The 143,494-nt window shown below is 39.7% G+C and overlaps 10 protein-coding genes and 1 long non-coding RNA gene across 26 annotated transcripts in view; 7 read left to right on the top strand and 4 right to left on the bottom strand.

The window, feature by feature from the left end:
* Positions 1-1,834, top strand: part of LOC147180940 (receptor-type tyrosine-protein phosphatase F-like) — a 255,476-nt gene extending 253,642 nt beyond the window's left edge. For all 12 annotated transcript variants that reach the window (XM_086074986.1, XM_086075071.1, XM_086075061.1 and 9 more), the window contains one exon: positions 564-1,834. In XM_086074986.1, the coding sequence (XP_085931112.1) occupies positions 564-632 (69 nt within the window). In that variant the 3' untranslated portion in view covers positions 633-1,834. The remainder of the gene's footprint in view (positions 1-563) is intronic.
* A 6,303-nt stretch (positions 1,835-8,137) lies between these two features.
* Positions 8,138-21,651, top strand: LOC147180939 (uncharacterized). Of its 2 annotated transcripts, none has more exons than XM_086097899.1 (3): positions 8,138-8,491; positions 16,825-17,122; positions 19,572-21,651. In XM_086097899.1, the coding sequence occupies exons 2-3, from the start codon at positions 16,852-16,854 to the stop codon at positions 20,000-20,002; spliced, it is 702 nt and encodes a 233-aa protein (XP_085954025.1). In that variant the 5' UTR covers positions 8,138-8,491; positions 16,825-16,851; the 3' UTR covers positions 20,003-21,651. The 2 variants fall into 2 exon arrangements, with proteins under 2 accessions (XP_085954025.1, XP_085954109.1); XM_086097983.1 differs by lacking the exon at positions 8,138-8,491 and adding an exon at positions 12,154-12,218.
* Positions 21,652-33,929: 12,278 nt separating this feature from the next.
* On the bottom strand, positions 33,930-58,975 carry ranbp3b (RAN binding protein 3b). Its single transcript, XM_086079432.1, has 17 exons — positions 58,827-58,975; positions 52,360-52,415; positions 52,075-52,111; positions 51,924-52,001; positions 51,776-51,847; positions 50,864-50,929; positions 48,152-48,244; positions 47,949-48,058; positions 47,741-47,860; positions 46,003-46,103; positions 45,849-45,924; positions 45,665-45,755; positions 42,767-42,894; positions 42,568-42,688; positions 42,305-42,447; positions 34,854-35,046; positions 33,930-34,766 (listed from the first exon to the last, which is right to left on the bottom strand). The coding sequence occupies exons 1-17, from the start codon at positions 58,846-58,848 to the stop codon at positions 34,723-34,725; spliced, it is 1,551 nt and encodes a 516-aa protein (XP_085935558.1). The 5' UTR covers positions 58,849-58,975; the 3' UTR covers positions 33,930-34,722.
* LOC147180937 (uncharacterized) lies at positions 58,596-61,235 on the top strand. The gene is made up of 3 exons (XR_015095452.1): positions 58,596-58,774; positions 59,302-59,485; positions 60,565-61,235. It is a non-coding gene; the product is annotated as an uncharacterized LOC147180937 (long non-coding RNA).
* Positions 61,236-70,346: 9,111 nt separating this feature from the next.
* Positions 70,347-72,574, top strand: ccl25a (chemokine (C-C motif) ligand 25a). The gene is made up of 5 exons (XM_086078103.1): positions 70,347-70,402; positions 70,855-70,948; positions 71,273-71,390; positions 72,143-72,260; positions 72,333-72,574. The coding sequence occupies exons 2-5, from the start codon at positions 70,885-70,887 to the stop codon at positions 72,357-72,359; spliced, it is 327 nt and encodes a 108-aa protein (XP_085934229.1). The 5' UTR covers positions 70,347-70,402; positions 70,855-70,884; the 3' UTR covers positions 72,360-72,574.
* A 1,400-nt stretch (positions 72,575-73,974) lies between these two features.
* Positions 73,975-97,867, bottom strand: LOC147180934 (serine/threonine-protein kinase NIM1-like). Of its 2 annotated transcripts, XM_086087596.1 has the most exons (7): positions 97,590-97,867; positions 95,613-95,663; positions 77,823-78,142; positions 77,516-77,755; positions 76,616-76,884; positions 74,838-75,568; positions 73,975-74,008 (listed from the first exon to the last, which is right to left on the bottom strand). In XM_086087596.1, the coding sequence occupies exons 3-7, from the start codon at positions 77,875-77,877 to the stop codon at positions 73,990-73,992; spliced, it is 1,314 nt and encodes a 437-aa protein (XP_085943722.1). In that variant the 5' UTR covers positions 77,878-78,142; positions 95,613-95,663; positions 97,590-97,867; the 3' UTR covers positions 73,975-73,989. The 2 variants fall into 2 exon arrangements, with proteins under 2 accessions (XP_085943722.1, XP_085943731.1); XM_086087605.1 differs by lacking the exons at positions 73,975-74,008; positions 97,590-97,867 and adding an exon at positions 97,050-97,176 and having other exon boundaries at positions 74,035-75,568.
* Positions 82,259-92,881, top strand: pnhd (pinhead). The gene is made up of 7 exons (XM_086087629.1): positions 82,259-82,310; positions 83,621-83,716; positions 83,805-83,947; positions 84,039-84,318; positions 87,521-87,702; positions 89,434-89,492; positions 92,731-92,881. The coding sequence occupies exons 1-7, from the start codon at positions 82,259-82,261 to the stop codon at positions 92,879-92,881; spliced, it is 963 nt and encodes a 320-aa protein (XP_085943755.1).
* Positions 97,241-101,680, top strand: admp (anti-dorsalizing morphogenic protein). The gene is made up of 5 exons (XM_086087618.1): positions 97,241-97,919; positions 99,392-99,528; positions 99,596-99,718; positions 99,810-100,002; positions 100,895-101,680. Exons 1-5 carry the CDS (start codon positions 97,607-97,609, stop codon positions 101,323-101,325), a joined length of 1,197 nt encoding a protein of 398 aa, XP_085943744.1. The 5' UTR covers positions 97,241-97,606; the 3' UTR covers positions 101,326-101,680.
* Positions 101,681-104,725: 3,045 nt separating this feature from the next.
* On the top strand, positions 104,726-108,715 carry cib3 (calcium and integrin binding family member 3). Its single transcript, XM_086085849.1, has 6 exons — positions 104,726-104,804; positions 105,178-105,212; positions 105,307-105,418; positions 106,355-106,502; positions 106,850-107,045; positions 108,694-108,715. The coding sequence occupies exons 1-6, from the start codon at positions 104,754-104,756 to the stop codon at positions 108,713-108,715; spliced, it is 564 nt and encodes a 187-aa protein (XP_085941975.1). The 5' UTR covers positions 104,726-104,753.
* Positions 108,716-110,247: 1,532 nt separating this feature from the next.
* LOC147180931 (ras-related protein Rab-8A-like) lies at positions 110,248-119,349 on the bottom strand. Its single transcript, XM_086075803.1, has 8 exons — positions 119,171-119,349; positions 118,717-118,777; positions 118,107-118,167; positions 117,633-117,710; positions 116,782-116,871; positions 113,208-113,273; positions 113,076-113,126; positions 110,248-112,189 (listed from the first exon to the last, which is right to left on the bottom strand). The coding sequence occupies exons 1-8, from the start codon at positions 119,292-119,294 to the stop codon at positions 112,100-112,102; spliced, it is 621 nt and encodes a 206-aa protein (XP_085931929.1). The 5' UTR covers positions 119,295-119,349; the 3' UTR covers positions 110,248-112,099.
* Positions 119,350-120,272: 923 nt separating this feature from the next.
* LOC147180930 (tropomyosin alpha-4 chain-like) lies at positions 120,273-137,397 on the bottom strand. Of its 3 annotated transcripts, none has more exons than XM_086074955.1 (9): positions 137,066-137,393; positions 131,026-131,151; positions 125,125-125,258; positions 124,296-124,413; positions 124,134-124,204; positions 122,469-122,544; positions 121,283-121,345; positions 121,127-121,196; positions 120,273-120,603 (listed from the first exon to the last, which is right to left on the bottom strand). In XM_086074955.1, exons 1-9 carry the CDS (start codon positions 137,177-137,179, stop codon positions 120,521-120,523), a joined length of 855 nt encoding a protein of 284 aa, XP_085931081.1. In that variant the 5' UTR covers positions 137,180-137,393; the 3' UTR covers positions 120,273-120,520. The 3 variants fall into 3 exon arrangements, with proteins under 3 accessions (XP_085931081.1, XP_085931083.1, XP_085931082.1); XM_086074956.1 differs by lacking the exon at positions 120,273-120,603 and adding an exon at positions 120,735-120,984 and having other exon boundaries at positions 137,066-137,397; XM_086074957.1 differs by lacking the exons at positions 131,026-131,151; positions 137,066-137,393 and adding an exon at positions 126,928-127,280.
* Between the last annotated feature and the right edge of the window lie 6,097 nt (positions 137,398-143,494).

Below are 143,494 nucleotides of genomic sequence, written 5' to 3'. Positions count from 1 at the left end.
GTTGAAGGCAGGCATTTATTCAAGTAGACAACACACACAGCAATTTCTTCACAGGGGTATTTGATCAACTGGAATAGACCGCTTATTTTTTTGCCTACAGTGGAAAATAACAGGCATATATTTGAGGTGAGGCGTTTATTTTTATTTTGGAACAATATACCTTCTTCATTTCCTGAGATGCCCATTATTTGTGGACTTGGTAAATTAAGGACCACTTGTTCCTTAAATGAAAAAAAAAAGAGGCCTGTAGTTGAGGTGAGGCATTTAATCACCACACAGCTGTATCTTTCTTGAGACATCCACTTTTATAAATAAATTTAAAGGAGTAGAACTTTATCTATTTTAATTGAATTAATTGAATTGAGATTGAAAAGAACATAATTTTATATATTTTAATTTAAAAAAATTGAATTTATCTTGTGGGCAAGGGGAGCGTCATCTATTTGAGGGGAGGCATTTTATTGTGGCCAAAAAAGTGATGGCGCGTGTGTGTGTTCTGTCTCTGTCTCTCTCTCTCTCGCTCTCTGTCTGTCTCTCTCTGTCTGTCTCTCTCTGTCTCGCAGGACCAGTACCAGCTGTGCTACCGGGCGGCTCTGGAGTACCTGGGGAGCTTCGACCACTATGCAACGTAACCCCCAGCGGCGAGGTCGGAACCCCTCAGGAGTGTGCCAAGTGTCCCATCTCAGCCACCAGACGCCCGAAAAAACAAAAACAAAAAAAACACACCCTTTTACCTTGTCGCTTGGGGGGACGCATCAAGGACAGAACCAACCATGTGACTTTTTCTCTTTTTTTGGGGGGTGCTTTTAAGTCTTGTACAGTCAACAACGCCACCTGTCCCCCGTCTAGCGGTACCGCCACTCGTTTTTACAATGATTACATTTATTATTTAGTCTACTTTTTTTTAATCACTTTTTTTTAACATTGTGTCTTAACATGGCTCCAGTGCTTTGTTTTCATAATCGCTACTTTTTAAATTGTTTTTTGTATTCTTGTTTTAAAAAAAAAAAAAAGGGGGGTCAAGGGTACATTTTAGCACACCAACGTTAGATGCAAATTTTCCGGTTCGGACGCTTGTTTGCGTTGTTGTCGCGCGCTCGGGATTTAGTCGGAATGACGACAACAGAGGGGGAAAAAAGAAGATTAAAAAAAAACTGCCTTTCACTCGCTATTTCCTCGAGGACGAGCACAAAGCGGCTAATGCTAAGCTAACGCTACACTAAGTCCACAGACGACTACAACGACGGAGTGTGTACAGGAAAGCAAAGCACATGACTTTTTTGTGTTCTGCAAAAAGGCCTTTGTACAGAATGGACCATTCCTCCCGGACGTGACACAAAAACACAATTGATCTTATTTTATACAGAAATAGAACTATATATATAAATAAATATATATATGATTATATATATGTACAATGATGTAGGTGTATACACAGCTTGTTCTTGACAGATGCCGTATGTACTGTTCCATCGACAACAACAAAAAATGGACATAATGCAGCACAACCCCCGTTGTGGCCACACACCCGCGCACACACCCGCCGCCGAGATGGCCAACGCAAGCACACGCGCCTAAAGTGGCCGTGGCGGGTGTATAGGGAGGGGCGGCTACTTTGTTCATTTTCAAAAATCTTGTGAATGCATCGTGCTGTAGGGGTTCCACATGTTGTACACACACACACACACACACACACACACACACACACACGTCTGTTTTTCTATTTGTTGATAAAGAACTGGAATTTCAAAAGAAAACCTGTTAACGAATGAACACTCGTTGTAAGAAAAAGGAAAAAAAAAAACCTTGATGTTAATAAAGATACATAATTGGGTTTTTCTTTTTTTTACAAAACTCTCCCGTGTTTGACTTCATGATTGCACAATCAATGTAGCCTCCATTGATGTTTTTTTTGTTTGGGTCATCTTCATCTTACTCATTTATTCTGCCTTGAACTCAAAATGAGTTCAGTACATATTTAAAGTGATGATTATCCAGTTAAACTCGTTTTAATTTATTCCCTCGCTTTTGTAATTTATTTAGTGGGGGGGGGGGTCTCTCATCATATTCTCTTCAACGAGACCACTTATTTCTGAAGAGGGTAAATGTGACAACTATTTGAGGGGAGGCCGTTCTTTGTTCAGGCAGCCAGCAACTCTAACATTGGAGGCCATTGAGCATCTTTTAACAAGAAGCATTCATTTGCTCAAGTGGACAGGGCACCTGATGACTTCCTTCAGACACGATTTACTACTAAGGCAGCGGCCGCCGTTTGACCACTTCAAATAAACCACTTTGGTAAAACAAGGAATCATATTTGTTCATTTGTTTGTTTGATTGGTAAGCACTCCTCGTGACTACGATACGCAGAGGCCAATATTTCACAACATATGGAAAACCAGAGTAGACTACAGTGTTTGTGGAAATAAAAATTTGCATCTATTTGGGGGGAGGCATTTATTTTTTGAAGCGCATGACCCACCTGATGATTTCTTTATCAATAGAGCAGAGACCACTGGAGAGAGTGGATGACGATATGAGACACGGCATCGAGTTGAGGGGAGACCTTCATTTGTTCACATGCACAACACACCTGGTAACTTCTCAATACATGGAAACATTGTTTGTTGACAAAAACCTGGAGATGAGGCATCTATTTGCGGCGAGTATTTATTTTTCCAAGAGGACGGCGCACGTGATGACTTTTTGAAACACTGTCCAATGAGTGGGGGCATTATTTGAGAAATTTAAAGTAGTAAACCAGTAGAGACCACTAGACAAAACAAGATACCTCCCTCCTGTTTGTAACAATATTGTAAGAACAGGTAGAGTCTCAATTGATCGTACCCATTTTGTGGCTTTTGAGCAGTTGACCCGAAGTAGTCAGTCATGCCACAAAACTGACAAACAAGACACATGCTGCTTTATTTGGAGGTGGCGGGAAGCAGCTTAATTAGTGCAAAGCACAAACTCAAATAAGGGGTTTCATTGTAACACCATGTTTGATTTGATTTGATCTTTATTTATCTCAAACAAGTACAATAAAAGTCAACAAAAAAGCTCATACGTTTTCGGTTTAAGAAGGGACAGAAGAAAGTCAAAGTTTATCCTGTCCGACCCACTCCTTACAATCAAAATCATTACCGCTAACAACTTGTTTCAATCAAAATCTAATGAAATTTAAATAAAATAAATTTAAAAAAATAAAATTGCATACTTATACAGAAACAATTATAATAATTCAGAATAAATAAATTCCCTCATCTAAACAGAATAAATCACATCTAAGACATGTTTTCCACCTACTCATTTTTTTATATATATTTATTAACATTTCTACATTCCAACATTTCTTAATTTAAAACATCTTTTAACTTTTTTTTTCTTAACTGTTTTACTACATTTTTTCCTTAGCTTTTTGAAATGCAGTTTAATGAAATATAACTGTTATTTTATTTTTTACTTTTTAATGTTTCTTTTCTTTTTTTAAACTGAGTTTTTTACCTTTATGTAAAACAAAAACTTTAGAATTTATTTTACATTTTCTTTCAAATACTTTTCCTAATTTCAAAGAATATAAGATATTTTCTTTTTTTTAATTAAGATACTTATCATTTTTCCTTTTTAAAAACCTTATAAAATATTTAACTTCGCATATTTTTCCTTACCCGAAATGTAGTTTAATTAAATATAATTGTTTTTTTATTATTACTTTTTAATGTTTCTTCTTTTTTTTACCTTTATGGAGAGAAAAAACAAAAATGTATTTTACATTTTCTTTCAAATATTTTTCCTAATTTAAAAGAATATAAGATTTTAGGTTTTTTTTTAACTAAGATACTTATCATTTTTCCTTTTTAAAAACTTTATAAAATGTAATTTAAATTAAAGTTTCTTAAAATTTAAATAGCTTTTCTACACCACTTTTTTTTGCACTGAGTTAAAACGTTATTTTTCATTAAAATACATATTTAATATCTCTTTGCCTTCCTTTTTCTTTTTTAAATAATAATCGGTATTTCTGAGCTCGCATGGTGTCCGTAAAAGCGCTTCAAAAGTTTGCAGTATTGATGTCGGACCACATTATTCCAACATGTAGCTGCCATCCGCAGACGGCAGGGGGCGGCATTTAGCTACGCGTTTCAACTGATATGTCTGCCTAATAAGCAAAGCACACACTTGCGTGCATGTAAACACTGCGAGCTTGTCACCCAAATGTCTTCTGAAGTGATTCTCCAGAACTCCTCTACAGTCTCGCAGCTAATTGCCTTGTATATTTTTGTTCTTTGGTTTACCTTGAAACCGCACCTCCAAGAAAAAAGCCCTCATTGTTGCTCCTCACGATGGTTTGTGTTTAGACTGAGATGTCGGGAACGTGCTGGCGCTTTAATTCCAGCCGCTAATGACACCTGGCTCGAGTGTTTATGCACACGCTGATTGAGGGCTCCCTTGAAATTCCCGCCAGGACCTAAACAAGGAACGGCGTTTCAATGGCGTGCAATGTTGAAACGCTTTTCCTTGATGTTCTTTTCTCTCTCTTTGTATAGGCAGCGTGTCACACTGATGTAATCCAAGCCGCGGCCTCGTGTGTACGCAGTCGAGCGAAACCGCTCGTATTGTCTCCCCCAACTTGATTTAGGGATTAGCAGCAGCTGCTCTTTTTTTTTTTTTTTTCTTAACGAGAGAAAAGGCCTTGGGACATCTGTGAGCAATATGAGAGACCCTTCTGCCCGACGTGCTTTCCTTTTCAAGGCCTGAAAGTGAAAGCAGCAGTTGACGGGCATCTCTGCGCCACTGCCAGGAAGTGGGCCGCGTGTCAAACACGGCCTTGTAATGTAAAGTTCACTTGTGTTCGGGGAGCGCGTAAGGCTGGCAACCGAGGCGCAGAGCTAAATCTCAACTGTGGCCATTTAGAATAAATCAAGCCTACCAAGAGTGGTTGTAAAACATCATGCCAAGACAACATTTTGTGCTGTGGGTGATTTATTTATCTGTTTTTTTGTTTTTTATATGTAACAGCTGGTGACTTGAGGATCAGAGCTAACCTTAAATGTAACGATGCATCCAAGTGAGCCATTCTGTTTGAGAAAACTGAGACTGTCATCATTAGAAGCATGCACAAGGAGTTCAGCACTTAAAGGAATGATGTGCTAATTTTGTCTGTCAGCGGAACCTCACTCCATTCTCTTTGTGTTATAACTTTACTGTATGGGATTGTCCACTACAAAAACATTGTATATTTTAAAAGTTTAACATTAACTGCCTGGGGCCCGGAGCTAAACTTCTGATATAACATCTAAGTCTAATTTACCGACTTCTGGTTGAGGAAAAATGAGCATGTCAGCATGTGCCTTCTGAAATTTGTGGAATTTTTTCGTTAATTTTGCCTGGCTGGAGAACCTCACTTCATTTGTTTTGCTTTTCGACTGGCGACTGAGGCTCCGAGCTGAACCTTAACCTTTCATAAACAAATGCAAGTAGTAACATAATAAATCTTTTGCGATCTTGATGACAAATGACAGTTTGAGAAACACCTACAGTCATCATCAATTTAAAGTTCTACTGCAGCCCGTTGAGGCAGAAAAACAGCAGTACGTGGAAGAATGGCTCCCTCTGCTTGCTGCTCTTGTGTAATGAACTCTGCTTCACCTGCATTTCTTCAAGATGCAGCAATAGTTAGATTGCTGAAATCTGATTAACCAATTGATCATACCCATCTAGTGGCGTCTTTAGAGCGGTCGATCTGCATTACATGTATTACAAATAAGTTATCTAAGGACCACCCATGGAGAATGGAATGTTTCTTTCTGTTGATTAACAATTGTGAATTTTACCACAGCATCGGTTGGGTCACCATGAGTTCAGATGATGGAACTTTAGAGTCGATTTATCAATTGATCAGACCTGTCTAGTCACTTCTTTTCATGGGCTAGATGATTGCAAACAGGAATATGAGGACCTCCAATAGTGCACCAAAACCTCATCAATTTAGCTTTTGACTGCAGCCCGTTTAGTCATGTTTGAATGCCTCCCCGGTTTCAAGGTGCAGCAACTTTCGAACTCTCCATTCTTAAAATAAAAGCTATGAATGCATTGATCAGACCTGACTAGTCGCTTCTTTTGAGAGTGTTGACCTGAATTATTGAGTGTCAGTTTGACTTTGATGATTTATGGCTCCGGCTGCAGGCTTGAAAGCCAAAATGAGGACCTCCACGTGCGCTCAGTGAACATTTCTGGAACTTCATGTAAACTTTGAGTGTTGAGAAGAATTCCAACACCCCGATGCTGCTTGACCGTGACTCATCGGGCAGTCTGGCAGACCCATCGCAAATGTTTAGACCGAGAGAGTTTTGTTTATCAGCTTCCCTGCCCACCTACTTCCACAAAAACAACACCCGACCATCTGCACAAAAAAAAAAAAGATGCTACCCTCTTAGGCGCTTTCAACCGCAGATGACAATTTTGTCAAAGTGAAAGGTGATGATGGGGTCTCTCCAAACCTGATAAGGTGCATGCATACTTGTTCTGTAGGTGAGCTGCTCCAAACCTGTCTATTTATTTGCTCCCTGGTTCAACTGAAATGGAAAAAAAATCTTGAAGGAATATGAAGAGACAATTATTTTAGTCTGTCAAAGTTGAGACTTTCACGAATTAAAAAAGTGAGAAGCTCCAGACCCGTCGATGTGGTTACCTATCATTGTTTACTTGGTCTAAAAGGAAAAGTCTTCTTGGAAGGTCAGCAGCTCCAAACCCATCGATGCCTTTGCCTCCTTGTGACCAATTCTGATGGGTTTGTCTTCAGTCTATCTTTGATTACTGTGAGGAATTCCAACACCGCAATGCCACCGATTCCTCAAGTTTGACGGCCTTGCAAGGTGACTCATCGGGCCGTCTGGTGGACCATCACAAAAGTTTAGACGAGGGCATTGTTGAGACTTGAGGTTGTTGTTTATTGGTTTCCCTGCCCACTTTTGGAAGGTTAAATAGTCCATCACAAATGGTGGTGCAACTCCAGACCCGACAATGCCCTTGCCTCCTTGTTCACTTGACTTGGAGAGAGGAGAAATCAACGTTTAAAGCATTCTGAATTGTGATATGTAATAAAGTGAGTGGCTCCAAACCCGTTTATGCGTTTTCCCCTTCTGTGTACTGAGTGGGGGAGTTTTCTGGAAGGCTTTGGAGGAATTCCAACAACCCGATGGCGCCAAAGCCTGGAAGTTGATGGCTAAGCTGGAGGTCAAACTGGGTGACTTGTCGGGCAGTCAGGCAGACCATCACGAATGTTTAAGCATGGAGATTGTTTAGACATGGAAATTGTTGTTTATCGGCTTCCCTGACCACTTTTTGAGAGCTTGGAAAGTTGACTCCACCACAAATGGTGGCATTTTTTTCCAAACCCGTTGAAGACCATGCCTCCTCCATCAGTTGACTTGAAAATAAAAGTCTTGTAGGAAGCTGAGGAGCAAGCGACATTAAATCTATTACAAATTGTGATATATAAAAAAGTAAGCGATTCCAGACCCGTCGATGTGTTTACCTCTGTGTTCTCCTGAGGTGAAGGGACACATTTTCTTGAAGGCTTTAGAGGCATTCCAACACCCCGTTACCTGCGATCTTTGCAGTTGATGACTTGGTCTTAGCAAGGTGACTCGTCGGGCAGTCTGGCAGCCCATCACGAAAGTTTAGACGTGGAGATTGTTGTTTATCAGCTTCCCTGCCCACCTGGTTTGCGGATCTTCTTTAGGACTGTTTATTTTCTTACGGCCCTTGAACAAAACACCCGACCATCTGTGCCCAAAAAGAAAAGCACTACCCGTTGAGGCGCTTTCATCGTTAGATTCCATTATCACGGAATGCCTCTGCTGTGATAATTTCATCTAAGTGGGTTTAGGCTTGTCTTAGTGGCGTTAAAACCTATTGTGAACTTTCCTAATTCCCCTTAAAAGATTGCGGCGGACCCCGCCGCCCCCCTCCTACTCCGAGCCCGACTCTCTCGCCGAGCAGAAGGTGAATGTAAAGCCCTCGTTCGCGCCGGGCCAAAGCATCCTCGAGGAGCCGCGGCCCCGAGGGAGATTATCATGTCGGGGGTAATCCGAGGAGGAGGAGGAGGAGCAACAGTTGGAGCGGCCGGGGGGAGGCGAGCAAAGGCAGGCAGATATGTACGCCGCTCCACTTCCACCGTCTCACAGCTGCGGACGAGATGCTGATGCCGACCACCTTCCAAACTTTTCCCCCCCGCGCGGATCCGCTCGGAGAACTATGAAAGTCCCAGGAATGCCGATTTGGATCTTTCCCGCAAAGGAGTGCGAGTGATAAAAAAGGAAAAGAGGCGAAAAGGGCTCGAATCAAGTCCGGACAGCTCCCTCTCCGGAGGGTGCAGCCGAGTCGGGATGCGCGTTCCTCACCCGTCAAGACGGTGATGGACTTTCCTGGTGGAGGTCAGCCTGAGACAAACGCCACGCAGCTAAATCTGGATTAGCCGGCCCGAACGGTAAGGACGCCGCATCTCCTTTTGTCGGCCTTAAGCCGGCCGAGCTTATGGCCGAGGCGTTTTGGTTTTGCACCCCGGCGAGGCCCAGCGCACGCCGGGTTTGATCCCAATCGCCGCAGGAAACCTCCACTCGGACGACTCTTGTCATGGAATGCCGCTGACGCAATTTTACGTTCTCTCGCATCCCACTTATGTTTTGAAGCCATTTTTGGCCCATCGTCATCATGTTTAGCTCGTTAGCGCGGAACCATTTTTGGTTCACGGCATGCGTGCATGCAAACAGCAGAACCACGTGATTTTTCTGAGCCACTTCAGCAGAGAAAAATAATGCGAATCACAAAGCTTTTTAAATGTATTGAAAATTCCAAAATTACGTCAGTTAGCTCAAACTTTTAAGTTTATTTAGTTATCTTATAAAGCAAAAGGAAATGATACAAGACATAAAAGTGATGTCTCAAATATGAATTATTTTGGAATAAAACTGTTTGTTTACTTTATTTACGTCATTTAAACTAAATGTTACAATTTGGACTTTTCCAACTCTGGGGACGCATTACACATTTAAATTACGTAATTTATTGTATAAAACACTCACAAAAAAAAGAGAAAATCTGAAAAAACACAAATGTTAATGTTGTTGAATACATATAACGAAAAAGTTGAGGTTAGGTTTAGAGTTAGCATTTCGTTTGACACATTTAGTTCAGCTGCAAAAATAACATCTAACTCTGTTAAGTTATTTCTTATGAATACAAATAAATATTTTCCAAATAATTAAATAAAAAGACAATTGTACTAAAAACGTTACTATTATTTATGTATTACATCAAATTAAGCATTTCATTTCTGGCATTTATTTAAAGTGCACCAATTATTATGGGAATTCAAAACACTGAAATTTTGTTTGAACTTGAATAGAAAATAGGTCATAAATTAGGACAATAAAAAAAAACAATCAACATAAAATAGATATTCTTACAAACATTTAGTCAATAAATACAATATACACTATGACTCAAATAAAATGCAATAGAAATGGGAAACATTCTACACAAATAAAATATATAACTGAAAATAACAAATCAAGCTTGTTAAAAATAAAACATTGAAATTACAAAAAACAATGACATGGTCCAATTTCTCATTCATAAATGTTGCACAGCGTTGAAATGGTGGAGTTTGATTGCGTGTGATCGCACTCATCCACGACTAATGGCACGTCGTCCCATCCACGCCTCCACTAAATCACACAGTTGACAAGTTCAAGTGTGAGAAAAAGTGAAGGGAAGGAGCCGACGCTTCCTTGCTTGCTTCGACCTCCGCAGCAGAAAGTTATTTTTGTTTTTCAAGCTCGTAAGCAGGCAAAATGTCATCATATTTCCTCACGCCGTTCCTTTAGCCGTTCGGTGCGACCGTCCAACCCGGCGCGAGTCCGTCTGCGACAAAATCACTTTTCCACGTCGGTTTTGCAATAAAAGCAACATTTGCTCTCGTTTGTGTGCAACTTTCGCTAACAAGCAGCAGCCGCGCTCCAAACATACCGCTGACTCAAGCGCAAGGCTTAATTTAGAACAGCCAATCTAGCCCCAGTTTATCCACTTTATTTCAGAGACTGACCTCGGAGCCAAAGTGGGCTGCTTCAGACCCGTCCAGGCACTCGCTTCCTCATTCTTCTGACTTGAAAAGTCTTGTAGAAAGGCAAGGTTATGCTGACTTTTGTGTCGAAAGGTTGAAAATGTTGGCATGCATCAAAGTGAGCGGCTTCAGACCCGTCGAGGCATTTACTTCCTTGTTCTTCAGATTTGAGAATTAAAGTAGAGTAGGAAGATGAAGAACAAATCAACTTTTTGGCTCCTGTCAAAATGCTTGTGTGCTCATGTTCTTGATCTGTCCAAAACTCCAGTAGGAAGATAACAAATACACATTTCGGAAAGTTAGAAAATTTGAATATAACGAAATCAAATAGTGTTAGCTCCAGACCCGTTGAGGCACTCGCTTCCTCATTCTTCTGACTTAAAAGGTAGAAAGGCAAGGTTATACTGACTTTAGTGTAGAAAGGTTGAAAATGTTGGGATGCATCAAAGTGAGCGGCCTCAGGCATTTACTTCCTTGTTCTTCAGACTTGAAAAGACTAGAGTAGGAAGATAATGATGAATCAACTTTTTGACTCTTGTCAAAATGCTTGTGTCCTCATTTTCCAGACCTGTCCAGGCGCCTGCTTCCTTGTTCTCTAAACTTGAAAAGAAAACTTTAGTCGGTACTAGGAAGACAACAAATATACATTTTGAAGGTTAGAAAATTTAAATTTAACGAAATCAAATCTCCAGACCATGTCCTTGTTATCTAAATTTTAAAAGTCTAGTAGATAAAGAACCAACCAAATTTTGGGAAGGTAAGTAGGAAATGGTGGTTTAGCTTCAGACCCATCGAGGTGCTCTCGTCCTCATTCTCCAGGCCTGTCAAAGTGTCCACTTCCTTGTTGTCCAGAGCTGAAAAGAAAAGTGTCGTAGAGAGATAACGATCCAACCAACTTTTTGATTGATTAAACAGATTAAATTGATTGAAAATGATGGTATAGCTCCACACCCGTTGAGACGCTCGTTTATTCATTCGCTGACTTGAAAAAATAAGTTTTGTAGAAAAATGAGGAGCCAAATCTTTGGAAGGTTAAACAGTTAAGTCTACCATAAAAATTAAAAAAAATCTGGCTCCAGACCCATTGAGGCATTTGCTTCCTTGTTCTCCTGACTTGAAGTATATCTTTGGAAGATTGGAACGTTTAATTGAATTAAAGTGACAGCCTCCAGACCCATCTAGGTGCTCGTGTGCTCGTTCTTCAGACCCATTGAGGAGCTTGCTTGAACATTCTCCAGACCTACAAAGTCTTGTGGGAAGACGGAAAAAGAAAAGCTGACTCAAGCCCTCAGTTTCATTTAGATTGACCAATACAGCAGTGGAAGATCTATTTTGATTTGATGGCTCCAGACCTGTCAATGCATTTGCCTTTTTGTTAACCAAACATGCCATATAGGAAGGTGACGAGTCAACTTTATAGAAGTTTAGGAAGTTAAATTCATCACAAACGGTGATGCACCAAATTGAGTGACCTCAGAGCTATCGAGGCACTCCTTTCCCATTCTCCGATTTTTAGGAGATTAAAAGACTGAATCTGACACAAATTGTCACGCGGCTCCAGACCCGACATGGCACCTCCCACTTAAAATTGCATTGTTGGCTAGTAGATGACAACATGTGAACTGCTTCCCCAGATGATTCAAGCAGTCGCGCTTGACCCTTCGTTTAGAACAGCCAGTTCTGTTTTAGGATATCCACTTTATTAGAGAACCTCTACAGACCCGTTGAGGCATCTCATGAATAAAGCAAGATCTTGCAAGGACGGTGTTGGTGCTCTAGTGCTGAGTTGAAGCTGGCTGTCTGCTGGATTAACACACACACACACACACACACACACACACACCCACACACACACACACACACACACACACACACACACACACACACACACACACACAAACACATGCACGCACGCCAAGTGTATCTAAAGGAAAGGCCTGGGCGGTTCCGCCAGGTGTTCACCCACGTGACAGCAGATAAAGCCGACTGCAAGCATTAGTGCTAATCCCGCCCTGATCTTTGGAATATGTCCCTGTTACCTCTGCGAGCACTCTGCTCCTGGCCCACCTGCCGCCGACTCGGGAGGCCAAAGGTAAGACCACGCCTCCCGGCGGGAGCCCCTATTGAATTTTTTACACACGACGGCGCACAGTGGGTGCAAATCTCGCCTCTCGTTTGTTTACAGCGCTGTCGTAATCTTCCGCGTCTTGATGACGGGCCGAAGTGCACGGCGCGTTCAAACCCAACGCTTCGCGGGTCTCATATCAAGAGCCATTATGTAAAGTGGATTATCAGGTGTTATGCGACGGGGAGCGTGCAGCGTCTGACTTTGTGGTCACGTCACATGACCCGGGGAAGTCACGGTCGTAAAAAAAAAAAAAAAAAGCCGCTATCTCCTCCACACAAAGAGACGCTTCATAGCCGACCTTCAGAAGCGTCTTCATGTCACTTCGGTGCCTCATCTTCCTCCAGGCGGCTCGGCACTCGCCCAATTATTCCTCGTTAATCGTACGCCCGACGGATAATGGCATCTTTGAGCGCCCCCAACAAGAGGATTCCTTTTTTCGCGGTGCCCTAAACGCCTCATGCGTCAGGAATGGCGTTAAAACGGCAAAAGAAAAGGACGGCCTCGGAAGTGGCGTGTGAGCGCCGAGTGATGCTGTCACCGAGCCAAAATGCAGACCGAAGATATGAATGGAAGACTTTATTTAGGTTTGCACGCTCGTGTCACGTTTGGGTGCGTTTGTAAGTGACGTGTTCCAAATGGACGCACATCACACGCTGCAGAAACACGTCACGTGCCTGAGTCACAAAGGGAAGGAAAAACTTTCATTTGGAAATGTAGGATGGATTGGAACATTTTAGTCAATAAAAGTGTTTCTTTTGCATTTTGTTGTGGAGAAAAATAGCTTTTTAAATGAAATGTTTTTTCACCTGCATTGGCTGGCAACCAGTTCAGGGTGTACCCCGCCTACTGCCCGAAGCCAGCTGGGATAGGCTCCAGCACCCTGCGACCCTTGTGAGGACAAGTAGTTGAGAAAATGGATGGATGGATGTTTTTCACACCAAAAAATTATTTTTTTACTGTATTTAAAAAAAATACAAATTAAAAACTGTTGCTAAGTATTTAATGTACATGTGATTCTTTTTTCTTTCTCTTTTTTTTTTTTAAAAAAAATACAAATAATTTAGTTTGCTAAAAGTATTTCATTTTTATTTTTCTTGTAAAACATTTTGCAAGCGTCTAAAATGTTTTACGGCCTAATGTTTTATTATTCAAATGCTGAGATAGGCTCCAGCGCGCCCGTTCCCCTTGTGACAATAGGCGGTTCAGAGAATGAATATTGAAATAATAAAACAAAAAAAATTATATATTTTATTATATCTAAATTTCCTCTTTCTAAACTTCTGCACTGTAATTTATAGACATTTACTTCTTCAATGTTTGGCTGATAAATTTATTATAATAATATTTAAATATATTAAATATTACTTATATATTAAATATTTACATAAATTCTTAAAAACATTTTTTTTTTAATATTTGTACTGTAAAAATATATTTTTAATACAAATCCCGAATATTTAAAAAATGTGTCTCTTCTAAGTATTTTAGTAAATATTTATATTTCGTATATTATTTCTCACTTTCTGTGTTGCAAAGTTTTTCAAATAAATTGAATTTATATAACAAATCTCAAATTGTTGTGCTTACCCCCCAAGATTGGGTTGTTTAGAGGGTTATTTATCCACTTTTTGGGTTGAATGAATATTCCAAAAAGTTGTGTTAGTCCTTTTTTGAGCCATATTGGGATAGTTTTGACCCAACTTTTTAAAGGTAGAGTGACATTTTTGTTGCAGTTTGTAAACACAACATACCAAACTGCCGAACCTCCCATCGGGCTCACACTCACTGCTTTCTCGACAGCAACTCAGCCCAGCTTACTAGCATGTCGCTAAATTAGCATGCCGCTAATTAGCAGGCTAACACTCTGTGTTTGGCACTTACCTGTTTAACAGCAAGCAGGCAAACTGTGCGTCACTCAACAACAGGGCTCAGGGCTCGGAAGCTCCTGTTTCATTAAGCTGTTTCTTAAAAGGCTTACCAAGCATGTTTATCTTTATTTATCCAATATTTGAAAGCTATATGATATTGTTAAAACCCATTTGAATGCAAATAAAGGGCTTCCGTTCATTTCATTCATTTAGTATGCCTTGACGGCCTTGGCAAATCAGCTCCCTTTGGCAATACACCATCCCGCTCTGTGATTGGCTGGAGGGAAAACGTTGAGTCTCCGCGCAGAACAACCCCGGTCAGGTCAACGGGGTATATGCCACAGAAGAGGCGGGACTTCCGACTTCCAGGTTGCGAGTGTGTAGTGTAACAGGGATGACAGGAAAGCAGTCTGATTGGATGCTAAATCAGTGCTTTGATCTTCCCGTGATGGCGGTCGTCATCACGTTTAATGCCCACCAGCTTGTTTTGATCTCCTCACAGAAAAAGTCCAGAAATAGACTTTTTTATTTGTTTGTTTATTTGACATTTGTTTCGAACTAACAGGGGCCAGGGTGGTATTAGCATTCTTATCATTCTTGGCTGAGTTTTCACGGTCAGCCTCAAACACGCTAAACGATCCTCGGAGACTGTCGGTGGTTCCACACGTGCTTCTCAGCGAAACACGCACACAAAATGAGCGCTTTTCTCCATATTTTCCTGCGTTTGTTTTGTTTCGAGGGCCTCGTCGGTTTCTTTTATTTTTTTTGCCAATGGCTTTTCCTGCTGCTTCCTCTCCTTTTCCTCCCGGGGTTCCTCCTTCCTCATCCTTCCTCATCCTCCCGGCCGGTCGGCGTGCTGGCAAACATCAGTGCCGCTTCTCCGGAAGCCGAGCGCTCATCCGTGTCGTTGTCTGTCAGCCCTCATTCCGGAAAAAAAACACTTTTTGGTACACCTTCTCTCGGGTTGGCGTTGTAACTTGCAACTGCACTGCACAACACTCAGAGCTGTTTCAAATAATGACGACTCTTGAGTAAAGCGACCAAAATAAAGAGGTGCCTTGAGATACAAGTGGGCCGTCATTCGGACTATTTTTTGTTTGGTTTGACTTGCGAGCGCAGACTTGACCTTCGATATGTTTTAACATTTTGTTACATGTTTCCCATCTAGAAATAGTTTTACGCTTTCAAACTGGAAGCTAAGTGAATGAACATGCCTGTTACATTAGCATCAATGCTAGCGCTAACACAACATGACGAATCCTGGCTGGTCCACAAATTAAACGATCTGCCAAAAAATAAGTGATAACAGGTCACGGAGGCAATTCTCCTTGTTACATGCAAGTGTAGCATTAGCATGATTCCTAAGGCCTCACATCATTTACATATGCTTTAATGGCAATTTTCCGCATGTATGTGTCAATGTGTGCTACATAGACATGTGTGAACACAATCCAGTCTGGAAAAACACTTTAAGGGCCAGTCTGGATTTGCTGTTAGATACTGACAGACAGTTACTAGTTTCCGGCTCAAGGGAAATGATTTTTAAAAAATGTTTTTGCAAGTGACATGATAAGAAAAATGTGAAGCCGTAAGTGCACAAAAAAACATGACTGATGGCGATTGTGAAAGGTGGGCTAGAAAAAGATTTTTTTTTTATGTTTAATGTCTTGAACAGCTAATTAAAAAACATGTTTACGTATGTATAAGGCCTCGAGGCTTAAAGGTTTACGAAGCATTCAACCAACCTGCCTTCACTCCCCCCCTTCTCTCCCTCCTTGGGCATGACTGAAATGTTGGGAGTCGCTCACGCTACATTCCCAGGTGTCGCCAAGTGAGAGTAAGATGAAAACCAGGAAGAAGTGGAATTGTGGGAACAAACTGTAAACACTGCACCCAAATGCAAACCCTCAACCCCATTCGTAACCCAAACCAGAGGACACTTTAAGAGGGAATGTTCATCTCTCTTCCACTTCTTCCTTTTTTTTTTTGAGGGGGGGGATTGATCCAACCAAAGGAGGTTTACAAGCCTACTTACCACGCCCACTTTCTGCCACGACAGGCGAAACAATAGTGGTTTATTATTTTACCTAACCCCAAACCTGGGCCAAAGTCCAACATCAACTTTACCACAACCCGACCTTGCCTAAAACAACTCCACCAAAAGATTAACCCCAACCATACAACCAAACCGAAGCCCTTTAACCTCTTAACCTCAAACCTTTACTCAGACTCTTATCCTGACAAAGACCAACCCTCACTCTACCTGGACCCAACACCAACCCTTGCCAACCATAACCACAAACATAAAGACACTAAGTCTACCCAACCCTTACCCAAATTCTCACACCTTAGACCAACCCTAACACCAACCTAACCCTTTACAATTTACACAATCACCAGACCCAAAGATGAACCTGAACTCTACCAATCCCAACCCTGAACACTGAGCATAACCTTAACGCAACGCCTTACACAAATTCTCGCCCCTTTATTAACACCTAACACAATGAATTACGGGTTGTCATTGACAAGTAGATATTTTTTTGTGTGTGTGATGATGATGGTGGAGTGACCCGAACCTCATGAAATGTGCTTTCTGCATGGGTTGCAAATTTATGAAAATGAAAGCAGGCACACAACCCTATTGTTGCATTCTTTTGCCCCATGAGTGATGGTTTGCATTTTTCTTCTTCTCTTGCCAGCGTCTCAATGCTCCTCCACGCTCTAAGATGAAGTTATGGAAAAGTGCTACTTTTGCCTGCATGCTCTGTGGCGCCGCCCTGTCTATCATCCTCATTAGAAACATGGACACCCCCGCTGGAACCCCAAAAGCAAAGACCAAACACCAAGCCTCATCTTCCTCCTCATCCTCATCCTCATTCTCCTCTCGGCATCCGCCATTCTCAGGAACTCCGTCCTCCTCGCCAGCGGCCACCTGGTCCGGGGATCTTCATCGGAGGACGCGATCAACAGACAACGTGAACTCACTACTCTCAGAGTGTAAGACCCACCTTCACTATCACCATCATCATCATCATGCAGCTAACTGCTAATGCTAATGTGTTAGACGGGGTGCATAAACGTGTTACGCAACCCTGAACCAAAACCCTCCATCCCTCTATTTTCTTATCTAGACCATTTATCCTCACGTGAGTTGCGATTGATCTTGAACATATGGACAAACAACCATTCGCACCCGCATTCACAACTAAGGATAATTTAGAGTTTTCAATGGACCTGTTTTTGCAAAGTGGGAGGAAGCAGAAGCACCTGGGGAAAAAAACAGCTCAAGCACAGGGAGCACATACAAAGGCCAAAAGGTGTATTTGAATCGCCAACCTCAGAACTGTGAGGCAGATGTGCTAACCACTCCGCTGCTGTGTCGCCCATGAGCACCACCCTACACATGATCCTAAACTCTAACTTTAATCCAACCCCGAAAACCAAACACAACCCTAATCCCCCATCTCAAACCTTACCCTAACCTCACCTGACCCCTAAATCAAATCCAATGCACTACACAAAGTGCATAAACGTTTAAAAGCTATGCTACATGACATCACGCTACAAGCAGTCACCGCAGCACGTTCGAGCAGGTTTTAATGTCTTGCAATAATCTGCAGGCAATTAACGCCTCGTAGTTTATGCTTCCTTCACAAACTTGTACACAAGTTATTTTTATGAAGAAACCTTCCACACTGCAGGGTACAACAAATTAAATCACTATCAACATCAAGGTGGTAGTCAACAGGAAAATTTGTTCACAATTCGAACCTGTGCCAGAGCAACAAGTGGCCAAGTCTGAAGAAAGTCTTCAGTCACAATTTGAATATAATAATTGAGGCATTACGGCTGACAGGGTCATCATAATACTCCTAAACCTTACCCAGAAAGACCACAAACCCTAAACGTAACCCTAACCTCTAAACAACTAAATGTAATTAAATTTCTTACGCCAACCTCAAACTCTTTACCCTAACCCTTTCATGTAACCCCAACTCAATAACCAACTCCAACTCAAACTGTGAACCCAACCCTAACAAAACACCAACGGCTCCTAAATTTACCAATAGCCCAAATGCTACACATTAACTCTCAACCAAAGCCTAAATTCAACCCTAAACCTATTCACAACCTTTAGCCCTTAAACATAACACAAACCCTTAGCCTAAAACCTCAACTCAAACCCCCCCGAACCTAATCTAACCAAAATCCAAACTTAATACTAACCCCAATTCAAACTAATATCACAACACAACAGAGTCAGTCAGTAATGTGCTACATTTACTCCATGACATGAAATTAATCGAGTTCTGGGATAAATGGACTATATGCCACGGAGGAGGCGGGACTTCCCACTTCCGGGTTTTCACCCATCAACTTTGTTTCCGTTTCCGGTTTGTGACGTGTGGGCCGCGTCCCAGTACCTGCGCTTCCGCCTTTGTGCCCCTCGGTTGCGCGCTTTCCGTCGACGGGTGCGAGGCTGCGAGTGTGTAGTGTCTGTCTCAGTGTCCGAAGAATTTCAGATAGCCGAGACGCGCTCCCGCTCACCGGCGTTTGGGGGGCTCAGGGGTGGGGGTGCGAGTGTTGGAACGCGGCCAGCAATGGCCGGAAACGGCGCTGATGTGTAAAACCCGGAAGTCGGAAGTCCGTGGCATCTACTCCATTGTATTTACTGTAATAGTTTTAGACCCCTGTTACAAAGAGCTACATTAAACCTGCTACTTATTTGTATCAACGCTTAATGCTTGTGCGGTTTATTTATTTATTTATTTAGTGTATCAGTTAGAGGTCTGCCTTAAGTGCTGTCACATGACTCCGTTTCACAGATCCAACACAACTGCTAGCGATGTTGTGCCATTTAAAAAAATGAATGGAGCCAAGGCAGTCACATGACCGCGCACAAACTCTCCTCGGACCAACACACAAGCAAAATTTTCTATTTACGTGACCCCTGGCAGAAACAATGGAGGGTTTTCTCGGCATGCGGCTCGCAGTCTGAAGAGGCACAACACCCCCTGGCCGCCCGTTTAATGTTTGTCTAACTATGACGAAGAATCTGAGAAAATACGTACCCCTGCCTGGTGAGCCGATTGTGCTGGTTCACAGGTATAAACAAAGAAAATTAATTTAAAACCATTTCTTGTGGCTGAATTTGCTGAGATTATTTGACTTTATAAATGTTTAATTTTTGTTATCCTGATGTTAGTGCTGTCAAAGTTAAAGCGTTAACTAATTAATTAATCACAAAAAAATCAACATCAACAATAACTCCAACTAAACCTAACCCTACACTCAACACCTAAACATCACAACCACAAACGAAACCCCGATTGTATCTCAACCCTAACTTTCCAAACCCAAGCCAACACCTTGTCGGAGTTATTTTATTCAAACACAACTTTGACATCCAACCAACTCTTCTGTCCTTCTGGCATCTCCCCCCCAGTGTCCATGATGTTCCAGAGCTTCACAGAAGGTGAGCTTCAGCACATGGTGGGGACTCTACTGGACGGCAAGCGTCGGAAAAACCGCGATCAAAGCCAGACCCGAAGGACTAAAAGAGCGCGGCGGGCCAAGCCGTGCTCAGTAAGGGAACTGGAGCTGACGGTGAGCGAGCTGGGCCTGGGGTACGACAGCGACGAGACGGTGATGCTGCGCTACTGCAGCGGCAAGTGCACGGCGCAGAGGCGCAACTACGACATCACCATGGAGCACATGATGAGGACAGGCTTCCGGAAGAAGGGTCGCAAGGACAAGGTGGGCAACGGCCCCTGCTGCCGGCCCACCGCCTTCGAGAAGGACTTCTCCTTCCTGGATAACCGCAGCCGCTACCACACCATACAGAACATTTCAGCCAAGTATTGCGGCTGCGTATGACCTCGCTCGGGGGAAGACGCTCTTCTTCATGCTGCTCGAAGCTCTTCCAACATGGAATACAAACTCAAGATCAGGAATATGTTCAGAAGGATAACAAGTCAACGGACCAGCGGGCAGGCAGTGACTGCAATCCACATTTTTGTATTATCTTTTCTATCTGTGTAGTAACACTGTAAAAAAAGAAGAAGAAAAAACCGGTTTCACAGCTCTGTAGCGGCATTACGTGCGTGATGTGTTGTCGTAGTACTGTGTGACTAATGCTGAGTCACGGTCCGAGTAGGCCGACGCTGTCACGACATTTCACGCTCTGACCGCAGTCCAAATAGCTTGAGCAACATTGGCGCAAAGCTGCCGGCAAAATCAGACAACACACTATATGCTAACATCGGCAGCAGACGTTAGCTTCTTTTTTGACACATCACCTTGCAATCATCTCGAATCAAAATCAAATGAACATTGAAAATCATCAGGAACTCCAAGTCGAACCTAGAATTCTATTGATTCTTCAACATATCTGACACAAGATGGCTGAAGTGGTTAGAAATGACATGTACACGTGAAGTCGCCAGGAAGCTAAAGTCTACCACAGGATGACCAAAGTTGTCCTTGATGACATTTTCACTTTTTACAACTTTTGACAAATTTTGCCAACAGACCGACCAGGATTATTTATTACCCCATCCCAGACTCAAGATGGCCATAGTATCTAAACCCTAATCCTTACACCCACTGTTGTGACAATCCTAATCCTAATCAAACCCAAAACCTAAAACCAGTCCTGGCCAAGCCTAAACCCTAATCCCAACACTAAACCTTGATCCCTAAAATGAGCCGTACCAAATCCCAAATTGCAGTCACGTTACTTCACGTTCGAAAGGCAAAGTCAACTTGTTCTCATCACAGCTCATCCCTCACGTTTTTTCTTTATCTGAGCAAGAAGCACATCGTTTTGAATCTTTGGGTTTCAATGTATTTCCTTCGTTCATCTCTCAGTGTTTAATTTATTTAGCCGAGCAAGAATCTATTGACTTTGAGTCATATCCGATCCAGTGTACACGGGTTCTCAGGAAAAGTCAACTTTTGTTTTTTCTATAAGTGCTCGTTCCTCAACCTAATGGATTTCCTCATCCGAGCAAGAATGTATTCATGTCAAGTCATATCGAAGTCAGTTGATGCTAAGTTCAGCGGCAAAGTCCATATTTGTTGTAACCACTCCTCAAGCCACTTTATTTCTTTAGCTGAGCAAGAGTCTGTTGATTTTCAAATCATTTCCGCGTTCGTCGACGTTCGGTTTCAAGCAAAGTCACATACAGTTTTTCCTGTCGTTGCTTGTTCCTATTTTATTTCTTTAGCTGAGCAAGACTCTATTGATTTTAAACCATATCAAAGGCATACATGTGCAACCCAGCAGAGTCTAAATATTATTTTAATCTTATATACACAAGGGGAGTACTTGTAAGAGAACAACTTGCTGGAACAAGAGACTTGTGTGTTTTTGACACTGATCATGGAGCGAGAGAGCAAAGAGGATTTGGAGTGCAGATGACATCGAAGGAATGTGCCGCAGAAACAATTAAAAACAATTCGGGCCTCCCCGTTACAAGTGCATGACTCATTCGCTTGGCAACAATTAAAAGAATAACACGGGGGGGGGGGGGGGGGGGGAAGGAAGAGTGAAAGAAAGATGCTGTCCAGACTTGTCGGTCTCGCCTCCACCGAACGACTGTTCGCTTCGGGTTTTGTTGTCTCTCGCGTTCTCACGAGTCTCGCTGCACACGAGCGTTGTTGGGAATTGTTACGGCTTTTTTTTTTCTTTTTTTTTGGGGATGTTCCCATTGTGTCTGCATCAGACCCACACAAACCGCAATCCTCCAGATGACATAATCACAACATGGACGCTAAGTCACCTTATAAGTGTAATTAAAGTCATAAATTAACTATCGCGCTCATTGTATGAAATCTTCTGTGGGGAAATGTATGTTTTTTTGTTTTGCTTCGTGCATGTTACTGACTGCAGTGTTATTCCACAGGAAAGTCTATTGTTGATGAATTCTGTCACTATAATCTATTTGACTCCAATGTTATTTATTGTCTTTTGCGTAGATGACTATAAGGCCCACAAGGCCTCCTTGCATGCATTCATGAACACAGTGGCTCTCTTAAACAGGGATGGGGAACCCCTTTGTCATTGTCTCCCAATCCTAATCCCAACCCTTAACCATAACACCAAACAACCTTAACCCCAATCTCAAGCGATTCCTAAAATCGTATCCCTTTTCCAAACTTTGACGCCCACTGCACACCAAGCAATACGGCAGAAAACATACCAGGCGATTGACGCTCACGCTGCATCACTGCATTTCGAAAACACAGACTCTCCACGCTTTGCTTTTAACCAAAGGTACTCGCAAGGAAAAATTATCATTAACCCTAGTTAGTTAGTAGAGAGGATACAGAACAGGCACCTGAAGTATAATGAGTTACAATTGACTAACAACTTGCACACACAAAAAACAACAACCTGATGATTTGCTTAGATCACACACACCTTGCGACAGTCTAGTCAGGATGAACCCGCATTCTTTTCCCTAAACCTAACCCTAAAACTCAAACCCTAACCTTAACCCTTATTGAAGCTAATTCTAATCCAAACCCCACGACAACAACCCAAGTCCTCCTGAACCCTTCTACCAATCCTAACCGTCAAGTTATTCAAGGCCAATCAAATATATACATTTGTGAAGTTTTTACATACAAAAGCTTCCCCACCCCTGCGCTACAGAGTCACAGCCACTTTTTTTTTTTAAACACTTTCCCCCAAACCAAACACTTTAATTATCCTTCTGCGCAAAACCCTTGTAATAACAATTTAAAACAAAAGCCTCTCAAGTATCCGTCTGATTGCAAACCTTCTGGATGTAATTTGCGGATGTTTACACCAGCGGATCTTTAAAGTAATCCGAACCGTTGGTTGTTTGCGCTCATCCCTAAAATTCTCGCCGCCATCCAAAGACCCGTCACAAGCCCACTCAGCTTTGTTGTTGCGAACGGTGAAGGGTCACCTTTTGCCCTCTTGTGTGCTTTTTGTGTTTTGAAACGGGCAGTGCATCGTTATTGTAGTTGATATTGTATATTTATTTGGGAAGTAAATTATGGTTCTGCGTATTTATTTAGTTTACATACACATACACCCAGACAAGCTTGTTCTCATGAAGCAACTGTGCCAAACCAATGTTTGTTATCGTTCTATACTGACTGCTGAATAAACATCATTTCACAGGTAGCCATGCTGTGCCGTGATCATTTATACCAAATGTTACATCATGGCACACTTGCTCAAAATAGGTGCTCTACAAATGACTCAGTCGCATCTAACTCACTGACTCGCCTGGCAAAAGCCAACTTGATCATGCGAACCACTCAAAGGAGTTCTTCACTTGATCAATCTGGGAAGGGTTCAGATTGCTGGAAATCAGCAGGCTCGGTACGAGATGGATTCTCAGGGGCTTGTCAAGAATTCAGCTCGCAGGCAAGGTGACTCACTGACATTTTCCCAGTTGTCGTTGTCAGAACCGAATAAAGGGATGTCATACAAACCAAGGTCAAGCAATTCCACAAAAAAATGTTGTCATGCGTGTTCGGTTTCATCAGTGAATTTGGATTGACTTTTTGGGTGTGTTATGTTGCTGAGCATGAAAACGTTGCGCGACGCTAAAGCACACGCAACGGCGGCACAACTCCCGTCTTGACTTTTGCGCGCTGCAGATATTTGGACTTGTTATGACAGGAGAATGTAATTGCCATCAACAATTCCTGACACATTCCGAGAAAGCGTCGATGAAAGCGTGTCATGCTGAGTGACGTGCATGCGGATCGGTTGACGTGGCAACCAGGTTGATGCCAGCCGGGGTTGCCTGCGAGCTGTTCTCTCTGTTGCTGGGGAGACCAAATAACAGCTTGCTTTGGTTTACCACGAGAAGTTGATTCCGAGTGACAATATGTGGGAGATATGTTGAAGTTATGTTGCCTACAATACACCTGAAAAAAGTTGTATTTTAAAAGAAAAGTATATTTTGGAGAAATATATATTTTCTATAAAATATTGATATAGTTTTTAGGGGGGGAAGTAATATGTTTGTAGGGGGGAGGAATCATAAATTTTTGAGGGGAAAGTAGATTGGGAAGTAAAAAATAATTGCCCATATATTGAAAAATAATATAAGAAAAAATCCCCCAAAAGTTCAACATTTGTAAGATAAAAGGCAAAGGCAAATCATTTAAATGAGTAATTTTTAAATGATTTTTTTTTTTGAAAAACAAAATGTTGTTTATTTTCAAATTTATAGAAAAACATTCCTACAAAATTTGCAGTAATTTTTTCAAGAAAGAAAAGCTATTTTGTTTTTGTGGTAAAAGGCAATTACAACAACAAAAAAAGTTTAATATTGTTGAGGGGGAAAAAAGCTTGTTTATTTTTTAGATTTTTTGTGTGTACTTTGCGTGTGTGTGTACTTTCTAAAAAATAATAATAAAAAAACAGACGTGGATTTTCAAGGAAAAAAAGTCGGTTTTTAAAAAGCTCTGCATTTTTTTAATGTAGAAGTTTTATGCCTATACAGTATTTTTGAAAAAAAGCATTTTCAAGATTTTTATCCCCACCAAAAATTTGTAGATTTTGAAGAAAAAAGAAAATCATTTTGTATTTTCAAGAAAAAAAATGTTTTTGCTGTTTATTTTAAAATATATATTTTTTGTTTTAATCTCCAAAAGTTGTACAAACTCAATAAGTTGGGATGTTGTGTCCAAAATGAATACAAACAGGATACAATGATTTGCAAATCATGTTCAACCCACTATAAAGACAAGATATTTCATGTTTAGCAAATAATCATTAATTTGGAATGTTATGGCTGCAACATGTTCCCAAAAAATCTGGGACCGGGTCATGTTTACCACTGTGTTACATCACTTTTTTTTTTTTAACTAAATAAACGTTAGAAAATAAATAAACGTTTATGAACTGAATACAGTAATTGTTGAAGCTTTATAGGTGGAATTATTTCCCATTCTTTAACTTAATGTACAGCTTCAGCTGTTTAACAGTCCATCGTCTCATATTTTATGCTTCATAATGCGCCACACATTTTCATTTCAATGGAAGACAGGTGTGGACTGCAGGCAGGCCAGTCTAGTACCCGCGCTCTTTTCCTACGAAGCCACGCATTGTATTGCTGAAATGAGCAGAGACGTCCACGAAAAAGACGTTGCTTGGATGGCAGCATATGGCACTCTCCTCCACAAGCGCACCAAAGTGTACTCGTTAGTGATTGCAGATTGTGATTGTGGGTGGGTCACCCCCGACCCAAATGATGGATGGTTCCATTTGAGTGAAGAAAAGAGAAAAAGCGGAGGCCACCTCTCAGCGAGACACTGACGTCGCTGCCGCCGCGGGCCACCATCCGCTTCGGTCTACTCATGTTGTCACATCCAACATGGAGTCCACCACGCCTCCTCCCTGTCATCACACCTCCCCACTTGCAATAAAATCAACTATGTCAAGAATGTACCCTCCTTCCACTTACAGGAAGAAGAGCGGCAAAGACGTATCAACTGTATTTTTTGATGTCATTTCCAGACTGTGTGTGGGTCTCAGCGCACCCCCGAAAAAAAAAGCATTAAAATGTTTATAACAGCTGTGACTTTCTTTTGCCTCGGAGATAAACAGTTATTTCCGCTCGCCGACGACCGGTGCCGTCAATGTGAAAACAACACCAGCGCTTTGGAGCCAAACAAGAGTTATAAAAAATAGAATTAGTGTTCTAATATCCAAGCAATTTTGCCCCATAACAAAGAATGAACTGGTGTTTTGTTTTTTTCAGGAGCAAATGGCTTTTGCCCCCTAACTGTCCATTGCGGTCAGAAATGTCCTTTTTGTGGCAAAACCAAACCAGTGCATCGTCTGTTGGGCCTTTTCAAGATGGAGTTGATGTTAGTCTCCCACTTCAAGTCCTAAGAGATTGTGATTGCCAGGAACTTGAAGGTCTTGATGGTTGACACAGGGCAGCTGTGACGGAGGATGCTTCCTGAAGTCCACGATCATCTCTGCAGTCTTGAGTGCCAAGTTGTGTTGGCCACACCAGCGCACCAGCTGCTCCACTTCCTGTCCACATGCAGACTCATCACCATCGTTGGTGAAGCCGATGACATGGTGTCATCTGCAAACTTCAGGAGCTTGACAGATGGCAGCGTTGAGGTGCCGTCGTTGGCAACGGAGAGAGGACACAAACACAAGCGTGTTGGAACCAGGACACCCTTGGCCGCGGTTCAACTTTGTGGTAGGATGGGGAAAAAAATTGTATTTTGGGTTGTATATTTTCCAAGCAGAAATATATTTTATTTTATATATATTTTCAGGAAAAAAGTAATTTTTTTTAGAAAAGTGTTGTTTATTTTTTTATTTAAAAAAAAGAGGAAATTTTCATGAAAAAAAAGCTGTATATTTTTATGAACACAAACCAAAAAAATCATACTACTACTGTATTCATTCTTACAGAAAAACATGATTTTTTTTCTTTAAAAAAAATTCAGGTTTTTCTGAAGAATTTTATATTTTCAATATTCTTTTCTAGAGAAAAAAGGTCTATATTTTTCCACAAAAAAATCACGTAAAAAAAAAAGTCCTATTTTTGAGAAAAGTGCTGTTTATTTTCTTTTTCTTTTTTAAAGGAGGAAAATCTGTATATTAACAGGAAAACAGTTTTTTTTACATTTGTATTTTATTATTCTTATTGGCAAGAAAAACTGCTTTAAAAAAAAGTTTTTTAAAGGGGAAAAAACGTTTTGTTTTTTTAAAGAAAAAAAAGAGGAAGAAAAAATGTCCTATATTACGGAAGCGTATTGCATTCACTTGGTGAAAAAAAAACTTTTTGGGGTTGCTTTGTTTTTTTGAGTATTTTTCTTTTATTTTCTGTTTTTCAGAATATTTTTTTCAAAAAAAAAAATTCTGTCAAAAAAATATTCAGAAAAACAGGAGGAACAATTATTCAGAAAAACAGGGGGGAAAAATATTCAAAAAAACAACACTCCCCCCAAAAAATTTGTTAGAAAAACAGGACTTTTTTTTTTCAAGTGAATGCAATACACTTCCGTATTATATTTATGAGGGAAAAAAATAATTTTTTCACTAAAAAGTCCTATCTTCATGATTTTCCCCCAAGAAAAAGTAATACATTGACTAGAAATAAAATCATGTTTTAAAGAAAAAATATATATACTGTATATATATTCAAGAAAATATTTGGATTCTTTAGACGCACATTGAGCCGCTGGTGTATTGGATGAATTTACTTTTGAGGCACCTTTTTTTTTTTTTCAGAAATGTTGGTCAAACTTTAGCATCAGCTTGGTAGAAACTTTAACTAACCGTACTGTCCTTATTGTAACGAGCAGCAAGAAACTTTTATATACACATTTTTAAGATTTATTTGTGGCCACAAATTCCAAGAGGAAAGTCTACTCACTGCAGGACACGATGAAGTCAGCATAAACAAGACATTTCTTATTAACTGCACTGGCAAGATGTACAATAAACACAACAGACGCGCGCGCACGCACACACACCACTATTGTGGGGGCTACGTTGACAACAGTCCCATGGTGACTTGGAATGATCCCAAGAGTCAGAACCACAGCAGGTGTTCCTCCTCATTGTGAGTGTTGTAATATTAATAACAATAATACATACTAATAATAATGAAGTGACTGCTTTACAGCCTCGCGGTGTAATTACATGTGTTGGATTTATAGCCCAAGCTTTTAGGGAGAAGGCGTCAGCGCGCAGACGCATCACTCGCGGGAGACATTTTACACAGCGTCTCGCCAGATGTGTCCTCCCTCCCTCCCTCTATCCCAGCACACACTTACCACTTAACGCTTATCAACAACCAGTCATTAACAACAATAATAAGTCTGACTGGACACCAGCGCTGCTTTTGGCTCATGACAGGAAATGAGGGAAAGTTGTTAAATTCCTCTGTGTGTGGGGGGGGGGGGGCAGTCAGTTTCACTGAGCAACATGAAATTTGGTTGGTGTGTCTATCTTTGGTAGACCCACAAAAAAATCCAAAGGATTCATGTCAATAAATGCACAAGAAGTCTGCCTTTTTGGTTTGAAGCGACCATTTTACATTAGGTTCATTTTGGTGAAAATTTCCGCTTGGTAGCATAGGCCTTTAGTAAATTTTTTGAGAGAGCTCACTATTGTTCATTCGGTCATTTTTTGTATGTGTGTGTGAATGAACCATTCAGAATCAGTAGTTTCTTGTCTTTGAAGGTTTAAAGTTGCGAGGTTCAAAATGAATCAGGTTCCTGATTTGGTATTAAAAAAAGTCAGTATACAAACATAGTGACTGTCACTGATACGAGCTTTTAGCGCTACTTGAAGTTAACCCGCTAGCATCTTGGTGTGGCTAGCTTTTCAAATCAATGGCGATCAGTGGCTGAAGATGCAGTGACAACAATCAGTTTAGCTGCTAAAATAAAAGGTCTAAGCCAGAGGAAGCTTTGTTATGACGTTGCTTAACTTGAAAAGAATGGCTTCCATTCTGCGAGAGCGTCGCGTGCGTGTCTTTGAGGCACAGGGGAGGCTCTGTGTTCTGGCTTTGATGTCCTGCCATCTTTGTGGCGCTTCCAGCAAAACACAGGCAACTGCATAGACATTTTAAGTTCATGGGTCTTGCAGTCGACTTGTATCGTTCCGCTTCGTGTCCGTTTCTGTTTCCCGTCTGGTTTTGTGCTCCATTGTGCCTCCAAAAGATCTTGAAAACAACAACTGTTGGTTTTGATGATAATTCGTTCCAGGCCGTCACTAACAATGTGAATGAAGGGACGTTGACAAGGCACAATTGTGAGGTATGCACACACACACACACACACACACAAAGGTTTGCTTTACTATCTTTGTGGAGCCATCTCATTGACATAATCCTAGTCCCTTCCCCTAACCCCAACCATCAAAAATTTTTGCCAACCCCTAACCTCAACCATAACCCAAATCAAACCTATACTCTAAAAACAAATCTTGACCCTCAAAAAGAGGTATAAACTTGTGGGGACCAACAAAATGGCCCCACATGGACGGATGGGCCCCACAACTCTGAGAAATTCCGAAATGTTGGCCCACTATGTAACAAAAACAAGACCACAAACACACACACACACACACACACACACACATGTTTGGTTTACTATCTTTGTGGGGCCATGTCATTGACATAATCCTAGCCCCTTCCCCCAGCCATCAAATATGATTGCCTCGCCCTATTCTTTACCCTAACCTCAACCATAACCCAATTCAGACCTAAACTCTAAAATCAAGTCTTGACCCTCAAAAAGAGGTTTGGACTCATGGAGACCACCAAAATGTCCCCACAAGGACACGTTATACCCACAATGATAGTAAAAACCCAGAAAATGGTCCCCATGATGTAATATAAACCCGCACACACACACACACACTACATTTTCACATGATCATTTATTATAAAAAACACATGATTGACATTTAACCCTCCCCACGAGTCAAACAGGGATTTGTCTTTTTGGCAAGTAAGGATCGAGTCTTAAATCAAATGTGGCATAGACATGGACATTGTTTGTCACTCGGCGGCGCCCCCTGGTGAAATGAGGAGAATAAACAGGTTTCAAACGACTTAAGCGGGATACAGAACTACAGCTAGGTCTGGTGCCAAAAGTGAAAAATGATGAGCCGTTGACACGCCTGTAAAATTAGTATGAATAGCTAAAAATTTAACTATACCCCAAACTATGATCTGAGAACACTTTAATATAATTTCAAACAAAAAGCTGAAAAGACTTCTGTAATCTGACATTTGACCTTAGCTACCTCACGCTTACATCACTTTAAAAATAAGAACAGTAAACTCTGAAGTAGGAAGATCAGTCAAGCGGATAATGCTTTACTAAACTATCTAATTGGTGACATCATATTAATTAGCCCATTTGCCGGTGACATTGTATTTAGTTAAAACGATCGGGGAATGTGAAGTCGACTTTCCTGGAGCTTCTTCTCCAGACAGACGGATCGGGAAGGACTTTTATTTGCTCCTTTTAAGGAAGCGAATGACTCAGCGCGGAACCATCAGTTAGCCTTTATGGGGGCGATCGAGTTCTCGCTTTCATCATTTTCTTTTACTTGAGCTTTGACGCAGCACCTGTTGTTAAAACCCGAGCCTGCTCGGGAGTGTGTGACTGACTTGTGCACAAATTCCAGCTCCCCCTTATAGCGGTCCCATAAATCCTCCTTGTAACTTTTAAAAACCAAGTTGTTGTTGTTGTTTTTTTAATCAGACTTTGTGGCCTATCTCAGGTAACGCTGCTTCACCACTGAGTCGGAACGCGCCACAGCTGACTGCACACCTGAGGAGAAGTTGGTAATTGGTTGCAATTTGTACTCAATTCAAACAGTGCTACAGAGACACTAAACACCCGCCCCCCATATTAGGCGCTTGTCAGTGTGACATGATGACGCATGCCTGAAGCTTGTCCAAAGTTGTTGTTTTTTTAGCTGCACATGCAAACGGGCTTTTATGTTGCAATGACTTCCACCTGGTGGGAAGTGCTGGAATGTTCTTAAATTGTGAATTTCATGCAACTCAGCGGTCGGTGCATTTGGGATACTTCATTAATAAGAAATAATCATCTCTTTTATTTCAGTAATATTTTCATTCTTAACAATAGCGAAATATCCCAAATGCTTTTTATTCACTACTTTTAATTATAGTCAAGGTGAGTCAAGCCATCTTTCGGTGAGGCATATGGCGTCCATTTTGACTCAAGTTTAGGTTAAAAAAAAGCATGTACATTTATACATATAAATTAGAGCTGTCAAACAATATTTTTTTTTATTCAGATTAATCACATCTTATAATTTTGATTAATCACGATTAATGGCTTAATCAAAAAGGCTTTTTTAGCCCCACACCCCCCGCCAAATTTAAAGAGCACCTGGCATGTGTCAATTTTTTTTCAACATTTAATGTTATGAGGACGTCTTCAAAAAATGTATCCACTGCACATGCTCAACCTCCTCTTTTTCTAATCAGTTAATTACTTGCATAATTTAAAATGGGAAAAAATTACCCCAATAGTTTGACAAGAACAAAAATTCATTAACCAAGCGCCACCCCGCCCCTCCTAAAACATTTATTAAATGCTTTACTTTAATGCATGTAGTTATTTGGTTTATTACTAAAATACAACCTGTGCTACCTTTAACGTAACCATCCGCTGTCAAGGTAAAGGATCTGAGGTCAGAATTAATAGTGTGATTAATATGCATTAATACAATATTTTTTTGTGATTATTTAATTACTTAAAGCTTGCCATTGACAGCCCTAACATAAATACCAAGTCCAGCCATATCTCAAGTCTGCAGGGCCGGTGATTGTCATGGTGACAAGACGTTCTGTTACAATGGCTAAAAATAAAAAAAAAAGGTGATGTTGATGTGACGTGAAAAACATCTAAAGCCAAAAGAGAAATCTCACTTTTGCCACTTTGCCACACTGTTTCACGATGGTAACCTCGCCAGCCAAATTGATAATTGTGATTCACTCGAGGGAGTTCTTCACACATCTGGTACTTGATGAGGCAGACCCGTTCGGGAAAGGCGGGGCTTGTTGTACAATACTTCGAGCTGATTGAACGATGCAGCATCTTGTACCGCTCCCTCTGAACTTTTTTCGATCGGACCAATCAGGCGTTGTTTAGGCAAGACGAAACCAATAAGCGCCAATGGCGGGGAGAAACAAACACACCGTACAGACAAATGGATGCTGCAATTAATTATGTTCTCGCAGAATTACTCACCGTTTCCTTGTTGAATTTGAACTGCGAGAGGAGTTTCGTGCATTTGTATCTGTTTTTTTGCATCCGTTGCCTTGATTGGTCAAAACATAATGTGCCAAAAGATGTATTCGCAGGAGTTTGGGAACTCACAAATACCGCGAGAACTCATCTTGCTGGCAAGGTTATCACAATGTGTCGTTTTTAGTCAAAAACTTGCAAAATCTGAACGGAGCACCCAAAACAGCCAAGCTCAGAAGACAGTTTTTACTGAGTCTCGTGTCACTCATTAACATGAAGATTATTATTACACACATGGACAAAATTGTTGTTAGCCCTGTTTATGAAAGAAAACCCCACAATAGTCAATGAAATCACTTGAAACTTAAAAGTAACAATATATTTTATTTATTTTGTATTTTTTTAAATATTTAAAGTTAAACAATCAAAAGCAGCCATTACTTTTGAATTGGCGTTCAACAGAATTATTATTATTATTTTTAAAACAGGCCTGGACAAAAATAATGGTACCTATATAAAAGATTGAAAATAATTTGACCAGACTCAGGTGTGTGACATCACAGGTATCTTCAAACTCATGATCAGTCAGTCTGCCTATTTACAGGATGACAGAGTCAATGTAATTGTTGGTGACATGGCGTGTACCTCACTGAACATGGACGACAGAAAGCGAAGGATAGTTTTCTCAGGAGATTAGAAATAATATTATAGACATGCATGTTAAAGGTAAAGGCTATATATAAGACCAGCTTCAAAGAGCTTAATGTTCCTGTGACAACAGTGGCACAGCCGCAAGACAAAAATGAATGATACATTGAAGAGAGGAATTGTTTGAATGGTATTCAAAGAGCCCAGAATAACCTCCAAAGAAATTAAAGGTGAACTCGAAGGCCAAGGTACATCAGTGTTGATCGAACCACTCGTTTGAGCCAAAGGACCACTGTTGAAAGCAAAAAATAAAAAATAAATACGAAAAAGCAAGACTGGAATTTATGGAAATGATAAATTCATGCCACAAAGCCTTTGGGAGAATGTCCTTTGTACAGATGAGACAAAACTGGGACATTTTGGTAAGGCACATCAACTCTTTGTTCAAAGACACAAGATGAATCATATAAGAAAAATAACACTATCCCTATTGTGAAAAAAAATGGAGGCTCGGTTATGTTCTGGGGTTGCTTTGCTCCATATGGCACAGGGTTTCTTCAGTCTGTGCAAGGTATAACGAAATCTCAAGAGCATTCTGGAGAGAAATGTGATGCCTGGAGTCACAAAGTTTGGTCTCAGGCGCAGGTCATCGGTCTTCCATTAGGATAATGACCCAAAACACACAGCTGAAAAAATTGGACTGTTCTGAAATGGCCTTCTATGAGCACAGATCTGAATCCCATTGAACATCTGTGGAAGGAGCTGAAATACGCCATCACAATCTGGAGACGACACAAGGAGTGGGCCAGAATACCTGTTGACAGGTGCACAAGTGTCGTTGACAGTTACATAAATGGTTTGATTGCAGTGATTGCCTCAAAAGGTCGTGCAACAAAATATTACGCTATCATTTTGGTCCAGGCCTGTTTCATTAGTTTTTTTGGTTTAAACATTTTTTAACGAATAATTTCAGTGATCATTGTAGGTTTTTCTTTCATTGGGGGAACCAACAATTAAATCACGTTTGGAAAACATTTATGGCAGAGGTTTATTTTGTAAAGGAGGGTGAGGAAGAACGAGGGACCAGGAGTTGGTGATGAGAAAAAAAAATGGTGCTCCATTAAATGATATATTCAAAAATGTACATGACCCTTAAAGGGGGGGGGGGAGGGATGGTACAGTTCTCACGCCAATGGTTCCACACGCACACAATTTCATTCCAACATGTTTTCCAAAATGTAAATAAAAATATAAACAGTAAAGCCCTGGGATGTTTTAAAGAAATGCATAAGATTACATGCAGGATGATTGACAGTTGAATTTGTCAAAAAAAAAAGACTGACAACAGGAGTATTCTTCTACCTTTCAAAGTCATCACATGAACAGAAAGCTGCATGGTTTCAGTCCTTTATTCACTAGAATATAGATTGATAGGAAATCAAAGGAAACTGCTATTAATGACAAGTGGACTCTGGCTAGCCGTTACAAATAGCACAAATGTTGAGATGCCTCAAGATGATGCCCCCCACTCCAAAAAAATAAATTACAGTTGCCAAAAACCAAACGCACTGATCAAGTTTGGGGGGGGCTTTAGGAGGAGAGTTGGCAGCGGGTTCGATGCAGAAGAGCTGACGGGATAGACCGGTCGGACACCTCGTGGCATGTGTGGCGAGACGGTTGCCCCTCAGGATGGTGCGGCATCCGGAGAAGGCGGGAGTGCGGGGGCGGCTGTACAGTGAAGTAGAAAGGTCCCAAAGTAGAAACTGCAGTCTTAACATGTGCCATACTTTAAAATGTAGAGGAAAAACACCTTTTACGCTCATCAATATGATGAGCAGAAAAGTCCCAAACCAAAGCTTTGAAGTCTTTATTTTTGCTAGTTGGGAGGTGGGGGGTGGGAGCAGGGGAGGGAGGGGAAACGTAGAGGAGAAACTCCGACACAACAGTAGGATCAGGAGAACAGGACTCCATTGATGACGCAGATTGGCTGGTGGGGCGGGAGACACTCCGGCACTGGTGGGATTGTTGGGGCGGGGAGGGTTATTTCCTGGAGCTAGACTTCTAATATCCAAAAGTTACTGGTCTGGAGGGACCACGTTGGTCAAAGTGGCTGTCCGTGGAGATGCCGGCAGAAAAAAAAATGCCTCCAAAGTGGCATCTCTGCAGGCCGTCTCAAGGCGGTGGCGCTATGTGCTTCCCGCGGCCTGGTTCTCTCCTCCCTCTGTGTTAGCTGCAGGTGGACAAAATGGATACATGCTTCACGAAGGGATATTTGGGGGAGGTGCAAAAAGGACTCTGACAAAAAGTAGTTACTGACTCGTCGCGGGAGCCGAGGCCGAAGAGGAGGCGCCACCGCCTTCTTCGTCGCTGTCATCCTCGTTGGACTGCGGCACCTCGGCCTCGGGGATGGTCGTCACGGGGGCTTCGGGCTCCTGCTCCGCCCGGCTCTTTAGGGCCAAAATCCGGTGATGCAACGCCGCCGCCAGTTGACCTACGTCCTTAGAACTGCCCTGAGGAACACAACAAGAGGAGATCAATATTTTCAAGTTGATCATTTAGGCATCCTTGTGGAAAACAACATAAGGTGTGAAACTTTGCTGCATGCTTTGATTGCGGGAGAGTCGCACCATCTGATGGACATCAGAAAGCCAGTTCGGGGTCTTTGATTATGCCAGTATTGACCCATATACATTATGTCCAAGAAGTGTTCTCATACAAATAGTTACTGTTAATATGACTTTACTAATGCATTCGTATAAGTTTGTGAAAGAGACTACTGGAAATTATAATCAGACAAAAAAAAAAGGAAGCATCGGTGATCTTAAGAACGGAATTGTCGTAAAGCATTAACCCCGCCCCATGGTCCAAATTGCATCTTGTAACCTTATACAGGAATCCTCCTTACCCAGAATTACAGGTGATATTTCTATCAAAAACAATTGTAGATCATATATATAAAACAATCAAATGTAAACCCACAAGTTTGATTTATTGTGCTGTGTGATGGCATCTATTCTTGCATAGTGCATTCATAGCCTTGGAATATAGTATGTCAGGACCAAGGTTATTTTAGTTAACTAAAACTAACGAAAAAACTAAAACTAAAATTCAAAAAACAATTTTGTTAACAAAATAAAATAAAAAATAAAATGCTTTAAAAAAGAAAGAAAAACTAACGATAATTATAGCAAAAATTTCCTTCTTTGGTAATGAATGGTAATAAATGAGTCTGTGGGGATGATTTTAAATGTGTTTTTAAGTAGATTTATTTTGATATTAACCGGAAAAAAAGATGTTTGAAAGTGTGTCACACAGAAGTGACGTCATCTACACCTTCACATGACGTCGCTCCCAATAGTGTTTTTTAAAATATTGCGCATAAGCAATACGCTTTAAAATTTTTTTTTTAACTAAGACTGAAACTAACTAAAACTAAACTAAAACTAAGCATTTATTGAATAACTAAAACTAATACAAACTAAAAGAACCACACTGAAAACGAATTAAAACTAAATTTAAAAAACAAAACGATATAAAAACTAAGTACATGGTTCTTGCAGGAATCACCAAGTTACATTTTAGACCATTATAAGAAAAATGTTAGACCAACTTCAAGTCATAGCGAGCTGGTGCTTTCCGGCTTTCGCGTGTGACTTGAGGCCTTCACGTCCAAAGTTCCCAACTTTTTTTCTTTTTGCATACTTTGCAGGGAGCCGAGTGCCCAATGCCTGCTACCTCTTCCAACAAGCTGGAAAACATACTCATTTTAAAGAGACACGTTGTCCACACTCCGCACTCGGACTAATTGCATAAACTCAGTGGAAACGAAAACTTGAAAGATACGGTACGCGGTAGTGGACACACTGAGCCACCTTATTACAATGCTATATTCACACCAAAAGCGAAGAGAGCGTTTCGCCTCGCTTTACTCACTAGCGTTTCACATCAGAATTGGCTCAATTTAACGTTTTTCAAATCAATACTACAAATCGTTCTCACATGTGTGTATTTTTTTTATTGTTTAGTTATTTATTTTTACAAATTATTCACCAATCTCGAGTGTTGAAAATTGCTTTCTTTGATGATGCAATGGCAATGATTGAACAAACATTCAGTTTTTTGGGGATGACGGCAACAGAGCACATCACCAGAACTCGCCACTTCATCACCGCAAACACGACTTGGCAAAAAAAAGATAGCTGAAATAATAAGAAAAAAAAAACAGTAAATAATGTAATGATTCCTAATAAGAGATAAAGTAATTAACAATGAGTAAAACATAACTCTAAAACATTGTATATTATATATTAAAGTGTTGATTTCATCACATTTATTGATCAAATTTCAAGGGTCATTTGTATTTTTACCGGTGTCCAAACACCCGGTACAATACACAATAAAATTAATTTTAAAAACTAAATACATAAATAAAATAAAAGTCAAATATATCAGTCACATTCAATATATGTGGTTGTACAAGTTTTTTTTTCAAGGCAAGTCCAAATAATGAAATTCAATACAACAGCGTGCCTAAAGTAGCTCCCATTTAATCGGTTTCCACACAAACTGCAGTGTCTTCGTTTGAACACTTGGTGGCACACTGGGTCGCACCCACATAATGACATACTTCCTAGACAGCCGAAGAGAGCCGCTAAAGGATTCTTTAGCGTCATGTGCTAACTTCGAATTGAAGCTGTTAATAATGAATAAAGACAAATACAAGACTAACTGCTGAGAATGCTACCAGATCATCAAACTCAATGTCCGCTACAGGCACAGACAGCGACGCCCATCCAATTGAAAACTATTTGCGGAGATCGAAGGCTTTTATCTGCCGTAAACTGAACACAACAAGCTAGATGCTATGCTAACCACTACAAACTACCCGCCCGCCCAAACTACATTGACTACAATACAAACGCACCCTCTCAAATGTACCACTTTGCTTTTGGTGTGGACGTTTTTCAGCACGCCGGCAGTAGAAACAACAACACAACAGGTATATTTTTATTTTCTACAGACAGTTCTCGGAATGGACATGGAGTGGATATAAGAATTTAAGACTTGGGTAAATTAAGTTTTAGACCTGGGATGAAAATGTGGGTGTTTTTAAGACATTTAAGGGCTAAAATTTAAGTTTTTGAATCTTAAGACTTTTCAGACTTTTTTTATAGACCCCTGTAAGTAAAATGAAAATTCTAAAACTATAATAACCCTGGTCAGGACCACTGTAAACCAAGGACCCTTTGTACATTTACACTTCCATTGTCAAGTTCAGGGAGTGGGGCGTGGTTGAGGACCCAAATGCAGGGAAGCAGAGCGCGGAGGCAGAAGTGGAGTCCAATCAAGGCTTTAATAAAACAAAAAGAAGGAGGCAAACAAGGTACTGACCGGGAACCAAAAAACTAAGTCCAGCAAGGCAATTAAGACAAGATGTGGAAGAACAGGGCAAGAAAGCCAGCAACACCAGGATGTGGGGTAACAACAACAATGGATCGAGCCAGACAGAGGGGAAACAAGAGACAACATACACACACACTAATTGACATAACGGGACATAACTGGGCAAGACACAATAGCAAAACAAAACACAGATCATGACCAAAGCAAATAGACTACTGGTAACCAAAAACCCAACCCAAACCATGACATTTATCATTTCAGTAACAAGGTACCCTTGTAGAAAACAGCAAAGGGTATGGCTGGGCGATAAATCGATTTAAAAAAATTAATTCGAGTGTTTTGTTGTGAACGATTAAAAGAACTATAACATCTATGTTTTTACCCCCTTTCGTTATGCCACGCCCGCAGCTTTCGCCCCTATGAGTTTCCGTAGCGTCAGTTATGTCCTCACACACTCCATACGGGAGGAACTCAACAACAGCAAACAAACTCCCGCAAAAAAACCCCCAAACAGTTTACTATGTTATCGTGGCGGGTTAGGGTTATCCTAGACATTTACACAAGGAAGCACGTATGACAAGAAAGGGGTACAATAAGAGCAATCACCAAAGTGGACACGTTGCACCTCGCTAATGATATGGCACCCACGTATACAGCGAGGAAGACTCGATTTCACCACTTGCTGAAAACGGGAGAACCCAGGTATGTGCAACTCCAGCTACCTAGCCGCAAGTATATTGATCAAGTTGCATCACGCCATTTGCTTAGGCAGTGGTTATTTTGCCGTGACTGGCAACTCAAATGCTAGCGATATTTTTGCTTTGAACGGCTGCAATATCGGTCAATCGCCGGAGCGAGGAAATCTTTAGCCTGCTGTAAATTCGATATTTTATCCTGATTGCTTATAGACATTTACAAGCTTATATGAATAGAACAAATATGCACGTTTATGTCGCTGCGTGGTCAAAACATGTACGCTATCTCGTCAAGACGGACTCGCCTTGCAAGCACTTACCGGTATGAAAGACAAGCTTACTTTAACTCGCCGTGCCCGTGACACTTAGCCTCTGCGTTATCTGTGACATAAAATCCTTATAAAATGTAGTATAGTGTGCTGGTAATGCTGATAACAACCTATTTTCAGTGACAAAACAAATTGAAAAGTGAAAGGAGATCTATAGAAGGGGGTGAACTTAGTGAAGCGGACTAATCACGGTAAAATAGACGATTTACGGCAGGCCAAGACTTTCTTACACTCAATTTACATAACAGTACTTGTAAAATCAGCAGACAGTTGGAGGGGATGAGCTTAGACCTCAATTCCTACATTAAAGCCAAAATGTGATGTTTATTTGTGTCATACTGAGGGGCACAAGTAGCACTGTTTATCTTTCAAAACAAAGTTGACAAAAAAAGTTGTACTTTTCTACTTTATCAACACATAGATTTGCATTTCCAGACGTATTTGATTCAAGGTAGAAGTTTTACACATTGATTTCAAGAGAAGAAATATGGTTACCTTTGTTAACTGATAAAATAAAAGCAAAACTTTTTAAGTTATTGGTTTATGTAAAGATAAATAAATAAATAAATATAAAATCAAATTTCTTTGTCGGAGATTTTATTTTTAGGCAAAATTGCCCAGCCCTAGCAAAGGGTGTGAAATTTTGCTGCCATGCTTCACGGGGAGAAAGTAGCACCATCTGCTGGCCAAATCAAAAGCCAGTCAAGAGGGTCCTTGGCTTGTCGGCCTCACCATATGCAGTTGCATGGTCACAAACGACACAATCAACTAGATTGCGCCTCTTTCTGAGTACAACACTCAAGGAATTGGAATTTTGAGTTAATATGCTGCTGAAGGGACAGAACTCTATCATAAACCATCATCCCCGGTAGTCCAAATTCAAAGCTTTTTGTAAATAGGATCCTCGATATGTAACAAATTTGTATGCTAATCAGAATGTACAGTTAATAGTTTGCCTTGAGATACGAGTTACACGTTTTTCAAGCTACAAGCTGTCATTAAACCAATACTTGTTTAACACAGCCAAAACAGCTGGAAAAAAATGAACTTAAAAAGGTACAAAATGTCAATAGTATCTCCAAAGTGTCTGGAAGCAAAATGTGTCCAACTGGTGTTCTGTGTGTATGAATTAGGGCTGTGCAATGAATCAAAATTCAATTCAACGATTTCGATTATTACCCTCCACGATTACAAAATTGACAAATTGTACAAAAACGATTATTAATATTAGGGCTAAAACGAGTCCTCGTCATTTCTGCCTCAGATACCCGCCGAGTCGTAGTCAAGCTAACGGCAGTACGCATGACAGTACACGGGGCTAACACTGTGAGAAACCCAATTTCAAAATAAACTTTACCTCACCAAGTAGTAGATCAATGCATTGTAGCGCTTTTATTCTGCAGTTGTTTCCGGAAGCGTGTTGTCGCGGTATAAGGGCTGACGACGTGCTCGTCTATTCAGAATTTGTAAACAACGGCAATTTAAATGCCCCAAACTGTTGCGACAGACGTCAGTAACACAACTTTGTCCTGAAGTCACGTTCAAGTTCAGTCCAGTTAAAAGCGCAAGACATAATTATGCTGACATTGTATTGTACGGTGCGCTGCTGAAGTAAACTGGCTGCCGCCCAAGAAGTTTTCTAGAAAATGTACCATGTTTTCAAGACTATAAGGCACACTTAAGTCTTAAAATATTCTTGTGTGTGCACCAAGTTCCGGAGACATTTTCCTTCAAGACAACCCTCGGGGAAAATTTAGCTGTGATTGGTGGGCTGGTTCACGCTTGTTGCTAGTTGGCTGCTGGCTCGTATTAAGGTATAGCGGCAGACAGAGGGGAGAAGGCAGAAGAGAGTTGCAGCTGTATGTACTCGAATGTGGAGATGGAACGAGAAAATGAATAAAAAGTGAAAATAAAACGCCAAATTGCAGTGTGACCTCTTGTCTCCTGTACTTAATTTCATCTACCCTGTTTGGACCCCACCTTTTTGGCGACGTGCAGCCGCTGGGCGCTATCCGCGGAGTCGACTCGAACACCGGCCGAGACCGAGCAGGAACGGATAACAAAATACTGCCGGTATTTCGCATTGTGCAAAACAACATGGGTTTGGCTAAGAAACTCCGGAAAATGGCATCAGCTAAGAGACATGCTTACGAGGCACAATTTAAATGGCAAGCTATCAGTTACGCGGTTGTACATGGGAATAGAGCAGTCGCGATATAATTCCACATCAATGAATCCATGGTTCGGAAGGGGAAGAAGCAAGAAAACAAAGTTGGGGCTTCCGGGAGGATTAACGAAGGAACTCCAACTGGTCATTGAAACTGGGCTTTGAAAGTAAAATTGCAAGAAGCATGGGAGCAATCAATGAGAGAAGGCGAACGCACTCCACCCAAAAAAACTGGGAAGCAGCGCCGGCTGGACAAGGTACGCCACGGTATGTGAATGGATTGTGGACGTCTGGGTTTAAGTGTCTGATATTTTTCATTGTTTTGCTTTCTTCTCTGTAAGGTAAGCATTATTAATTTTGGCCAGAACTATCCCATAATATTTGCTCTTTAACCACCACAAAGCACTTTATGCTTGTGTATTCACGTCCGATCCGTCCAGATCCAGTTTTTTTCACTTATAATCTGATATGACAGCCTTATTTTATTTGTATTATTTTATTATAAAATAAGTGCAAAAAATATGGAGTCAGTGAGTAATGTTACAACATAATTTTTACTCTGAAAATTCACTAGAATGCAAAATGAAGTGCAAAATGCCACCATTTTTTTTCCGGAAAATGTTTTGAGGCACGCCCACACGAGTTCTTTCACCACACACTCCTGTCAAAACTAGCTGGCACCCCACAAGCCATACTGCACCCCAACTTCACATTTTTGCTAACATAAATAATATATATTATTATTAATTCTGTTTGGTACAAAAGGAACTTACATAATCATAGTGTTTCAAATAACTTTATTTGTCTTAATATTTTTTAATGTTTAATCATTTTCTTGTTTTGAACAAAAAAATAATCGTTTTGAATAATCGTGATTTAAATTATTACCAAAATAATCGTGATTATGATTTTTTCCATAATCAAGCAGCCTTAGTATGAATTAGCCCAGTGGAAACAGTTCATGGACGCCTTAAATTTGTCAATTTTTTGGGGGGGAGGGAATGTGCCACATGACCAAAAGGTTGCATATGAATGTTTGTGTTATGTTTCACATTACATTTCTAACCACTAACAACCAAGTGTACACAGCTGAACCCAACCCTCCTACTTTGGTGAAACAACGTACTTGCTTCCACGGCATCTAAAACCCATAAAACAGTTTGGTAAAACCTACCGATATTAGGAAGACTTTGACCCCCTGGTCCTCTGTGTCTGTGGCAGTGACCCGTACGCTCTTGTCGCTTGCCTTGTCCACCTGCATCTGGGGCCAAAGTTTCGTGTTGAGGATCAACCGGAGGCTGCCCTGGGTCCTCATCACTGGTGGGAGTCAAAACAAAACGATGTTTGGTCATCACACCTCATCAACCGTGTCCTGTCAAATGTGTCCACTAACAATGACAGGCTATTCATCGCATACTCATTTGGCATGCATTTTACCTAGACGCGACTGTAGCGTGCCGTCGTCCGTCGACGCCATGTCATTGAGCCTCAGTAGACCCCGCCCTCGCTCTATCCACGACTGTGCCGTCTTCTCAAAGACATACAACTTGCACTGCATCTGAATTGCCAGACAAAGCAAACATTAGTTGAGCATCTCATGCAGGTGCCAAAATGTCAAATGAAGCCTCTATGGTACCTGTAAAACATTGCTTTCCGATTCTTCTCCGGTTTTCACATCCACTTTCTCTAAGATGCACTTCTTGGCTGTAGCTTTGGTGTAGGCTGCGGCAGACTCCTCCAAAGACTCCGACACGCTGTTCAATGCTGAGAAGAGTGCACACTTGTCAAGTGTTGAGCTGACTATTGATGTTGAGAGCTTGAACAGCCACTATAAACCACTTAAAGGTCACTCTTGAGGTTAAAGCACAAATAAGAGGTGGCCAGGAGCGTCACTTTTTCTGTATCTTGCCTGTAAAAGATGCCTTTTATTCACTATTGCCTACAAGTTGGCTTCAACATCCTGCCTGCCTTCACAAGGTTCTAGAGTTCTGCTTAATCAGAGCCAGTTGATTCCTATTGTGGTGTTAATTATTAAGACCTGAATAACAAAGGATTACTCAACAGGAAGTCAGACTCTTGCGCCACCCCCTCACTAAGATTTGAAATCGGCACTCAAAGTGGGTGTTGCCTAGAGGACCGTTGGGGTGTGAATGGGGAGAGGGTTGCAACTCACTCAGAAGCCGTTTAAGGAGGCGTGTACGAAAATGAGCCGGCGGGTGGCGGGGGCGACTACGTCATGCGGAACAAGTGACGTATGTCTCGTGTAATGAGTTAACAAACAGCCAAGTTGTGTTTATCTCAGTATTTAACCTTAAGATGACACCAAACACATGGTTTTTGCCCCCCAAATAAAGCTTTAAACAAATATGTACTAAAATTTAAAAATAATGACCAGGACATGTAGACAGCATTTGTAGACACCAGTTTATCAGCAAAAAAGTTGACTAAGTGTTGATTTATGCTTTAAGCATAACACAAACATTCCTTGTGTAGCATGTGAATTGACTTTTTAAAAATCGGGATAATTTTGATTTTTACTGTGCAAGCATGCAAGTGCCTGTGCATGGTGGCCAGTAGGCAGACAAGATTAATAAAAGGCAAATGTACCAGAATTTAAGTGTCAAGCACGGTTTGAATGCCCTCGAGCAGGGCTATTTAAATACATAATGAAAAGTATTAACAAATATCTTTACCAGATAAAAATGCATGAAGTGCCTTTCGCTGTTCAAATTCAACAAGGAAACGGTGAGTAATTCTGCAAGAATATAATTAATTGCAGCGTCCATTCATCTGTTAGGTTTGTTTCCCCCACCGCCATCGACGCTCTTTGGTTTCGTCCCGCCCTAAACAACGCCTGATTGGTCCGACCTAAAAAAGGTCGGTTGCAAACGTATCAGTGGGAGCAGTACAACAGGTATTCTCTGGAGTTTGTGAACTCACAAATACCGTGAAAATTCAGCTTGCTGGCAAGATAAAGCCGATAGGCCAAAACATCTGAAGCCGCGAGGCCACCATATTAGCCCTCCCAAGAAACATTTGAGATATTGGGGTCCAAAGAACTGAGCGATAAAAGAAAAAGGGGGTGTTCAAAGCAGCACATAATTGTTAAAAAGTAGTAATCTAAGCACACACGAGCCGTAATTATGACCTAATTACGCTACGACGATGACGATGCGTTACATAAACCGCAAAACAAACTTTTATCCCAGTCGCTAGTTTTGACATTTATATTGTTAATATGTTGTTTAAATAGTACATCGATGCGTAATATGTAAAGAAGGTGGAACTCTGACTCACGTTAGCAACTAGCTCCTCCGTAGCAGGACGCTGCAGCACGCTGACAGTTCAAACTTTTTCCTTTTCTTCAGTGAGTAAGTTCCAAACAGTGAATAGCGATTAAAACATCCTCTTTCCCCTCCTACATTCAAATTGGCCACGTAGTGTGTGGAGGACTTGACTCTCGACATGTCCCTGTCCGCAATGCCACCCTGCACTCTAGGGACAGACAGTTCCGCCAACTTCTCCTAATAGGGCTTGCTCATCCTCCACGGAGAAGGTACACACAGTATGAAATTTAAGACCTCACCCAGATATTAAAATTCAATACTTTTTAAGGTGGTATTAATAAATTCAATGCATGAAAGCAATGTCAGTTTAGTGATGGGATCTTAAACAACAAACGTGCAGTCCCCATGGGGACTTGTTTAAGGGGTCTCATTTTCAAAATGACGGAAATCCGTCCCCACGACGGAGTAACTTTAACCCCTGGTTTATACAGTAGTCTGCTCGCGAGATGGGAGGGGTAAGATGGCCGCACTGTGGCTTCAACAGCTTGCACGGGAGTGTATGGGCTATCGGCTCTTCAGTAATATATACAGATCAGTGGTTTGAATGAGAGCCCTCTGCTGAAGAAGAGAGGGGAAAAGATTACACCGCTTCCTGATGAGTATGCCTTACTGTTAGCCCGTCATTGCGGAGGACTTACTGCATGAACTGGCACTTTTCCAGTCAGATTGAATAATTTAAATTTGGGTGATGCTTGACGGACCAGATGAAAAGCTTTGAAAAGCAGCTTGCCGGTTGAATCGGCCTGGCCTAGCGTGAGTACGCCCTAAGGTTTTCCCATTTCTTCTGTGTAAAAGAGAAAGCAGATGCAAAATTCAAGGGGCGTCAGGTCACACCTGTAGTTAGCTTTAGCTGGTTTGAATCATTTTGTGGTCCATCCGTCCGCCCGCCCGCCGCCCCAACCGCCCACCCCCCATGACACGCACACACAAAACTCCAAGCCAATTTCTTTGGTGTAATCGCTGCGAGAGTTTGGTTTGGGTACTGGATTGCAGCAGGCTGGAAACCTGTTTACAGACCAAAGTTGTGGAAATTCTGGATTGGCTGCAGGACAGATAGATTTAAGTTCCCCAAGGACTGCCTGTAAATTCAACTTCCCCTCAAGGGACAATACCGCCTTCTTTTTCTGAGATGTATTTTTGCAGTCCAAGAGAACATAAATTGTCGCGTATGAAGGGGGGACAGTTACCCTTCTCTGGGGTGGCCTCCTGTGACGGAGGCTCTGAAGACTCTGGAACCTCTTTACTGTCTTCATTGGCGGTCTCGCCCTTGGGAGGACTCTGTGATGGGAAAAAAATATAGACAGAGACACGTGGGAATTTTACAACATTGTCCAACATGGCTGACTATGCAAACAAGCCGTCGGCACTCACCAAAACTCGTTCAGACATGTTCTGCCCAAAAACAAATTTCGCCCCACTGTCTGCACTGTTTGTGGCATTATTTAAACTGGAAAGACCGAACGGTTAAATGAATTTATGCCATTACAACAATAATAATAATAATCAATCATCAAGAGGTAATTACCTTGGGGTAGAGATGTACTGCAAAAAGTAATTGGTTCCCTCTGATTGACAGTCTCCTGGTAGGATGTCCTTTGACTTTTCTTCTGTACTGTTCTGGTCCAACTGGAAATAAGACACAAGCGGGAACCACTCATCATTCTGAACATCTTCAAAAATCCAAGTTTAAAATGGGGCGCACACATCATGAAAAAAACTGGTCTAATATTCCTGCCTTACGACCACAGTCAGCAAAGGCCTGATAGTTGGATGTCTCTGAAAGATTCATTATCCTGAGTGATTATCCTGTGGTGTTGGGTGTGTCACGTCACTTTACCTATCCATTCTGCTCAGAATAATAGTCAATGCTAGGGTTGGGCGATAAAACGGTAATTCGGTATCTGGGGAGTCCAAAAATGGCAACGGTATCACTGTCAATAGTCATAAAAATAAAAAATAATAAAAAAACATCAGTGTATAATGACCTATTATGATATTAAACATATTTTTCTGATAACACGTCATTTGTAGTTTTCAAATTAGTAATACTATAACAATTAATATTACTATAACAGATTAAAATTAATAGGACGGTAAACTGTTGGTCATGTGAGTCACATGACCGCTCAAACAGAGCGAGACAAAATGGCCAGTCGGCACAGCTCTGTTAAGCGGTCCCCCCCAAAAAAATGAAAAAATAAAAATAAAAATAAAAATACGCTAGACGGGAACAGTTTATGGCTATAAAAAAAAAAACGGGGACCGGACAGACTAAACAGGGACGAAGGAACTTTTCAACTTTCCCACACATGGGATTCACTTCTCTGGAGATCATCGAGCAAAGGAGGGCGTAGTCGGCGTGGAGCGTCACATGACAGTGAAATGCGGAGACAGTCAAAATGTAAATACCGCCCAACCCTAGTAAATGCTAACAAGCGTAAATGTTAAACCTTTTCAGTAGGAATGGGTGATTAACAATTTTGGTCATACCGTTTCTTTTCATTACTAGATATCAAGGAGTCACAAAGGCTGCCGATAGTCACCTTTTGTTAACTTATTACAAAGGATCTAGATCAGAGTAAATTATTTGTGCTTTATTTTTAAATGAATTCTCTTATGCAGAGTAACTGTTTGCCTATAATCAGAAATGAATTTCTTTAAAATTATCAGCCATTGGTGTAATACAAATTTTACGTATCAAAAGTACTAGTGGTATCGTTTACTTGGTTTCAGTATCTGCGAGTAGAGAGTTCAGTACTCATGGTGGTATCAGGCTGAAAGAAAGTGTTATCGAACATCGTTACTACTCAATATCTATGACAGCCAATCAGGAGTGTTGCCGGACACAAACAGAGGACCAACTGTGTTGAATGCTCGTCGCACAAATTAATCATCACAACAAAAATGACAAGGAAAGAAGTTTGCCACCACAATGAAAATATCAGATAGACTAGGAGTTAGTAAAGATTCTTTAAGTTCTTCTACTACAGTATTATGCTCTCTTCTATTTTTTCCCTCTGGCAATCTGGATGTCCTATGGCACCATGCAGCCATCATTAGCTGGCTGTGTTGTGTTGGTCATTTCGAGTAAGCCACACACTATAGGAGCAAAGTAAACAGGCACATGACTACTACTGTATTTCCATGTAATGTGTGACATCTCACGTATAAATAAATACATAAAAAAATAGTCTATTATGTTGAAAATGTTTATGTGTGTACCCCACTTTATGAGATAAGTGGTTGCACCTCATGGAACCCACCTTTGCTCTGTCTTTGATATTCTGACCAAATACAAAAGAATTTGCTACATCTCCTTCCTCCTTCTCATTTCCTCCTTCATCTTTGACCTGGCTTGGGCCGTCTTCCTCATTTTCGTGTTTCTGAAATGAGCAGGAATAAAAACAAAAACAACAAATTAACAACTGGGACCTGGGAGAAATAATTTCTATGATGTGCATGCAAAGGTACCAGTGACGTGTTTGGGGCGGCTGAGTGCTCTGTGTTGTTGAGGAAAAGGGACTGGGGAACTGAAGGGCCGTCTGACGACTTCTTCACCCCGTTGGTTCCACATGTGGAGTCTGAATTGTGAAGAAAATGTGTGCACAAAGTGTCAAACAAGGTACGAATGACTTTGCAAGCATGTGGAAAAATGTGATTTACACAATACATACTAGATTCTGTGTGGGATTTGGAGGGTGGCGCTTGAAGAACTGCAGGGCGGAGAACACTGCGTTGTTGCTCTTTCGGTTTCTGACTTGGGACGCCTGCAAGACCAAATGCACTTTTTTTTCTTCTAATCACTGAAGAGATTTTTCCATGCAACAGAATGTTTGCATCATTCATCCATAACATTTTTGTTCCTTTGAATTAATATGCAAATCCTGATTTCCACCAAGAGGAATGGAAGGTTTGGATACCGTTTAGTGGTACGCTTAGGTGTGTATATAGGTAGATGGACACTGGTGTTAGTTAATTGGTCAACAAAGAATTGGTGGAGAATTTAATCTGTGCTGTATTTACAGGTAGTTTTTTTTATTTTTTTATAAATATAATATGTGAAGTTTATTTTCTGTTTACTGTATTTCCTCAAATTATGGCTCCTACTCTAATAGTCGCCGTGACCCAATTAGCTGTCAGTTGAGTCAGACAAATTCATTAAAATGGAAACGAATGACCTCTGGTGGTATAATCAGGAACTGTTTTAGGCGCTAAATTCGCCTGCCTCCCTCTCCTTTTTTTTTTTTTTTTAACTGAATGGCACAATTAGTTGTTAACTCTTTGACTGCCAGACGTTTTCAGAAAAGGGATGCCGTCAGTGCCAGCCGATTTAAGCATTTTACTGATCTTTCAAGGTCCACAGAAAATGTTCTGTTTGGACTATGGAAACACACGTACTACCAAATGAAAGATTGGACTTTCATCTTTCATCAGAAAAAAAAGAGTTTGTTTCTACCTTATTCCGTTCTTTAGTAATCAACAATAGAAAATGGTTAGTTTGACCCAATTTCGCCTGTTTTGGACCAAAATACGGAGAAATCAAGCTTTTAGTGAAACGATATTATTTCATGCATTCTAGTGAATTTTACACTTCTTTTTGTCCATGAATGATGCCACAAACACCTAAATAGTGCTTTACTTCTATAAAACACTACCACCAAGAATGAAAAAGTGTTTTTTGATAGCAAAATACGTTTATTTACATTCAACAGTGTAACAATTTGACAACAATTTGGCAAACTATTTACAAATGTGTGCAACTGTGGTGCTATTTACAAATATGTGGATGTTTCAACGACAGTTTTTCTTTTTGTAACACTCTCCTGCGTGCAAGGAGACGCAACAGCATTTGCACAAGATTGCCTCTTCGCGTGCGCCACTTTCTTGCAGGCCGTTTTTTTCCGGGGAATAGCAAGTATATACTGCAGTGTGTCATCAAGTCTAATATCAGGATCATGCTACGGTTTCGTTACGTCTCGCTTCCCCGTGTCCTTCAGTTGCTATACCGGGTGGTAGGAGATGTTCTGATCCATTTTATCCACTCCATTCATGGTGGCATCGTAGTCCAGAAACAGTGTCTTCTCCGTGATCAGACTGTACCCGCTCCTCCGATGAATATGCATTGGACTCGGGGTACTCTTCATTGTCCGATCGAATGTCCGCTTGTGCAGCTCCGCGTTTTCCGGCGTTAGCAGCGCTAGCCGGTGAGGCTTTATGACGAGAGAATAACGGCCGCGTCAATGCTTCCAACTCCGGCGTCAACCTCGGGAGTGACCATCATCATCATCATCAATGTGCATTGGTCGATGCTTTTCGACTACTCTCCATCGTCCGATCGAATGTCCGCTTGTGCAGAAGTACCCGGCCGGCTATTGTGCGCGTTTTCCGGCCTTAGCAGCGCTAGCCGCGCTTAGCCGGTGAGGCTTACTACTGATAGTAACAGTCGCGCCAAAGCTTCCAACTTTGGCGTAGAGCTCGGAGTCATCATCATCGTCGACATCAATGCGCTTTTTAGTATTGATTGATGCTTTCCGTCTTTGAAAAAAATGCTCAAGCGTGAGCTGCTTGTAACCGGTTGCTTGGTCAAGCCATTGTGGCTTGGATCAGCCATTGTCTCCTCAACACTCTAGCTCCGCCTCACGTCTTCTACTGACGCCCACGGTGGGCGGCCCATCCAACCTTGTGCAAAGAGAGTCATCGCTGCCCTCTAGGGGCCAAAACGAGTCTTTGACTAATCATATCTGCCTGATACTTTCAGCACAGCTGCCCAAGGCTTTCCTGCACCCGTTTTTGGAAAAAAAAAAAAAAAAAAACATAGGGGACGTCTTTTAACGTCCTCGGCGCCCTTCTCTAGGTTTATGCTAAACGTTTTATAACGTTTATGGCAGTCAAAGAGTTAAGAAGAAGCCGATTGACTGTGCTGTTGTGGTTATATTAAATAATACAGTGAGAAAACAGGCAAGAATTAAAGTAGAGTCTAGCTATTTCAGAGACCGTTGGTTCCATTCATTGACTGCTTTTGTACATTTCCTCTACAAAGACTCTCCACACTTCACTCCTCACTTTTTCATCCACAGGTATAAATGAAATTATGTATTATTGTAAAACAATGCTTCATTAGTACAGCTTGGCGGCGGCTGGCTGAATGTCACTTATAGTGGGAAACATTTGGCATTTTTGATTGGCCGTTACATCTGGGACTTTGCGTTGCCATTCACCTCTGCCTCAAAACATATTAGATAGATATTACACAAGTTACAAATACGCTTCCTTTACCCATCTGCAGTTGACTAAATAAACACTGCCTGGTTCCTATTTGTGGATTGTACCATTTTGAGTTGTAAAACTTGTCAGAAGCGTGGCCTAAGCTGACATGGAGCACAAACCTGAACTGGGCGCCTGCCCGTGTATGAGAGTTGGTGGCTTTAATCGGAACCCAACTGGCTTCTCCTCTGGCGACGCCCGAAAGCAGGTGAAGGGACAAAATATTAGACATACATCAGTTACATAACTTATGTTCTTTTTTTCACCTCTCTGAGCCATTTGGTCCTGTTACCACGGTAACACTCAGTCATTTATAAGATTATCCTCAATTCAAGTAAACACTAGTCCCTTCGTTTTTTTTTATTCTACTGGCTCATCATGAGACTAAAAATGTGGCAGTGATCCAAGCACAGCAGGAGAAAAACTACAAGCTGTGGTTGGGATGTTTTAGTCATCTTAACCCTTATGCCCAATGTCTCAGCAATGTGTTCACTGGATGCATCACATTCACTGATCTGCATACCAGCTGACAAGTGTAGTAATTCAATAGATTGAAGTGCTGCCTCCATTAGCGAAAATACAACCTATTTTGTCTTTGTCTACTTTGATGTATTTATTTAACTCCGGCTCAATAGTAGTAGTAGTAGTAGTAGAGGGTGAACAGTGGCTAATTTATGAGACAGGACCTCCCCCTCAAAACAGACAATTTTCACATCATAATTTTAATAACCACAATTACAAATTTAGCTGCCAGTTTTGATCAAACAGCATTAATTGCTTTTTGGAAAATACACAATTCAGTATCCTAAAATTAAATGTGGCAAAATAATTTTTCACTTGGATCAAGAAATGTGGTTATTAAGTATAACAGTCATTAAACAGTAGATATAAAGAAAATGCAAAGATTCCACAATTCAATTTTCATGACTATGGAAGAAGCATAAATTAACCGCATCTGCCTCAATGGCTCATAAGGGTTAAAACAGCATTTTCCTGGTCTCATTCATCAGGGCCAAGTCACCCAGAAATCTCACCTGGCTCAGAGTCAGAGTTCCCAGTAGGAGACTGGCAGAAACTGGGGGGCATGAATACATTGTTCTTGGGAACTGCAAGAAGTTGTGAGAAAGCCTCAGCATACAAATCAATCTGTGTGCTAAAAGCAAAAAGCAACAATGTTGTTACCCGATTGTAGCGGCGGGAATGATGAAGTCCTCTCCCTTTTTACTGGAGGGAAGTAGCTTGTGTCGTCTTTATCTGAATCTGAAATTGAAAATACAATTACAATTACTTTAATAACATTATCAAAGCCGTTGGCCTCTTCACAAGATTCTACCTTCTCCATCCTCTGCACTTGAGCCCTCTGCAGATCGCTGTAAAAAAACAAAAAAAACTATCATCTAACCAGGTTAAAAATATCCTTTGATTTGTCATGTGAAAATTTACAACGCTGAACATTGGGGCAACCGTGACTACAATTGAAATATGTGCCTGAGAAGCCCTTTTGTGGAGCCTTGTTTACAGTTCAGCCAGTGGTGAGGAATGTGCTAAGCGATTTCTTCAAAGGCGTTCTTATTTTAGCTTGCAAAAACAGCTTCATCGTCTTTGAGAAAGCACTCACCTTCTGAGTTTTGTCTTTTTGGAAAACAAACACAGGGGGCGCTATGGCAGGCTTGTCTGTCAAAAAAATAAAAAAATAAATAAAAAAAAGGTTACTCATCCAAACAGACAATGCTGTACTGTACACACTCACGCATAAACACGGGGCAGCGCAAGATGGAAACTTTCTCAATCCATGCATACTTACAGACTCAAATGCATTTGTTACAAGGTAATAGAGGTTCTTTTGGGATCAATTTGGAAATGTTCAGGAGCAACTTTTTCTCCTCCACTTGTTTTATTAGTTTTGCTAAATGGACTGAACTTATATAGCGCTTTCTAGTTTCTACACCATATGGGGCTTTACAATGCATCACATTCACCCATTAATACACCAGTAGTCGGCGGCAGCCATACAAGACGCTGCCAGGTCCCACTGGAGGCAAATGAGGGTTCAGTGTCTTGCTCAAGGACACTTAAATTTCCGAAACAGCCCGGTGATTGGCTGGCGACTAGCTCCTCTCGCCCACATTTCTGGCGGATGTTTTAACTGTTTGCTTCAAGTTTTGTGTAACAAAAAAAACCCAGATTTTTCCTGGCAAACTCCCTCCATGTTTGAGAGCAGGTAGTCATTCTGATGTGACTGTGCAGTGTTTCTTCTACATTCATTTTGAAGCAGCAGCCCACCACACCTAAATTCTAGCCACGATGCCTTCAATTTTTTCATTAAAGTAGGAGGAGGGGAGTGCAGCACGCAGCGTTACACCGGATAGAGAGTGAAAAAGACGACCAGACACCATTGGGAATTTCGTGAGTATTGTAAACAGTCTGGCTATTTTCGTCGCCCCCGCCATTATTGATTATTATTTATTGGCATGTGTCGCCGGCCACCATGCACATAGATCCCACGGCGACGAACGAGAATAGTAATCACTGCTTAACCGACATCAGGGCGCAACACTGCCACCAATTTACAAACAAATGCGGCCAACTTTACAGTGTTTGCCGGTAAATAAATAAATAATTCATTCGGTTGCACTGCGCGCGTGCAAGGTTTAATTAGTGGGGCAATGGATGTGTTCGGATCAAGTGCGAGGACAAGTCAAGCTAACAGTCACGTCTCCATTCGCTGCGAAGGGCAACTTCAAAATAGAAGCTTACCCAAGTAATACATGGACGTCAATGCAATAGTCTTGAATTTTGTCAACCCTTGCAGCGTGTAGTGGAGTGGCGGCTCTCTTGACTCGTCCTTTCTCGACGACCAACATCAACAACGCTATCTTGAATCATATTCAATCGCTAATTAAGGACGCCAAGAAACCGTTAGTTAATCACGCCGTGATTGTATGATACAGCACAAGTCTCCGGCGTTAGCAGCTAGCAGTGGGAGTGTAAATATAGCAGTCTCTTGAGAGACTCGAGGTGCGTTCAAATGCAGTCGGAAATTTTAAATGGTCAACACCCCCCCCCCACACACACAAAGAAGTCCATCCATGCATTAAACATTAAAAACTGCAACTATCTAAACAATGCAGGCTTTCTATCGAGCTATAAAAGATACAAACAAGGACTGACTGATATCCATAAATGCCATATTTCTAATGATGTTCAAATGAATCAGGTACCTCGAAGCGAGCATCGAACTTCATTAATCACACTGCTTCAAAATTGTGCTTAGGAGCTTGTATCATTCTGCAAGTATCACGTGACCGACGACGTTCGAAGTTTCATACGGCACAGCGCGTATTGACGACCCGAAACGTTTTTGTGGCTGGTGGCTCGCGATATCACGAGCTGGAATTTGTGCGGTCCTTTGACAAGTTCAATGTCGGTTGGCCTCCTCTGGGTGGTGAAGTGGTACTGCCACTTCCCTTTAGTACAGGAGGCGTGGGTTCGCTTCCCCCCACCGGGAGATCATAGTGAGAGCGGATTTTGGGGGGGGTTCTATTCAAAGTTACTTATATTAAATGTGTAATATTAAGGGTCTTGTTTAATTAATAATTAATCAATACCAAGCATGGTGAAATTTAATTAATTATATTGCTTGTAACTGTTGCCTCATTATTTACTTATTTTGCCCACTAGGTGTCCAATATGTTGCTTTCACTGAAGCACCAAAGCTCCCATTCTTTTTCGGCACAATTTGAAAGAAAGCCTCAAAGGTTCACAAAGCTTCACCCGCACATCTCCACATATTTCATTCGAAGTTAATATTTTTAAGTGTGCACCACATCATACATTACGGTACAGAGTACTGTACTATAGCTCCCTCTCTGCCACAACCCCGCCGAGCAGCACTGTGCCATTTGCACATTTCAACTACCTCTCTGTCTGGCGATCCACGGCACCGGAGCCAGTGGCCATGGCACGCGCACTCTTCATGCACCCAATATTGGCGCCACACTGTGTGTACATTTCAGAGGCTTTCCTGGAGGATATTGATGAGAAGCAGCCCTCAGTCGTCTTTATCGGCGTAGTAACAAAACATACAATATCTCTTCAACTTCAAAATCACTTGAATCGGTGGTCGCCATCTTGACTCGTCATACGCGCCAATCACATTCATGTGCACTTCACGGACAATCGCAAAACATACTTTACACCAACAACGCCTTCTACTTCAGCAGCTTCACGTCATGAACTCATCTATGTATAGTAAGCATGGTTATTATGTTTTAATTGCATTGTACTGTGTGTAAAAATGTCATTAAATTCACTGTGAGGAAAAGTGGTTCAGATAAGGGATGGCTGGATGGATGATGTAATGTAATGTGTTTTTTATGCACTGTATAGAAAGTATATACTGTATATTATGGCTGGGCGATTCTGCCTAAAAATAAAATCTCCGAATTTTTAACAAAAATTAAATTTGCGATTTTTTCCCGATTTTATATATATTTTTTATACATAAACCAAGAACTTAAAAAGTTTTGCTTTTATTTGATCAGTTAACAAAAGTAACCATATTTATTTATTTCCAAACTTCTACCTTGAATCAAATACTTCTGGAAATGTAAATGTATGTGTTGATAAAGTAGAAAAGTAAAACTTTTGTTGTCAACTTTATTTTAAAAGCTAAACAGTGCTACTTGTGTCCCTCAATATGACACAAATAAACATCACATTTTGGCTTTGATGTAGGAATCGAGGTCTGAGCTTGTCATCCCCTCCAACTGTCTGCTGATTTTACAAGTACAAGTACTGTTATGTAAATTGAGGTGGCTGTTTTGCCATCACTGGCAAATTTCTTTTTAGCGTTATTTGATTGGCCAGTCCGCGGAGTAAGAAAGTCTTGGCCCGTCATAAATCGGCTATTTTACCGTGATTAGTCCGCTTCACCAAGTTCACCCCTTCTGTAGATCTCCTTTCACTTTTCAATTTGTTTTGTCACTGAAAATAGGTTGTTATCAGCATTACCAGCCCACTATACTACATTTCATAAGGAGTTTATGTTGTAAATGACGCAGATGCTGATAAGCGTCACAGACACGGCGAGTGAAAGTAAGCTTTCATACCGGTAAGTTCTTGCAAGGCGAGTCCGTCTTGACGAGATCCTCCCTCCTGTATGGAGTGTGCGAGGACACGACTAGCAGAGCTAAAGGTACGGAAGCCTTTGGGGGCAAAAGCCGTAGGGGGTTTGGGGAAACTCGATGTTGTAATTTTTTTTAATCGTCCAAAACAAAACACTAGATTTAATTCAAAAAATCGATTTATCGCCCAGCCCTAGTGTATTAATTAAATTTCTTTCATAAAAAAAAAAAAAAACTTTTTTACATATGTTTTAAAATATTTTTCATAACATTTTTAATTGTAAACAAAATTTAATATAATTTGACTGTGTAAGTTGTGAAGGGACAGAGTTTTTCCCTTGGTATGCTTCATTTTCCATTATTAATTTTCTTGGTAAGCAAAGCAGTGAGAATGGATTTTGCGAAAAATGCATATTGACAAGCCACAAAGCTTCTGGAAGAACGTCCTTTGGACAGATGAGACAAAACTAGAGCTTTTTGGTAAGCCATATCAACTATGTTTATACAGTATAGGGGTGTGAATTGTACCTGGCGATTCGATCCGTATCACGATTAATAGGACACGATTTGATGCCGATTAATACTGATGCAAATCTATAAATTGATTATTGCTATGTTTTTACTCAAATATAGAAAATACCAATCAGTAAACTTGTACATGTACACTTTAAGATTTGTATGATGAAAATGCATTTATCTGAAACTTCAGGCTTATAACTGAACTACTGTATTTAACAAACAGGTTGCAGTCTGTTTCATGTTTGAACAGCCCTGAAATAAAATAGTAAGTCTTAATGTTACATTAATAGAACATTCTTCCATGACTAAAGTGTGAACCCTAACACTAAGTAAGACGTTTTGTTGAATATTTCCATCAAAAATTGATGTTAAAAAATCAATTTGGCCGCATTTAGAATCAATTCGAGAATTGCGCACTCTAAGGTCGCGGTATATTGCAGAATAAATTTATTTTTTAACTCCCCTAGTACATGCAAAAATTAAGCATATCAACAAAAGAACACTATTCCTTACTGTGAAACATGGCGGGGACTCGGTTATGTTCTTGGGCTGCTTTGCTACATCAGTTTCTTAAATCTGTGCAAGGTACAATGAAATCTCTAGACTATCAAAGCAGCCTGGAGAGAAATGTGCTTCCGAGAGTAAAAAAGCTTGGTCTCAGTCAAAGAGCATGGGTCTTACAACGGGATAATGATCCAAATCACATGAAGTATGATTACACGCAGGGCAGGCAATAACCCTTTTTAAAACCCAAATATTGGCAATATTCAGGCTTTGAAAGGCCGTGTAAACTCGCAAAAAAACAAATATGCTTTTATTCAGGTTTTAAAAATGTGTTTACTTTTCAAGAAATATTATTTGTTGTACATTTCCAAGTGATTTCAGTGACTATTGTGGGGTTATCTGTCATTAACAAAGGGATACCAACAATTTTGTCCACGTTCCATTAAAAAAAAACGCAACTACGTACATTTGTAAAGACCGAAGCGTAACAGGATCCTACATTAAGCCTTTTTGATATCGAGTCACCTTGATCCAAATTGTTTTATTATTTTATTTATTAATTATGGAGGATTTTAGAGGCAATTAAAGTGCACACTCCAGGTTTATTTGCCACATACATTATACTAACATACATTTGTTAAATTATTAAGACTTTTATGGACACCCTTTTCGGTGTTCAGTGGGATATGGACAGTGTGAATTGGTTTATTAGTCTATGAAGCCCCTACCATTGTGTCAAGATCGGCAAAAGCAATAGTTTTACATTAGAGATAGCATTGGCCTGCGTTCACAGTCATGTGTCAGCCACGTTTGATTTTTAGTTAATTGAACTAAATTAATTTAATTTTATGCTGCACACACCTATTGCAAAGAGACAGTACAATTTAGTTGCCTGTGATCAACTTTAAATTTTTAGATCCAGCTTTCAAATCATATGCCATTGGGTGTACCTAACGTTGTGTCGGGTGCGTACAATAACGGGAAATACTAGACAGTCGCGTGAATAAAAACTAGGATAACATTGAAATAGTGTCGAGATTAACACACCAATTGGTGGCTATTAGTAGCGCAGCAAACATTCTCGTAAACATGACGACATAGCATGTCTATTTGTGTGTGTGAGACCTGCGTTGTTCTCAAGTAGCACAACACCACCTCTTTGCAAGTTATCGCATTTTGATTCATAAACCAATACGAGCATCTTCCACAGACTTCATCCAGCAAGTAGACGGTGCCATCCGGTTGTACCGTGGCGGCAGGGAGGAGAGTAGTCGAGCGTCGGTCCGGTTGAGAAGGTTCCACAAACGTCGTTAGCGACAATATTGACACCGCATGCTAAATGTAACGACAAGCACTCCCGAAAAGGAGCATTAAGCCACAAAGACAAATAACGAGCAAGAGACGATTTTACCCGCCTAAATGCACGTCAAGCGAGCCCGCAGCCGGCCGCTAACAACATGGGGGGCTGAAAAGAAAGAAAATATCTTAAAAGTTCCCACTCACAACCTAATCGACTAGACCTGACACGTAGTCGTTAGTTACAAATAGAGAAATACTATTTATGGTGATGAACGTGTAAGATAATGTTAAATGTACTAGGCTGTTTAACAAGTATAACACACTGGCTATAAATAGCCGGGAGCTAGCATTATACGATAAGCCCGCTAGCTAGCACGTTAGTATTGGAGGGCGTTGCGAAGCTTTCCAGCTATTAGCCGCATCCCAAACCTTTAGCCGCGTTAGCTTGTTTGCTAACAGTGTAGCCTAGGAAACGCCGGGAAGCACTCGTGTGACTCCACCGGCGCCGAAAGAGCCGCCGGCCAGGCTCTTATCGTCCTTGGCCGAAGCGCAAACGCCATGATATGCGACGCTCGGAACTGGGCAGTGAGTGTTTTTGGGTACCCCCCTCCCCGGTCCACACTGCTAAGCGACTCACCTTCGTTCGCCAAGTCCGCCATTTTACTTCGACGCTCACACACCCACAAGCCACCGCGCAGATAAGACACGCGCAGACCGGGAGAGGGAGCGCTCACTCGGCCGCTGTCGACTAGCTGCTGCGTCCCGCCTGCATCTGCACTCGTCTGCTTTCGTCTGACTGCGTCTGCATTCGTCGCCCTTCGTCGACTTTCGTCTGAGCGCCACAGCAAAAAATTAAACAATGTCACAAGTCCAATGTGACACTTGGTTAAGTATATATATATATAATATATATATATATATATATTCGATTCGATCCGTATCACGATTCATAGGTCACGATTCGATTTGATGCGATTAATCCCGATACAGCATTTTTTTAAACTTAAATTTATAAAATACTAATCAGTAAACATGTGCATGTACACTGTAAGATTTGTTTTTCATGTTTTGCAAATCCAAGCGAACTTGCAGGCCTTTTTTTTTCCCCTTAGGCGCTTTGGTCGTCATGGTGATCTCTCTCTCTTGTCTCTCATGATGGATGGCAACATGACAAGGCCTTTGGCGGTCAAGACAAACGGACACTAAGGAGCCTGAGGCGCTGGAAAGCAAAAGCAGGCACACAGTTTAGATTAAAGAGGGACCACGCCCAGATCATTGACGGGATGATCACGAGAGGTAAATCATAACAAGTACTGTATAAAGTTAAAGTACCGCTGATTGTCACGCGGCGTGATTCACGGCCATCTAAGTGGGGTGAAATTTGTTCTCCGCATTTGACCCATCCACTGAGGGATCGGTGAGCAGCAGCAGGGTCTTGCGCTCGGGGATCATTTGATGATCTAAACCCTCGATTCCAACTCGTAATGCTGAGTGTCAAACAGGGAGGCAAATGGGTCAAATTTTTATAGTCTTTACTCTTTGGTATGACCTGGCCGGGATTGAACCCACTACCTCCCAGTCTCAGGGTGGACACGTTACCACTAGGAACTGAGCTGGTTGCTGTATATACTGTACATGACAAAAACCAAAAACACTAGAAGAGATTTTGCTTATATTAGCTGCTTCAGTGAAACTGTTGTTGTTTGCAGATTAGTTGATAAAAAAAAAAGAGGAAGTGAACACATGACTGTATTTGTTTCAATTTGATGTAACCTTTTAGACAAACAAACCACAGTTAAAAACAAATATAATAAAAATAAATAAAAATAAAAAAATGAAAAATGCCGACAAATAAATTATGAAGTAACACTAATAAATAAATGTTTCCCAAACATTAAAATAAAAATAAATAAATAAAACATTGAAAATCTAACAGCAACATACCAATAAGAAGCGTAAAACATCAATAATGACTATTTTATTCAAAGTAAAAATAAATAAAATAAACACAGATAAAATAAAAACAGCAGTCCAATAAAATGATACTAAATAATGTAAAAATAAAAATTACCGCTAAATAAAATAATAAATACATGCGTAAAACAAAACAAAAACTAAAGTAACGTACCGATAAAAATGATAAACAATTAATGCATTTCTGATGACAACTTATTCTTCTAATTGCAAAAATTGCATAAGGTTTGAATTGTACAAATTTCAGTTTGAACACTAGAGGGAGACATTATTTTAATTGGGGTTATGTCTCCTGTAGTCAGATCACTTGACTAGGTCCAATGTATCAAAAAATGTGGCCATTGCATATGTCATTATAACGCAACACAGAACTTCCTCAAAAACACAACTTCTTTCCCAAGGTCTTACTCCACCTTACCTCTCTGAGCTCCTCAACATCCTACGCAATACGCACCTGCCCGTAGTGCCCGGTGCCTCAGGTCAGCGGACCAGACATGACTTGAGGTGCCGAGGACTATAGGCTCAGTGGGGATCGAGCCTCTTCAGTTTGCCGGTACCTCCCTTCGGAATGACCTTCCATCAGTTACATACCAGGCATTCACCCTCTCTATCCATATAAACATATTTATTCTTTAGCGTTTGCCTCAGCATGAGACTCGGCAGTGTTTCAGTGTTTTATGGTGTCTGCTGTATTTTGTTATTAATTTATTGATATTTATTTATTTTATTTAGTTACATTTGTTAATTTATTCATTTTTTCCCCCCTTTCGGACACATTATTACATCGATCACATAATATCATTTGCAACATTGACATTTAAAAGAAGGGCTGAAGGGTAGAAGCCATGGCTTAAATTTATTTATTTTTTATTCTTAAATTTATCATGTTATTCATGTATTATTTATATTATTTACTTACCCACTTATGATATTTATTTACATAATTTATTTTTGTCTTTATTGCATGGCTGATTTCTACTGTACAGCACTTTGTATGCAGCGATGATGCTTAAGTGCTTTATAAATAAAGCTGAGTTGAGTTGAAAGTCACCAGAAGTAATGGGAAATACCACACATTTTTCTAAATTACAATTACAAACCCAATTCCCAAAAAGTTGGGGCGCTATACAAATTGTGAATAAAAACTAAATGCAATTATGTGGACGTGCCAAATTTCAATATTTTGTTCAGAATAGAACATCGATGATGTATCATTTTAAGGGAAAAATATGTTGATTGTAAATTTCATGGTGCCGACAAATCAAAAAAAAGTTGGGACAGGTAGCAATAAGAGGCTGGAAAAGTCAATTGCACTGTCAAAACAGCTGGAACAACAGTTACCACTAATGAGGTCCATTGGCAACTTGGTTGGAGTATAAAAAGAGCTTCTCGGAGTGGCAGTGTCTCTTAAAAGCGAAGATGGGTAGAGAACCACCAATTCCTCCAATGTTGCGCAGAAAGATAAATTGCAAAAAGGTTGAAGTAATCATCATCTACAATGCATAACATCATCCAAAGATTCAGAGATCTGGAACAATCTCTTTGTGTAAGGGTCAAGGTCAAAAAATTCTTCTGGATGCCCATGATCTTCGGGCCCTTAAACGGCACTGCACCGCAAACAGGAATGCTTTACTCTAAGGGAAGTCACAGAAAGGGCTCAGCAATACTTCCAGAAAACATTGTGGGTGAACACAATCCACCGTGCCAGCCGCCGTTGCCAGATGAAACTCGCCAGTACAAAGAAGAAGCCATTTCTAAAGCAGACCAAGAAGCGCAGGCGTTTCTCTATGCCAGGGGTTATTTAAAATGGAGTGTGGCAAAGTGGAAACCTGTTTTGTGGTCAGACCAATCACGATTCCAAGTTCTTTGTGGAAAACTGGGGCGCTATATCATACTGACTAAAGAGGACAAGGACAACCCAAGTTGTTATCAGCACTCAGTTTATAAGCCTGCATCTCTGATGGTATAGGGTTGCATGAGTGCGTGTGGCATGGGCAGCTTCCACATCTGGAAAGGCATCGTCAATGCAGAAAGGTATATTCAGATTGGAGAACAAAACATGCTCCCATCCGGGCATCATCACTTTCAGAGAAGATCTTGCATTTCTCAACACGATAATGCCAGACCACATGCAGCACCAATTACAACATCATGGCTGCGTAGGAAAAGGATCCGGGTATTGAAATGGCCAGCCTGCAGTCCACTTCTTTCACTCATAGAGCACATCTGGCGCATCATAAAGGGGAAGGTGCAACAAAAAAAAACCAAGACAGTTGAACAGTTAGAGAGACGCGTGATAGACAAGAATGGGACAGCGATCCTATTTATTAACTTGAGAAACGTCTCCTCGATCCCCAGACGTTTGCAGACTGTTGTAAGAAGAGGGGATGCCTCACAGCGGTGAAAATGGCCTTGTCCCAACTTTTTTGAGATTTGTTGACACCATGGAATTTAAAATCAACATAGTTTTCCCTTAAAATGATAAATTTTCTCAGTTGAAACTTTTGACCTGTTCTCTATGTTCTATTCTGAATAAAACATACAAATTTGGCACTTCCACATAATTGCATTCAGTTTTTATTCACAATTTGTATAGTGTCCCAACTTTTTGGGAATTGGGTTTGTATAAGCAGCAGGAAAAAAAAAAAAGCACTTTTTCCGGGAACAAATTAGAACATAAGAGTAAAGTATTCCATTGTTAAATTCTCAGTGATGACAAAAGAAAGCAAATGTTAAGTGCTGAGCATGCACAAAGAAAAAGCATAAAGCAACTGTGATTACTCACTTTTGGTAAAAAGAGAACCGAAATAAAAACCAAAAATTAGATTTCACAAGAGTTGACATTGCGCAAAGCCAAAAGGCTTACAGAAAGAATGATACTTAACATTTTGCCTCAGGCGCGACCACAACAAGCCGGCGCTTGTGTTTAGCTCTCGTCTTATCTTCTGTCAAGGGAGCTTGCTTTGCGATTGGAACCGTAATGCTTTATCTTTTTTTCCCCCCATCAATCAGCGAGCTGCCATCGTCCACAGGGTTAACCCTGACACTGACAGCAAACATGCTCTTTTATCAACACACATATTAAAGCAGCTGTCAAAAGCCTAATGCAGTGTGTTCTCTAAATAATATGTTGTTTTCTGTTTCTTAAAAAGTATTTTTTGTTACATTGTGTCGTTTGTCAAAGACACTAAAATAACAAAACCACAAAAACAAAGAAAAATGAAAAAAAGAAGCAAATATTAATAATCTAGCTTGCTAACAAAGAAGCCCAACAGCCCACTTGCTCAATCACTGACTGACTGCGGTACGTTTACATGCAGGCAATACAATAACCCTTTTAAAACCAGTACTTACTCGCTCACTCGCTCACACTCACTTGCTCACCCACCCACCCACCCACTCGCTCACTCACTCACTCACTCACTCACTCAGTCACTCAGTCACTCACTCACTCACTCACTCGCTCACTCACTCACACCAACAAAACAGTGCTATTTGGCCTTGGCTAATTCCTGACTGTCTGCCTGCCTACTTACCTATAGTTAGCTAAATAACAAACCAAAACAACATAACAATTTTAAGTATTATAATTCACATTAGTTTGACAACTAACTAACTAACATATTGCCTAGAATTATTCACGCAACTAGTTTGCTAACTAGTTGTCAGTTAATTTAACACCAAAAAAAAACCAGATGAACAAACAAACCAAATAACTAACACACAAACAGTCCAAACACAGCAACATTCATGCTTGGCTAACAATTACCTACCCACTGACCTACCTAGCCAAATAACCACCTAACAAAACATTACCCTTTGACAAGGAAATTTCACACAACTAGTTTGCTAACTTGTTTGCTAGCTAGTTTTACTGTTTATCTATCATCCTACTAATACAACTGGCAAGTCAATACAGCTATATTCATACTTGGCTGGCTAACTAACTAACTAACTAACTAGGCACTATGCATGCTTTGCTAACTAATAACAAGCTATCTTGCTAAGAATAGACAGTGACCTTTTGCAATGAGCAAGTCACACTTTCACAAGTAGCTAGTTTTATCTAAACAAAACTAAATTAACTAACGTGTGGTTCTTGCTTGAGAAAAATAATAATATAAGCGCAATTGAGTTTAGAATTATATTTCCAGCCTGTAGGGAGAGCCTGGGAGCTAAATGTGTGTAATGTTCCTACTTCTAATCTTTGACCCAAAAAAAAGGAACTGTTGGAATAATGATTTTATAATAATTAAATGGTTTACCTTATTCCTCTGTGCTGATTTTTTATTTGCCTTTCTTTTAAGCGTCCTTGTGCACACGATGCACCAAAGCACTTTTTCACTCATGGGCAGCTATGCCCGCAGGAGAGATGCGTTCTTTGCAGATACATGCCCTGCCAAAGTCAACATGGCTCTAAAACAACGATGTTGTGTTTTCGGGAATGAGTGATGACGCTTTGGCCCGCGTCCAAGCCCCATCGGCGTGGGACCATCAAATCCCGACAAAGCGTCGGCATTAATCTGTCGGTAATTTTTTGATAATGCAATCACAGGGGTGGAGCTAATCATCGTTTGCGCATTCCGCTTCTGCTTTTGTTGTGTGTGGAGGTGCTGTTGTTAATCATAGAATAGAATAAGACTGTGCTTGTAAAATTAGCAACAATTCCTAAGGGAAATCGCACAAAAAAATGGTATCTTAATAAAGCAAAATGAAGAAATTGTGGGTAATGATTGGTAGCCCTATAACCGAGGGGTGCCCAAGTTCGGTCCTCGAGAGGCCCTATCCAGCCTGTTTTCCATGTTTCTCTCCACTAACACACCTGATTCATGATCAGGATCGTTATCAGGCTTCTGCAAAGCTTGCTGATTAGCTGGTCATTAGATTCAGCTGCACTGCAGGAGGGAAACATGGAAAACAGGCTGCCTCAAGCTGGCTATTGCCATTCCGAGTTGAAGTTTAAACATAATAGATATTTGAATACAAAAAGTATAGCAACACATAGTAGCATAAATGCACGCGCCAACAAACAATAAGGTGACCTGGATGACTGAGAATCGACAGACATGACAACAAGATTTTTAGCAAGCACATGGGTATTTTTGTAAATTGTTATTGGGACAGTAAGTTAAAAATGACTTGGGCAATTATGCGCAACTGACAATTCCAAACATCCAGGCATTTCTGATATTTCCGCAATGCAACACAATGTAAATGCTTCTTTTCCACGGTGAAAACAATTATATTGTATTGTATTGCTTTTGCCTGTGACTAGCATACAAACCAGGCAGATTGCTATAGTAGTCAGATGACATTTCATCACATTTTGAAATCAAAATAATCCGCACAAATCAAATTACAACGATCCAAAGTCCAATGCTTTTCACTGAGATGAGAGCGCCCATTCACAAGAACGCCATTTTGACAAACTCGGAATTGTCCATAACAATACTCATAACGTATAAATTCTTCATCATCTTTGAAAAACTACTGATATTTACTGAGCCACTGCACACACCTGTCACTAATCAACGAAGCATGAAATCATGATTCACATATTGTTCAATTATAAATTCAATTCATTTATTTTATGAATGTATGTTTTAAATAGGCTATAGTGTCAATAATTTATATGGGCTATGGGGAACAAATGTTATGGCTTCCCATGTATTAGCCTCCCAAAACACTTGTCATCAACAGATGACCAACATGACACTATTTTCATCCACAAGAGATTATTTGAGGTTAACAAGAGGATGGCGTCGTTCGTCCCGGCGGAGCGGAACGACACTCTTGTGACGACGACAGCTCAACGTACGCTTCGTTGGGCTTAAGTGCTGCACTTGAGTCCTTGTAGGAGTGTAAACAGGCAGCGGCGCGATCAGATATCCACGTGGACACTCAACGGCCATTAAGCAGCCTGCATCCAATGTCATGCTACATATGCCTTTTTTTTTCTTCTATCGTGCAGTTTTACTTAATATTTGATGTTATTTTTGGTATTTTTCTTTTCATAAAATAGTTGTAATGGTTTTATTTATTAGAGTGTTATATAGTTATCATGAAAGAAAAGCAAATCGATCATGCGGTGCCATAATCTAAGACAAGAAATCATGTGAATACAAGCACATGTACCCAAACAATATACATTTCTATAAAACACAGTACACATCAGCATTCTTTTTCTCTTCGAACCATGGTTCTCAAACTTTTGACATCAAGTAAAACCTCAAATAATAATTGGCTCAAGTACCAACATGAACAAATGTTTCAAAACAAGCAGTTCTAAAAGAGAAATGCAAATGCAATGTATCTTAAAAGTTAAAAGTAAGTGAACTGTGATTAATAAATGTACCGACCGGTACTGTAATGGAAAAAAAACACAACTTTAAACCACTGCTACATTATGAAATTTAAACAGTTAATTCAGTAATTCTTTATATATACCACCACACTTTGAGAATCACTGCCATAAAAAAAAAATAATAATAAAAAAAAACATAGCCAGTCAGTAATGGCAATTAATTAATGCCACCCAGGAAAATATTTTATGATATACAATAGGAGGGTTGCAATAATGTGATTCCGGTGGTGCGCGAAATTCAGCTGGTGGGCAGTAAGGAGGGAACACGCATTGAAAATGATGGAAAGCGACCACGCAAAAGCGTTAGGTAAGCCTGCACGTAGCCAACACGCTGTAAAAATAGTCAAATATGTCGGATATGATCCTTACACTCTGAGGAAAATAGATTTTTCCGAACTCGTGACGGACTTGCCTCATGTGGAGGCGATCGACATCACAAACTACTTCGTCCTCCAGACATCATACTACACTGCTAGCCAAATGAAGGCGTACAAAAGCCTGGAGGCTTACAACTATTTCGTGTGTGGTTGGGTTAGCGAACTCGGATCAAAAGAAATACTAAATGACTGCCGTCTTGTTTTTGCTCGGGTGAGTAAATATGATTCAGAATCATTCTTTTTAACTCAAATGTATACAAACGTACCACTGGCGGCAGGCTACAAGCTAGCTGGCTAACTGTTACTTTACCTGCTATTTTCTACGTCTTGCTAGGTTAACCATTCTCAAAGGTCTAACGAGACACCTTTAAAAAAAAACACTCAAAACAAAAACATCAATGCTCGCAAATCATGTTAATTTAATAATAAATCCAGTTAATCATGTCAATAATGCCACACAGGCAAGAAAATCGACATTTCTATAAGATGCAGTAAATACATTTCTAACAATTTTGCCCATCAAATTAATAGACAAATCAATGCCTCGTCAATCATGTCTAACTACCGGTAATCAATCGTAATGCCACACAGGCAAAATATTTCAGTGAAAGACACCACACACACACACACACACACACACACACACACACACACACACACACACACACACACACACACACACACACATATATATTTATTGTTTTTTTAATGAAATTATGTAAATTAATTGAATCCTAATTAATGTTAACATTTAATCTCAATAATTCATGACAATCCTGCCTCAGCAGAAAACCCAAATATATATCAAATTAAATGCCTATTTCTATATTTCAACTTGATAAAAAATGCTACGCAACATAAGAAATTTATATTGACATTTCTATGAAATACGTAAATAAGTAGGAATTATTCGCCTTGAACAATTCTGATCAATGTCGATAAATTGTGTCAGTCATGGATGAAAATCAATAATGCCATGTAGCAGAAAAAAAAGTATATATTTATTAGTGCTGTCAAAGTTTAAGCATTAACTGATTAATTAATCACAAAAAAAGATTGCATTAATCATGAATTAACGCAGATTAATTGCACTATTAATTTTTACCACAGATGATTCTTTGTCTTGACAGATGGCCACGTTAAAGGTAGCACAGGTTGTTTGAGTAATAAACATAATTACATGCATTAAAGTAAAGCACTTAATAAATGTTTGCGTATGACATTTAGAATATTTGTTCATGTCAAAATATTGGGGGTCATTTTTTTCCCATTTTAAATTTTGCAAAGTAATTCATTGATTAGAAAAAGAGGATGAGCGTGTGCAGTGGATAAAAAAATGTTGAAGACGTCCTCATAACATTATATGTCAAAAGAAACAACACATGCTCTTCAAGTGCTCTTCAAATTTGGCGAGAAAAAAATATTGATAAAAAAACTTTTTTATTAAGTGATTAATCATGATTAATCAAAATTTTAAAATGTGATTAATCAGATTTAAAAAAATTCTCGTTTGACAGCTCTAATATTTATACAATTTCCCTTGAAAAAAAAATCAATGGCATCAATCCAAATGCAATGAATAATGGCAAATACAAATGCAATACATTTTTCCCCGAAATACATCCCAAATGTCTAAACTTTGCCTGAAAGAAAAAAAAAATCATGAAAAAAAAAAGCATCCCGCTCCTGTAAGGCTGATGATGGGAAGATTGGCTTTTTATTTGGTGGGAGGTGTTCAGTGAGCCCTGGAAATGAGCCCTAATTTCCAGTTGCTGCATTTGTCCTGAAGCTCAAGTGAAGTTACAGTAAAGTTAAGAGCAGAGTGACAGGCTGACAGACGCAAAGTGCACCTGATGATAAACGCACGCAGTAAATATTCAAAAGCTTTTCAGGGAAGTGCAAACCTCAAAGGTCGTCATCAATCATGCCTGTGTTGACACAGCAGGATTTATTTCTTATTTATCGCGTTAACATTCAAATTAATTACTTTTTGAAAAAATTATTGTCCACACAATTAAATGCTGTTAACACCAATTCAAAGTTTCAACCACAAATATTCCAATGTGAAATTAAATTTGACACTGTAGATTTTGTCTCATGTAATCTCAATTTCTTAATAAAACAAGAAATACGGAAATTAATGATGTCAACAATCACAATGCATAATGACAATTATGGCAATAATGCCACATAAGAAACGCGTGTACGTATATACTGTTCTCTCCAAAAGTATTGAAACGACAAGGTCAATTCCTTTGTTTTTGTTATATACACTCTAAAAAGAGATTTATTGAACCCAAAAAATTACAAAATTTAATTGTTGACCAACTCAAAATATTGATTCAATGGGTAAAACTGGTTGAATTTAATCCAAAATTAATACAATTGAAGTTAATCCAAAGTGACCATAAAGTTGAATTATGAGTTCATTAAACTGAATATATTCACTTGAATTAAATTAATACAAAGGTAAACCAAAGTGAATATATTAAGTTTAATGAACCCATAATAATTAAACTTAATATATTAACTTAATTCAATTGTGTGTTACCAATTGAAGCAAAACTTTTTTTTAATTGATCAACAATTAAATTTTTTAACCTTCTCTTTTTAGAGTGTACTGGTATTACATTTACATCTGGTGTGTGAAACAACTCAGGACAGAGCACCACTTTCAAGTGAGCAAAGTATTGGACACTGCCTTTCCATAAAATACATAATCATTCTTGCGGTTTTCAACGATTAAAAAAAAAACGTTTATGAAATAAAATACATTAACACACTTTTTTCTTTAAAAATAAAATAAAACTAATAATCAATATTGCTAATAAATTCACATTTTGCTCAATACAGGAAATGTAATTTTGAATCGCTTCTGCCTAATGTGGCCAAAAAATGAAACTGTACACTCCCTTCTTCACGTACACAATGTGCACATGACGTCACATCCACAGACACAAGGCTGGAAATTCAAACCCGAATCCAGTCTGAAAGCTATTGGTCACAAGATTGCAGGAATACCCATTGTCAACACTTAACGTGTTAATCTGCTAATTAGAAGATATTTGAGTCATAAACGGTCAAATAAAAACGCTATTGTAAATATATATATATTTTTTTAGCAAATTGCTCCATAGAGCAGCTTTAAAGCATATTCTTCATTTAAAAAAATGCAACATGTCGTTCATCACTTGACTTGTTGTGCTAAGACATTCATGTAGCTTCTTTCTCCATTGACTTAAATCAATAACGTCATGTCGACAGACAGCAGGTCACCACAGGACATGTGTCCTACCTAACCTGTCTGTCATTAAGATAAAAAAAAAAAAAAAAAAACGTGTCTCCTGGATAAACGAAAGAGAAATGAGTTGGGGTACAAAGGTGAGTCACTATTACGGAAATACGACACCTGCAAGACGCCCACTTTTTGACTTATAAGAAGGCCTCGCCTGCACAGGTAATAGACACACCTGATCATCTTGCAAGCCCAACACACAGGTAAGCAACACACACATACAAATCAGCAGCATTCTACTGTGATTTATTATTATTATTATTTTTACACGTATGAGTAAAAAAAACTAACAACTTTATGTGTAATCAAGTTTTGTTGACACTTTAAAATAGCAAATGGTTAATTTATTTTTAAACTTGTATATTACACGAGTTAAAATAAATTGGCGAGTGTTTGGTTTAATTTTAAAAATGTTTTACCATTTAAACATGTTTGACTGTGAATTTTTTTTTAATGGTGCAAGGTTAATTTATGTTTGTGTGACTTCTACTCATATTAAAATGTGTTTACACTTGTATAACTAAAATATATGTTAAAAAATAAAAAATAAAAATTAGTTTGTGTCTGCTAACATTTCCTGAAAGCATTGTGAGCAGCATGTCCAAAGATTGTCAGGTGAACAAATCAATGTGTCATTTCATTCCGATTATTGCAGACTTGCAGCCTAAAATCAATCGAGTGCAGCATGCGTTTCGACACGCCACTCATCCTCCTGGTCTTATCTTGCCTGAGTCTGGCAATGGCACAAGGTGAGGAAAAAAAATACATACATAAAAACACCCCAGCTGGTTATTGGTATTTTATGATGTTGACACACAACATACCAGAGGAGATAAAAGGAAGGTCAATGAGGATTGCTGTTTATTGCCCGTCCTCATTGAGCCTTCATTACTTCCTATTGGAATTCAATTGCGTATTGGAAATACATGATCATATTCATAATTATTTATATATATATATGACCTCCTATCGTTGTTGTTTTAGGGGTAACAAGGGAACACATTGTATGAGTCTGAAAAAAGTGTTATGAAACTTCCCTATTTCTAACAATACAACACAATTCTCTGCTTCAGTGTCCTACGACGACTGCTGCCTGACGTATGTGAAAGAGCTCAACAAAAGGACTCGGGAGCGTGCGGTCAAGTACAGAATTCAGGAGACGGACGGAGGCTGCAACATCCGCGCTGTCATGTGAGCAAACCCACATGCTACATGCAAACGTGCTCGTTTGGAATATAGTCACCCGTTTCGCATACTAATCCTCATTAAGGTGAGCTGAGCTGTAGCAACAACGTGACAGTTTGGCTTTAGCAACAGGTGCTTCTACTCAGAGCTTGTTGACCTGTTTGTTGAGTAGGAGTATCTGTGGCTAAAACCAAACTGTTTTTACTTTCTGGACTTCTTGAAAAACTTTCTTGAAAAATTCGGCGAAAAAAATAGGAATATGCAAACTCCACTCAGGAAAAAAACATCTAAAAATATTGCTTTGCCACCATCTTGTGGCCAAGAAAAAAACATGGAAGTGAGGAGCGTCATTTACTTAGGTCATAGCCATGTCTAATTGTAAACTATGCAAACTATGCATCTAGTGGCATCTTCAGGCAATTACAAACATTTGTGTGCGTGTGTCAAATAGCATAAAATGCTCATAATTTTCCACTCCTGAGGTCTCAAACACTTTACACCGCATTAAATTTGCAAGTGGGGCTAACTTATTTTTTCCACTTGTATGACTGATGTGCATGTTCAAATACTACTGTTGAAACAGTTGAACGCTTTACAAGGGCGACGCATTGACACATGAATTCCATTTGTAATGTGGAAAAGTAATCCGGATTCATCTGAGACAGACTTCAGAGGCGTGTTTTTCCCTGCAGAAAATATCAAGGAAAAAGTGTAGATTGATCTTGCGTTAAATTCCTTCTTTTGTGCCATCCTTGCAGCTTCACCATGCGGAAAGGCCGTGCATACTGCTGCGACCTGCAAGAGGCGTGGGTGCAGGAGCTGATGTCCAGCATCGACAAGAAAGCCGTCAAACACGTCAAGAAGATCGACCCAAAGGTCTTTCAGTTTTGTCATATATTTTCTTAAAAGTCGTACAGCATGAAACTGAGTCTTGTTTTTTCTCTACAGCACCTGAGAGGTCGCTTGTCCGGCTGACACATCACCCTCTTGGAAAAAAGGACAGACATGTTTTTACTTTTACTTTTGACTTTTTTTAGATTGACTTGACTTTTTATTACGCCTCCGCCTGACCATTAGATGACGAAACTGTGTTTATGTGCAAATGGAAACCATGAAATGTGAATCTGAAGCATGAGCCTTTGCTAAAGCAATATTACAATAAAGCTGCTTAGCAACTAAAACCCTGTAAATGATTTATGTTCATTACTTAGAAACAAGCTTGTCTCAGGATGTCATTCTCAATGTTATCAACTAATACTTTTTTTAAACTACATATTGTAATAATAACACACAATATTAACTCATTCACTCCCGGACATTTTTCACTGATGCAAACCCCTTTGCTCCCAGCTGTTTTAATGGATTTTGACTGATTTTGCAAGGTCTACAGAATATAGTGTTTTATTTCTAAAACAAAACAAAACATGGAACCTACCAAAAGAAAGATTAGACTCTCTTCTTTTATCGTGAAAAAAAGCACATTTGTATCTGTTTCCGTTTTGCAGCAATTAGCATTAGAAGTTTCATCATTATTCACAAATCTGTTTAAAACAGTGGAGAAAGAGGTTTTTTTTTGCAACATGGCCCTGGTTTTTGTAATAACTACCATTGCGTCAAGCATTGTCTTCATTTCAGAGGCTGCATTAAAGCCTTCTTTACGCTCTAGCATAAAAAATATAAAAAACATATAAATAGGTCTTTGGGAGCATGGTAATATTTAAAATAGAACGTATTTATACGTTTTTAGTTAGTTAATAATTGTACATCTTAAACAATCTTAAAATAAACATCCATGCATCCATATACACATTTGTACGTTATATATCACAAATATATACACAAACATATGCTTATGTAACAATATACAGTGGTGTCTTGAGATACAAATTGAATTTGTTCCATGACCATGCTTGCAACTCAAAACACTAATGTTATTGATCCGTACAAGCCCAAAGTTTTTATGTATGTGTGTGTTTTTTTTATATTTTTTATAAATAAGAGTACTATTAATAAAATAGAATGTAAAGAATTTCACTGGGGGCGGCTGGGGCTGGGTTGGGGTGGATGGGGGGCAGGGGGGGGCGTGGGGGCTGTGGACCGGTGGGGTGCCTGGCGGACCTGCAGTGCGTTGGGTTGGGGGCGCGGGCCGTGTTGGGGTGGGGGGCGCTCCTGCTCCTGGGTTTGCTCTCCGGCCGGTGGCCCCTGCGGGGCCCGGGGGTTGTCCATTGGCGCTGCCGTGGCCTGGGGGGCCCTGAGATGTTGCGCTTGCTCTGTCCTGGCAGGGGTCGACGGCTCCCCTCTTTGGTGGAGATTTTCATGCATGCCAGATCCACCACACCAGCATCTATCAAAACTCAGACACAATCTGCTTCTTCCTCTGGTCGTTGAATCGGTGGAGGCTGATGTCTGTGGATCTCACTCTGCTTCGTCTGTCCTTCCTTCCTTTCCTCAGTCTCTCCTTTGGTCTCTTGAGGTCTCCCTGATTTGTTGGAATTTAGATGTTTCTGGGGTTGGTGAAGGACTCTGATTGGTGGCCCGGTGGGTGGTGTCTGGTCGGTGCTGGATTTCACTTTCCTTTGGTCCTTCCTCGGGTCTCCTGACGGCCTCACGACTCTGGCTGGATTCTGAAGTGTTCGGTTTAGGTGAACGGTATCGGATTTTATAATAGGTTTTAGGTAAACTAATGAATACACACTCACACATACACACTCACATACAAAATACAAAAACAATATTTTTTTTTTATAATAATAATAAAAAATAAAAATAAATAAAAAGAGCAATGATGATGACATGTCAAAATGAACTCAGCTCTCCAGAATAAAAAATAAAAAATAAAAATAATAAATCACTGTTTGTGCATCGTGTCTGCCTTTTATTACAGTAATGCAAACACAAAACAATAATAATAATAATTTATCTAAGAGTCTATTTCTGTTGTGAGTCAGTAAGATGTTGTAATATTGGTCAGTGTGTTCAAATATTCATTGCTTCCAAAACAACAGCTATCAATGCTAAGTTAACAGTCAGCATGTCAGTAGAGTTTGCAATTATTAGTTTCTTCTAAATACACAACGCTTAGCCTGATAGTAAATTTCAAGTGGGAGTGGCATTAGACAGCCTGTTTTTTGATTGGTCACTATTTGCCAATATGCTGCTGATTGTGTAATTGAACTGATTTGACTGTTACCATGCAGAGCTCGCGTCACACGATTGAAAAACTCGTAAGTGGGTGACTCTTAACTCCAGACACACCTGTATTTACCGGTATGTTATTATTCTAATTACAAACTCAGATCTACAGGAGGAACCGGGGAGCAAAAAATCAATTATTTGCTACTGTTTCTTTAAATTCTGTGTGTTTATTTGATTCCCATCTCACACACACTATGTAACTTTACAGCCTATTAGACACAAAGTTAGAAGAAAATTGAAAGCATGCAAAGTGCTTACATGACAATACAAACCGCCGAGGTGCGTTTGTCCAGCCGCTTGAGTCGGTTGCGCGTCTCCGTCATGCACACGTAGCCGTAGCCCGTAGCTTCCGCTGACGTCCTCCTTTGGACGCGGTGCAGCAGGATGCGGTAGGCGCCAGTGACGGGGCTCCTTGGGCCGAGCCCATCGTCCAGGAGGTGGCGCTCCGTAATGCCCAGCTCCTCCAACGCCACTTTGACGCTCAGGTCGTCAGAGCCGAGCGCGACGGAAGGCCCCGCCAGGTGTGAGGGCGTGGGGAGGCAAGGGAGGTACGCTGGCGGGTAGTCGACGGCCCTCATCCACTCGCAGGACATGATCTTCGCCGCGCTGAGGCGGTCGGCGGGCACGGGTCTCAGCAGGCCCCGGATGACTTCCCCGCAGGGGGCGGGCACATAGGAGGGGATGCTGTAGGATCCCTGCAGGATGCAGCGTCTCAGCCTGCCTGTGTTGGCGGCTATGAAGGGCATGGTGGCGGTGGTCATGAAGTAGAGCAGGACGCCCAGAGCCCACATGTCCACTTGGCGGCCCATATAACACGAGCGCCCAAAGAGCTCGGGCGCAGCGTACGGTGGGGAGCCGCAGAACGTGTGCAGCACGTCGTCGGGTTGGCACCACGTGCTGAACCCGAAGTCGCCCACTTTGACGCAACAAGTGCTGGTGAAGAACACGTTCTCCGCCTTCACGTCTCGGTGCACGATGTTGCTGTCGTGCTGCCACAAGAGGACGTGAGGTTTGTAATTGCAAATAAGGGAAGTGTTCACGAGTGTAACCACACACAAAACATAAACAGAAAATATAATATGATATGATAACCAAAATACATTTTTGGACTACAAAAACACTGATGAATGATTATTATGTTTAGGGATGAGTACCAATACCCGGCCTTATTTCAAGGTATCGGTACTCGTGATGGCAGCTGATACTGGTAAACTAGAAATTAGAAAAATAGAAAATTGCCATTAACTTCATGCAATTTTAAGGAAAAATGCTATATATATATATATATTATTATAATTATACTCCCAATTATAATAATTATTAGTGTGTATATATATATATATATATATACACACACACACACATACACTAATAATAATTATAATCATCAATAATAATAATCATCATCATAATGCAATTACACAAAAAGAAAAAATCTAATTAAAAAAACATACATAATGTAACAAAGTTATTATAATAACCATAATAATAATAATTATTATTATAATAAAGTAAATTAGATTAGAAAATACAAGACAATTTTTTTAAATAAATAAAATATAAGATATCATTTTTAATACAATAATTATTATAAGCTGTAAGACAAAAAAAAAGAAAAGAAACTTTTAAAATCAACATAACATAAATTTAAATCATTCATTAAAATATTTTTCTTAAAATTCTCTAAAAAACATGATGAGCAGGCAAAAAAAAGGTGAATAAAATTAATACTAATAAAAATATAAAATATGATGGAAAAATACCTTAGTAATTAAATAGGAAGTACTGGGGTGTGCACTCTTTATAAGACAGCACTTACATCTAACTAATTTCTAATAGTGATACACAAGTACAGCTACCTTTTTATATAACTTTAATTTAACCATTTCCTTATCTTTATTACATTTCTTTGCTAAGTGACTGGGGGAAATCACATATTGTTTTATACCAAATATGGTCATTGCCTTATAAAGGAAACATAGGAAATGTGTATAGTTTCTTGTGCTGTATGTTGTACGGCGTGTGCTGATACTCACCATGTGCTTGACGGCAGCCAGCAACTGAGCAAACACTAGCTTGCTCTCCAGGTCGGAGAGGCGGCCCCTGCTACAGATGCGGGAGAACAACTCGCCACCGCTGGCGTATTCCATGACCAGGTACAGCCTCCTGTAGGTCTCCACCACCTCGTACAGGCGCACAATGTTGGGGTGCGCCAGCTTCTCCATGCATGAGATTTCCGAGGCGAACGGTGCCTGTGAGCGCTTGTTCAGGCGCGACTTATTTAGGACTTTCACAGCCACTCTCTCTATGAAAGAAAAAAACAGTTAATTCACCCATTTCCTGTTATATGGTTATCATCATTCTTTTTAGCTTTTTGCGCCTTTTAATAGATACAAATGGAAATTGAGGCACATGCTGCTTCACAAAGCCAGAAAACATTATCATGAGATGACATGCAGCAGTCCGTTTTGCAAAACCTATATTAAGCCCTTTTCACACTGCACTTGCTTAGTGTGAAAGTGTAGGTATATTTCAGGCTGAGTATGAAGCAGTGTTTTCTTAAACATGCCACCGTACGTCAACTCTTGTTGTCCCAAAGCTCAGGACACTGAGACACCACATTTATTAAGGCTTCCTCCATTCTCTTCATGCCGTGAATACAAATAAGTCAGCCAAAATAGAACTAAATCACTCCGCTATTTCCTCCCCTATTTAAGGCGTTTGCCTGAAGTCACGGAGGCGCCATTTTTCAATTTGAGGCGCCTTGACTTCACGGCAGAATTCATCTTGCTGCGCTGCCCAGCAACACTCCATCCTGTGGTACCCGCCCCTCACTACATACACAGTAGGTTTGTTAGCTGTGCCCTGCTAAGTGCAGTGTGAAAAGGGATCAAATATGGGCAAGCAATGCCTAAAACTACTGAAGCCTCACTCACCTTTGGTCAAGTCGTGTATACCAAGTCGAACCTGAGAGAAGTTCCCCGATCCGATCTCCCCTCTGAGCTCATAGAAGCCCACCCGCCGTCCAAATGCCAGCTCGTCTAACACTCTCTCCGAGTGGTTCAGGTCGTAGGCCGCCTTGGAGAACGCCGTGTGCCTCGTTACTTCCTGCTGCTTTTGGTTCTTCACGGCGACATCCCGGGACGCCCGTTTGAACACCTTCTCTGGTGGACCCCCTAAAGAACAAGCGGGACATACAGTTGGAAGTACAAAACCCAAGTTCCTCACTTTACATGCACTTACATGTTTTTATGTTCCTCTTGCTGCGCTCTGTGTTGCTCTTACTGTTCAAAGACATGACTACTAAGGAATTACCACCAGGAGTTATGTCGCAGAGTAGTTGATGCAAACGCGTTTGCACAGGTGAGCCATCACTCTCAGGTGATGTTTTCCATATCTCATAAAGCTCTTCAGGTGCTGATGCCGTCGCTGCTCGCAGTCCACCGCTGTGGCGGGATCATGCGGTTTGCCCGTAATGTCCCAAGGGCTGTAATCCGGGCTCCTCCCACGCAGACAGACCACAGACAGGCTTTGCCGAGGCTTCCAAAGATGAATGCGGGAGCCTGTAAAACACGTTGGTGGGATTATCCTTTATCCTTAAAATGTGCTGCAAGTGACGAGGTCACAGCAGACACACAGTAAGTGTGGCCCCCATTTATTTGTGAGCTTTCACTGTGGGAAATTCTAACTCAAACTCAGTACAACTTTGATGGCATATGAACATATATTCATGCTTTCATAGTACTTTTACATTAACTCTTCATTAGGAAAGGAACCACATTTGGTAATACAATTTCATATACATATACACTACAATACAACTTTTGTCCTAATGTTGCACAAAGGAAACGGTTTAATATTAGTTAGTGATAGACCGATATGTTTTATTCAAGGCTGATAGTAGTCAAGGGGGCCGATAATTGATATTTCAAGCAGATATTCATTTGCAGTAAAATAGAAAATAGTAGTGTCAAAATACATTAAAAAAATAAAATAAAAAACTTTCTCTTTTAATTTTAAACTGAATTAACAGCTTTGTTTAAAAAATTCTAACAAAAATTGCAGGGAGCTTCTATTGACACACTCATCAGCATTTGTTAAGATAAGATAAATAAAAAACTGAGCAAGTAAATAGTTCCCTAAAGTTTTCTAATGTAAATTAAAAAAAATAAACATTTCTTAATATTAACTTTTTTTTTTTTTTAATAAAAAGTGTAGAGTTCCCAGTGACAGCATTATTTTTTTTATAAAGTGGAACTTTAAATAGAACTATAAATTAAATTCCCTGAAAGACAAGTGCATGTGAATGTAGCTAATTTTCATCAGTGTTCTTAAAAGGTTTCAAAATGAAAAATTGTCTGAATGTTTGAAATGTCTTTGCGACAAGTAAAAACTGTCTGTGAACAAATCCCGATGAAAACCCTAAATTTGTTGTTAGCTCGTATTCACCGCTCAGCTGATGCCCATATTTGGCATTTTGACAAATATCGGCCGATAATCAGTCTATCCCTAATATTAGTAACTTAAATTGGAAAGCTAGCCTTTTATTTGCTCATCTACTCCAGCGACTTCTTCCATCTTATCGCATTGTAAGAGAATTTCAAGAAATTCAACAAACTGTCAAAGCCAGTCCAAATGGTAACTCCAGACAGACACACGACCTGACTCCAGGCAGCCTGTTACATGTCACCGGACTGCAACCTATAAGCTTCATACTTACAGTACACGTTGCCGGTGTATAATCCAATCATCTCCTGCCTGATGAGCATTTCAGCACGTGACGAGGACACTGCAAGTATGTGCAGATTTGAACATCATAATTCACAATGACACTAACGCGCAAGCCTCAACAACGTTATCAGGTGCACCTGCACACTGTAACAATACAATTAAACCAAATATAAGAGTAACGACAGATGTATGAGCTGAGATATGGTAATGATATAGCACTATAATGACGTACTGTAACCATTTTTGAATTTTTTTATAATGGATTTAATATTCATTATTCAAAATAATAATAAAAACATAACGATACAATCCATACAATAGAGATTAATCTATTGTTTTTAATCATTTACTTTTTTTTCAAAAATTCTAACTATAGAACTACAATGCCTATATGTTATATAAAGCAACTAGCATTATTTTAAATGTTTTTAGCAAATTTGACTAGGGACATATAAATATATACAACTACAAAATCCAGATATTAATAATATTCCAGACAAAATCAATCAAACAATTAAAAAATGTTGATTGATTTATTTAAAAAAAAAAACATTACACATAAAATCTAAGTAATATTTCCAAATATAATATTTAAAAAAACAAAAAAACTATGTAAACAGGTATGGGAAAGTGCATGAAAGAAACAAAAAAACAAAAAGTGAATCCCAATACAAATACAATATGTTGACTGTTGCATTGCATGCGTGAACGGCAGTAACATACCAAAAATTTCACAAGACAGCTAATTCAATCAAGCCATTAGTGAATTTTAATAAGCGGGAATTGCCGCCATGATTCATTTTGAAAAACAAACTGCAAGTGAAACTCGTCCTTGATCAAGGTGTCTGAGTGCTGATGATGATCCGCTGATCCCCCTCCACAAATGAGGGGATCCCATCAGCATATCAAACGCGAACTAACACTTGATTAGGAGTGGAGCGGTCAAATTTAATTTGTTAAAAGACAACCAATGGTTTCTCCCTTCAACATTTGCTTAGGGCCGACAACAAAATTTTGAATACAAAACAGTGAAAAAATATATATATAAACGTAAAAAAATTTATATGAGAGGTTGTCTCACTTCCTGCTGTTGCCAACTTTAATTTGACCTCCATGAAAATCTGGTGTATCAAAGATCGTGTCCCACAAATTCTGCCTAGCAACAAGGCCAAAAAGGAGACTGAGCAATTTTGTTGACCTACAATGCTGTTCCTGCTACATGGCTCAAATTTGCTGACATTGGCGATTTTCCTGAGCGGGACAGTGTCCTTCTAGATGAGATTTGTAACACATGTTTTATATTCAATAAAGAGTAGCAAGGCAATAAAACAAAAATATGTCTCAATCGATGTTGTGTATGGAGGATCAAAACTGCCAAAATTCAAAATAAATAAATAAATGACTAAATAAATAAATGAATGACTAAAAGTGGAAATAAAAAAGGATATAAAAGAATATAATTAAAAAATTAAATACAATTGTATTTATATATATATATATATATATATATATATATATATATATATATATATATATATATATATATATATATATATATTGTTGTTGTTTTCATTTCCAATTACATTTATTTTTTGGGATTAAGTTTTCAAATTATATTTTTTTACATCAGTTTTTATTTTCACTTTTAGTCATTTATTTAGTCATTTATTTATTTTGAATTTTGTCAGTTTTGGTCCTCCATAATTGCACAGTTTTTAGAGTCACCTATTATTTGTTACTGCAGATTGTAGTTTGTGATTCAAACTGAGGCAATGGGGCACAAACGATATTGCCTCACAAATTCTGCCTAGAAACTAGTGACCAGGAAGAAAAAAAATCTTTTGGCCTACAATGCTGCTTGCTATAAATAGTTGTATTTCAGTTGACAATTTTGAGTTGTTGTTTTTTTTGTCATGTGCACTTTTAATTCAGAGGGGTGATTTATGATTTATCTTCTAATGCTGCTGGTTTTGTAGATTGACATTAATAAACTGCCCCTGGGGTAGAAATGATGTGCCGCGCGAATTCTGCCTAGCATCAACTGGCTAGGAAGAAGAATCAAAGCCGTTCCTACAACTGCGAGATACTGAATTTTTTTCCCCATTCCAGCTCTTGAGCCTGGTTTGACACAAGGCACAAATGGTCACACCCCAACAATTCTGCCTAGCAACAAATGGCCAGGCAATCTGAGCCATTCTGTATATGTCTGTTAGGGAGATACATTTTCATTTCAGTTATAATGACTCTTGAATTACTTTAAGTTATTTCCAAGTGACCTACTACCTAGCATCCTACTTAAATAAAATGGCCATAGTTTGGAGATAAAAGGTTGAGTTTTTTATTCTAATGTCATAGTCTGACCTTTGACCCCAGTAAGTAAACAGTTGAGTTTCCAAGTCGAAAATCAAGAATGCAGTCATGTGAAACACATCTTCTTCAAGTGTGTTGCTCCTCTGAAGAAGGGGTCAGCTCCCGGACCATTTGTCGCCGTGCTGAATAAACACAAAGGTGCTGGGGGCGGTCCAGGAAGGTGAGGCCCGGGGCGCCCCCACACTGATCCTAGCCTGGTTTTTGTTTTAAGTGGAAGGCGCTAAATACCTCCCCCCACTGAGATAAAAGATGATTAATGAATGAGTGACACGTTTAATGGCCGCGGGCTACTTAAGGCACTTCATTAGGCTGAGCTGGCACCATGCTCCACACACATGCAGGCCGGAAAAACGGACGCTGACCTTTTTCTTTTGGGAGGTTCGCCTTTGAAGTGTCTTGCAGGAGAAAAAGGTCCCCTACAAAAGCATGGAAATCTGATTAGCTCTCACTTGTTTCTTTTGACTTCACACCGGTGACATTTAAGGTTGAAGCCTGTATAAATAACAGAGGCGTTGTCGGGGCGAGAGGGACACTCTGGGTCTGGCGAGCTGAGGAGCAGTTTGGTGGAATTTAAAGCCATGGACGTATCCCGACAGTGCCTGGTGCTGCTGTGTGCACTCCACATGACATGTAAGTACTGCTGTTTGCTTTGTGGAGTACCCATAAGCGCATCGTTTGCTTGTCTAGCCATGTCATCTGCATGTTGTTTTTTTGGCCAGCATTGTGCCTTGTGTGAGAATTTGAGTCATAAAAATAGCAGAGGATCACAATTTGAATGGCTTGAAAATACTATCCTTACAAACAATTGCAGTGAGGCAGAACAATGCATTTGTGATTTAATGAATCTATCAACAGTTGGGCTAGACCCCTTGCTTGGATCTCAATTTTTCATTTGAGCAAGACATTTTGGACTTCATGCATGCTGTTTTTGTGGGAGCAGTTTGGAGTTGGTCCCTTTTTGTTCCTAGTGCACAAAGGAGATTGTGAGCAGGAAGCCAACAGGAAGTTGTCAACCAAATTACATGGTCACTTCCTGTAGTTTTTGTGTGTGTTATTGACCAGACAAAAAAAACCCAGTATTTTTTTATTAGATTTTTAATTGAAAAAAAAAATCTATATTTTTTTTAATGAGTTCTTAAAATCTTTAAGATTGTGGCAATTTGCAGTAAAATTGAAATAGCTACATTTTTCATTATTTAAATGTTTAACTCAATTTGTAATTAATTTTTAGTTAGATTTTTTTTTCTGATTTCTTTGTAATTCAAGAAAATTTATTTTTGGGTGGATTTTTTGTCTAATGCTTAATAAAATGCTCAATTTCATTTTTGGTACTATTTTAATTTTGTTTTTTTTTATAAATTGAGTTGTTTTTATGCAATTTTCATTAAAAATGTTGGTAATATTGTTGTAATTTTAATAATGTATTTGTGTACAGTGGATAGAGACTGAGCTGGCCCGCGAATTGAATATACAGTGCTGTAAAGCTATTTAAAAAAAAATAATAATAATCACACAATTTTCTGTAATAAATCCTGATTAATCATAGTTTTCACCTTCACAGTAAAATATTGGAATTAATGTAGAATCATGTAAACAATTCAAAGACTGTTCAAATAGCTTTCTTTGGTTGTTGAATGCAATTCTTCTCTAGTAAAATACAACTATTGAACTAACAAAACAATCAAAATGGACTCAGCTTTACAGGCGTCTTGGAGGTGGAGGTAACATGAGCAGGGTTTGCTCCGAGATGATACGCCAAAGACGTACAGCTAATACGCTATTTGAATTTGGCAAGAATTATTTCAGATTTCTCCAACAAGCATCAAGCAAGTAAAACTGAAAGTGTATGTCCATTTTTATAAAAAGAACAGAAAATAAGACGGGTGGTTTCGAGGTTGTTTGGCTTGGGGCAATTGTAAAGTTGTGTTGTCGTCTTGCAGTGGCGGCGGTGCTCAACAAACACACAGACCACCGGAACCTGTTCACGCAGAGGGTCTGCTGCAGGCGGCAGAGTCACTTTGTCTACATCGGTCAAGGTAAAGCCTCTAACGTTCTTACCATACACCCTTATTTTACAACCTGTATGTAAAATGTTTTTGTTTGTCTGTATTTTTTTGATTGCAGACATCTCTGGCAGTCCCGTTAGCGTGGACGTGGGCATGTGCAGACCTAACTGCGGAGGGGCAGCATCTAGGCCGCCTCAAGAGGCCGGAGCGCAGGACTTTGCACAACATGCGTCCATGCTGGAGTTCCTCAGGAACAAAAAAGTAGGTGCAGTAACCCTATATCTAACTTTGTGGCTTTAAGACACTTTTTTTTGGCCAATGTTATTCTGACCTCTGATGGTATCTGAACCAGCTGCGGATGCGCGTACCTGCCGCCATGGAGGTCGAAAAGACCCAGAAACGACTGCTGTCGTCGTGTGGCGCAAACCACGCCTGTGAGCCGACGGGCATGCACGTGGACCGGGTGCTCCTGTTTGAGGGGCCCCGCGAGGTGGAGGTGATCCAGGAGTGCCACTGCGAGATCCAGCCGGGTCAGTGCATGCGCGTGCCCTCGCTGAGGACCTTCTACTCGGAGACGCCCTACGAGAGCGTGGTCGACGTGGGCGGGTGCTCGCAATCTAAGGGCGCACCAGGTGACTGATTTCATTAAACTTCTCATTTAGTTGCATTTTTTATATAAAACAGAGACTGTCGCCATTAATTATTATTAATTTAAAAAAATCTTAAAATATTTTTCTGAAATTTTTCATTTTGTTATCGCCTAAGTCATTCTTACCTTACTGTGGGAGTATCAACAAAAAATACAAATGTGCTTGCTATAATTTTTTCGTTTTTTTTTTTTTACTTCCTCTCTGTAGATTTTCAGTCATCCAGGTCATAATCCGCAAAAATTAAATCGAGGCTTCAATTTGTTACGTTCAGCGTTAAAACTATGACAGGCAATTATGCTATTAGGCTAACGATTTAAAAGGGAAGTCAAAAATCTTCTTTACAGTATTGTATGTTCTACATGCACCCACAAGTCACAACACAGAATTCTGATTAATATTGTGTTTGTGGAACATGAATTAAGCAGAAAAATCCATTTTAATCATCTCAGGGGCCAACCATTTTGCCACTTGCTGTCGACTGAAAATGACATCACAGATGCTAATGGCTCAGGCAACGGTAATGATTAATAATGACTCCAGATGTTTTCTGTGTTTGATCATGTGACATTCACAAGCTGAGCCTTGATTGGTTGTTACCTGAGCACTGAGCAACTGTGATGCCATTTTCAGTCGACAGCAAGTGGCAAAATCGCCGCTCCCTGAGATGGATAAAAACACGTGGATTTTGCTGCTTAAATTATACTCCATAAAAACAATATTAATTAGAATACAATACTGTGTTTGGACTAGACACATATTATTGTAAAGACAATTTTTGACTTGACTTCCCCTTTAATAAAATTTTGTTTGTGTTTGTTTGTGTAAAGTAGCATCTTTTTATTTAATAGTAATTGCAATGCAACTGCAATTTAAAAGGGTAGATGCCACGGACTTCTGACTTCCGGGTTTCACACATCAGCGTCGTTTCCGGCCACTGATGGCCACATTTCAACACTCGCACCCCACCCCTGCACCCCCCAACCGCCGCAGGAGTGCGCAGAGTGTCTCAACTCTCTGAAATGCTTCGGACAACTGAGACAGACACACTACACACTCGCACCCGTCGACGGGAACCCGCAACCGTGGGGCACAAAGGCGGAAGCGCAAGAACTGGAACGCGGCCCCCACGTCGCAATCAGGAAACGGAAACCCCATAGAAATTATTATTATTATTTACTTTTTTAAAGCATAGCTCTGCTAGTTTAGATTCCTAAAACCGGGGCCCATTTTAGTTTTGAGGCTAAAGAAAAATACTTTTTACTAAGACTAACTTTAACCCTCCAATTGCCACGCTACATTTATTGGGTGGGGGTGGGGTGTGTGTGTGTGTGTGTGTGGGGGGGGGTTATGAATGAAGTAACTCTTATAGGGTTTCGTTTTAGACTTATATACACAGATATGCATTGCATTTTGCATTTTATTGGTTATTGTCATAATTTGCCAATTGATCAATGATATGATTGATTGGATCCGCAAAATAAGCCAGCAAAGGCAGTCTTGTTCACCCCAGGGATGTTCTGTGCTGACATTGTTAGTGATCCAAGGTTTCTCGGCATATCCAGTTGGACCTGACCCCCCCCCACCAATATTTTTTAAATACATAGATTTTTTTTCAGTATTCCCGCCCCGTTTTCCATGTATTGAATATTTATCAGCTTTTTAAGTCATTTGCTCCCCAAAACATATAAATAAGTTCTATTTTTAATGTTTGAAGTGTCCCAAAGACGTATTTATACGTGTTTTATGTTTTTTTATGCTAGAGCATACAGAAGGCTTTGATGCAACCTCTCAACATTACACAAATGGCCAGCAGGTGGCAGCAGAGCATAGCAAATGAACGAGGACCATGTTGAAAAACCCCTAAATTACTCAGGATTCTAAATAGATTTGTGAATAATGATGAAACTTAGCTATATTCTAATGCAAATTTCTGCAAAACCGAAACAGTTTTGTTTTAGTGAAAATGGTGACTCATTTTAAGGAGACTTTTTAGGGTTTCATTATTATTTCCCAATGCATTTCAATGGCCGTCAGTTATACGTGAATTTTGGCTATTCTCTATATTGACTATTGCCAGTCCCAATTCCTCATGAACAGCAGGGGTCGATTGCTCCATAAATAAACAAGTCGTTTAAATAGATTGATCCATCTTCTGATTGTATCAGTTATCTTTTGATTTTTTTTAAACAAAATCCTGATCGCGTCGAGCCCATTTAATTTGTTTTTAACATGGCTTACTTAGCCTGTGTTCACAGCCCATGGGTCAGGTTGCCCGCTCCTGTTCCAAACCCAAAAACTATGCTTGTTAAAGCCTGTATCTCTATGAGCGGTACAGGCTGAGTGCAGGGTGCGTGCACTTGGCAAGTATTGCTTTTTTCGGCAGGCTTCCTTCAGTGTTGCAAAACATGCGTGCAGCATCGCAAGCTCTCAGTGAGATAGGGGCTAAAGGCACCCTGTACAGTTGTTGCTATAAAACAAGTGAACATGTGCAGCATAAAAAATAATTGCATTTGCTTGCGGACAACAAAAGTGCAGTGGGAATTTCCTACATTGATGACCTTCCAGGTTAAGGTCAAAGTCTCATTCTCATTTGAAGGCAGTATATTATATTTGATATAAAATAGGACAATGGTTAGCATATTCTGTGTATACCTCAGACACATTCCTCATGTTTTAATTTTAAGGCATTGTTAAAATGTATATTATAACACAAACGGTTTATGATTCACTTCGTGCAAAAGTCTCAAACTCGCAGCCCAGGAGCAGGCTGATACTTTGGGGCCCCCTACTGGACATCAAAGTTTAATGTTAGTGTGACACACACCATTTTTGATGTGGAAGTTGTTTGTGCGTGTGTGTCCGTGTAATAAGAATCCAGACGGTTGACTATGTTATACTTTTTTTGAATACTGGAACCCCTTTTTTTGAGGATTAGTTGATGCGGCCCAGACGCACCCAGACTATCTCCAGCAGCCCCCACATAAATTGAGTTTGAGACACCCTTCCTTAAGTTAAGTTAGAGCTTCATTTTCATTTTAAGACATTAACAAATGAAGATATTGACCAATTTGACCATAATGATCACTAATAACTTGAATTAGTAATGTTAAGTACTGTTTTGTTTTGTTTATTTACATTATTAATAAGACATGTCCAAATGCTAAGTAATGTGACTTTTCCTCAGAGGGTTTCTCATGCGTGCCTACCAAATTTGACCCGGCCCTGGTGGAGACCCCCAACAAAGTGGACGTGATCCAGACAGTGGCGGCCTGCGAGCTGAAGGAGAGCTGTTACCGGGTCCCTTACGTGGAGTACTACTACGAAATCGTATACCACGCCGACGGCGTCAAGGAGGAGAGACTCAGGGTATGCTTAAAATGAGATTCAATAGCGAGTCTACACTAAACCTGGAAAACCTTGCCTTCTGCTTTCATAGCTTCGCACATGCAAAGTGGCCTTATTTGTAATTCAGTTTTCACAAGTCAAGAGGAAACGCTACTGCTGTGTGGGTGCTAGACACTAATGAAGTAGTTTTATTCATGCTGGTGACAGACACCACTTCATCAGCCTCCTGACTTCCTCTCGCTTATTCGCACCACAACCACAAGCACCGGATTGGGGGTTTTCTTGCGGAAAGGAAAAATAAAATGAAAAATATTGATTTCATGTGGTTTTACTGTTGGGAGGAACCCATAATTGGGAGGACTAAGATGATAGGATAGTGCTAGGGAGGCTTTGGTTGGCTCATGCAATTTTTCAAGTTTAAAATCTACTATTCTTACTACAAAGGCTCATCATATGTAGCGTAATTTTTTTTTAATACATAAATTGAAGTTTAATTGTTCAACTTTTTAAGGCAACGTTAGTCAAATTTAAAATCACTTTCACTTTAAACATGACAATATTATACCAAAATATTTGAAGTGTTTTGTTTGTTTTTTTACACTTTTTTAGTATTTAATAATCATTTATACATGCAATCTACCTAAATGTACTCTATCTGCATTCGATAAAATGAAATATGAAGCACTTGTAAGACCTTTCAAACAGTATATTTAAAGATTAAGTGTCATTTTTAAAGATAATTGTTTTCATGGGGGGAAATTATAGTGAAAAAAAATATCAAAGCTTAACACAAAACTTTGATATTTAAAAAGTAAAGTGATGTTAAAAAAGAAACTACAAAATACAATATGAAAGAACTATATTCATGGCATAGTGTATAAACTATATTACTGTATGTTTATAGGGAACACTAAAATACTTTTGTATAAAAAAAATGTAACCCGTGAAACATATTGAAATACATTTCAAGCCAACCGCCCCTCCCCATTTTTTATTTAATAATGTGAGTTAAAATGAATAAAACTAAAGAATTTGAACTATATTTATAATAGCACATATATGAAACTCATTCAAATAATTAATTCTAAATCTTACGAATATATTATTAAAAAAACAAAAATGATGTGGACTATATACACTCTAAAAAGAAAATTATTGACCAACTTAATTGAATTGCTTCACACGATTGAATGAAGTTAATCCAAGTCAACATATTAAATTTAATTAATTATGAAGTCATTAAGTTTTATCACTTGAGTTCATTAATATATATATATATATATATATATATATATATACATATATAGATTAAATATATTAATTCAATTGTGTGTTTCCACTTGAAGCAACTCAATTACGTTGGCCAACAATTCTCTTTTTAGAGTGTATTAATTCATTAATTTTGAATTATTCCTATTTATAAGTGTAATTGTTAAGGATAATTAACACCCCAAAAATTACAAATGTGAACCCCAGAAAAGTAGTCAAGACTTTACATGATTTAATAGTAATTTCAACATAAAATGAATGAATTCTTGTTGTTGTTTTAGGCAATGCCATTGCAAGAAGAAAAAAAAGGAAGGGGGGTGCTGTTGCGGGGTGGTCTGGGCTCAGCAGTGAAGGTGCGAGCAAAGAGGGCAAACACAAATGGGCCCCTGCAGGTGTTAAATCAAAGTGGAGGGCCATGCTAAACGAGGTTGTCAATATTTGTGAGCTGACGGCCCGTCTGTGTGTGTTGCTAATGTTCAACAGGAAGTGGACGTGGGCAGATGTTTGGGAGGCTGCACCACAGGAAACCGATGTTTTCTCAGGTACGTATGAGCACAGCTGCCACCGACACACACGCCCACATACACACCAATGGCCATCACTTCACAATTGCTTGTGAGCTCTGACACCCTCGCAAGCAGACTCTTTTAAGTTTCCTCCACAAACACCAAATGTTCTTTTTAACACCTTTGCTCTTCTCTGGGACTAAGTAATTGAAAAAAAGGAAAAAGATAATGTTTGTGCTTTTAAAAACATATTCTAAACTATAGCCCATGTTAATGTGTGGTTTTGTATGAGCAACAATAACCTACAATCAGGTGGTTGTATGAAACTCTGCTTTTAGATAGGTCAAATACTTTTGACGGTATGTAAGCGTTGGAAATGCTATGAACCATCCTCACTATAGAACCTAATAGATAGAATATTTTGGCATTTGGATATCCAACTGAAAACTCTATCAAATAATCCAGCAGTTGGATAAAAATAAAAAAAAATACATATTTTTTTTCCATTAAAGAACAATTAAAAACACAACAACAACATATTTCACTTTATATTGAAAAAATAATTGGTGTTGACTTTTCCATAATCAAAATATTTCTCCTAAATGCAAACTATACATAGCAGCAAACTGTTTCTTCTGTAAAAACTTCAGTAAGTGAGATTTAGGCCTATGATACAAAGTGATCAGATCCACTGTAGCTATTTTGCCAGCTACAACAGCACATTTACTTAAGCCTGATTTGTTAAGAATTTAACATTATAAACATAAAGAAAACACAAAACACATTAAAGTAAAGTATAAGTTGAAGTAAAAAAGCAAAACAAGAATAGGAAGAAAGAAAATAGTTTGTATGTTCAAAAGGGGTAGGAGGAAGTTAAAAACTAGAATGGATCAGTAGGAACTGGAAAAATGTCAGGCTGCGAGCATCCAAGTGTGCAGAGTCATTTTCACCTATTAAACTGCCTTTTGAAAAGAAGTCCGACGGCTCATATGAACTCATATGGGGCAATTGCATAGTGGCTAGATCGAGCTACTAGAAGCTAATGCTGGCAACAGGCACTGTATAAAAACAATGTAATTTTTTTTTAGTATCCTTAAAGAGGTACGTTCTACTCAGCTAGTAAAAGTACTAGCATAGTCCACTAGTATAAGCACGGTATTATGATTAATATTGCGTTTGTGGAATATGAATTAAACAGCAAAATCCGCCCGTTTTTATCCATCTCAGGGGGGCGGCCATTTTGCCAATTGCTTGTTACTAAAAAATACATCAAAATTGCTCAGGGCTCAGGTAACGACCAATCACGGCTCAGCTTGCAAACATCACATGAGCAAAGTCAGAAAAACAGGTGAGCTTTGATTGGTTGTTACCTGAGCCATGAGAAATTGTGATGTCATTTTCAGTCGAAAGCACGTGACAAAATGGCTGCCCCATGAGATGGATGAAAATGGCTGGATTTTACAGTTTTGTTTTTCAGATTTTAACTGTACTTTAAGAACAAACCCCACTGCTGTACTGGATTTAAAAAAGAATGTCACTGTACCGGGCGGCACGGTGGGTGACTGGTTAGCACGTCCACCTCCCAGTGCACAGGACGTCAGATCGAGTTCGGGCTTCGGCCTTCCTGTGTGTAGTTTGCATGTTCTCCCCGTGCTTGCGTTGGTTTTCTCCGGGTATTCCGGTTTCGTCCCACATTCCAAAGACATGCATGGCAGGTTCATTGAACACTCTAAATTGTCCCTAGGTGTGATTGTGAGTGCGGATGGTTGTTCGTCTCTGTGTGCGCTGCGATTGGCTGGCAACCAGTTCAGGGTGTACCCTGCCTACTGCCTGAAGCCAGCTGGGATGGGCTCCAGCAACCCCTGCGACCCTTGTGAGGGCTAAGCGGTTGAGGAAAAGGATGGATAGATGGATGGATGTCACTGTACCATTATGCGCAGTTTGAACATTTAATTCAGTAATTATTTTGCGTACCACAAGAGGGAGCCGTCCTACCAGAAATTTGAGAATCACTGGTTTAATACCTAATATAGGAAATTGGTAAACCTTTCCAGGGAATGTCAATTATTTGTGACTTTTTGCGATTCACGGTTGTGCTTGGTCCTAGTACCCACAAATAGTGGTGATCCACTGTATATATAATAATGAGGTACCATTTATAAATGAACTAATTTGCTCCCAAAAACTATAAATATGTTCTAATTATTGCCATTGTCCAAAAAACGTATTTCTACTTTATTTTTGTTTTTATGCTAGAACATACAGAAGGCTTTGATATAGCCGCTGAACTGAAGAGAAAGCTTCAAGCAATGGTAGTTGCTTACAAAAACGGCCAGCAGGTGACAGCAGAGTATAAGAGATCAACCAGGGTCATGTTGCAAAAAGGCTTTATTCCCCAGTGTTTTAAACAGGTTTGTGACTAATGATGAAATTTAGCTATATTCTAATGCTAAATGCTGGAAAATGGAAACAGATAGAAATATACTTTTTTTTCCTGATGAAAGAAGAGACTCTAAACTTTCTTTTGGTAGGTTACATGTTTTTAGAACACAATATTCTGTGTGACTTGCAAAATCATTGCAAAATCCAGTAAAACAGCCGGGAGTGAAGGGGGTTGCTTCAGTGAAAATGTCTGGGAGTGAATGAGTTTAAAAAATAAAATAACTATATTATATCCATACTAAAAATGCTTTTATAGGTTGCTTGCTAAAATATTTGCAACTTTAAAAGGTGCAGCTCCTGACTAAAAAGTATATTTTTGCTCCTTTGGGTACCTGTCTTTACAGCGTGTCGCCATTTATATCAGTAATAAAATAAAATGCAAATTATTAACCAATTAGCCTATGGCTTTAATCCGGTGTGGTGTGTTTACCTGCATGTGTCCCATGTGATGTTCATTAACATGCACTGTCCCGACTACATAAATAAATTGAAATCAATATTAATGTTTATATGAGTATTATATTATTCAAATACCAGTTTATTTAAATTTATTTAATTACAAAGTTTTTCATCATCATCATTTAACATATCAACATTTCAAGAATGGAAGTAGTGATTAAAAACGAACGAGCAAAAGTCTGTCACAAATAAATGCTTTAGGATTATATTGTTCCTAAATAACTGCTGATTTAATGTATTTTCTTAGTGTAGTTTTACTTTGACTGTCTAATCTAATTAAAAATAAATAGTGACATGTGGGTCGGTCTACCAAATTAATTGCACATCCTATCATTATATGAAATGTTTTGACATTGTTTTTCTCTTTCTCCAGGAGTCCATCGGACCCTGAAATCTGCCACTTGCGGGCCGAGAAACAATCCAGCTCGTGCGTGCCTCAGGGATATGAGAGCCACAGCTTCCTTAGCCAGCACGGCAAGATCAGCACCATCCTGTCCATCACTGCCTGCCACTGCCAAAACTGAACACTCACAAAGACAAAGAGCCCCCTCCTGGATAGAAGTGCACATGACATGGTTGCCCCAGTAGGGTCGCGGGTGTGCTGGAGCTGATCCCAGCTTACTTTAGGCTGAACGCCAGCCAATTGCAGGACTCATATACACAAACAAAGACAAACAACCATTCACACTCACACCTATAGACAATTTCTTCAATTAACCTAGCATGGAATGTGGGAGGAAACTGGAGGGAATCCACACAAGCATGTGGAGAACATGCAAACTCCACACAGGAAGGCTGCAGCCAGATGCAAACCCACGACCTCTGAACTGTGAGGCAACTGAGCTAATCAGTCATCCGCCATGCTGCCCCCCTAAAGTATAACTGTATGATATGTAATATATGTAAAAATGGATAATTTTTAAAAATAAATTTAATACTGTCATAAATGTGCCACTGTTTGTTAATTTTAAATCTGTAATGTGTACGGTGCTTAACAAATGCATTAAACTACCTGTCAAAAAGAAAGCATCCAGCATCATGAAGTGCTTTAATGCAAACTCTTTTGATATGAAAACTGTTCAAATTTCCCAGTGTTATCAACCTTCAATGGCATGCTCCGCCCACATTAGAATACGTAGGCAAATAAGATTCGCCATTCAGTGTCGGCAACTTGTCTAGAACAGTGATATTCAAAGTATGGTACATGGGCTCCCTCATTGTGTGCAAACAAATATTGTTCAGTTGTATTTAACTTGCAAGTGAACCTTTTTAAGGATGTTTGATAGCACTTTATTCAGACTGAAACCAGTACAAGTACTCAACTCTTTAGGAGTCACCGATACCAAGCACCGATACCAAGCACCGATACCACTAGCAGTTTTGATAGATAAATTTCACCTAAAACACAATGACAGATAATTTTAACGAAAGACATACCACAATGCAGGATTGTTCCTTAAAACGGCATGAAATTAATAGCAATTTTCTAATCTATTCTTCTCATTTCTTGTTCCTGGTCGTAAAATGGCCACAAGAGGGCGACCAATAGTACTGATACCTTGAAATAAGGCTGGGTATAGGGCCCATACAGACACTGATGCCTGGTATCTTTACTCGAGCGTCCCTAAACCCAGTGTTGTACCTGAATGAGTTACATGAACTCGTTCATATTTTGGGCGTACATGAACTGGGGCTGGGTTTAAAATATCATTATGTCGATAACGAATCGATATTGCTTTTCAGAGCCCAATATTGATTCATAAAACCATGAATCGATACTTTTAATACAGCTTTTTCCGGTAAATTAATGTGCCCGAGGCGAGCCCGCACTCGTTGAAAACATTGAGTGAGCGTTGTTCAAATGTGCCCTTCTGTTATTCAGAGTACCCCAAAAGGAGCCCAGTGCTTACAAAGAAAGGAAACCGAGCTCCGAGCTGCTGATTGCTATATAAACTTTAAAAATGGGCTGCGTTTTAATGCAAGCGGATCGCATCGCGGGTCTCCCTCTCGAAAAATACACACATGCAAACACACACTGTTTAGACAGACGCACTATGGAAAAGCTTTTCTTTTTTGCAGTAGTTTTAAATAGCTTACCTTAACTGAAATTCTGCGTCGCATTGGAGCCAAAAGTAGAATCCTGATCGTTTACTGTGCATTTTGCTGCTCTAAATGGTAAATAAGTCATACTACACTATAACTTACACAAGACTACAGAGTACTTATTTTACTTCCATTTGATGGTTGTCAAATACTTTTGGTTCATTAGCGCCCCCTTCTTTAGCATAGATACCTATGGCTATGAAGAAGGCCACTGGCGGTAATGCATGACTTCTTCTTCTTCTTTCTAATCGCGGTTGACAGGTGTGTTTGGTGCATTACCGCCACATTATTAAACGGAGTGCATGCATGTGGCAGTAATTGTACATTAAATGAAAAAAAAAGCGAAAGACTGCGATAATTATGCACCTATGACTATGTCTCTTATGTCAATTTGTTTTTATTTATTTATTAACCACTGGAACCTTAGCATAAAAACCGCCACAGGAATGTGAATGTCGTGATTTGGGTTAGGGTTAGTGTTTTTACTACTTTATTTACATAGCCCTGTAGTTGTAATTGATTTCAATTATTATTTATTGTTTTGATCAGGTCATGTTCAATGATTAATGTGACTGCATTGGATTCAATTATAAATGTAAATATTCATATTTTTACTAATGCACCAAGTAAGAGAAAGAAGTCTCTACTATTTGCAAGTCTTCCACATAAAAGTAAAATTGGTACTGCATGAAATCCTTAACTGAATTGAAAATCAATGTGAATCGTGAATCAAATCGAATCTGGCCCTTCTGAATCGAATCGAATCGATTTTGGAAATCTGAATCGATACCCAACCCTAACATGAACTGAACGTAGTGTATTTTTGCTTTGTGAACGTTATGAATGAGCTCATTCTGAGGTTAATTAACTGTTTTGAACGCAGTTTATTCATTTTTGGACCAATGAACTTAGTTTGAACATTTTCAATTATGGAATATGAACTCAACTAGTTCATTTTAAAATTTGGGAGATTAACTTTGAACTAGTTCACGTACAAAATGAACTGCCTACACTTTTTAGAATTGTTTGTTTTCAATCATTTATTTCAGTGCCATGTTTATTTATTTAACTTTTATGAACATATTTTCATTGAATCAACAATATCATTAACCGGGAATTTTCATAACATTTCCTATAACATTCCGTGCTTACCGTTGCTCCTCTGTCGTAGCAAGCCGTCGAGATAGTTCCAATGCTGAGCAGCTGCATTCATGGAAAAAATAAAACCAAAACTGTTTTAGCTCACATTTACATAGAAAGTTTAACAATGCATTGCTTATTAAAACAAAAAAAACAAAATGTCAATTATAAAATAAAATAATAATAAATTACTGGCATTTCCAAAACAACTTTTCGAGGATATTCTCATTTTTTTGACGAGCAGTTGTATAACTTCCCAACTTTTCCTCAACATTAATGAGTGATACTTGGACATGTCAGGTCATTTACTGACAACATGTCCAAGTATCAACATCTGGTGTGTTCAAACATTAGGTAGGCCAGTGGTTCTTAACTTGGGTCCAATCGAACCCTTGGGGTTCGGCGGACATCTAGACACACACCCGGTTGGACAATGGACTCTGTTATTACTCGTGACCCCAATTTTGTGTGATCACGTCACGGCAGTTCTGTTTGAGCTCCTCTCAGAAAAAATGCTCTTGGGCTGGTTAGAAATAGTCTTTCGGCATCTATTTTAGTGTTTGGATGTTTCTTGCAGGCACTGCGGGATGACTCATCTTTGACCACAAAAAAGTGTTGAACAGTAGCTTGCTTCTTTATATCAACATATGGCATGCCATTTTGAGGTATGTAAGTTTCATACCAATTTGTATGATGCCAACATATTTCATCATTCCAAATTGTCTAAGTTAGTGTCTTCATTGTGCACATTGTGTTAATCTTTCAAGTGCCAGTTGCCTGACCGTGTCCTTTTTCTAAAAACTGATCACAGGCCATAATATTGTTTGAAACAAGGGGTCAATTTTCCCTAGTTTCTGAAGTTTTTAAAATGTCATCTTACTTTTTAACATATTGGCCAAACTTAAACGTTTATTTATTTTTTCCTTGTTTCAAGCCTTTTTTCATTGATATTGACATACAAAAAAATTGTAGCATAAATTTGATATATATATATATTATCACGTACCTACTTAGTGACAGACGGACAGCGAGTAGGCCTACGCTAGTAGCTACATTGAGACATAACTAGACAAGCAGACCGACATTTTTAAACGAAGATATAGTATTGAAATCGATATATACTATACAGACAGACCGAGCAAAAACTAGCTAGCTTGTTAGCTGTAATATTCAAACTGCGAACATAAGCATTGCTAGAAGAGTTGTCAGGCCTTTCTCCAAACACACGCGTTTGTTTAAAAGGGTCTTACTTTGATATCGAGATGTGTGAAACGGCACGTTTGTCTGACACATCCAACAAGTGTTCTATTTTTTATGGCTTGTTTGTCCGCTTTGTCGTCGTGTGCAGTGGGTAACTTTGATCCCCGCCTGCCACCGCCCATTTCGAATTAATGTACCTGCACCTAAAAATTATTTTCCTCTCAAGCAAATTAACGGCTTCGCCCCTACCGTGTCAAGAAATTAAAGTTGTGACGAGACGATGAACCGGCTGTGACTGAATATGCTAAACAGTTATGCAAATAGAGAGAAAAGGACGTGTAGCTAGTGACACCATTTAATCGGTTTCCATTATTGCAAATTAATGGATCCCTTGACGGGGGGGTCCACTTCCTCGAAAGGGGGGTTACGTCGTGGGGGGACGCGACAATTCCTTGTATACAACCCGCAGACTAAAACTTGCATTTGCTGCACTTTTCTCCTACCCTCCTCCTTTCTTTTCCACTTTAAGTTGATTTGAGCGTTTATTGCCAGACTCGAGGACAATAGCGGTCAGTCGGTGGACTTGACACCTTTGTAAACACCGCCATTAGTCTCCCTTTACATTCGCTGATGGGTGATTTACATTTGCAGCCAAATAGCATCTTTTTTTCTTTCTTTTTTTTTTACTGCTGTTTACCATGAGATTAAGTGAGGGGGAGAGGAGGGTGTGCGGTATGAAGATATAAATAAGTGCCCCTAACGCTATCCACTATTCACTTCATAACTCACTTTTGAGGACTTCCGAAATGCTCACGCTTGTGCTTCTGGTCGTTTCGGCGTGCACGGCGGTGGTCTGGGCGCGGCCGTCGCTCAACTACTTGGAGGAGCCCTATGCTACCGAGTCCACCCAGGCCGGATCGGAAGAGGTCCGCTCGGCCGCCATCAAGCGGCTCCTGGCGGTGTTCGGCATGGACGACCCGCCCGCAGCCGTCACGCACCGACGCAAGCAGCCGCCGCAATACATGCTGGACTTGTACAACACCGTGGCCGACGTGCACGGCGTGACCAAGGACCCCTACCTGCTGGAAGGCAACACGGTGCGGAGCTTCTTTGACAAACGTGAGTCTCAAAATGTGTTGTTAACTTCTGTTTGCACTCTGAAAATTAGGACAAGATTAAGGAATTTGTTTTTAACGTTTCAGGATATGCTCTGCGACTATATGAATGTAAATGAATGCCATTATTGCCCCCCCCCCCCATGTTTCAACATAATTTTCGTGTGAAAATGTATCATTTCTTTTAATACAGTAGTTTTATGCATCGTAAGCAAAAGTATAAATAATACCAAAAAACTGTACTTAAATAATGATTAGCCTTATTGAAATACAAGTTTTATATATAAAATATTTTTCTAAACATTTTACAAAACGTTTGACTTTGAATACAGTACTGTATTTAATTAATTCAGTAATTAGTTCACATACCACTAGAGGGAGCCCGTGCACCTTACAGAATCACTAACTTGCTGTCATAAAACTCAGAAAGATAAGCAAAACATACGACAGGAATATTGTTTGAAACATGTCTGTATAAGGCTGGCGTCCTTAAAAATACATTTTCTGTATATGTCTTTAAAAAATTTGTACAATATTTCATCTTTGACTCCATTGTTGTGAACTCAGTAAGGTAAAAAAGAGTCTTTGGATTCTTGTCTCTAAAATTACTCCCCCCAAATTATTCATTTTAGTCTTTACTTTTTTATTATTATTATTTTAGGGCCAAACAAACTACTGAAGGCAAGAATATCATGTTATTTAAGTTATTAACTGACACTATAGTTGTTCTTGTCACACAAGTGTTAAAAGATGTTTAAGAATACAAGTAGTAAAACATTAACTTCGATTTGATTGACATGACAATACCTGTGTTGACGGTGGACTGCTTTGAATCTTCTCAGAAAAATACAGTAGAGTGAACTTCCAGAGTGGAATTTTTTTTCAAAATGATAAAGGGATAGACAATAAATATGCATTTTCCCCTAAAAAATTGAGGAAATTTGGAAAACAATCTACATGACGTCAGTGTTCAAATTAACATCAAAGGTGTTCAAAGTGACTTTGAAGATGTAAAAAAAAAAAAAAAAAAAAAAAAAAAATACATTCAAATGAACTTCAAGTGCGTTCCAAATCTGTCATCCAAGGTGTTCAATACACTTCCAATGCATTCAAATTTGCTATCAAATGTATTAAAATGTATAAAATGTAATACAAACGTAATATAGTTGAGCATTTTATGGTGATGACAATAGTTTTTATGTATTTCTTTTATGTGCTATGCTTTTACTCTTTAAAAAAAAAAAGTTTTTGCTTTTACTCTCTCCTCTCCTCACTTTGGACACCTTCCTGCCGATGGGACAAGATATGCAAATTAGTCAAACGGCTATAATCCCATACGTATTAACATTTGTAAATGTTCATTAATATGTTCTGTCCCATTTAAAAAAAATAATAATAATAAATGAAATGAAATATCAGACAATTTTAAGCGCTCCTTTAAGAGGTTTTACAAGGGTTAGTGTCTTGTCTTTTCAGTGCGTAGCGAGCAGGTGGAGTTCCGGTTCAACCTGTCCACCGTGGCCAGAACGGAGAAGATCCTCACAGCTGAGCTCCACCTTTTCAAGCTGCGACCTCAGGCCACGCTGATGTTCAACCGACATCACTTCTGCCAGGTACGTGGCATTCTGCACACGTCTTAGGTGGATGTGTAGTGCGTGAGCTAACCGAGCCAATCTCCAGGTTAGCGTCTATCAGCTGCTGGACACCACCAAAACCAACAGCACGCAAGAGAGGAAGCTGCTCTCTTCTCGACTCATCCCGGTCCACTCCAACGGTTGGGAAGTGTTTACGATCACCCAAGCCGTGAGTGTCCTCACACGGCCAAAAGTCGAAATCTAACTACCTACTACTGATCTCCTTTAAATAACTAACCTCGACTTGTTCCCACGAAAAGGTCCGCTCTTGGATGGTGGACGAGGGCAGCAACCTGGGGCTCCACGTGGTGGTGCAGACCCTGGGCGGCAGCCACATGGACCTGAAGCTGATCCGCTTCGCCTCGGGACGCAACCACCACCAGAGCAAGCAGCCCATGCTGGTGCTGTTCACGGACGACGGACGGCGGCGGTCCACCACTCTGGAGAGCGCAGGTGAGGCCCTTCCTCATTCAATTTGAAGAAATTCAAGACCTTAGGTTGATTTCACATCAGTGTTAGCAGTGGGCCATATGGAACTTTTCACATTTTTCAACAGCATTCATTTAAGGTTCTAAAATCCTGCCAGTTCAGTTGCGTACGTTGAATTTAAAGTCACAGTTCAGTTTGCTTTGGGTACGATAGGGTAACAAAATTCAAAAGATAAAAGTACTTTTCTTTTATATGAACAGAAACACATTTGATATTTACAATGAAACGGAAAAAAAAACCCCTGCTAGCAGTAAATTATCTAATAATTGAAAGGTTCCTTATTACAACTAAATTAGGTTTATTTTTGGGAAAGTGCAAACACAATCGTTAGTCTTTTTTTTTTTAGGAAATCAAGGATGATCTGCATCCTTCAAGTCATACAACAGTAACAGTTTGATAGTAGGAATTATAATGCTAGAAAAAAAACATTGCTATTTGTTATTGTTTAACATCTTAAGTATTTTCTTTTTAGCAAAGTGCAACACCAACAGTTTGTCTTCTTTTCGTGAATTCACCTATTAGCGATAAAAAAAACAAAAAAACGAGCTATGCTCTGTTATTCGTCTTTTGTGCTTTTACTGCAACCCTCTAACATGCTATCAAATGGCGCCAAAGCCCTGTTTATGTAAGAATTGTCTCGAGAAAGCATGTTGAAGTCCTATATAGCTGAATCCAAGCTAAGTTTAGCTTGTGTTGTTAGTGAAATTTACAGGGAGTTTTTGCTGCGTGTCCATACACACTTACACGCTCCGGGTGCATTTTCTCCAAATCAAATCACATGTATTTATTTTTTATTTTTAGGGGCAAGATGTTGAGATGAGTTGCATATAGTGAATAAATATCTTCTTTCTGACAGATCCAGACAACGGCCAAGTTACCGCCATCCTGCCCCAATCCCCCATGGCTGCCCCCGCGTCCCCCCGCAGCGCCCGCTCTCTGGACCATTTATCAGAGGAGGAGGGCGCGTCCATGCCATGCCGGCGTCTGCCGCTCTATGTAGACTTTGACGAGATCGGCTGGTCTGGCTGGATCGTGTCGCCGCGGGGCTATAACGCTTACCACTGCAAGGGCTCGTGCCCGTTCCCGCTGGGCCAGAACATGAGGCCCACCAACCACGCCACTGTGCAGTCCATCATCAACGCCCTAAAGCTGATCAAGAGCATCGAGACGCCGTGCTGCGTGCCCGACAAGCTCTTCTCCATCAACCTGCTCTACTTCGATGACGACGAGAATGTGGTGCTCAAGCAGTACAACGACATGGTGGCGGGGAGCTGCGGCTGCCACTGACCCCGCACTCGCACCCCCATACCCTCATCCTGCGTGGCATTGTATTATATGTAAATAGGTATAAATTATATAAATAATATATGACAGTAGTGATATCCTGTGAAAGATGTAAATGTGCATATTTTATGTTTCCGGTTGTGAATAATTATAAGGGGTTTGTCAACATGTACCTTCTAATTTAGGTAAACTCATGATTACAGTAAATATTTGTATGAAAAACACTTGTAGGCAATAAATGTAAACGATTCAGATGAAAAACAGTCTATACAGCCATGCATTTATATACTATACTAATTAAGAAAACCATCATTATCATATCATATTTTTTAATGCAGTAATTTAACAAAAATGCGTAATAAAAAATGGTTAAAGAGATGTTTGACTCATTGAGCCATTTTCAGCAGTAAAAAGTTAATATTTTGTCTAGAATTAGTTTGAAAACATATTTTCCCACTTGCTGTCGACTGAAGATGACATCACCTGTGCTGAGGAAGTAGGTAACGACCAATCATGGCTCACCTGTTTTCTGAGTTTGGTCAGCAAACTCAGACATGATTGGTCGTTACCTACTTCCTCAGCACAGGTGATGTCATCTTCGGTCAACAGCAAGTAGCAAAATGAGTTTTTAAAAGTATTAATTGTTAATGAAAAATAATGAAGTTATCACAATTACAGACAAAATATTATCTTCTTACTGTAGAAAATGGCTCAATGAGTCAAGTATCCCTTTAAGGATATTTTTAGGATTAAAACGTTCAAATAAAAATAATTCCTTTTAATTAAAAGTGTTAAAACAATAAATTTGTGTTGTTCCGATACCAGTATCGGGACAGGCTCTGATACTGCATTAAAACAGTGGTATTGGCATTGGCAAGCACTAACAAGTAACATGCCGATACCATTATTTCTTACGCTAATAAAGGACTTTGGATGCAGCATCTTGTGTCTTGCTTGTGCACGACATTCACTGATGTGTGACATGTTCACTGCATGCCGAGCCAAAATATCCTATTGGCCCTTGAATGCTCTGAACCAATGTCAGGGCAGCTTTTTCATGTGGAAAAACAAACAAAAACAAAACAACCTCGGTAGCGGCACGGTATCGGCAATTCGGTATCGTCCGATACTGCAAAACTGGGCATCGAAATCAGTATCGGAGGCCAAAAAAACGGTATTGGAACAACACTACAATAAATATTCATTTTTTAAACAAAATATTTATTTCTATTTTACTGTATACTGAGTTTTTTCAATGAATGTGACTTTTTAGTGTTGTGCTACATAAATACTTAGACAAAATAAACAGTTAATGTAATACAGTTGCCATCTATAACTTAACCATTGCAATCCGACCATGATCTATAGTTTTTAGAGTCAATTCTACTTCAGGTATGTCACTTTTTCAACTTTCATACTAGCGTAAAAAGAACTTAACCACAGTAAAGTAAGACTACAGCGAACCCCTAACCCCGCTAATCGCAGGAAATGGGAACAGACCTCTGCCGCGAATAGAGAAAAATATCTGACACACACCTCTCCCCAAAATGTGTTGATAATTGCATATAGATGCCACGAGATAGCAAAGCATGAACGCAAAGCTTGCATCTAGCGCACACACACAAACAGGGACCTACTGTATGTTACGTAAACAACTGTAATGAGGAGTTAAATTATTCAAAACGAACATCACATTCACATCAGGCTTATCACTCGTATTAGCTAGCATACTAGTCTGAACAACAGGCTAGCACAAAATGATGCATACATGGAAAACAAATACTGTACACACACTAGCATTATAGACAAAGTTGAAAGTAATCAATCTTAGGGCATTGTAAGAGCAAAGTAGGCTTCACCAGCTATTATTAGTAGCTGACCGAGAAAGAAGACGATACACGTTCACTTTTGATGGTGCACAAAGTGCATTCAAAGGCCGCCAACCAAGCAAGACATCTCAAATGGCAGTGAAAAAACACTACAGAAAATGTTATTGCTTTGGCCAGAGAACGAAAATGGCACTACAAGATTTTCAACATATAACAGAAGATAGATTCCCCCTCACAAAATGTACAAATACGTGAATTAAAAAATGCCCAACTATGAATATGCAGGAATTTAAACAAGGTTCCTTTCTACCTATGAGTGTGGGTGCTGTTACAATCCTGGGGTGACCTTATGGAATTGCACCAAACATTGAACCCCCAAAAGTGACTTCCAATGTGGTGACTGACAGTTCACCTCTACCCACCCTCAGCATTAATAACCCAAACTTCACTGACATCCCCGAAATAGTGACTACCGCTTGCAGAATCAACGTTAGATCAAAGGCAGGGTGACACACAAAAAAAACGGTCATCACCTAAACTTGAATAACTTTAGAAATAATTAGTCAATTATTTTTCAGATTTACCAAGAAGATTTAATGTTCTAAGAGTCTACCAAATTTCACCTTCGAGATGCCATGGACTACTGAGGAAAATACATTTATAGTTGAGACATATTTTCGGCTGAAGTCTATTGCAATTCAAGCAAGCAGCAGCTTTAGCAGGGAAGCCCAGACTTCCCTCTCCCCAGCCACTTCAACCAGCTCTTCCAGCAGGATCCCAAGGCGTTCCCAGGCCAGCCGAGAGACATAGTCTCTCCAGCGTGTCCTGGGTCGTCCCCGGGGCCTCCCGCCGGTGGAATATGCCTGAAACACCTCTCCAGGGAGGCGTCTGGGAGGCATCCGAACCAGATGCCCGAGCCACCTCAACTGGTTCCTCTCAATGCGGAGGAGTAACAGCTCGACACTGAGTCCCTCCCGGATGGCCGAGTTTCTCACCCTATCTCTAAGGGAGAGCCAAAAATATGCCTCAACTATAAATGTATTTTCCTCAGTAGTCCATGGCATCTCCAAGGTCAAATTTGGTAGACTCTTAGAACATTCATTCTTCTTGGTAAATCTGAAAATAAAAATAATTGATGAATTATTTTTAAAGTTATTCAAGTTTAGGTGATGACCGTTTTTTTGTGTGTCACCCTGTAATTTATTTCTTTGGGTCAATATAGTTGAGAACTTGGCACTATGCACAGCCTGGTTGCCATGAATGGGCCGTCTGAGTGGAGCGTAACCCGAGCGCCGGCGGAGGCGTCGGCCCTGGAGTGGCACCAAAGGAGCGTTTGATAGCTTTTGGCACGATGCTGGACGACAGCCCTTGTTCCCTTTCAAAAGGAGCTGCCAGTCACAATGGAGGAGAAACCATGTTATTAAGGGCCACCAAATGGGGGGCCTGCGGCGGCCCGACACCCGATCTGCCCCCCTCCCGCTCCGCCTCACCTCCCTCCGGCCCTGGCGTCCTTTTGTCCCGCTATTTCATATCTGTCAGTGCCCACCAGGTGCCCTATGACAACGACGATGGAACCCAGGCTGGGCATCCGCTTGCTCCGACATGGGGAATAAGCAGACCGTCTTCACGGCAAGGCAACTGGACGCCTACCAGGTTGGTGTAGTCAACGCGGCGAATCGGCAAAACACGTTTTTATCTTATTTCTATTTCATTGCAATTTTTTGAAAAATGAAATATATAATGAAAAATATAGTTAAGGCTATATCAGGAACAAAAAAGAAAACAAATCAAAGGAAGACAAGGCCAGTTGAAGTTTGATCCTAAAAATGTTATTTCTTGTTGAAAAACACAAACAAAACATTTTGCTTTATGATGATGAATGGTATTTCATTTCATTTCAAAGGGAAAATGGATGAAACTTAAGGTAACACTGTACTTGCAAAATAACCTTGAACCTCATGCTGCTTCACTAAGTCTAAAAATATTCCAATCTGATGTAGCATAAGATCACTTTGTTTCCTTCCAGGACTGTACATACTTTACAAGAAAAGAAATTCTCAGGTGAGTATAGGTTGGCAGCTATCCTCAATCCTAATGTTCATCTCTATGGATAACAACGGAGTGACATGCAGCTGGTGTTTGGTACCGCTTTCAGACTCTTCCACCGCTATCACGATCTGGCACCGCAACTCGTTCCCCTTGACTACACCGAGCAGCCAGATGTGAAGCTACCATACGAGCTGATTGGAAGCATGCCCGAGCTGAAGGTAGCGAGACGCACTCGCTGCAACCCCGCCGTGCCTCCGTCTGCCTCCATAATTGATGACCAATTCATCCGCAGAATTCCCTGGAAAGAACGCCTGTCATCTGACTCCTTTCATAACTTGAAGAATGTGGCAGGCGCACAATTGTTAATGTTAGTGAATGTTGTAAAGCCTCTTAGGCCCACCCACTTTATCATAGCAAATTCTCCCAATTATCATGAAAATGTTAACGATTTGTAGAGGTGAGCAAATTGACAGATGCCCACCTCTCAGTGAGTGCTTATGCATTTTCGTCAAAAGCTTTATGATATGACGCGAAGCCTCGTAAAAATACACGGACTGAGAAAGACCGTCTGTACTGACCCCATTCGACGGGCGTAAACCCGATTCAGTTGGTGCACAGCCCCTCCGTCCCGTTGCTGAATAGGATTTGGCGCATGTAGCCTAATCCATCTTTTGCGCAAACAACCACCCCCCCAGTTGACAAAGATCGATCAATTATCAATTACATTTGGTGACATTTTCTTGTAGATTTGACATTTTGAGCAAAATTTTAGCGTCCTAGATTTTAATTTTGAAAATGTGGTCACCTTAACAAACAGCCACATAAATGCTAATCAACGCATGTGTTAGCATTAGCCTTAAGCTAGCAGGCCAAAGGCTAAGCTGTGTGGTTGTTATATACACAATGTAATTCTCGTTTTGTGTTTCATTTGACAGTAAACTTCAAACGAGAGTGGTAATAAACAGCTTGAAGCCTCTTTTGTTGAAGACTATTTACTAATTCTGTCTGACTCAGCGCTTGTATCTCAAGTGTGCACTCAAAAGACAGAACAAAAAAAAAAGGTGGCTCTTGTATATCAAGGCACTACCGTACAGTAATAAACAGTGCCTCAAAAAAAAGATCATTGTGTAAAGAATCATTATCTGGCTTTCCAGGACAACCCGTTCCGCCAGAGGATCGCTGAGGTTTTCTCCGAAGATGGCCAAGGAAACATGACGCTGGATGACTTCCTGGACATGTTCTCGGTTCTCAGCGAGATGGCTCCGCGGGATGTCAAGGCATACTATGCTTTTAGGATTTATGGTAAAATCTTAAGGGATATGTGATGGAAATTTGACTTCTTAAATGCTTGCAGAATTCTGTAGAATTTTTTGGGGAGCTGTCCATTTCTGAAAGTGTGTCTGTGAGCAATAGTGATGGGCATGACAGTTCTTTTAAGTGAATGGAATCTTTTGAATCAGTTCATTAAAAAGAACCGTTCAAAAGATTTGTTCATCGAATCGTTCGTCGACGCTTTCACACTGGGCGAGTGCAGTGTGAAAAGGGATTTAGAGTAGGCAATCAAGCTCGCAGTTATTTTCACCAGTCAAATCAAAGCTAGAACAAAGATTGACCTGTACAACTTTGTGCCTCCGTTTTTTTATGGGAAGATTTCAACAACGATGACTTCATTTGCAAGTCGGACCTGGAGAAGACATTGAACAAACTGACGCGCAACGAGCTAACGGAGGATGAAGTGCGCATGGTGTGCGAGAAGGTGCTGGACGAGGCCGACATGGACAATGACGGCCGGCTGTCAATGGAGGATTTTCAGCACATGATTGTCCGGGCACCGGACTTCCTCAGGTGGGTCTGGTCGAAACATTACATAGCAACAGTTTGTCAAATAGAAAAAAAAATATTGGGGGAAAAAAAAGTGGCTTCTGGCTGTTTAATGCTACTCCAAGTTAAAGTTTACTGCCAAACATGAAACAAAGAGAATTGCACATTGTTTATGCAAAGCAAGCACAGTTCACTCGATTAATGCTAATGCTAATGCATGATGTGGGAACCTCTCCGAGAAACATAGCCATTTTAGGCCAATCACCAAAAATGTGTCTGGTGACGCAAAACATTTGAAGATTGTGATAAAGGAAACAGAAACAGGGCCCAAGAGCTATTTAGAGCTGCACAAAAATAGGCTAAAATCCAATACATAGAGATTCATTTATTCATTTTTGGGGTAATTTTATATACATTTTTAGACATTTCTGCCTTTCTGTCAAATTTCTGACATTTTTGGCAATTTTATGGACATATGGTAATTTTCAGGATTTCTTCTTTTCTTTTGGACATTTTATAGTTACCTTTTGAGCGTTTTCTTTTCTGCCTTAAATCAATTTCTGACATATTTGGAAATTTTGTGAACATTTTATGGTATTTTTCGGGTTTTCTTTTTTTTCTGGGCACTTTATAGTTCCTTTTTGAACATTTTATTTTCTGCTTTTTTTTAATTCAATTTTCTGACTTTTTTTTTTTTTTGCCAATTCCAGACATTTTATGGGGATTTTCTGCCTTCTGCTGTTTTTGAGCATTTTCTTTTCTGGATTTTTATTCAATTTCAATGATGTTATGTTATGGTAATTTTCTGCTTTTCCTCTTCCTTTTGGACATTTTATGATTACGTTTGGACATGTAATTTTTACAAACTTTTTCATATACCTTTCATCTCTCTTTTTCTAACTTACAAATTTCGACTGACATTTATTTACAATATTTAATTAATTAATTATTCATTTTTAAAATCTAAATAATTAATTCATTTGTAGAATATTTTATCTAAAAAATAAAAAAACATGTAAAACAAAAATATTATTTATTTTCTACTAATGTTTTAAGAGATCCCAGGAGAGGGACTAAAGAGCCACAGGTTGCAGTCCCCTGCCATAATGGTAAATGCATTAGCAACTGATATTTGAATGCAGCAACATATTTAGACATTCAACATAACAGTCATGTACAGCAGTGGTCCTCAACCCTGGTCCTCGGGGACCGGTATCCAGCCTGTTTTCCATGTCTCCTACAGCCAACACAGGTGGGAATCGTTATCAGGCTTCTCCAGAGCTTGCTAATTAGCTGATGATATGAATCACCTGCGTTGGCTGCGGGAGACATGGAAAACAGGTTGGATACCGGTCCCCGAGGACCAGGGTTGAGGACCACTGATGTACAGTATCTCTTCCTATATTATACTGCGCCTTGGTGGCCATGACGGGCAACTGCACAATGGCCATTCAACTGATGCAGTGGGATTATTATTATTATTATTAAAGGAGCAGCTTAATTGTTTTTTTAAATCCATATAACTATGTCATGTCTGTTTTTTCTAAAGAAAAAAATTACATGAAAAATAGAGGTACATTCTTTTCAGAAATTAAGATATATCAATGATATGATTGCCTTCATGTACTACAGATATGTGATTTTGCCCTCTTATCCCTTCTTGTGTCCACAGCACTTTCCACATAAGAATATAAGGAAAGTCATCTAACATTCATCTCAAAATGGACTTAAAATACTGACAAATGTTGGAAGTGGAGGGGTCTTTGCATCTCTTCTTGAGGATGTTTTGGATGGAAACACAAATTATGTATTGTACATAATGTTTCCCTCCTATTAGAAGCAATGTTTATTTGAGCGTAAATCAGATTTTTATTTTCAGTCTACGAGGGACCGAGTTAGGCCAGACTTTAAAAAAGAAAGATGGGCCAGAAGGTTCTCCAGCGGATTACGTCGGCCCGGTTGCTATGAAAGCGGTCAAGGTCTATTGCAGGAACACAAACAGGCTTGACTGACTTTCCACTGTCAGCCAAGATGAGGAAATAATGAAAGTTTGATTTGCTTGTTTTTTTTTTATTCATCCAAAAAAAGACATCTCTACAAACTGCAGATACACATCTTCACACTGGAAGTAGAAAGTACAGTACAATAAGTAGATCTCTCAATAGAATATTCACTATGTTATGTACTTTACAATGTATGAAATGTATGAGAAAAAAATTTGACTGTAAAAATGCAATGTCAGGTTTGAAAACAAAACAAAAAATATATTTAGCCTGTTCACACAGGATGTGTGGTGCATAAGACACAAAAATATTGTGTGTTTCAAATAAGAATAAAAAACCTGGCCGTACAAGGGCCACATGGGAAAGAAGAAAAAAAAAAGATAATCCTAACAAGCCACGGTCATTGTTTTTTTTGTTTTTTTTCTAAGCGGTTTGGATAATGGATGAATGGAAGTTGTAATTCTATGGAAATACGTTGTTTTACTTGTGATAGAAAGTTGCATTTTGTGCAATTAAAAAAACAATAGCTAACCTTACCAAGAAGTGTAGTTGACCAATTGTATTGTACTGTGCAAAAATATATTTTTTAAATAAATCTGTGATGCACTGAACCCACAAAAAGTGAATCACTATATAGCAAAGGAATGATCGCATACTCTATGCATATTTTTTCTATTCAATGTGGCTGTAATACAAAAAAAATGTCTTCCTAAACTATAAGTTTAAAGGTTTATGAGTGCAAAACAGAGGGAGTTAAAGTGATACAACAGGAGAAAGAAATGTATCACTAATGACTCCCCAACCTCAAATGTTTTGATTGCATTGTTGTTGTTTTTATGTACGGTACTTATTTGGACAGAATGCCATTTTTTTTGGGCTCAATTCCGGACAAAGTAAACATTAATGGAAGCACACTCGCACACGCAAACAGACAGAGGTCCAAGATTCACAATGCATAGCCACATCGGGCTTCAAGGACAAATGGACACGTCATTTTAGGTGCAGGATAAAAGGTGCAGGAATGCAGTGAGAAGACGCGTGTGGTGGTTAGGTATGTGTGAAAGGCTTCCAATACAGAAGCTCTGACACTGACGGAAGCACACATTGAAAAAATAATGCACAACTATTGTGTTGGATTGCATTTAAACATCTAACAAGTGCTTCTGGAAAATACTGATTAAACCTGACTGGGATTTTTGTCCAAAAAGAACAGTCATTTTGCCTTTTGATTTTTTTTTAACAATACTGCTTAATACTGTAGAAAAAAAGAAAGAGCTGAAGCAGAAGTCAAGATAAGCTTGTCAGTCAGATATTGTACTGGGTGCAGTCATGGCAGTTATAAGAACTAATAAGACCCCAAATAAGACCCCATGGATATGTCTAATGGAGTGTGGTAACAAGCAAGGACAGCTTTAAAAGGGTGGGGGGTTCTTTTGTTCAAACTGCCAGAAACGTCATTTTAGCTTGACACTGTATCAAATCAGAAACCATGAAGTTCGAACATTTATAGAGCTAGGCACATTTTTCCTCGACAAGCAGGACTTCACTGTGTTTTTAAAGCTAAGTCATTGACAGCTTTAGAAGTCAAAGATATATTATTTTAACTTGACTGGCAGTGAATGAGTTAAACCAAGCTATATCGCCTTTCACACAAATTGTGAAAGTCACTACTTTCAATAGGACCATTTTTCAGCTTTGGAGGTAGCAATTGCCGCTGTTCTAAGAAAGCGCACGCGGTCACGGCATTATCCTGCTGTGTAAAAAGCACAGGCACTGTGCCAAAACATATCAAGTCAAACAGCAACATCAATAGTCTTGTTATGGCTCTGATGTCGCCGTGTGAAAGAGGCCATTGTTAAACATGCTAGTCAAAGAAGTCCAATTAATGTCAGGCAACCGGCAAGCAATATCTAATACGGAATGATAAGAATTTGAGCTGGAAAGCATGTTTTTTGGTAAACAATTTAACAATCGGCAACCAGTCAAGAAGAGGCTTCCCCCATCCTGGCCCTCGAGGGCCGGAGTCCTACATGGTTTTAGATGTTTCTGTCCTCGAACACACCTGATTCTAAAGAGGCGGATGCCAACAAACTAATAACAATGACCAAAAAAATAGCAGTTTGAAAGCAAAATGGCAGACTTTCTGTGTGTTTACAGGCATTGAATACTGTATTGGGACTTTCTTTGTGAGTCTATTCACAACAGACATGCCTAACAAATTACACATTAGTGCATGAAGGGGATGAACTTTCCAAACTTTGCAACCAAATATACATTTAGAGCAAAAATCACCCTAATACGGCATATTCAAACTAACAATGCAGACTACCTGCGTCTTTTCTGGCATGCAGTAGGTACTTTAGACATTTTTGCGGTCCTACTCATGACAAACATACCAACCAAATTTCACAAAACTGAAAATTGCTTTGAGAGCTGAGTTTTGAAACGTTGCTAGCATTAACCTGAAATGGCAGAATTCCTGTGCATGGGGGATTTTGAGACTTACTTGCGAATCTACTCAGAATAAACTGTTTGCCAAATTTCACATTACAAACAAAGAGGAAATGGCTTCAAGGGGATTTGTTTTCAAAACACTGCAAAGTCCTATTTAACCAAAACTACCCTAACATGGCTGCTTTGCACCAAAATATGGAAATGTATTATGTTTTTATCAATGACTTAAAACCTGCTTTATACCCAACTGCCAAATGACGCTGTTTGGCTAAGTTTCAAGCTTGTCAGTTTCTGGCTGGAAATGTATTGAAAACTAAACAAAAAATACGTCAAACAAATAACACTCCTCTTCTGTTGAAAATGAAAAGAAAAAAGGGAGGAAGAACAGCTGTACAAGCCTGTTATTTGTGCGACATCTCGTTGTCTTCATATGAGCGGCCCCCCCGGTCCTCAGAGATCTCCTGTAAATGACGATTGTCCAGCTGGAAGCACTCAGAAGAGGCGATTATGCTTTTGTGCAGACTGCAATAAAAGAAAGGAAATGAAAACAAGTGCTCCCAAGCAAGCAACAGTCTTATTTGGGCTCGAGCGGGTTCTTCGGTAAAAAGGCCTCGGTGGTCTTCAAAGGAGGTTGCAGTGGAAGAAGCTGCTCTTTTTCCGTGGCTCCAGAATCTTCACTCCTTGGCTGCTACCGTGAGGTGTGTTCCCCTCCTGAGGCAACACAAATGATCAACAGCTGGAATCATCTCAAATCTGGATGCTTTCTTTATTATATCATTCATAAAGCTGGAAGTGGCGATGAGCTTTTGCACCCCCTCTTCAAGTGCTAAATTAGACGATGCTGGCAAAAAAAGCTCTGCAAGTAGCTGCGTGCATCTGTTTAAGATTCCTGCTTCTGAGTGTGGCTAATTTGGGCAATAAATTCCCCAGTAAAACTTCATCAACACCTCCACCCAAAAATGGCTTCTTCAAGCAGGAATGTCTGACTTCCTGCTCTAGTACTGGTGTGGGTCCGTCAGACTTTTTTGTATTGTGAGAGATATCAATACCAAATTTCATGTTGAAAGGTGAAACTTGCGTGGAGGATGCCATTGGTTTCACACACACACACACACACACACACACACACACACACACACACACACACACACACACACACACACACACACACACACACACACACACACACACACACACACACACACACACACACACACACACACACACACACACACACACAAAGCCTGTTATGGCGGATTCAAACCAAAATGTGCCTTCTTCAACTTTTTGTGGGTCAACACACAATAGCAATAACACACTGCAAAAATCGGTTATCTAACCTAGACTCAAACTCTTATATCAAGCCATAAAGTCTTATTGATCTTGTTTTGAGAATTATTTACTATGCAAGAGGAGAATTTCTAAGATTATTAATCTAGTCGCATTTGTTCACCAAATGACCCTCAAAAGGCCATTTCAAATCAAAAGGGTGCACTTTTGTGGGTCTTCTCATGATAGATATGCCTACTGAATTTTGGCCTCATTACACCTATGCTGGAAAGCAATCAGTCATTCCCAGTACTCTAATGGTTCTTACCATTTTGGTATCCATTTTGGATTTGATGTCCCTGGCGAGTGTCAAAAAGGCCTGCAAGGTAGACATGGCATCTCATTTATATACTGTACATAAGTATACTACTATTATTGTCACAGGAGGTTTGGAACTTACGTTCTCCACGTTGATGTTGGCCTTCGCACTCGTCTCCATGAACTTAATGCCATACTCTAAAGCAAGCTACAAAATTACAGGGATTCACATCAGGATGCTTTCTGGTACATTCATCAAAACACATCATCTTTCCCAAATCAAATGTTTACATTTGTTTTTAATAAAGCCCCTATCCCACTAAACCGCAAACATTGCCGAATGCTACGAATGTTGAATTCGCAAAATATGAGGTTGTCGTCTCTGTCATTTTGCAACACATCTGCGACGTGTTTGCAATGTAAAAGCCACATTTGAGACAACGCACAAATTAACCTAAAATTTGAGACAAATTGACCCACACAACAGATTAAAATGATTATTTTTCATTTTAGAAGATGTAACTATTGGACATTTTTTGTCCAGTCAGTCATCGCTGTGACACGTTTGCGTTTCCTGGTCTAATTGTGTTCTATAAAAATTAGTATGGTGTCGTTAAGTACATTGCGATAATTTAGATATTACTCAGTCAGGTTTTTCATATTCTTCCTTGGAGAAAGAAAGAGGGGGGGAGGGGGCATTTGTAGAACTGACTCATTGAGCGGAGTGCGACACTGAATTATGCGCAACCAGTCCTCACGGTGGCATTAGGAATAAAAACCATGACTGATTGTCCCCCATAGCCTAAAAATATTAGAACTAAGATCGCAATAATTTAGATATTTAAGACGGAAGCGCTGCCGAACATTCAGGCCTAATAAATAATAATAATAATAATAAGAAGAATAATAATAATACATAACGCTTTTTAATAATTAAATTTTTTTTGCAAATTCTGTTCTAATATTTCCAGACTATGTCTGCACATCTACTCATACATTTTGGTGACAATCAGTCATGGGTTTTTCTTGATCTTTTTACATAAAAGTGACCTAATGTTTTATACGTGTCAAGAGGCAGGGAGCCATCGCGACGCGTAAATAATAATAGCCTAATAATAATACTGCAAATTTAATCATATTTATTATCATTAGCACATGTATGCATACATTTTGGTGACAAGTCACGCTTTTCATTCATAATGCCACCATAACTGCACCATAACGGAACGGTTGCTGCGTGTCACCTGTGAATTTTTTTTCTTTCTTTCTCAACGGAAGAATATATGAAACCTGAGTGAGTAGGAGTGCTTTCTAAATTATATTAATAGGCCTATTTAACGACGCCATAGGCATTTTTATAGCACAATATAGACCAGGAAATAACTCAGGGCTGTGTTGCCTGCGCGAACCATGTCACAGCGATGACGCGCTGCACAAAAAAATCCAATATGACAGTGTACATGGTATGTCATAATTTTGACATTTAATCTGTTTAAACTTTTCTTTTCTTTCCAGGGAGTCAGATGCCATCGACATTTTAATGTTCATAGAGCCATGCCCGCGCGGCAACATCTTGTTGTGTTTTGGAGGATCACCCTGCTTGACTGTCCGCGCAGGTGGGCGGGAGCACATTGAGCACTTGTAAAACATGAAATACAAACTAGAAAATATGTTCAACACATGTCTCCAAACTAGCTTCTTATTTTTGAAACATGATTTCAATGCGTGTGCTGTTCCAGGCAGAGCCGCACTTCAGAGCGCGCTCCGCCTCAACACAAGCGCTCTCTCACCATAGGATATGGTCGTCAGAGTTAACTTGTGAATGGGACCTCGGAAAGAACTTTGGCAACACATTTATGACAAACTTTGATGAATTATGACGGGATTACGAGCAAATGACCATGATGGTGAAAAAATGGATTCGCGAGGAAATTTTGAACATGCAACTACGAATAACTCCGAACACAAATGCGACATATTCCGACCAATTCCGAACCCTGTCAAACTCAAACTTTCGCAACTCAGTGGCATAGGGGCTTTTAAGGAACAACAGTACTTAAGGGACACTTTGGGAAGCGCACATGCCGACACATGCGGCGAGTGCAGACTGAAACAAACATGAATGACCGCCACCCAGTTTGCCGTGAGAACCAAAAAGCTATTGGAGTTATTGGAGACACTTGGTTACGGGCTATTCGGTCCCTGTACGACCGATGTCAGAGTTTGGTCCGCATTGCCGGCAGTAAGTCGAATTTGTTTCCTGTGAGGGTCGGACTCCGCCAAGGTTGCCCTTTGTCACCGATTCTGTTCGTAACTTTTATGGACAGAATTTCTAGGCGCAGCCGGAGTGTCGAGGGGGTCCGGTTTGGTGGCCTCAACATTGCATCTCTGCTTTTTGCAGATGACGTGGTGCTGCTGGCTTCTTCAAGCCGTGATCTCCAGCTGTCACTGGAGCGGTTCGTAGCCGAGTGTGTAGCGGTTGGGATGAAGATCAGCACCTCCAAATCCGAGACCATGGTCCTCAGTCGGAAAAGGGTGGAGTGCCCTCTGCGGGTCGGGGATGAGGTCCTGCCCCAAGTGGAGGAGTTCAAGTATCTTGGAGTCTTGTTCACGAGTGAGGGTAGGTTAGAGCGGGAGATCGACAGACGGATCGGTGCAGCGTCTGCAGTGATGCGGACGCTGTATCGGTCCGTTGTGGTGAAGAAGGAGCTGAGCCGAAAGGCAAAGCTCTCGATTTACCGGTCGATCTACGTTCCTGTCCTCACCTATGGTCACGAGCTGTGGGTCGTGACCGAAAGAACAAGATCCCGGATACAAGCGGCCGAAATGAGTTTCCTCCGCAGGGTAGCCGGGCTCTCCCTTAGAGATAGGGTGAGAAGCTCGGTCATTCGGGAGGGACTCAGCGTCGAGCCGCTACTCCTCCACGTTGAGAGGAACCAGTTGAGGTGGCTGGGGCATCTGGTTCGGATGCCTCCTGGGCGCCTCCCTGGGGAGGTGTTCCGGGCATGTCCTACCGGCAGGAGGCCCCGGGGACGACCCAGGACACGCTGGAGAGACTACGTCTCACGGCTGGTTTGGGAACGCCTTGGGATCCCATTGGAGGAGCTGGCTGAAGTGGCTGGGGAAAGGGAAGTCTGGGCTTCCCTGCTAAAGCTGCTGCCACCGCGACCCGACCCCGGATAAGCGGAATTGAAGACGGAACGGAGACACTTGGTCTTCTACAATGTCGAGAGTGAAGGTGAACAGGACAAGAGCCACATTATATGTAAGATGTGTAGCGCTAAAATAGTAAACTTTGGAATTAGTGGTACAACGGATCATTTTGATCCGTGATGCATATGGATCATGCGCCACGGTTTGCGGAACTTCGCGCCGCACATGATCCGTGGATTGGTTGTGAATGTGAAGAAAAGAAAATAGTGCATGCTCACGTTACGGGAACAAGATCAATCCACATTCACTATAATGGCAGCCGAGGAACTTGAAAAACCTTGTAGATCATATAAGTAGCATGTATGGGAGCATTTTGGCAACTACGAGTGAAACGAATCCTTAAGTAGGTCGGGCACCTCAAATTAAAAGCAAAATTACAATCTCAAGTTTGCGCTCACACATCAAAGCAAAAATATCAACCAAATTACGCCTCGTACCTTAAAAAACTTCGGGTCACTCGTATCTCAAGGCATCACTGTATATTCTCTGAGGTTGTTTCTTACCTTTTCACCCCTGTCCTTGGACACCTGTCGCTTGTCGTTGATGTCACATTTATTGCCGAGAACCATCTTCTCAACGTCAGATGACGCATGCTGGAACAAGAGCGAGGACAAAATAATTATGGGAATTAAGTCACATAAAAAAAGCATACTATAATATTACGAGATTAAGCTTGCAAAAAAAAAAAAAGTTACATATTTCAAGAAAAAAAGTCTGTTAGATCATAAGATAAAAATCTAAATTTAGCAAGAGAGAGAAAAAAAACTATCTTATTTTAGCACGAGTCTCAGAACTTCTGCGCATAATATAACAATAATGGTGTTTAACATTTTGGAGAACTATGTGATTTTGAACATTTGTTTATCGTTTTTCTTTACAAAATGTTGGAATGTTACAAGATCAAAAACAAAATTTAACAGATTTTGAGAAGTCAGTCTCAGAAATCCCTCACACAAGAAAAAGTTTAAATTAGATAATTTCCAAATCTAATGAGAAAAATAATTTAAACAAGTGAATCTAAAAAAAAAACTCACACATAACACAAAAATAAGTTGTTTTTTTTTGCTTAATTAGAGGGACAGCTGAAGATGAAACAGGAAGTAGGAGAGAGAGAATGACATGCAGGAAAGAGCCGCTCAGCACAGGAATCGAACCAGATTCACCTACTCTGAAGACAAGCCTCGACACAGTGTGTGAGTGCACAACCAGTGAGACCGCAAAAAAGAAAAAATAACTAAGTTTTTTTTTTGTGTTAAATATTGTAATGCTACGAGAAGTCAAATTAACAGGGGAAAAAATGAAACTCAGAATTCCGGCATAATAGCAGGAGTGAGAAAGGAAAGCAAAGAGATACCTCCTCTATGTTCCTTATCCAGTTCTTGATATTTTCAAAAGACTTCTCATTGGTGATGTCATAGACGAGCATGATTCCCTGTATAGAAAGGCACCAAAGGTTAGTGAGGCTCAAAAACAAAAGCTGCATTTACTTTAAAAAGAGAAATGTCACTTTTTCCACAATTTTAAAGGGTTACCAGGTGTCTTAATAACATGTCTGCGACATGCTTTCATCAAAACACCGAAAGGATCAAGAATAACAGCCTCTTTGAGTTATCGGATCAGGATTCAGTATCAGCTGATACACAAAATCAAGTGACGCCGCGCATTTTTTTTTTTGATTGGGACATGGCTAATATTGTCGCTAGTGCTAGGTATGGAGGGGTAATTGGTTTAGCTTGTGGGCATGGAGAGCCCATTTTGAGAATATTACAAAAACATAATGGGGCATCAGTTGCTCATGGTTTTCACTCTTCGCGTAACACATACTGACCATGGCTCCTCTGTAGTAGGCTGTGGTGATTGTTCGGAAGCGTTCCTGACCGGCTGTATCCCTGGGAAAAGAACAACAGAAAAATTGAAAATTGTATAATGTGTTGTCGACCAGTTGGTTTTTTTCTTGAGACAAGGCGCAAAACTTATATTTGAAAAATGCCACAACACAGCAAACAAAAATGTTACAAAACTGGATAGTGAAATAATGATGACCTCATCTGAATTGATTTACACATTTACTTAGTGTGAAATCTGGGCCTGTTCAACTGAACACAAAAATATTATTGTGTTGTATAAATGGCAACAGGCATCACTCTACACAGGTTAATTGTACTTTCAACCATGTAATGGAAGAGCATAAATGTTCTTCCATGAAATTAAACTGCACTATACATCGCTGGCATGGATAAACATAAACACATTGGTGTGTTGTTGTTGTTTTTTAGCAAATAAACAATTTAGGATAAATTTTTACTGGACCGAGCCAGTTGATACAATTTAGTGTATATTTACGGTTGTTGTAAACATCCATTAGCAACGGCAGGAACTGACACCGATTAATCAAGGCGTAATAATAAGCAATATGAGTGTCAGGAGACTCAACTTACCATATCTGCAACTTGATCTTCTTGCCGTCGAGCTCTATTGTCCTTATTTTGAAATCTATGCCTAGAGGGACGATCGTACACGTCAATCTTACCACCTAGCTCGTTCGCTAGCATTACAGTCGCGGACTAGTGTAATATCAGTTACAAAATGTCACACGTATCAGTAATATAGGGCGAGAAAATGCATTCCGTGTCTGATATTTGCCGTTAGCGCCGAGAGTTAACCGTAGCAAACCGCACACGGTGACTTTAATAACGTTAACAGCTGACAACTAGTACGCTTACCTCATGTTTTTTTTTATTTTTATAACGTACCTTCCAGGAAATAGATTTATTCGGTACACCAATCATCAATGTCACAACATTATTCTAGCGTAATTAGCCCGCCAGCAAATAGACCAAACCGGCGGGCGCTTTATACAAACGTGCCCGTTTAAAGCAGCTTTATATTTACCTATTGTCGATATGAACGTGGAATTGAAGGCGTCTTCTGAGAACCTGAACAGAACACACGTCTTTCCAACCCCGGAGTCCCCAATTAATAGCAGTTTAAACAAATAGTCGTACGTCTTCGCCATAGTTGTTGATATTGAGTGCGGAAGTGGCCCATACGCGCCCGGCGTAGCACAGATACGTGACGTCGATGGTAGCCAAGAAAAACAACAGCGACACCTGTATGCTTGGTGAGTAACTGCAACTCAGGGCTCAATTATTTTCATGAATTATGATCCGTACAAAAAAAAAAAACATATTCAATTACTCTCTTATGGCTGTACTCCTTACATTGTAAGAATTGGCTCATTATGCAAATGACCTAAAAACAAGAATTGGGCAGCGAAGATTTGCGCGTGTGCGAGCACGTAGCGAGTGTTGCCTGCTTTGTTCAATGTTGCAAAAACGTTGCAAAGACACTCGCCACACACCCTCATCGCCACACACCCTCAAACCCTCTTTGTACTCTCAAACCGTTTCTCTGGTCACCAGAGCAAGAGGTGAAGTGAACTGATAAGATTTTGATTGATTGATATGATATCTTGAGGTCTTGGGCGGAACCCTGACAGAGTATTAACAATGATGATGCAATAAATGCGATGTTCCCCCATCCATGGCCTTGTTTAGGAGAATAGTTTATATGAGGTTGTCTTACTGACTCAAGACAAATGCATTGTGCTTTGTCCCAGCCTAGAAAACAAAACCTTCTTCATTGACAATAAAAATATCAGTTTGATATGAAAAACATCTTAGATGAATCTGTTAGAAGAAAGAAAACTACATTGTGAGCAGTTTTTCTTGTGCCGATGGAAAAAAAATGCATAATTTCCATGAGATTTCAGAGGCTGTACTTTTTTGAATGAGTTGAATGAATATTCACTCTAAAGTGTGAGTAACGTACTTTTACCACCTCTTTGTGCCATTGAGTGTTGGTTTCAAAACGTCCTCAGAGTCATTGTGCACCATAAACCAAGTTAAGTATATAAAAAATGTTGAAAATGATCAGCATACCTGGAATATTACACACATGGGAAAATCTTAAGTAATAAACAACAACAGCATGATTGTCATCCTTGTCAGGTTTTATTCAACAAAATCAGTCAGCACCAAAATTTTATATCATATGGACCCAAAACCATTATAAAAAAAAGGGTGGGGGGAGACGGGGAGGAAGACAAATAACGATAAATATATAAAAAGGACTAACTGTGTTACTATCATTGTTGTGGTAATTGTTGGGCTGAAAGTGATGCAATGGAGGGAATGTTTTCTCTTTAAACTTCATCAGAATTGCTTCTTCTTGGTGACATTTTTACAAACTATTGAGTTCCTGCAGTGTTTGGTCCAGGACTTGGTGCATTCCTATGTTTTCCTCTTTTGCATGCGTTAGATTGTCTGCAATGGGGAAGAATGAAAGGGTCAGATATACAATGCAATGACAAGATCACAGATTAAAAATAAAAATAAAAAGTTCAACCAACAAATAGGACTGTGTGTTGTGGAAAGCAGAAAGACTGGAGACAGTGTAAAATAGAAGGTGTCTTTATTGAGCTTTAAGAGGAAAAACAAGAGCTATAAAGAGAGAAAAGGCGCTTCCCCACCATTGCCACCACCAGGCCAGAAGGCAAAAAGAGCAAAAGTGAAAACAGAGCAGCAGCTGTGGCCTGAAGGCTTTTTATTTTATTTTATTATTTTACAAGGTGTTCATATCATTGAGGGCATGGTCCAGCTCCTCGCTGATAGCCTTGTAACTCAGCTTCTGATTGTACAGTTCGTCTGAAGGTCAGAAGGCAGGCAGATAGGAAAGCAGGACCAGAGGAGAACAAAAAGCAGGAAAAGGAAGCAGACAGATCAGGTTTAGAGGGAAAATAAGATGAGGGAAAACTGACACGTGAAGAAATGTTGGAATAAAACAAACCTTCCAAATCATCTATGGACTTTTCCAGCTTGGCCACTGTCCTTTCCGCAAATTCCGCACGGGTTTCCGCCTTTAAGAAAAAAACCAAGTGAAAGGTCCATTAAGACAGCTAGAATGGACTTCTTAATGAATAATAGAATTCAGCCGCTCACTGACCTCCTTCAGTCTGTCACTCAGGACCTTGATCTCCTCCTCGTATTTGTCTTCTTTCTCAGAGTACTGCCAAGCCAAGAAAACACACGTCAAACAAAATGCTTCTTAAAATGACACCATGTTCCGCCCGCATTTCACGCCGTGGGCAAAAATACATTGCAAGTTAGCCTTGCCCATTTGCCTTGGATAGTGGCTTTGAATTGGGGCTCATTTGGGCAAATTCATTAAATGAAGTATAAGCCTGGGAATTTGATCCAAAATGGCTGCTTCAAACCAAAATGTCTGACTTCCTGGGACTTTTATATGCATCCTGTTAAGATAGACATGTCAGCTGAATTTCGTGTTGATCGGTCTGGGGCTGCTTTTGCCTACAGCAGTATGACAAGAATGAGGTAGCAGCTGGCATTGATTGAAGCCACAAACAAGGATGCTAACTCAAAAGTGCCAATTTTAATGAGTGGTAAAATAAAATGACGATTAACATACTGGGCAGAGAAATAAAAGCAAAGAAAACGAAAAGCAAAACTCCACTAAGAAAAGTAAAAATTGCGTTGGCTTGTGTGTCCATGTTTTAGCATTACTTCCTGGTTCATGGAGTATATAGCATAAGTTCCATTTGCTTTCTACTATGGGTGGTGGTGGTGGGGCTCTTCTATAATTCAAAAAGAGACAAATTTTTCTAAATCAAGTTTAAATGCTTGTCTGTCCATGCGGTATCTTGCAAGCTACTTACTCATTCGTGGAGAGTAGCATAAGGAGCTACCATTTGCGCTATGTGATGGGGGAGTTCTCCCATCATGTATTAAAAAAAATCTTCTGAATAAAGTTAAAGTTGCATTTTGTCTGTTCTTATGTTAACTAGTGGGCTACTTCCCGGTTTGTGACGTGGTGAGCGCTTTCTTTGCGCCAAAATAAAATTCCTAGGAATAAAGTTAAAATCGTATGTTAGTATGTCATTTCATACATTAGCTAGCATTCCTGGTTCCTAGAAAATGGCATAAAGACTAGGCGGAGAGGACTGTACCATTTGGATTCTGAGCAGGATTGCTTCCATTGTGACTTGAATGTTAAAAAGACAAAACAAATTCCTCTATACATACTTTTTCCTGATTTGCAAATGGGACACATACGTGAATTGGTCAAAGGCTTTGTGCTTGGTGGCAGTAATAAAACAAAATATAATTCTTGCCTTGTCAGACTGGGCCTCAAGGGACTTCAGGTTGTTGGTGACGTTTTTCAGCTCTTCCTCCAGGTCGCTACACTTCCTGTGGGGCAGTGACAACAACGTGATTGGTTCTGGTGTGTTATGCTGAGTCTGTTTTAAAATCAGCGGGTTGGAATTATTTAAAAGAGAGAAAAAAAGTCCTCCAAGGACCATTTCAAGTTTATGAAAAAAGTATAACACAAGCACTGAATTGTTCATTATTCTCTCTGAGATTATTTAATGCTTTATTTGTTTTTGGCAGTACGTGCAAAACCCAATCAAATGCTTAATATGGCCTTAAATTGCTCACCCCTGCTGTAAGTCATTAACAAACTGTATATATAACAAATAGGGCTGCAGTCCATTATTCTATTGATTAATTGGATAAAAACAAATATTTTTCATTCATTCAAAAGCATGTTTAACTATTTATTAACCAATAATTGTTGTTTATTTGGTGTTGGTTATTGATTAAACAAAACCTTATAAACAGCAAGTAAGCAGTCAAGCGAGTGACGTACTCACCAGCCTTTTTAAAACAAGAGCTATAGTTCTTGGGTACTTATTAACTTGAAGCACGACTAGTTTGATATACACTTATGAGGCTGCTTCAGGTTTAACATATCGATGCTATTTAAAAAATACTTACATCCATTTTTTTTTTTTAGAGCTGTTAAATTTTTAATCAGATTAATCACATCGCTTAATTAAAAATTCTTATTATCAAAATGTTTTTGCTTGCCAAATTTAAAGAGCGCCAGTTATGGGTTAATGCTTTCGACATTGAATGTCATGAGGACGTCTTCAACATTTTTTGATCCACTGCACACGCTTACCCTCCTGTTTTTCTAATCAGTTAATTACTTGCATAATTTAAAATGGGGGGGAAAATTACCCCGATAATTTGACATGAACAAATATTCTGAATGTCATACGCAAACATTTATTAAACGCTTTACTTTAGTGCATGTAGTGCTCAAACACAAACTGTGCTACCTTTAACGTAACCATCCGCTGTCAGTTAAAGTTAATAGTGCGATTAATCTGCGTTAATGCGATAATTTTTTGTAATTAATTAATTCATTAACGCTTTAACTTTGACAGCACTAGCCCCCCCATTATTTTATTTGCATGTTTTTGGGATAAAACTGAATGCAGACATCCCAAAAACCTACAAATACATTTTTTTTTAAATGAAAATGGCTACAAATAATGATTATCGTTGTGTCAAGTCAAGATTATTTATACAGTATGGCCTTAATCGTAAAATAATTCTGATTATTATTATGTGATAATCATAATTAATTAAACTGACCTTTTTTCTCACTATAAATTGATTGTGATTCAGTTGCTGGTTTGGTCTATAATAAATATATAAATATAGTCAAAAATGACGATCACATAGTTTTTCAAAGTAAAAGCAGTTGTTTGCAAATGACTTATTTTACTTCAACACAAAGATAATCAGTCATGGGAGACTTCAGAAATCTGAGGATTTGGAATTTTAAATGAAACAATGGCTCTAAACGATTAATCAATTCGCAAAATACTTGTCGATGAATTTGATAATCAATTACCATTGTTGTCCATTATTAAGTGAATCATTTTGCTACCCTAACAAAAATATAAAAATGATCCAAAACCCCTTACACTTCTGCAACCTCCGCCCTCTCCTCTGCTCTCTCTAGGTCGCTCTCGAGGATCACCATCTTACGAGCCACCTGTTGACACACACACATACGTACAGACAAAAACGCATGAAGTACAGCACACACACACATTTGCGACAACGCATACAGATCACTTTCATACCTCCTCGTATTTGCGGTCGGCCTCCTCTGCGATGTGTTTGGCCTCCTTGAGCTGCAGCTCCTGGATCTCCATCTTCTCCTCATCTTTCATGGCTCTGTTCTCCACCACCTTCATGCCTCTGCAAAGGGTGACGGTGACCAACATAAAGCAAATTGATTGAATATTTTGACATTAATATTATTACTATTGAACTGCAAATGGCATCAATTAATACAGTAATACACAACAAAAATAAATGCAGTGGAACAGGTAAGTGGCATAGCTCTATGTAACATAAACATGGACAGACAACATTGCAGAGCGACCACATGTCACAGTCCAGAGGGAGCACTAATCGTTAGCATTAATGTCCGCTCCTCCCTTATACTGCGCAGGAAAGTTGTTTACAACATGGGGTAAGACTCCACACTTTATATCCGACAATCACTTCATGTGCATGAATAGGTGCTGCTGTTTTGGTTAGCAACTGAGATTACTTGTGCTACTACAGAAAAGCTAGCAAAGCTGTGTCTGTGTTAGCCAGACACGAACAGGAAACGAGCTAATGGTGTGATGAAAGTGCAAAATTCAAACAAAGCTAAACTTGCTAGCAGAATGCTAACAGGAAATGAGCTTATGGTGTGCTACAAGGGAAAAACTAACAAGGTTAAACTTCTGAGCCAAATGGTGACGGGAAGCTTATGGTGTGCTGCATGCAAAGCCTTTTTTTATATATATATATATATATATAAAGCACAGATAGAGATGTTTCCACACAAAAACATGATGCAATGTTTTTTTTTTTTGTGCTTAGGCATTATGAGTAACGTAATCCCGCTGCGGCCATCACCTCTCGCTCTCGTCTGCCGCCTTCTCGGCCTCCTCCAGCTTCTGCAGGGCCGTGGCCAGCCTCTCCTGGGCCCGGTCCAGCTCCTCCTCCACCAGCTGGATTCTACGGTTCAGGGACGCCACATCACCTTCCGCCTGTTGCGGCACAGGGAGGGAGGGAGATGTCACAGTTAAAACAGGAAACACGGCTTTATCCGGAGACGAAGGAAATTGCAGAGACCACCAGCACTGGCCTAAATATCCCCCCTCCTCTTTCCTCAGGTGATTGTTTGTTTGATGCAAATGAGTGACATCACTTGGAATTCCTGTAGCTTGACCTACTGCAGATGGCCTACAAACGCGACTGCTGGTGATGTAATCCTAGAGGCACAGCTGGCGTCACTGTGCATGTTCCCGCGAGCTCCTCCTCACTCACTCACTCCTTTTCCTGACCCTACCCTGGATGTTAGGGATGGTGCATTGTCGGGGCCTGCTTCCTGTGGCGCTGATAACACAGTCTGATGGCCACTTCCTGTTAAGGACTGGGTGTCCATTTTGAATGTTTGGCTCAACAAGTTTTTTGATTTAATTTACAGTTGGAGCCTCATCAATTCATGATAAGTTCTAAAATGACTTATTTAAGTTAGCCTTAAGACTTAATTGAAGTTAAGAGTATTTTTCAGGTGCCATGCTGGGTATCTCACTAGGCACCATTTTAAGTTCATAATAGGATAAAAACAAACAATAAATAAAATAAATGTCAATAATTGTGTTTAAAAATAAAATAAAAATTGTATTAAAAATATATTTTTTAAACAACTAAAATATGCAATACAAGTAGAACAGAGAATCTATATATAAGAACAAATTTGACATTTTTTAAATAAAAAAATATAGTGCATCTTTAAAAAAAATGTATACATAACATTTTATTAGAGAAGATGAAATTGTTAAATTAGTTTAAAAATAATAATAATAACAAATAAAATGATTTTATAACAATATGGGAAAATATAAGCAAATAAATTATTAAATAAATGTATAAAATGTTAGTTTTAATATGTCAAATAAAATTTGGTATTAAATATAGAACTACAATATATGAATTTACAACTATATCGAAAAGTAATTATAAGGGAATTGTAAAATATAAATTAAATATCTAATTTAAAATCTAGAGTAGATAATTTTATTAAAATATAAAACTGAAACAGTATAAAGAAGTACAATAGTGATAATATACAACAGTAAATAAATATACATTAAATTTATTTTAAAATATTGACAAATTTATCTAAAAAAATCTCTGCAACATTAGAAGAAAAAACATTAACAATATCAAATTATAACCAAATTTTATCCAGTGGCCTCTATCCAGTATTCACTGCATTTGTTATAAAAAATAAATAAAAATAAAAATAAAAAAACCTCAACGGCCATCAATGAAATTCTCTCTAAATTAACGCAAATAGTTACATCTGACACACTTTTGATTGCATACAGTGGTGTTCCATCTGTTTTTTCTTCTATTGATTAATACATTCCAATTGAACAGAGAGCAACTTTCAGTTACATAACACACCCCAAACGAGTCAGGAAACGGTCCTCTGCTGCCGTTTCACCCACTTTTACAATTAAAAATTAAAGGGTTTCAACAAATTATAGGGTGGGGCTTCTGCTGTAAAACTCCATTTTCAGTTAAGCATCATCTCGGTGTGCTGCTTTACTTTATGGTATAGGCTACAGTGGGGGGTTTTAGGCTCAGGCTTCGTGAATAGTGAAAATAATGGAGGAAAAAGATGGATTTCTACGGTGAAAAGCTCACTTTTTCGCGCAGCTCCCTCTCCGTGTCCAGCTCCCTTTGGACGGCCATTGCGCGTTCATCCGCCTCATCAACTTGCTGCTGCAGGGCTTGAATTTTCTTCTTCACAGTCTCCATTATTCTCCTTGAATTGCCCGATCAACAATGCGAAGAAACCAGCAAGAACGAGCCTCCAAGCGCCCCAAAAAGCGGAGATTTTGCGGCCGGTATGCCTTGCACAAAAACTTTTTTTTTCTTGCGGAAAACTTTTTTTTTTCTTTCTGCTTTTTCTGCTCCTCCCCGGGCAGGAAATAAGGGACGTTGCGGGAAGTGTGGAGATGTGCAAGGAGGGAGGGAGGAGGGAGGGAGGTTATGCAGGGAAATTTATGGCCAGTTCATCCAATCCTGGGAAGAGTTTGGGTCCGGGTGACGTCACAGGGCGCAAAAAGGGGAGGAAGTTCTTTCTTTTGTGTGCCAGTGTGAGCATGCGCAACAAATAAGGTGAGCAAAGTCCGCCTCTGCGTGAGTGACTGTGTAATAGTTTGGCAAGTGTGGACTTATAAGGAGAATGCATTTTTGTGTTCTGATTAAAGGGGTGTGTTTTTTGGAAAGGGGCGTCTGATATGATTCAGTAGCTGATTCATATGGGAAAGGAGTGACGTTGTCTCAGTGGGGTGACGAATAAGAAGGGAAGTCGAGTTAGTAGATGGGGGGGGGGGGGGGTGCTTGTAATCCTCATTCACTCGAGTGGGCTTGTTGACCCTCCACAGTTTTGTGGAATGTCAATTGATTCGGGCCCACAGCCATCAGGCGGCTATGCATTACCCCATCGGCCCTTCACCCACTCACCCACTCACCCCCACTCCTTTTCCTTCCTCATTTTTGCTTTATTCCCACATTTATTTGTCATCATCTGCCACTGACTGAATGAGGAAATAAGTCCTTACGCCCTTTTTCATTGTAAGTTCTTGAAACGGTTGCTAAGCTTTGAGGCCGTGTTGTGCCTTTCATACTGTAGGCACACAAAAAAAAAGCATCATAAATGTGCGTCCATCTATCTAGTCCAGAAGCTTAAAAACTGCCATTGTGGAGTAAAGAGATTTTTTTTTTTGTAACCTACAGCAAAGTTGTTCAAGCGTATTGATAAAGTCGCTCGAAGGTCTTGGTAAAGTCATTTGAACGTATTGGTAAAACGTAAGCTAAATGCTAAAACATTAGATTATTTCCCATATTGCCACAAGCTATTGACGTGCACATGGCATCACGAAAATTAATATGGCATTATGGGGGGAAATTATATGGCTTTAGCATTTGGCCTACATTTTACCAATACGCACAAATGACTTCATCAATATGTTTGAACGACTAAATATCAAGTTGTTGGAATGACATAGCCCAGTCAAAACAGTTTTTTTACACATTTTTAATCTAGGACAGTAATTGCCAGTGCAGTAGTAGAACCACTTGTATTGAACTTTTTAGTACAAATCATTTATTCTTTGTTTTAAAACTTTTTTTGAGTTACAGTGTTTGACTTTTATGTGCAATATAATTGAATAATTATTTAAGTGCAGTTTTTATTTTAATTTTTTGTTGAAGGTAAAGTCAAGTCAAAAATCGTCTTAACAATAAAATGTTAAGTCTAGTCTAAACAGAGCATTCTGATGAATATTGTGTTTGTGAAAAATGAGTTAAAGCAACAAAATCCGTTGTTGTTTTTCTTCTTAAAAAAAACATTTCAGAGGGCGGCCATTGTGCCTGTTGCTGTCGACTGAAAATGACATCACAATACCGATCACGGCTGACCTGTTTTCTGTGTTTGGACATGTGACGTTCACAAGCTGATACCTGTTTTTTTTCTTATCTCTCATGTTCGAGGTAGCGTGATGCTCCTGAGTGAGTTTTGTCTGGAACTCCTAAAATACACGATTGTTCACCAGGATTTACGCATTTTTGCAATCTGCAAAAGTACACCTCATAAAAACCCAACATCCCAACCTTGAATCCAATGTTCTTGTTATACTGTTTAAGAGTGTAGCATGAGTGAGTAATGTCAGCTCCAAATAAGGTCCAAACGTTGATTTCATTGGACTGTGCAGTATGTTTGCTTTAGCCCGCATTCCTGGCATTCCTGTTCAACTGCAGACTGGCCCACTTTTTGTCTGCTCTTGAGACAAAACGCACCACGAACTCCCAATAGAAGCACTTCTGCTGCCGTGTATACTCACAATGAAAGGCAGAGAATCATTCTTGTTTGTTTCTTTGGAGTATGCAGCACAACAACAACAAAAATATTTTGTTTGATTGATGTGTCCTTTTTTAAACTAATGAAAAAAAGCTGTATTGTTTCTTTTTTGTAGTGCTGTTATCTTACCAAGTGTTTGTGTGTGTGTGTTTTGCATGTCTTATTTACATATCACCTATTGATGTAAGTAATATAAACTATGTTTAATCTTTTGCCCAATATTATTGTAACCTATAATCTGCACAGTTCAACCGTTTTTTTTTTACTTTTCTCGAGGGCAAGTAAAAAGTACAAAAACAAAACAAAACTATCTAGTTGCACAAGTGTGCACACCCCCTTATAACAGGAGATGCAGCTTTGTTCAGAATTAACCAATCACATTCAAACTCATATTAAATGGAGCCAGCACTCACCAGCCATCATTAAAACACCTCTGATTAACTCCTATTGGATTTCATTTGTTCTAGTAGGCTTTTCCTGACAATTATTTTTACTTTCTAGCTGAAGCCACAATGTTTTGTACCCACACTGACTACAAGTACTATTTTGAACTGTTCATAATTCCCTCTCCCTTGGCTCAGCTCCAGCTAAAGAAAAGCAGCCCTACTGCGTGCCATGCTGACAGCACCATGCTTAGGTATGGTATGTAGGTTTGGTGTTCTTTTGGTGACGAGCAGTGTTTCCAGCTAACAAGCCTTTTGGAATTAACACCATGACACATTTTGCCACGTGTGTTTGGAAGATTTTTTTTTATGGTGCAATGAAAACATTTCAAAAGGAATGTTTAGTACAGACACAACACTGCTTATCACCAAAAAAACACCATACCTACAGTGAAGCATCATGCTCTGCTGTTGTTTTTCCTCAGATGGAATAAGGCCTTTAGTCAAGGTAGACGGAATTATGAACAGTTCAATATAGCAGTCAGTACTGTTAGCACGCAACTTCAGGCTTCAGCTAGAAAAAAAAATGTTGAGAAAAGCCGACGATAACATATATTTTTTTTTGGGGGGGGGGTGTAATCAGAGGCACTTGACATATATTATTTATGATAGAGATGTTTGATACCACTTTTTTTTTACTCAACTCTTGAGTAGTCACCGATACCAATACCAAGCACCGATACCACTAGTGATTTAGATACATAAAATTTCCCCCACTTCAAAAAAACCCCCCAAAACAAACAATGACCCACTAAAGCATTTTCCCTTAAAATTGTATGAAATTAATGGCAATTTTCTATTATCTTTTTATCTTAAAGGCCATCTGTCAGACATGTATGCCTTTATTTCCTGATCATAAAACAGCCACAAGAGGGCGGTCGATAATAGTATCGGCCGCCCCTAGTTAGTAAGTTAGTAAGCTACTGATACCTTGAAGTAAGGCCTGGTATTGGGCCGATACATATCTGGTATCGGTATTCGCCCATCCCTAAATTTATACCACAGAACCTTAGCAATTGAACTGGCATGCATGGACTTTTTTATACAGTATTGCATATGCATTTTACGTTATTGTATTTGTTTTAATTGTATTACTATTTAGTGTGTTTTGTCCTAGTTTGCACCTTTGTTTATGTGCTGTAAAATCTTTTTTAAAATTGCCTTAGTTTTAAATAAACTATGAAGCATTATGATTCTTTAAGCATTAAAGTGACAGTGCTATATCTATGTGGCTGTAAAATTTTGTATTTAACAGCAACCTAATATGATTGAAAAGAGGCTCTGTTTTGAATCAAGCATCTGCATTCACATCCGATAATTTTACTCCAAGGCTCTCTGCAAATGTGTCAATGGATACTTTGTTAGCCGACCACAACGTAGTGTTCCCTCATGTGGAAAATGTGCCTCGAGTGGCATCACATCGGGCCAACTCACGTCCGCGGCCGTCTTCTCCGACAGCTCCAGTTTCTCTTGAGCTTCCTTCAGGGCCTCCGAGTATTTGTCCAGCTCATCTTCTGTTCCCTTCAGTTTCTTCTGCATAGCCTGCAGGTCGTCCTCCAGCTGAAACATCAGTCAGGTGTTACTGTGGATCGCTAAGTCGCAAAAGAAACCAGAGCGAATCATCTGTCATCACATCGTAAGGTAGGAACAGGTTGAAAAGAAGCAGAGTTGCTACCAAATGTACCGCTGGTCTACTGTACTGTTACACGTCCAATAGCCACAACAGGCATGTATTTCATCAACTGCAGCTGGGGATTTTTTTCCTCCTTTTTATTTATAATATGAAACAATGTTACCAGTAATATATTACAATTTATATATTTTTTTATGCTTTGTCAATGTCAGAAGTGGAAATTCTTCAGTTAATAGTGTAGCATTTATTTCATCAGCTGTAAATGGGTGAGGCATGATTTGTTATTATTATTATTATTATTATTTTTTTAATAATAAAATGACATTTTGTTGGCGGGGGGTTGGATGATGTTAGAAGTTGAAGTCCTATAATTTAATAATTAATTATTCTTTACATGATCAGGACCGATCAGAGATCAATGAGTTTGATTTTTACTTTTTTTACTTTTGCTTTTACAAACCCAATTCCAAAAAAGTTGAGACACTATACAAATTGTGAATAAAAAAATGAATGCAATTGAGTGGAAGTGCCAAATTGTAATATTTTATTCAGAATAGAACATAGAGAACAGGTCAAAAGTTTCAACTGAGAACATTTATAATTTTAAGGGAAAACTATGTTGATTTAAAATTCCATGGTGTCAACAAATCTCAAAAAAGTTGGGACAAGGCCATTTTCACCGCTGTGAGGCATCCCCTCTTCTTCTTACAACAGTCTGCAAACGTTTGGGGATCGAGGAGACGTTTCTCAAGTTAATAAATAGGATCGCTGTCCCATTCTTGTCTATCACGCGTCTCTCGAACTGTTCAACTGTCTTGGGTTTTCTTTGTTGCACCTTCCCCTTTATGATGCGCCAGATGTGCTCTATAAGTGAAAGAAGTGGACTGCAGGCTGGCCATTTCAATACCCGGATCCTTTTCCTATGCAGCCATGATGTTGTAATTGGTGCTGCATGTGGTCTGGCATTATCGTGTTGAGAAATGCAAGATCTTCTCTGAAAGTGATGATGCCCGGATGGGAGCATGTTTTGTTCTCCAATCTGAATATACCTTTCTGCATTGACGATGCCTTTCCAGATGTGGAAGCTGCCCATGCCACACACACTCATGCAACCCTATACCATCAGAGATGCAGGCTTATAAACTGAGTGCTGATAACAACTTGGGTTGTCCTTGTCCTCTTTAGTCAGTATGATATAGCGCCCCAGTTTTCCACAAAGAACTTGGAATCGTGATTGGTCTGACCACAAAACAGGTTTCCACTTTGCCACACTCCATTTTAAATAACCCCTGGCATAGAGAAACGCCTGCGCTTCTTGGTCTGCTTTAGAAATGGCTTCTTCTTTGTACTGGCGAGTTTCATCTGGCAACGGCGGCTGGCACGGTGGATTGTGTTCACCCACAATGTTTTCTGGAAGTATTGCTGAGCCCTTTCTGTGACTTCCCTTAGAGTAAAGCATTCCTGTTTGCGGTGCAGTGCCGTTTAAGGGCCCGAAGATCATGGGCATCCAAGTAGGATTTTTCGGCCTTGACCCTTACGCACAGAGATTGTTCCAGATTCTCTGAATCTTTGGATGATGTTATGCATTGTAGAAGATTACTTCAACCTCTTTGCAATTTATCTTTCTGCGCATCATTGGAGGAATTGGTGGTTCTCTACCCATCTTCGCTTTTAAGAGACACTGCCACTCCGAGAAGCTCTTTTTATACTCCAATCAAGTTACCAATGGACCTCATTAGTGGTAACTGGTCTACCAGCTGTTTTTTTTTATAAGTGCAATTGACTTTTCCAGCCTCTTATTGCTACCTGTCCCAACTTTTTTTTGATTTGTCGGCACCATGAAATTTACAATCAACATCATTTTCCTTTAAAATTATACATTTTCTTAGTTTAAACTTTTGACTTGTTCTCTATGTTCTGTTCTGAACAAAATATTGAAATTTGGCACTTCCACATAATTGCATTCAGTTTTTATTCACAATTTGTATAGCGTCCCAACTTTTTTGGAATTGTATTTGTACTTTAACAGTTGACTGCCGCTATTTGCGGGGGATAGGGACTGGCCTGGCCCAAGAAAAGCCTAAACAACACGTGTAATTGAAACAAACACAAAACAAACAAACAAAGAAGTCCTGATAAACATTAATTATAACATGCAATGTCGATCGGGCTAATTAAGACATTACAGTTCATGATCACCGATTTTTAAAAAAAAAAATTGTAAAAAATTTAAATATTGTACGACCCTGAACCAATTGATCAGAATAAAATTGGCTGGGGGCATTATGCAATTGTGGTGAGTTGTGTCGATTAGGGTTGAGACATTCATTTTCTTAAAATAAATAAAACAATATTCACACTCTATTGCAATTTATGATTTTGGGGTTTTGAAGAAGGCGTAAGTGGACATTAATTTTATAGCATTTATCAACTGTAGATGAGGGGAGGAATTAATTTTTTTAGAATACAATTACGATGTATTTTTTGTTTTGGAGGATGTCAGGAGCTGAAATTCTATCATATTGTCAATGGCTGGGAGCATGTTGTGTCTATCTATCTAAGACTGTATTGTACGTACAGTATTCATTTCAAAAATAATAATATGAAACATCCGTTGTGGTATATTACAAATTATGATTTCCGGGGTTTTGAGGAAAGCAGAAATGGACATTCATTAATGGTGTAGCTTTGTTTAATGAATCAACTGTAGATGGAGATGCAATTATATTAGAAATTATTTAATATAATAGTGGCTGTAGACATTTATCTAAGTATAGGGGAAGCGACTATTAGGGATGAGTTATCTATTTTTATTCTCTCATGGTAAATAATACAATATATTAAACCTAATAATTATAATGAATGTTTTGAGGATGACAGAAGGGGACATCCTTCAATTATTTGTGTAGCATTTATTCAATCAAGTGCACATGGTGGGTGGCAGACGTCTCCTTGGGGCCAGCCATCTATTTTTTTTTGTGAGTAATATGAAACAATATTACTGTTATATGACAAAATGTGTTTGCTCTGCTCTGGTAAGTGCTGCTGTTTTGGTTAGTACGAAAGTTCAAATGGGCTCAGCAGTCATATATATGTATTGTATTGTGTTAAATGGCAATTTTCCTTTATATAGCACTTTTCCACCTTACAAGGCCCTCAAAGCGCTTTACATTCGACTACCCATTCACCTACTGATGACGCAGGATCAGGAAAAACTGGGGGTTCAGTATCTTGCTCAAGGGTACTTCGACATGCATGGTCACAATGGCATGGGATCGAACCCACGTCCTCTGGATTGGGAGACGACCACCATTCTTCTGAGCCACGCCACCATTTATTAAGTATGTATATGATTTGCTTAGCAGTTACTGGTCATTCCTAAGCATTTACCGTATTTATCTTAAGTGGATGAAACACTTTGATGGTCTCAGCAGTAATTCCATTTACTAGCCATTTTGTTTCTCATTGCGACGGAGCTGTCAATTTGAAGGAGGTGTTTTTCATCTTACAAAGTAAGTGGATGAGGCACCAGGGGAATACATACATGAGCTCAGCAGTAAACTATTAGTAAATAATTACTCTACATTCACTGCCCTTTTATTTCCTGATGGGAAAATTGATGCATTCATTTGATGGAGGTGTTTAGGATGAAGCACCAAGCAGCTACTTGATAAGCTCAGCAATTTACTTTTTGGATGTGTGTGAACAATAACAATCTATGAACTGAAATACAGTTAATGTCCGACACAGTGTCTATCAACTGAGGGGATTACAGTTACAGCCCTTTTTTCTTGGTTAGAAAAAGGAGCCATCGACTAGAGAGAGGTGTTTATTTGTTTGTAATGGATGAGGCAACCGGCAACTACTATAAAATCTTTATTCTGTGTGTGAACAATAGCACACAGATTATTGCCAATACTACAAAAGGTCTATTTGAGGGAGGCATTTATTTATTTTAGAGGGATGGCCACTGTTAGTAATAAAAAAAAAAAATCTATTATCTATCTATTGTCTGACTTCATGGATACATCAGGAACCGAGTAGGGCAGCGACCCACCAGATGGAGCTGCACCTCCAGAGCCGGAGGTCTCCACTGCACCCAACTCAATGTGCTATTCTGGTTCACATAGTGGTTGAGGATTGACACAACCAACATGGCAGAACATCCAGTGAGTTGATGGCAGGACTTTGGTGTGATGCGGCTCCAACTGGGGTAGACCCTCCATGAGGAACGTGGCTAAACTGCAGCTGGTGGACGTTGATGGCGTATTTTGTCATCCGCCGCACACTTGAGGTTGGCCAAGAATAGCTAAGAAAGCGCAAACAAACACTTCATCGTCTAGGATTTCATGCTGACTCTTCCCTATGTGGAAGATGAGCTCGGTGGGCAACTGAGTGCTCACTTATGGAGGTTAGGGGGCTTCCACTTGATTTAATAGAGGCTCCTGGCTTTGTTTGTGCCTCTCTGTCATTCCTAGCACATCACAGTGTTGACACCGTCTCCCACAGAGCAGTAATTGTCTTTTTTTAGCCACCTCTGGGATAATCTTACATCTCGACGCTCCACTTTGCTCCTATCGAGTGGCCTTTCGTTGAAGGGAGGCGCATACAACATTGCGGACCGACCACGTATCAGTCTGCTAGGAGCTTTAAACGCCACTCTAATCGTTTACAAAATGCGATAAGTCTTCGCAATGTAATTAAACTGAGAGGCTGCTTACGTGCCTCACTGGGTTCTGCTGTTCTGGCCACAAAGTTCAACAGGGAAGCATCTATTTGAGGGAGGCCTTTATTTAAGTGGGTGAAGCCCCAATGCTTTATTGTCCGTGTGTGAACAATAGTGTCTATGAACTTAAGTAATTAGTCATTAAAGAGGCATGCATTTGAAGGAGGCCTTTATTTTTCCGATGCGTATTTGCTCTTTAATGCCAATGTGTGAACAATCTGGCTATTTGACAGCAATGAACTGAATTAATTGCAGTTGGTATCTATCTGTTTCCTCCTGATTATAAAAAGGAGGAATCTATTTGAGGGAGGCATTTATTTATTTTATACATAATGAGGCAGCAGGAAACAACTTGATGACATTAATGTCCTAGTGTTAAAGCCATCTATGACAATTTCAGTTTATACACATTTTTAATGCAAAAAAGAGAGGCATCCATTGGATAACATGCCAGAATATTGATCATTTTAATGCCTTAGTGTGAACACGAACATCTGTAAACTGAATTACAGCAAAATTATTACCTTTTTATGTGAAAAAAGGTGGTATTGATAAGTGAGGCATCTATTTGAGAGAGGCGTTAAGTGGATTATGCACCTGACAACTACTTGATGAGATTAATGCTCAAGTATGAACAATAGCATGTATTAACTGCTGTATATAATGCATTTTTTTTTCATGACGCGAAAAGGGAGGCATTTATATCTCACAAGTGGGTAACACATCTGAAAATTACTTGACGTTTTTATTGTCTGGTCGTGAACATAGCCTCTATGGACCGAATTATTTTCAGTTACAGTCCTACCATATTTCTGTTAAAGGGGAGGCGTCAAAATGTGAGGCATCTATTTGAGGGAGCTATTTATTTTTCATTTGTGAATCATGCCTCCAATAACTACTTGATAGGTTGAATGTCAGCGTATAAACAATAATGTCTATGAACTGCCATAATTACAGCCGCTATACTATTTTTGTTCCTGATGGGTTAAGGGACACGTTATTTGAGGGAGGTATCAATCACTCAGATGTTTCTAACAATATTTTAATTTTTTTCAATTAGACATTACAATGAATGTGCTTCTAACAACGAACATTAGTTATTAAGTTAAACCCACCAGCTTGCATTTCTCCTCTGCTGCCTTCTGGTCCGTCTCGGCCTGCTCTGCCCGGTCCAGGGCATTCTCCTTGTCCAATTTCAGCATCTGCATCTTCTTCTTGATGGCCTCCATGGCGACTTGTCTGTTGGGCTTTCGCTCGTTAATCAAAGGGAGAAAAAATGGATTGCGGACGGCGCTGAGGAGCTAGAAATACAGAGCGATAAGAGAGGAGGAGAGAAGAGCTCGTTGGAGGAGGAAGAGAGGTTGCACAAAGTGAAGGTCTGCTGGAGCTGCGTGTGATTTAAAGTGGAGACAACCTCAGTCTCTCAGTGACAAGCCCGACATGTCCACCCCTCTTCCCTCCTCCACCGCCTCCTCCCTACTCTACAACATATTCTGCAACCCTCCCTCCCCTCCCTAACATAAACTTCTCAAATGCTTCTGGAGAAGGAACGTGGTGGAAGATGTTTTGGCAGCACATGTCCTTATTTGGACCACTGCTCTCGTCACCTCCTCCCCCTCTTTTGGCGCATGTGTTCTGGCTTGGGAATGCTGAGATTGATGTTAATACCAGAGTTGGTTAGAAAAGACATAGTTTTCATTCCGGGTGGAAAAAACAATCCGTGCCAGTGAAAATAAGCTCCCTCATTTCACATCAAACATAAAACGCAATGAAGCTAATTTGTTACTGGCCTGCACTTTTCTTTTTTAGATCGGTTTCCTTTAACTTTAAAATACTTTTGACTTTGCATGATTTATTTTATATGCAGTAATGAGATGGTTTCAGTCTATTTGAAGGAGCCATTTATTGATCGTAAATGCATGTCTCAACCAGCATACGCTTGATGGGCTCAACCACTAAACTCTTTAGTGGCTGTTTGTTTGTGAACAATAGTGTCTATGAACTGAAGTTTTTATTTTTTCCTCTCATGGTAAAAGCAAAGCACATATTTAAGGGAGGTGTTTATTGGTCATAGATGGATGGTACACACAGTGATTTCTGAAGAAGCTCAGCAGTTGACTAATAAGTAATTACCTGTGTGTTACCTGATTGGTAAAAGGAGGTGTCTATTTGAGGGAGGCATTTATTTTGCCACATACCTGGCAACTTTTCAAGGGCTCAGCAGTTGATGCTTATGTAATTAGAGTTGCTACCTGTTTTGCAGATGCGTTTTTTGTGGTTGTTATTATTATTATTATTATTATTGTGGCACAACTTGATGGGTTAAACAATGGAATCTTTCATAATTGCACGTATTGTTTTTCATGATAGAAGAGAAAGACATTTATTTGAGGGAGGCATTTATTAGTTGTTAGTGGATGACACACTTGGTGACTACTTGATGGGTTCCACGATTAACTCTAGTAAGTAACTATACACTTTTGTGTCTTTCATGATGGGAAGAGAGCGGCATTTATTTGAGCGAGGCGTTTATTTGGTGCACAGTACTTTGCAGGATGTTTTCTTGTGAGATGTTGGGAATAGTCCTGCTTCTCGTTTATTCCTGCAGGGGAGAACAAAAACAGTGACCAATATTTACTGCAAGCAGCAAGTTAGTGCGTGTGTCAGTGTGTGTGTGCGTGGATGCACGTGTGCGTGCGTGCGTGTTTGTTTATCTGTCTGTGAGCAACATTAGCGTTTATGTGTGTTGGATTTCATCTTGTATGTGCCAGCTGCCGCCATGCTAAAAATAAAGCTCACAAGAAAGGTGGCCAGTGACCATATAAGTGATATATCTCAATATCAACTTGCACTCAGCACGTCGTCGCCTATGAGAATCAATTCAAACAATTTCTCCTCCCACGTCACACAAAACATTGGATTTCAAACATCTCGCCAGTCCTCAGTTCAGTCAGCAGGAAACTTCTCTGTTCTCTGGCTTTTTGGGGCTGTTTCTGGATATGGATAGAGACTATTAAATACGCTTTTACTATTGCATGGATTGCAAGGCTCCAAATATTTATTTATTTGCAAAGCAGTTTTGCAAATAAATAATTTCATTTGAGGAGCAACTTTCTAATTTTGAGGAGCGATTTTTTTGGTGTGTGCAGTTTATTCCTAAGTACCCGAAGTAAGGGTATTCTTGTCTCGAAGCAACTTTCAGTGCGGTAATTTCAAACTCGAATATAAATTTCAATTTAAACTTAGTTTGACTTAATGTGTTGTTTTATCTTTTAACAAAGCTTATTTCATTAAAACAAAAAAGCTAATATCTACTGTAGGGTAATTTTGAGGACATTTATTGTGCACACCTCAAAAACCAATTTAAAACTCAGGACTCTCTTGTGGAAACAAACAAATAAAATTATTGATACAATATTTTATAAATATACTTTCAAAGCGATACAAGACTTATAACTCATTTTCCAGTATTGGATTAGGCATTGTGTACAAAGAGTAAAAGTGCAAATATCTCTGGCATCTTATTCCCTGAATTTTCTTTTAAACCATTAAGTATCAAAATAAGAATTTACCGTGGTGAACGCCATTATCCTAGTCACGTGATCGCGGTGACGTATCCCGTGCGCAAACAAAAGCCGCCTCTTCTAATGTGGGCATAAGCGTGCTTAGCACACAACATGTAGCTTGGCCTAACAGAGTAAAAGTCACCCGGATGTTTACAGTCCAGGTTAGGGACTGTCCACAAATTACATTTCCAGAATGAACAATGTCAATGGTGACTTGACTGGTAATTTGAGCCTTTGTAACATGCAATTTGTAGACAGTCCCCAACTTCGACTCGCTATGAGCCGGCTAGCTAAATGATGTCGGCCAGTTTTATCTCGGCTTTCGGGCTGGATACAAATCTTTGGCGAGTCCTTCGTGGCTGTACTGCTTTTGCTTCTTTGCTATAGGGCGTAATTCCACCTTTGATGTCCGCCGTGGGACGCAATAATTCCTCGTGAATGGCTTCGTTGTCATTAGCGACCATGTCATATATGCGTGTTTTACGCACGCGACACGTCACGACGATCACATGACTATCCAAAATGGCCAAAAATATTCATAAAAAGTGCTATAAAATCATAATCGCTCAACATATATTGACATTTTTTTCAGGGAAGAGTTGAAATTAACCATTTCACAGAATAGCTGGTTAGTTTTTCATAAGTCTTGTATTCCTTTAAGCTTATAGACGTATCCTTCTAGCTGACATACGCCGTAAGGGAACTTAATTAATTTCCAGTTTCCAGTTCTGTTTAGCGAATAGACTCCAGAGTCCAGATACTGAAACATTTTCCTGAAAGTTTGCTGTTCAAAGTTGGATGTTCTCCGCCTAAATGCTGTTTCAACCAGACTTCAATTAAACGTGTAGGCCTACTCAATCACCCAAACTCTTATGCTGCATTCCAGGATGGTCGGAAGTCGGATTTATTCGAGTTGTTTTTTCCCAGTTCCGACCTGAAATTGTTATTGAAATTGAAATTGTCGAGGCAAAAGTAAACAACCAAAATGGCAGATAGTGATAAATAGTTTTTTATTTTGGTCCTCAAAACTCATTTTGACCTCCAGCAAACTTACCTTCTCGCAATTTTGCCTCATTTATTGTTTGTATCTTATTTCATAAGCATTCAATACAGTTCAGTAGTTCACCGTATAATTTCATGCAGGAAGATAGCGGCATACTGTCACATACGTTGTGTTATGTGAAGTTATGTCGAGTATTTATGAATTAAAAAAGCTCTCTAGTTTTATACTCCAGTAAGTTGTGTTTTACCATTCACGGTCTATGTTTCCAAAGGGGTCGCCATTTTAGAGTGACGTCACTTGTAGTCCGTCGGTGAAGTCGGGGTCCTTTTTTTCCCCTTGACTTCGCAAGTGGAATTTCCGAGTTCAAGGGAGTGTTCCCATACACTTTTCCTGGTTTGAACTCGGAAAAGTCCGACTTCCGACCATCCTCGAATGCAGCATTAACCCTGTGTCAAACAGTTAACGTGTCAGTCTTAGGTTAGCTTAGCAATTAGCATACTATCTGCTATCTAACATGCTATATTTACTTGTCATCCCCTTGCATATGGAAAAAAGGACTTCCTGTATTTTATGCAAAAGTTTGACTCTCTTTGCAACTGTGCGAGTCTGTGAGTATGGTTTTCAGGCAATCGAGACGACAACATTGCTTGAGGACCGCCTCCAAACGAAGCATGAAGTCATAAATATCAGTGGCTCACTTTCTCAAACATCAACTCACATCATAAGCTCAGTGCCTTATTTGGTCGCTAAGGATGCTGCCAACACACAAACACACTCACATAACTTTGATAAAGTCTTCAAAGAAAGAATGATAGTTTTAATTGGCCTACTCATCTTCACAATAACTATTGTGTTATCTGTGCAAGAAGAGGGGCTTTTTGTAGAGACAAGAGTGAAGAGAGGGGAATCAGATGCAGAGTGCTAGAAATGAGAACCCTCCCACAGGAAAGCCCGACTGAACTCCTCTTCTCCTTTTATGGTCAAAAACTCCCCCAAAAGCCACAGGATTGCCTTGGGAGTGTATCGTTGGCGACTACTGCTAAGTATAAACTAGCAAAGAGCGAGTATGCAGAGGAACACACAAATGTGTTTAATGTTTTGTTTAAAAAAAACAAATTAGGCAACAGCACTGTAACACCTGTGCACTGAGTCAACAAAAACGTCATCGCCCCCTCTGCTCATCTGTACAAACATGCCTGCAAATTATACAGTGACAACCACTGACTTCAGACGTGAGCAAGGCAGAGCGACGAGACTTTAAACCAAACACACATGACTGTATTAGAGAGACTAGTTAATACAAAACAGCCTGGGCTGGGGAATCCAGGTCCAGAAAGTAACCCCCCCCAAAAGTTTGGCTTAGACACTGGTCCTTTTACTCAACAGGTGAAGGTGAGCTTAATTACTTGCCAGTTAAAGCCAATCAGTGGCAGAGTTTTTACTATCTGGATCTGGATTCCCCAACCCTAAAAACAGCTTTCATCATTTTTTGTTTTTTGTTTTTTTTAAAGTACAGTAGTTTGTCTGCTTAAATGAGCAATGCAGACACAAACTGCTAAATGAAATACTCTCAAATAAACATTATTATACAGTTGTGCTTGGAGTATGTAAACTTATGTGAATTTTGGTGATGATTCATAGCATTTTAGTAAATGGTTTCATTTATATAGCGCTTTTCCACCTTACAAGGCCCTCAAAGCGCTTTACATTCGACTACCCATTCACCTACCGATGACGCAGCATCAGGAGCAACTGGGGGTTCAGTATCTTGCTCAAGGATACTTCGACATGGTCACAATGGCCTGGGATCAAACCCACAACCTCTGGATTGGGAGACGACCACCATACCACTAAGCGGCGTTTAGCTTTTGTACATTTACAGCTGTGCTCATATGTTTACTAGTTTAATAAGTTTTACTACTGTATATACACAAAAAGAATGCATAAATTTTCTGAACCATGTATTCCTCATGTATCATGAAATTGTCTACATGCTACATATTAGCATGAATTAACAGCTGTACATAAAAAAAAAATAAATATATATATATATATATATATAAATGGAATACTACAGCATATGTAGGTGTGCTTGTGAACAGCAGCCAGATTAGAATATATCTAATATTAATAAGCATAATACTTAGGCTTTGCACGATCAGGATTTTTCAGCCGATCAGTGATCGAGTTTAAAACAAAAACATAACTGATCGTCGATTCGATCAGAAGATGGAACCATATATCTATTTAAATAACTTTTATATGAATTCTACAGTTGACCGCCACCATTTGAGGATAGGGACAACAAATAGCGAAAACCCATGTAAATTAAAATGTATGGGAGGGAATTATTCAAAAATGCTGATAACCATATATCATGTAATATCTTATTTCATGGAGCAGATCAATGATATTCATTGATCGATCGGCCAAATTAAAACAATACAGTTTAGCATAAAATTCCAAATATCATCCAATCTCGATCTATAGCTGATCAGATCCATGTAAAGTCTAATATTGATATAAACTGCTTAAATGAATTTTCCCAATAAATTAAAGGATCTTAAATAAAGTATTGTATACAATCAAATAAAACATACACATAACTTATCATGCGTAAAATATTTTATTTTTTAGAAAAGTTCAACATGAATAGTTTTGGGAAATTCTCCAATAAATGAAAAACTCTCAAATACAATTAACACATACAACAAGATTACTTCCATCTTTTCTTTTTAGGAAAGTGAAAGATCAAGCGTTTGTCTTCATTTTAGGAAATGAATCATGTAGACATAAATGGCTGAAATTAATTTATCCAATAAATTAAATATGGCTAAATAGATAAAATAATGTTGAAAATAAAATTTCTAAAACTACATATTTAATAACCTATAAAGGTTAAATGTGTTCTATTTAGGAAAGTACAACACCAGCAGTTTGTCTTGATGACCAGCACAGACACGTGTATCAGTTTG

This window comes from Leptonotus elevatus, chromosome 1 (genome assembly GCF_054856555.1).
Source record: "Leptonotus elevatus isolate MCC_2025b chromosome 1, RoL_Lele_1.0, whole genome shotgun sequence".
NCBI classification, from domain to species: domain Eukaryota; kingdom Metazoa; phylum Chordata; class Actinopteri; order Syngnathiformes; family Syngnathidae; genus Leptonotus; species Leptonotus elevatus.
Note: the sequence above shows the minus strand (reverse complement) of the source record. Positions and strands in the feature narration are given on the sequence as shown.

Coding starts and splice junctions, on each gene's coding strand:
- LOC147180939 (XM_086097899.1), top strand. CDS start 16,852: ATGAAGTTATGGAAAAGTGCTACTTTTGCCTGCATGCTCTGTGGCGCC. Junction 17,123..19,571: donor GAACTCACTACTCTCAGAGT/GTAAGACCCACC, acceptor TCTCCCCCCCAG/TGTCCATGATGTTCCAGAGC.
- ranbp3b (XM_086079432.1), bottom strand. CDS start 58,848: ATGGCGGACTTGGCGAACGAAG. Junction 42,895..45,664: donor GGAGGCCACCCCAGAGAAGG/GTAACTGTCCCC, acceptor CACTCTTCTCAG/CATTGAACAGCGTGTCGGAG. Junction 42,689..42,766: donor CGGAAAGCAATGTTTTACAG/GTACCATAGAGG, acceptor CTGGCAATTCAG/ATGCAGTGCAAGTTGTATGT.
- ccl25a (XM_086078103.1), top strand. CDS start 70,885: ATGCGTTTCGACACGCCACTCATCCTCCTGGTCTTATCTTGCCTGAGT. Junction 71,391..72,142: donor TGCAACATCCGCGCTGTCAT/GTGAGCAAACCC, acceptor CCATCCTTGCAG/CTTCACCATGCGGAAAGGCC. Junction 72,261..72,332: donor TCAAGAAGATCGACCCAAAG/GTCTTTCAGTTT, acceptor TTTTCTCTACAG/CACCTGAGAGGTCGCTTGTC.
- LOC147180934 (XM_086087596.1), bottom strand. CDS start 77,877: ATGTCTTTGAACAGTAAGAGCAACACAGAGCGCAGCAAGAGGAACATA. Junction 77,756..77,822: donor CAAGAGGAACATAAAAACAT/GTAAGTGCATGT, acceptor CTTGTTCTTTAG/GGGGTCCACCAGAGAAGGTG. Junction 76,885..77,515: donor TATACACGACTTGACCAAAG/GTGAGTGAGGCT, acceptor TTTCTTTCATAG/AGAGAGTGGCTGTGAAAGTC.
- pnhd (XM_086087629.1), top strand. CDS start 82,259: ATGGACGTATCCCGACAGTGCCTGGTGCTGCTGTGTGCACTCCACATG. Junction 82,311..83,620: donor GTGTGCACTCCACATGACAT/GTAAGTACTGCT, acceptor GTCGTCTTGCAG/TGGCGGCGGTGCTCAACAAA. Junction 84,319..87,520: donor GCAATCTAAGGGCGCACCAG/GTGACTGATTTC, acceptor ACTTTTCCTCAG/AGGGTTTCTCATGCGTGCCT.
- admp (XM_086087618.1), top strand. CDS start 97,607: ATGCTCACGCTTGTGCTTCTGGTCGTTTCGGCGTGCACGGCGGTGGTC. Junction 99,719..99,809: donor TGTTTACGATCACCCAAGCC/GTGAGTGTCCTC, acceptor TCCCACGAAAAG/GTCCGCTCTTGGATGGTGGA. Junction 100,003..100,894: donor CACCACTCTGGAGAGCGCAG/GTGAGGCCCTTC, acceptor TCTTTCTGACAG/ATCCAGACAACGGCCAAGTT.
- cib3 (XM_086085849.1), top strand. CDS start 104,754: ATGGGGAATAAGCAGACCGTCTTCACGGCAAGGCAACTGGACGCCTAC. Junction 105,419..106,354: donor GAAGCATGCCCGAGCTGAAG/GTAGCGAGACGC, acceptor CTGGCTTTCCAG/GACAACCCGTTCCGCCAGAG. Junction 107,046..108,693: donor CGGGCACCGGACTTCCTCAG/GTGGGTCTGGTC, acceptor TTGTGTCCACAG/CACTTTCCACATAAGAATAT.
- LOC147180931 (XM_086075803.1), bottom strand. CDS start 119,294: ATGGCGAAGACGTACGACTATTTGTTTAAACTGCTATTAATTGGGGAC. Junction 118,168..118,716: donor AAGATCAAGTTGCAGATATG/GTAAGTTGAGTC, acceptor TTCTTTTCCCAG/GGATACAGCCGGTCAGGAAC. Junction 112,190..113,075: donor CCAAAATGGATACCAAAATG/GTAAGAACCATT, acceptor GTGTTGCCTCAG/GAGGGGAACACACCTCACGG.
- LOC147180930 (XM_086074956.1), bottom strand. CDS start 137,179: ATGGAGGCCATCAAGAAGAAGATGCAGATGCTGAAATTGGACAAGGAG. Junction 131,152..137,065: donor CAGAGGAGAAATGCAAGCTG/GTGGGTTTAACT, acceptor CTGATGTTTCAG/CTGGAGGACGACCTGCAGGC. Junction 124,205..124,295: donor CCGACCGCAAATACGAGGAG/GTATGAAAGTGA, acceptor GTGTGTCAACAG/GTGGCTCGTAAGATGGTGAT.